General features: G+C 36.1%; 5 protein-coding genes and 1 long non-coding RNA gene across 12 annotated transcripts; 3 read left to right on the top strand and 3 right to left on the bottom strand.

Moving 5' to 3' along the window:
- The first annotated feature begins 9,338 nt into the window (after nucleotides 1–9,338).
- LOC129255306 (EF-hand domain-containing family member B-like) lies at nucleotides 9,339–22,971 on the top strand. Of its 2 annotated transcripts, XM_064096316.1 has the most exons (10): nucleotides 9,339–9,416; nucleotides 9,572–9,951; nucleotides 14,271–14,330; nucleotides 15,752–15,895; nucleotides 16,169–16,349; nucleotides 16,912–17,152; nucleotides 18,418–18,724; nucleotides 19,149–19,491; nucleotides 19,942–20,123; nucleotides 20,802–22,971. In XM_064096316.1, the coding sequence occupies exons 2-10, from the start codon at nucleotides 9,814–9,816 to the stop codon at nucleotides 20,991–20,993; spliced, it is 1,788 nt and encodes a 595-aa protein (XP_063952386.1). In that variant the 5' UTR covers nucleotides 9,339–9,416; nucleotides 9,572–9,813; the 3' UTR covers nucleotides 20,994–22,971. The 2 variants fall into 2 exon arrangements, with proteins under 2 accessions (XP_063952386.1, XP_063952380.1); XM_064096310.1 differs by having other exon boundaries at nucleotides 9,339–9,951.
- Nucleotides 22,972–26,897: 3,926 nt separating this feature from the next.
- Nucleotides 26,898–47,284, bottom strand: LOC129257638 (zinc finger protein 148-like). Its single transcript, XM_064096301.1, has 5 exons — nucleotides 44,927–47,284; nucleotides 44,199–44,478; nucleotides 42,292–42,426; nucleotides 33,998–34,167; nucleotides 26,898–33,869 (listed from the first exon to the last, which is right to left on the bottom strand). The coding sequence occupies exons 1-5, from the start codon at nucleotides 45,010–45,012 to the stop codon at nucleotides 31,823–31,825; spliced, it is 2,718 nt and encodes a 905-aa protein (XP_063952371.1). The 5' UTR covers nucleotides 45,013–47,284; the 3' UTR covers nucleotides 26,898–31,822.
- A 14,610-nt stretch (nucleotides 47,285–61,894) lies between these two features.
- On the top strand, nucleotides 61,895–64,141 carry LOC135153508 (uncharacterized). Its single transcript, XR_010292894.1, has 2 exons — nucleotides 61,895–62,165; nucleotides 62,995–64,141. It is a non-coding gene; the product is annotated as an uncharacterized LOC135153508 (long non-coding RNA).
- Nucleotides 64,142–66,806: 2,665 nt separating this feature from the next.
- LOC129255258 (elongation factor Ts, mitochondrial-like) lies at nucleotides 66,807–84,105 on the top strand. 5 transcript variants are annotated; one of them, XM_064096276.1, is made up of 7 exons: nucleotides 66,807–66,914; nucleotides 75,950–76,128; nucleotides 78,045–78,173; nucleotides 78,731–78,850; nucleotides 80,095–80,245; nucleotides 80,950–81,156; nucleotides 82,013–84,105. In XM_064096276.1, exons 2-7 carry the CDS (start codon nucleotides 75,952–75,954, stop codon nucleotides 82,231–82,233), a joined length of 1,005 nt encoding a protein of 334 aa, XP_063952346.1. In that variant the 5' UTR covers nucleotides 66,807–66,914; nucleotides 75,950–75,951; the 3' UTR covers nucleotides 82,234–84,105. The 5 variants fall into 5 exon arrangements, with proteins under 5 accessions (XP_063952346.1, XP_063952328.1, XP_063952340.1 ...); XM_064096258.1 differs by lacking the exon at nucleotides 66,807–66,914 and adding an exon at nucleotides 67,492–67,567; XM_064096270.1 differs by lacking the exon at nucleotides 66,807–66,914 and adding an exon at nucleotides 67,703–67,825.
- On the bottom strand, nucleotides 84,106–101,270 carry LOC129257606 (guanylate kinase-like). Of its 2 annotated transcripts, XM_064096284.1 has the most exons (7): nucleotides 100,299–101,270; nucleotides 99,243–99,284; nucleotides 97,285–97,381; nucleotides 95,125–95,263; nucleotides 93,349–93,433; nucleotides 90,660–90,772; nucleotides 84,106–88,919 (listed from the first exon to the last, which is right to left on the bottom strand). In XM_064096284.1, the coding sequence occupies exons 1-7, from the start codon at nucleotides 100,414–100,416 to the stop codon at nucleotides 88,881–88,883; spliced, it is 633 nt and encodes a 210-aa protein (XP_063952354.1). In that variant the 5' UTR covers nucleotides 100,417–101,270; the 3' UTR covers nucleotides 84,106–88,880. The 2 variants fall into 2 exon arrangements, with proteins under 2 accessions (XP_063952354.1, XP_054751953.2); XM_054895978.2 differs by lacking the exon at nucleotides 90,660–90,772.
- Nucleotides 101,271–116,896: 15,626 nt separating this feature from the next.
- Nucleotides 116,897–140,294, bottom strand: LOC129257597 (next to BRCA1 gene 1 protein-like). Its single transcript, XM_054895968.2, has 19 exons — nucleotides 139,826–140,294; nucleotides 136,641–136,703; nucleotides 134,928–134,946; nucleotides 134,179–134,303; nucleotides 133,463–133,741; nucleotides 132,476–132,647; nucleotides 131,599–131,671; nucleotides 130,749–130,934; nucleotides 130,029–130,283; nucleotides 129,603–129,735; nucleotides 128,779–129,051; nucleotides 128,260–128,503; nucleotides 126,238–126,444; nucleotides 125,724–125,866; nucleotides 123,889–124,458; nucleotides 123,503–123,598; nucleotides 122,178–122,317; nucleotides 121,714–121,810; nucleotides 116,897–119,715 (listed from the first exon to the last, which is right to left on the bottom strand). Exons 1-19 carry the CDS (start codon nucleotides 139,919–139,921, stop codon nucleotides 119,530–119,532), a joined length of 3,357 nt encoding a protein of 1,118 aa, XP_054751943.2. The 5' UTR covers nucleotides 139,922–140,294; the 3' UTR covers nucleotides 116,897–119,529.
- Between the last annotated feature and the right edge of the window lie 3,885 nt (nucleotides 140,295–144,179).

Here is a 144,179-nt window from a genome sequence, read left to right as displayed (position 1 = left end):
TGTCACATCCACACTTTCATTGCATTGACGCCCAATGGCGACAATGCATTGTTCTTGTTCCGTATTCCTATTCCGTCGTCTTCTTCTTCTTCTTCTTCCACAAAATCCCATTTGTTTAACACATGGTTTTTGTTAGCTCTACCCTGACTCCGTCCCTCATCCAAATTCATCCAAACTTTGTAGACATGTCGTCAAGCATCCCTAGTTGTGCACCTCGTCTTCCATTTTCCAAAATCACTCATGCATGACCATCCAGGCGCCATTTTGTAAATTTCAAGTCCATTTGCATACCATTACTTATATCGTCCTAACTCCCGCATCCTGCATGTTACAGACTTCTAACAAATTGCTATAGATAGTCAAAGAGTTGCTCCATCATTTGCGACGTATAACCTGACCTTCAAAATGCCATCTTCATGCCCTAAATTCAAATCCGAAATAGCCTTCCTTCAAAAACTTCATATTTATTGAAACGTAAAGTCAAATAATCGTAAAATGGCCATAACTTTTTTCTTTTTATTCAATTCGAGTTGATATTTTCAGGAATTGATACTGGCAACATATCATACATACGACTTAGTTTTCACACATCATCGACCTTCCGGCATTGAAAAAGCGCCCTCTAAAGTTTCAAAAACGCTTATCTTTGAATGCTCCTCATTGCGTCATGCATGGCCAAACCCGTACCCTTTTTTAGATTTAGGGTGTTCAAGATATGCCCATTCATGCCATTTAGATAAATATATACCTTACAGCTGACGAAATATCTGAAAAATGCTCCCGAAAATCAGCAAAATACGCAAAAATGCACTATAATGCCAGCACAACTTCAACTTGCTCTTATTTCCTTATTATTGAAGCTTATCCTTTCTAACTTGGCAGATATGAGTATTGATATATACTTTAACCGTTCGTCAACCTTTTATGACAGAAACTGACATAGAGCTCACGTCAGCTTAAAATTATTGTGCAAAACTGTCATTTTTAATGTCTTTCTTTATATGGCATTTACTTCCGGTCTATTGCTTGCGCAAAAATAAAAGTGGTATCAATGTCACCGCATTGGAATGCCCTATCCAGTGATACCAAATACGACATAGGTTACAACAGAAAATTTCAAGATAAGCCAATCTGAACACATGGTTTACTACTCACAGTGCACACATTATCAACAACAGAATTGTACACAATGTCTATGGCATAACGTATTATGCATGCACATCGTTCTGCTATGTACTTTACACTGAGTTACGTTAATGAACTGTCAGGGAAATGTGTATGCGTATTCATATTACTCTCTGTGTCTTTCTCTCCCTTCTCTCTCTTTTTTTTGAGCGGCCATATGGTCTAAAAATGGCCCAATGGACGAAATCCTTTTGACTTGAGAATGTAACTTCCTATGGAGGGCAAAATGTACCAAAATCCACTTTGATTAACATGTAATTTTTGTTAGTCTTCCCCTGCCTCCGCTCCTCATCCAAATTCATTCCGATTTGGTAGACATGTTGTCCATGATGCATTATTGTGTACCTCTTATTTCATTTTCTAAAATCATTCATGCATGACAGTGCATGCACCATTTTGAGTGAGTGACATCATCATCTCTCTCATTTGGATGTAACTGGCTCGTTCATATAACTCTTTTGTTAAAAATAAGCGAAACTTTGAAATGTCATAACTTTCTTTTTTTACATCCGATTTTGATGAAATTTTCAGCATTGTGCTTGTCTGATTTTTCCCTATTGATTCAAATCAAAATTTCTATGAGGTAGACTTGACCTCTAAATCAGACACGTCAATGCATGCACATCGTAATGAAACGATTGCAGTTCTAGTTTTTCTTATGTTATTGTATGAAATCATATCTATTTCATTTTTTCATGCATGTATGAATGATCTGTCTCCCTCATAAGGGTGAGTTTCCAAATTTTAACGGAAAACTGAATCATGATTGAAAACATGATTACAAAACGCATATAATGAGAAGCAAAGGGTCTGTTCAATGTCCTTCATTCCCAGTCATAAAAGTAAATGTCTTTTAAATCATGAATTGAAGGAAAATTTAAACGTCAAAATGATGCGTTTGTAGGCGCGATCAGCTCAAATTTGACAACCTTAAGCATCGTGAACGCGACATTGAACACGATTTAGTTTTGAAATGTCTTTACATTTGCTCTTGCAGTGGAAGCCTACACAAGCAGGTGCAAGAATTGACCTTTCTTGTGATGGGTCAAACTGCGCACGATAAAGCTGCTTTAACGAAAGCAAGAAATCTAAAGATGATCAACAAATAATCAGCTTTATATTTTCGACACTGAACAGTGCACCGCTGATCGTGTTTGGGTTCTGCAACTGAGTTTTCAATCATGATTCCTGATGCTGTCTGAATTTGAAAATCAACACTGAACACACCCTAAGTTGCAGCAATGAATATTTAATGCATTAAATCAGTTGTCAATCCAATATCTTTAGTTGTTGGAGAAAAAAAATTGAATTGACATAATTTCATGTAATAAAATACAAAAGAACAAATGGGGACATGACAATCAGTTTGCTCTTTGAATATTCATGAAAACATGCCGAGAAATTTTTCACCAAAATAAAGAAAATCTTGAAAATGCCATAACTTTGCCATTCCTTGTCTGATTTTGATCAGATTTTCAGTGTTTTGTTTGTCTGATTTGTCTTTATCTGTTCCAATCATATTCTTGTCAGCCTGGAGTACCCCTTTAAACATTTTGTAATCTGTCATGAACATACATTTTCCTGGTAATGAATTCCAATCTGCTCCACATTTTTTAAAGACTGCTATACAAAAAGAGTTTTGTTTAGCAGATTTTTACATTGCACTGTATTGTACAGAATATAGTTTGAGAGTAACCCTGTAACCCTTCATCGGCAGCCGGTAACGATCTAATCACAGCTAACCGGCCATTTCATGCCGATTACCGATCATACAAAATGTATCGGTATGATCGGTGGCCATTTGAAATAACTCTTGGCGCAATATTTAAACAGTTTCGAAGTCGAAGCAATTTCAAAACACTTCCTGATACACATGTAGATTGTGCAATTAATTTGAGATCGCCGTGACATCTATTAATTTTTATTTTCCTTTCCGACGATGTCGAGAAAATGCGTCCTTTATATTTCTTCTCAGAGAACGGGCATGACAAAGTTCATAACGAAATGTATATATATATAAAACAAAATCTAAGCCATTCGTACCCGAAAACAATTCTAAAATATTCCCAATCTATCGTTCATTAATCTGAAATGCTTGTGACTTGTTTTATTTCATTTTCCTTTTCGCCGTTGTCTGAATAATGCGTCACTTATATTCATTTTTGGAGAACGGGAGTTCATCACAAAAGGTATATAGAATATATTTTTTCTTGTTAGCACCTCAAAACAATTTTGAAATGTTCCTCATCATCCGTTTAGTAATCAGAGATATTTACGACTTAAATTCTATTTTATTTTCCTTTCCGCAGTTGTCTGAATTATGCGTCATTTATGGAGAACCAGAGTTCATAACGAAAAGTATATAAAATGTATTTTTATTTGTTAGCACCTCAAAACAATTTAAAAATGTTCCTGATCGTCCGTTTAGTAGTCTGAGATATTTACAACTTCTAATCTGTTTTATTTTCCTTTCCCAGTTGTCTGAATAATGCATCACTTATAATTCTATTTGGAGAATGGGAGTTCATAACTGAAGATATATCAAATACATTTTCACTTGTTAGCAGCTCAAAACAATTCGAAAATGTTCCTCATCGTCCGTTTGGTAATCAGAGATATTTACGACTTAAATTCTATTTTATTTTCCTTTCCGCAGTTGTCTGAATTATGCGTCATTTATGGAGAACCAGAGTTCATAACGAAAAGTATATAAAATGTATTTTTATTTGTTAGCACCTCAAAACAATTTAAAAATGTTCCTGATCGTCCGTTTAGTAGTCTGAGATATTTACAACTTCTAATCTGTTTTATTTTCCTTTCCCAGTTGTCTGAATAATGCGTCACTTATAATTCTATTTGGAGAATGGGAGTTCATAACTGAAGATATATCAAATACATTTTCACTTGTTAGCAGCTCAAAACAATTCGAAAATGTTCTTGATCGTCCGTTTAGTAATCTGAGATATTATGAATATTCATGGTAGGACTATAGATCGAGATCTGTGCAAACAATCCCTATCTATAGTCCTATCATGAATATTCATAATCTGAGCTGCAATTTCCACGCATGCACAATTTGCGTTTGCGATGTTTTGGAATCCTATACTGGCTCTAAATCACCAATTTTGAGACTAACAGGAGGATGGATATGGAGTGAGATTAGAATGAAAAGTAGGAAGATAAGTTTTTTATTCTTTTTAAAATCTTGTTGGTGCATGAGTTTTATATTACCCCCCCCCCCCATAAGATCCAACCTTTGTCACGTGGTCACTCGGAGTATCAGAGCAAGTTCACCACCTTGATGTTCGGGTAGGTCTAGCGTAGTGGAGCGGTAGTGAAGTGGAGCCTACACGAACATCACTGAGGTACTGGTGTCCACAACTCAAGCCTTCTGTGGCTTGATTTTTCGTGCACGGCGGCATGTAATGAACCCTTGAGTGGATATGGACAGAAGTTAGTGACCAAAATCATGCAGTGAACTGGTGAGCTGCCACAGGCAAGGCTTTGGTCTTCAACTTCAGCCAAGGCAGCGAAGCCAAGCGATGTCTGTAAAGTGAGAATTTGAACGATAACATCGAGATCGGAGCCAATATACAGCCATTTTCGATTGTGATAAAAGCATTGGGCATATTGTTTATTGACCTCGAAATGTAATTTAGACTCGTCGGCTGTTGCTAAACTGCATTAGCGCTAGACTCAGCATTCCATTATTTATGCAATGGCAGCCATTGCTGGGCGTGGACTATACAGGAATAACCGTCATTTCTGGGGATTTATTTAACAATTTCTGACATTTTACTATCATACCCATTCATCGACGGTAGTTCGTTAGTGCGAGCCCAAATGTGTTATCACGTCGCCCAATTTGGGCCTATAGTGTTTTGTCCAGATTTTTATTTTTGTTTTACTTTTAGGTCTAAATGATATTATATTCTCTTGAACGATGGCCCACTAATTTCGTTAGACTCTAATCTTTCTTTTGATACTGTGCACATTCCAAGAAAATATCGAAAATATATGTTACCGATTATTTATTGCTTATTTTTTTTAATTTATTGCCGGAGAGGAAAAACTGGCAGCCGCGTGTTGCTGCCCTCTACGCTCGTTTAGTTAGGCTTTTATGAAGGCTTTCCGATTAGAATTTTCGATATCCTGGCGAATCAATGGGAGCGACAAGTTCTGAACGCACGCACATAGACAAGCACAAAGCAGCGGCACAAATTGCAATATATGGCGACTGGTAAAGATGTCTGTAAGGATGCACTCAAGGGTTCATTACACGCCGCCTCTAAACTTGATGAGATTGGTGAGATTAGTGGTAGTGGCTGCAGGATTAATATTTCAGAAGTTTGTTTTATTCATTTTTAATTAATGTTTTTCTTTATATTTTTCGGGCCACCAAACTTTAATATCAGGCCACCAAAAAAAATTATTTGAAGGTTTTGGTGGCCCGAATGGGCCACCACCAAAAAAAGTTAATGTGGAGCCTTGTATAAATATTCATGCTGTTTGGCCTGCGACCGATCGCATGCAATGTTTTGAAATCCGCCGTGAATAATACGTGTGAGGAATTTGATACTGGCCCAAAATCACTAATTTTGAGGATGACCGGAGGATGTAGTGCTGTAGCTCGGATTGTTTACCGGACTGAATCCTGCGGAGTTTGCATTGTCCGGCTCGGGTTTCACTTTGAATCCCTCAATCTCGGTAAATAAACCCCGGATGGTTTGATAATATTTGAGGTGTCATTTGTCACCGCAATAAAAGTCATGAAACTGTTTTTAACAAGCAATCCATCCACCTAGTGTGATGGTCGAGGGGACAGGTCAAAGGCCAAGCATCCCTACCTTATTTTCATTCTTTCCCCATCATGATTTTGATTGATGTGTACGATCAGACCTCCTGAGTCATGGCCTTGTGTGTGAGAGATCGAGACGATCTTATAGCTAGCCGGCTAAGGACGCACATGCACACAGTGCTGCTGCCATGTGATATCATGTGACTGGTCATGTGATTGGCTGAGAGTAATATTCACTGGGTGAGAATGTCCAATTTGTTTACAGGTAAAGGCCAGTTGGTCCATTAGGCATGATCATAACTCAAGTTTTCCTTTAGATATGACTGTGATGACATGCAGAATATTTCTCCTTTTTTTGGTAAAATAATCTGTCCGGTTTATTGAGATATCTTTTATATCAGTTTTTTTCTGCTAACCATAAAAGCCCCCCCTCCCCCTAAATAAAAAACCCTGTCGTGTTGACATATTCCAAAGTCGGTGAGCCGAAAATAATAGCTCAGCTGGGAGCAAAACATTTTAATTCCCATTTAAAGGAGACATTAAAGAGGTTGGACGGAGACGGATGAGAAGAGGAGGGTGCAGTTATAGGAGAGAGAGAGAAGGGGGGGGGGTACAAGAGCAAACCAAAAAAAAAATGTGTGAGATGAAGAGATGAGATGACTAAATGGATGATATGGGGTTGGGATAATATTGGACTGATATTTTAATATGAAATAAAAATGTATTTTAATTCATTTTTTTAAATAAAAGGGGAATACACCTTTTTCCTAAGAGAGTAATTTTTTCAGATTATTCGTCTTCATCAATAGGCCTATCACACAAAAAATATTATTACTGGTAGCTGAAAGCTACATGTAGAATAAGACAGATAAAAATAAATCATGCACAAAAAATAGTTTGAGTAAAATATTCTATTGCTTCAAAGCAAATATGAAGAATGAAATAAGCTCAGAAATTAACTCTTTCTGCCACCTCTACCCCTCCAAAAAATCTACCCTATAGTAGACAGAAACAATCTCTGTGAGAGCCTGTTTGACACTTGGGTCACCAGAATGATAACATAATAAACGATGTGGTTTGTAATCTGCCTCTCGATTTCACACACCATGGACCTATGCACACACACGCAAAAAATCATTTCCAGGCACATGTTTCATAGTAAATCACTAGCGGTGCACAGACTCGTGCTGTTGACCGCTGCACTGATGATAAGCATGTGAGGGATTGCGAGTTGGCCTTGTATCGTCTCAATCCCCTCTCTACATTACTACTGGATAATATAAACAGTGAATAACATTTTTTGGGGGTTTGTATCATCTTTTGAGAACAAGGTCAGAAGGTGATGTCGATCACAGATAAGAGTCAAGTAGGTCATAACATTTTTTTTGCATGGACATAAATCAATTTTAGCTGGTCCGGGTTGCCGGGTCTTTCCGGGTCGAGCTATGATTCTGATAAGATTTACGAGCCGGGTTCGGACCGAGTTGAAGGAAACGAGCTACAGCACTAGGAGGATGGACATGGAGTGAAATAAGGGTGAAGAGTAAGAAATTAAGCTATTTTTCTTTCTCGTTATATATTTTTCTTTAATTTTTACAATAAACCACTTTTTGATCCCACCTTTGTCACTCGGAATATCCGATCGAGTTCACCGTCCCAAAGTTAGGGTAGGTGGAGTGTAGTGTAGCGGTAGTGAAGTGGAGCCTGCACGAACTTCGCCTGAGCCGAGCCCGAGGTACAACTAACTTTATGATGGTGGGCCCCAACTTAAGTCTGCGCACCTAACAATTTGATTTAAGATTTTACATGAATTTCTTCTTATTTCACAAAATCTTTCAATTAATAATGTTCTTTACATTATTAAGAGTAAGTGTACCAAATTTCTCATTAAAAAATGAAAGAAAATATAGGATTTTCTTGAAAAAACCTCGGGCAGTCATTTTCACTTTCAGATTAAAAAAAAAATGATACCCCATGTCTGCGCACGCATTCACTTTGCACACGATTCGGGGATTTTGATGAGAAAGGCTGCATTTTGAGGCCGTCACATGAAATGGCCTAAAGTCATTATTTTTCCACCATTTTGAGTCAGATTTTTTTATGAATACCTGTCTATGTATTGCATGCATAAAGTTCGTGCTCGTTATGTATCTTCTTTTATTAGAATCGCGCACTCGGCGCAGATACGCGTGTGCGCAGACAAGGGGGACTGCGCAGACTTGGGGGAACCATACAATTACAATACAATTACAAGTAGGCCTAGCCGTAGGCCTACAACTACATCACTCATTACAAGTACAAGTAGGATGGGGGGTCGGGTGTCCGGACAGTTTATCTTTTTGAACTAAGCCTTCTTTTTTGTCTTGGGATTACACTAAAAATATGAAATTCAATATTTTGTAATCATCTTCTATTTTGTTCTTTATAATATTTTCTAACCTTTTGTACTAAAATTAAAATTGATGAAACTTCGCTTGTAATTTTTTCCAAATGACTTTCTAAAATTGATCGTCCGGACACACAACCTGTCCGGACACCATGGACACACAACAACTGGGTATACAATTGTCAAAATCACACGCACTCTGACTCACAGGGTAGATTACGGTGCCTAGTTACGTTACAGCTATGCCAACCATTAATTATGAGCATAACTTAACAATCGCGCAGCACTGCATAGCTACAATTAGCGGCAGTTGCAACGAACACGTCTGGTCCGGTCCCATACCTGTTCGTGACCCCGGCCCCGCCGGCGCGTACCCGGTCCTGCCGGGTCGATGAACGTCAACAGTTATTTCACGGCGTACGAATTTCCATGTATAAAAGCCTATGCCGGCTATGGCAAAAGTTAGACGACTCGGCGACACCCCCTAAGTCATAGTACTTTCTTTGCGTTTATGTTTGTTGCACACTAATCATATTAATATTTTCAAAAATTTTCATTATTTCACAATACATTACCTCGTATGAAATATCAAATTTTCTTACCAAACGTCGAATATTTGGGTTGTTTTAGGTCTTACTATGATATTTTTATCTCAACAGGAAGATGTAAGCCCTTGTGCGCAATCGTGAAACCCCACCTGCATTACGTCATATCACGAGGTTTCACGGGATTTACGAGAAAATAATGTGTCGTGTAAACGAGATGTTATGTATTTTTAATATTCCTTAGTGTATTATATGTGTCAGTTTTTATGCTAATGATAAATATGAATACCTATAATCTACATTTATAAATAATGTATTATGTTGTTAATATTATTCAAATACTTTTTTAATGTAAATTTTTTATCGTAACTTATACTTTTTTTTTATTTAAGACAAATATTTATGAAAGAGCCTTGGCAACATTATACCAAAATAAATATGGTGCATGTATGTAGCGACCCCGGTAGTCAGCTAGATCTGCAACTGTTGATGTTGTGAACTTGTAAAGATGGTTTAGAAACTTCGTTTTGAATTATTTTAAGCGAAAAATATAGATTTGCTCAAAATTTAGGTCTCGTTGTTTATTATATTCTCTTTTGTGCATTGAAAATTCAAACTTACAACCCCAAAAATATAAATTTGGAAACTTGTTGTTAGCTTAGGAGTGCTTTCGATCGCACCGCAGTTTGAAGATAATCCACGCCTGGACTTCGGGGCGCTCTTTCGGTCAGTGTGCCGTCGGCCGCCTGTGTTGTGTGACTGTGAGTGTGAGACTGAGCTGAGAGCAGATCAATCATCAAGCCTGCTGGCCTGACTAAGTTTTGGGTCTACGACCTCACCAGTAAACAATACAAGCAGAGATCACACCTTAAAGTACGATAAAGGGTATTTTCAATAAAATGGCCACTGTTGCTACTCCACCTTCAAATGGCGGCATTCTTCGACAAACGCCTCCAACTCCAAATTCGCAAGAAAGTGAGGCTGTAACTGCTAGCAATACAGGAAAATTCAAAGACAGAAACCCTGACATGACTGCGGTGAGTATTCTCTCCTCCCACTCACACATATTGCGAGGTTAGTATAGGCCTACTCACTCTAGGCGACACCCCAATACTTACCCGTGCTAATAAACTGGGACTCCACTCACGCGCATTTGGGCCGCCCTAGCTTAGAACTAAGCTTTGTTTTACTAAAAAATAAATCTTGTAATGATTCAATAAATGTTACTTAATAAATTAGTACTGTTAAATCGGTACTCACCGGTTCTTTTCTTGAATTTTCTGGCAATTTCCCACGCTTCTGGCTTCAATTCTGCGGCTGTTCCTGTCGCGGTAGACAGCTACATATGCAACTTTATTTATAAATAGAGCGCCCCTTACGATAGTTGTTAAGAACGCGGCCAAATTGTTAGGTTTTTTGCACTGTGTCCAAGGCGTTTTTATTTTGTTTGATTTTTTATTTTTAATAAATATTTTGTTAAATAGCGATTTTTACGTCAAATATTAAATTCATATCACAAAATATTTTTAATTGTAGAAATATATATAATATCATGCAATTATTCATTCTATATATATTTTATAATAAAATTTATAATTGTTGCGGTCTTTAAAAAAGGATAGTCGATTGATCAGGTGATGACCACACGTATCACGTGATCTGAAAATCAGCTTCATACCGCTTTGATCGCACTCGACGGTGACCGGACTGACTGCCAAAAAAAGATCGAAAAATGACTCAAATGTAACTAAGTTTCCCTTTATTTTATTAAATTCAAATTAGGAATAGGAATATATTTAATGGGCAATCTTTTAATAAATGATAAACAAACGAGGACAAAACTCATATTTTGGGAGTAATATCATACTTGGGTGCAGGAAACAGTACGTTTAGAAGTTCTAACCTGTTTTTAACGCATTGTCGCCTATGAGGTCCATACATGTTAATGTTTGGACCTCATTGGTACTAGGAGTGAGGCCTACTAACCTCACAGTCACACCATGAACTGCGTTTGGCAGTGGATTTCTAACTAGTGCAGTAGTGGGTCGCGAGTGCGGGGATCTCACTTCTGTTCTGGTGTCCACAACACACGACTTCTATGGCTTGATTTTTCTGTGCGCGGCGGCATGTAATGAACCCTTGGGTGCTCTCCTCCTAGCTCCTCCATTGCAGTGCCGCTGGACTGGCATTGCCCTGAGCCTTTTTTGGTGTGACCTTAATTCGCTTGTTATACCCAGTTGTTGTGTGTCCGGACGATCAATTTTAGAAAGTCATTTGGAAAAAATTACAAGCGAAGTTTCATCAATTTTTAGTACAAAATGTTAGGAAATATTATAAAGAACAAAATAGAAGAGGATTACAAGTATTGAATTCATATTTTTAGTGTAATCCAAAGACAAAAAAAGAAGGCTTCAAAAAGATAAACTGTCCGGACACCCGACCCCCCCATCCTACCTAATTTTGCACACGGTTGATATCACCAACAGGAAAAAGCAACCTAATAATTTTCTTGAAGGTAAGGTCTCAGTATGTGGAAATATTGCCAAAACATTGGCAAATTTTGTTACCTTTGTCAGTTCAGAAAACGGAAAATTGTATGATGGGGTGACCATTATTTGTGCACATTTTGAAAATTATCATGAAGTTAATTTTCAATAAAAAAATTCTCACAGCTCTAACAAAATTAATCAAAATGATAAATACCATACGAAAGGCAAGATCCCAAGGTCAAATTCATTTGACTGAATTATAAAGTACTGTAGGTCAAGGGTTTTTGCTGGTATCGCGATCTCAAAATTCCATGGCTATCGACTAGTGCGCGCTTGGCTGAAAAAGTGTCATAAAAATGTGTGACCTTAAAATAAATTTGCACACGATCGTTTTTGCAAGGCTTTAGAAAAGAAATCGAGCAGACAAAGGTAAGATGATTATATCAGATGGAGGTTAAAATGTCATAAATTCGGTTGGTATCACATTTTACTTATTTGGAGACCTCTGCTTGCAAACTGGCGATTTCTTGATGCTGGTCGAGAAGATTGGATTTTCTCTGAGCGGATGCAAAAGTTAACAAAATTTGCTGATGTTTTGCCAATATTTTCACAAATAGAGACCTTTCCTTCAAGAAAATCACCATTCTGAGTACTTTTAAGTCGCTCTTTCTGTTGGTGATATCAGCTTTTCAAGATATTAATTAGATATTGAGATATTCGACTGCACAAAATTAGGTAGGATGGGGGGTCGGGTGTCCAGACACTTTATATATTTGAAGCCTTCTTTTTTGTCTTTGGATTACACTTAGAATATGAATTCAATATTTGTAGTCATCTTCTATTTTGTTCTCTATAATATTTCCTTACATTTTGTACTAAAAATTGCTAAAACTTTGAAATGATTGTGAATTTTTCCAAATGACTTTCTAAAGTTGATCGTCCGGACACACAACCTGTCTGGACACACAACAACTGGGTATACCGTAACGCTCGAATTAAGGTCACACTACCATAACACGAATGTGATTGGCTGGCACATCTGTACGCTCAGCTGTAGGATATTACAAACATGGCGGCTAACAATCAAAGAAGAATCTGATCCTGAATGTTATGTTAGTCATAAAAATTCAGTATTTCCAGCTTAGATTTCGAAAAGGTGGTAGGCTGATTATATGCACTATTATTTTCTCTAGACCCCTATATTATTGTGTCCCTTTTTCCCATCAAAAGTTGGAATTACACGGTAATCGAAGTGGATGCGCTAGCTCACCCTTTCTCAATAGACGCTGAAGTTAAGCGTTGGTTGAACCTCCACCATTATGAGCCCAATGGCTGTCATCGGTCTATTGATGAAGTGGATACTGTGGAGCCAGACGAAGTCTCAGCGGATCATATTCCTATAAAGTGACAGAAATAGACCTATTTATCGGTCTACGGCCAACCATGAACCAATTGAATTCATTTGTAAAAAAAAAAACATGCTGTGTTTGGATTGTCCAGCCGAGTACGGTATCTGCCCATTGATACTGCAAAAATGCTTTTCATGACAAAAGCCAAGATAGATGGCATCCTAAAACTAAGTAAAAGGCTAAACTTTCTCATGGTTGCAGCAGTTCCTAAAAATGCTTTATCGGTCTACTCTAACATTAGCATTAGAGCTGCCAAAAAAGTCAGATTTCTTCAAACTTGAAACCTCAGGCTCAGGTATCAAGGTACAAAACAGTTCTGTATTTGTTTTTAATATCCTCCAAATCAAGTTAACCATTCTAAATTGTAAGAAATGTTTTCCAAAATAAGCCTACTTGCACCAGAGAGCATCTAGAACCTTAATAGCTTCCAGGGCCTAAGGTGGGCCCTGGACCCCAGCCAATTGGGACTTTGGGCTCGTGGTGTGTACTTCGCACACACTTTATGTCAGATTTATTCAGAGTTTTTTTTTTCGATCTTACTCTCACACCCCTGTAATTTTTTAATGCAGTTATTCCTTGTCCTGTGCAATTGATACAAACAAGTGCCTTGCGAGGTGATATCTCTTGTTAGTGAATGAATTTTGCTCCCCAATTCCTCCTGTCCCCCGCCCCCATATGTGTCGAGTAGATTTTCATGGTAGATTCTATATCCTATTGCTAAACTATTATTCTATTTCATGTCAATAAAACTAAGTAAATAGAGGCTAGACCTAAGTTTAGCAAAGTTTTTAATGCATATGTTTTAAGTATTTATGTGATATTTGTAATCCAGCATTAGTGTATCTAGACCGGGGGGGGGGGGGGCACTCAGTATATAATGCATAGTGGGTATGTGCCGCGGAGGGGACCCCCATTTTTACACTCAAATTTCCGTTCCAAGGCATAGCATCTTTGTCTTATTGAGAAAAAGAACAAAGCATCGCATTTTCTTCTTATCAAGAAAAAAGAAGAAAGAAATCCGCTCCAAACCTTCGCATAATTTCCGTTACGACGTTCCAGCCGTATTCATCTGCTACAATGAGCCGCAATTTTGGTGAAAAGCGGCCGCAGAGCGCTGTCCGACCATGGCATCTGCGCTAGCGCCCGGCGCGCGTGTCGCCGGGCTAGCTGCATGCACGTATGCCGTTCCATAGGGATGAATACGCAATCACACGCAGGCGACCCGTTCCAAGGACCCCCGTTTTCACAAACATTTGTCGTTCCGAAGCCCGTTCCGAGGACCCTCCTTTTAACAATAAGCCCGCTCCAAGGCCCCCGTTTTTTGTCTCGCCCGCGGCATATACCCACTACTTTTTTGGTCGAGTGCTCCCCCCCCCCCCCCCCCCCCCCCCCCCCCCCCCCGGATCTAGACAATACAGTATGTATGATTTTTTTTTTTTTTTTTTTTTTTTTTTTCAGGCAGGAAAACTCATAACAATGGAAGGAGAGACAACAAGAGATTGTATGAATATTCCAAGGGTAAGTACATCTAGGATGGGAGTCCAATGTCCAGACGGTTAAATAGATATAATCATCATTTTTTGGATTGTGGTTTTCTAGATATAGACCCTAAATGTATCAAATAGTAGAAATAATTGTGAAAATCTATGCATTGTGATATTTTCTCACATTACTTTCAATCAATTCATGAAATATTGCTCACAAAGTTCCTGAAACTGCCATCTTGTCTGGACAAACAAGCCATTCAGGTAAAAACAGCAACTGTATATTATTGATTCCATGTCATTTGCTCCAGCGTTAATTTTGCTCCACTATAAATTCCACACACTAATCAAAATGACTGATTTCAATCCTGGGTTTATAACCTACCATAAACATATTTCTGAACCTAACACTGTCATATTGGCAGAGGTTGATAACATGATAACATGAGCTTTTATTCCATTAAAATTAGACCACACAATAGTGAATTTCAACAATAGAAACAAGAAAATTGACCAAATAATTACTTGGTCTGGTGGATTTAATGGCGGTTTGGCATAATAACAAATTTGTCCTGTAAAACAATAAAAACAAAAATCTCTATTATAATATGGGTACATCAGGTTCAAGCAACAGTACTCTGAAAGAATCTATTTAGGTTGAAGACCCTAAGTTCTGGTAAAATTTTCAAAATTAAGTGGTCTATTCATGACCTTCGAATTTACAGGGCTATTTCTAACAGGAAAATGTCCCTTGTGTAATTCTTGGGGAGACCATTTTAGACCTCATAGTCCAATAGAATAATTATTTCTTTTTAAAGTTTGAGGATGAGTTTTGGCCCTCTGGTTTTCCTGTATTAGAGAGAGGGCCCTTGCTTCGCTAGATATGATGAATCTGAATAAAAAGTGATAGTAAGTATTGAGCCCTATGTCTCGGGTACATGTAACTCAGGCAAGTGTTTATGGGATTTGAATATACTAACATCAATCATTTTATCACATTCACAATGGTCTAAGATTTTTTATTTTAGGTATTTCTGTGTCCGGGTAACCTTGCAAATTCAGGCACCTGAGAACCCCAAATTTGATATGGGTCTAATTATTCTAATCCAGTCAAGAACAAGTCCATAGGCTTTGACTGTGCCACCATCTCTGGCTTTGTACTCCAAGCAAAAGACACAGAGTTTGTCTGTTTACAGTTTTGGTGCTCCTTATTTCCCCAAAGCTACATGTAGCCTCATGTACATTGGTTGATGTCTGCAAATGGTGATGTATATAATGTTTTCTGCAATGGGAACCACCATAGCATGCGCTATTTGTTGAAGGAGAGACTGCACATCACTATGGACTGCAATGGACAATGCTTTTGCTGACTGCAGCGAAAAACCATGGCCTACAACAGTCACATGTTGACTGCCATTTTAATAGATATAAACACATTCTTTTTTACTTCTGTAGGTTCTTACTCCACCACTTGTTAAGAAATTCCGCAACACAACACGACCTGAGCCCCAAGTCAGGAGAGTTTTCTATGGGAAAGCAGATGACCCTGACGTTGCCTCTACTGTATCTCATGGTGTTATTACAACAGGTTCATTAAAGGTATGTGAAAGGAATATTTGGTAGACCCATAGGGGCTTGTTGCCATACTTGATAGTTACGTGTGTATACCACCATCTTGTACACCTCACATTTATGGGGGTGCTCTAAAGAATTTCATTTCACCTATTTCATCTTTTTCTTTAACAACTTTATTTGTTAAATAGTGAGATTTTTTTTTCTGTATTGTTCTTTTCTAGATAGCCTTTGATACATACTACTGAGTATTATTATGGTCTTAAATCTATAATTGTGTTTATATTTTTTTTTTCTCAGGCTGGAGAAGTTGTCAGCCCCAATCCAAAGACGCTTTTTGAGCAGCGGCTTGCTGACAAGAAAGAATCTCAGTATGCCAGTAAACAGAAAGCACCTCTTGGCTCATCTCATGATCAGAGACCTGGCCTTCCCAAGGACATGAACCCTCTTGAGAAAACATTTGGCACTCCAAATATCTTCGGTAAATGAATACACAATTATCAAACTTTTTTATCAGACGAAATTAGTATATTTACTTAGTCACAAAGGAATAGACATACATACCTTGGTTTGTATGTACTATGTAGTTCTTACATTTGTCATGTTTAAATTCATCTAATCAAGCAAATTAAACATTGAGTTCGGTTTCTACACTCTCACTGGTTAATTCTTTTTTTGAAGTTTCACCATTTTATTTTTATTTATGAAATCACTAAGATTTACTTTTCTGAAATGATGAGATTTAGATAATTATTTGCAAATAGCTGTTGAAATACTCTTGTTTTAATATTAGCTAGCATAAGTATACCTAGAAATTAGCTGTTTCCATCAATGGAATGGCATTTGATTTTGATAATTAAGTCTTGTTATTTTGTTTAATGTCAATGGCATTCAGCTCAGCTGAAATGGGGGGGGGGTGATCTAATGAAGGTGTTCATGTTGTTGGTGTAACATGCAACCTCAATTGAAATAGGATCTTACAGGATATTGTTGTTTCTCTCTTTTATGGATATTTAATGAAGTAATCTTGTTGTTACTATTAGATTGTTCGGCTGGAGAGCTTGTGAGCCCAGCGAAGACATACCAGCAAGTTTATGTTGAGAGTGAAGAAGGTCGTGACCTCTACAGGAAAACACATCATAACTTTCATGTTGGAGAGCCGGTTGACAGGGATTATGACTGGTCACAGTACCCAAAAGATGGATTATTTGGCATACCCACTCCACACGATAATGATGGCAAGAACGTCTCTCAAACTTTGAAATGGCTGCGAAATGATCAGTTGTAAGTTCTAGAACAATGATGTTCCATAAATAAAGAATAGTGATTATGAGTCCATGACATTGGCCTAGCAATAATTGATCATATATATATACATAAGAGCTACATACAAAGCAAAATATAAACTTCACCTCAAATCTGATGCTAAGCTGATACTAATCTTTATACCATTCCGAACCCAAACCCTATCACAACCCTAAACATATATCTTCAGAGAAATTAAAGTAGGAACAACTAACTATGGAAAGAACCTATGTCTGGTCGCCACTATTTTGATAACATTCATTGTAATATTTATTTCGTGAAAATGAAAGAAGATACTATATTGTTTCTAAGAATGATAATTTAGACAGGACTAACCCCTAAAAAAAAAAATTGGATTTTGGCAGCCGCAACGGGGAAAGTGTAATGAAAATAGTTTTCTGGCCGCTCCAATTGATGAAAGCTGGATCTGCCCCTGGGTATGACGAAAGAAAATGTGATGAGTGACTAACTTGTTGACTGTACTATGCATGATATTTTCAATGTTAATCAATGAACTTGAATTTTTAAACTAAAGTATGTGCATAGTAACCCTAAAAGGACTGGGCAATTTGAGATGTATTGAGGACAGGAAGGGGGGGCATAATGGCCTCCCCTTCTAATCTCGGCCACCGTTCAAAATATTTTTTTTTTATTTATTCTGAATAAAATATGCAAATTTATTTATGAAAAACATTACTTGCACATTTAACACCCAATTTCACTTCAAATTTTAATTTTTTTCACAGATGTCATCTTTGTAGAGCCAAATTTGTCCTTCTGTACTTCTTCATTTATAAAACTTCTTATGTATTTCTTTGTTTTTTCATTGTTTTTTTTTTCAATGGAAACTATTGCAGACCATTTAACAAATAAATTCAAAGCCTAAATTAATTAAGCAGAACAATTGGAATGAAAAATCATTTTATGAATTTAATCTCCCATAGACTTTGTACACAAAGTATGAAAGTGTCTCATTGTCTCATAAAAAGTCACGTGGCGTTGCGACACTATACCTGTACATTGCAAATTTGGTCTCAAAAGTTGTGCGATACTTCAAAGAAAAAAGTCCTGAAATTTTGCAGCTCTATCTTTTTGCGTTTCGGAAATATCGCGCGAAGCGTTGAGGGGGCCATCATGCCCCACCCCCCCTCCCCCAGTCCTTTTAGGTTTAATGATCAATTTAGATTAGCTTATTTTGTTACAATCAAAGTTTGTAACCATTTACAACTTTGATCATCATACAGGGATAAAGGCACCAAGATCGTATCCAAACGCGTTGATGACTTCAGGGAGCGTACCCAGCCTCAGCTTGGACAGGTCCATGACCCCATCAAAGATACCCTGACAGTTCCTCCTGACCACTCCTTTGGTATCCTGATCAAACCGGATGAATATGGAGCAGGGGATCTTATGCATGGAAGGTACCCTGGTAGTTATCTCAGGGGGAAAGACAGAGAAAGGGGACTTGTAGCCGCCATCAGACAACAGCTTAAGAAAGCCAACTATCACAATTTTAACAACCTGCAGGCTGCATTTAATCATTATGACAAGGTACGATTGGTTTAAGAAAATGTTTTTGCTTTCCTACCCCCCTTCCTCCTCCCCATCCTCTTTTCCTTTCCATCAATGAATGAGTAAGATCAGATACAGATTTATTCTTATCTCAGTTGCTAATTTATCTGAGTTTGTTTCAGTTTCAGCATTTAATTGTATCTCACAGTCTGTATATGACTTGTAGAATACCAGAGAGGTGACCTGATATATAGGGTAAAACAAAAACCATCGCCTTGTAATCAAGGACTCACAATAATGAATATGAGAATTTGGAACATCGAATTAAAGTTATACTCAATTCATGGATCCACCAACAAGTAGCATATTGCACTTGTGTGAAATGTTATGTAATGCAAACAAGATCTATTATCTTGTTTGATTGAAGTTTGTCATTCTTATTTACCCATTCATCCTTGACCAGAATGGTGACGGCAAGGTAGACATCAATGAGTTACGGCTCTGCTGTGATCAGTTCAGTCTTCCCATTGAACCAGAGCTCTTGGAGCAGCTCATTCTCTACTGCGATGCCAACTCAGACGGCTGCATCGATTACAACGAATTTGCAAACTTCCTCAACTGGAAGGACAAGATGAACGAAGGAGAGAGACTAACCAACCCTGCATCTGCTGCTGTGAAAGATGAAGCAGAGGGAACAAAGGAAGGAACACCTGAAAGAATGAAGAAGCAGATAGACCAAGCCATTGGTGGTCATAGAACATCTGCTCAGATGATCAATGCTGTGGTCGGTGGAGTCTCCACGAAAGGTACGCTCACTGATAACCCTTGTGATCTTTTGTATTCTTATCAGTCTCAAAAAGGCACTCTGTCTTGACTTTTCCTTGTCGATCATGATGTGACTTGTCAATATTGCAAAGTAGTGCATGACATTGTGGCCTCCATTGCATGAGGAATTGGTCATTTCGGATGAGGAAAGTGAAGAAGTTTAACATGCTAAACCTGTTTCCGATTGTTATTACTCTCAATATAGATAAGATATTGAAGCTGTATGAAACATGAAAATCCATGTTTTTTTTTTAGTTGTTCAAGTTCCCAAAATCTATCTATTAATGGAACACTGTATTCTGGCTGGTAAGGCATGATCAAACCTGGAGAAAGTCATAGCACTGCATTGTATGTCTTAAGAAATAAGTTAACTAATACTGTAGAAGAAGTTTGAAATTAGCTTTATATTTTTTTTCCTTTCTATTAAAAAGGTTACAGAACTTATGGTGTACCAACCGTCCGAAGCGATATTGCAGCTCCAAGAACAAAACGAATCAGTGACACAAAGAATTATGGTGACGAATCTGATGCATATGGTCTTATCAATCCATCTATGTACAGTAATAAGGGTATCTATGAGAAGGACTTTTTCCAGCCAAGAGAACCGGAACAAGTAAGTAACTCATAAATGTAATACACACAATAAAAGGAAGTCATCTCATTACTTCTGGAATCTTTAGATTTTTACCTGGATGTCCTAAACCCTTACTGAAATATCAAGAAGTGGTTGCTAATTATGATCTTGTATAGGTTCTTACAACTACTTATGTTTCACTGTGTTATGGCTTCACTAGTACTTTAATGTAGAGAGTCAAATGGAAATCAAAGTTATTTCCTAGAGTGTAACATTACCGGTATCTCAAAGTCCAAATGTGATTTTCTTTGACCTCTGACAAAAGCTGGCAAAAATGTGTACTTTCATTCCAGTAAACACTTATCTTCATGCTTCATATATATGTCACTTTCACAAATTTAATGGCAGATCATGTTTGAAAGTGTTAATGCATACATGCATGTTGTTTAATTTCAAAGGTTATGTATCATGAATTCTTCAGTCATAGCTATGTTTACTGGTTTGGCACAAACACTAGAAACTTTACAGAGTTACTTGTAAGTTGTAACACTTGCCTGATTGTTTTATGTGTTCAGAATTAATCTACTTTTAATCTCATCGTGTCTGCAGGTTTTGTGTTGTTATACTACCATCAAACTATGTTGATTTTTAGTAGGGAAATAAGAGAAGTTCTTCACTAAGTATTCTGTTTTTGACATTTTTTAACTGTCCAAACAGATCAAAGGAATTTTTTCCAACATCGGTGTTGAGATGGATCCAGAGACATTCCAAAAGCTCTGGATGGTAGCATCTACAAGGAGTGATGGAGGTCAGGTCAGTGTGGAAAGCTTTAGGAATGTCTTAGATGAGGTCCAAGCCTTGCAACTAGCTGATGAAGCTCAGACGCTAGGAAGACCAGAATTGGTTTAAGCCACCTTCACATCTAGCCACTTCAGAACTCATTTAATGGTCATGAGGAAAAATATAAGTGATGGATGTCACAAACTTAAACTACCACAAATATGGCAAAGATGAGAAAGAATACTGCAGAATCTTTCATATTGATATGAACTCGGTCCATTCTTCAAGTGCTGAACCAATGACCAAATTATTTGGTCTGTGCATCACTCCATTTCAAGTCAATATCATTTGCCAAGATTCAAATTTCATGAGGACATCAACATTTTAGCATATATTTTTTGGGGAAAGGAGATTTATTTACTACAGATGGATGTTTGTCATGTGGGGAAGATAAAATTTTACAATAATTCTCATGTCATTTGAGCTCTCCAGACTCAAATATAAAGAAATTGATGGAATAAAATATAAATCATCTTTAGCTAGGAATTATTCACCTGAATTAGATTTGTACATTTGATTATTATGTACACATTACAATGCTCTATGTGATATACACATGTACAAACCAGTCTTCTTCATGATTAATTGTACTTAATCTATGCAAGTGCACACCACTCCACCCATCTTTTTTATCATCAATATTTCATTTATCAATTTGTATCATACAATCTTGATTATTAAGTGGGGTTCACATAGTAAGAAAGGAAACTTTGAAGAAATTAGTTATTAGTGATATATATCATATATTTGGACTTGCAAAGAATACCAACCTGCTGAATGATGATCATTATTTCCACTATTTCTTCCAGTATACTTCATTATTTCTAATAGTGAACTACTACATGTATGTGCCTTGATTAAGCAGACGTGCTTGTAGAATTAGATTTTGAAAAGCAATTTTCTAATTCCACCATTCTATGCACTGTTATAAGTGTTCTGCAGTATTTTCACCCTACTACTGTTTACAAACCTATGTGTATTTATTTATCCATTGGTGCAGATCTAGCCATGTTTGAATATATAAATTGACTTGGTGCCTATACAAGTAAATCATTTATCAGATATTCTGTTTACACTTTGCTTCAATAAGTTATATCACTTGCATTGATGTCAGGACACAATGTATAGGGATTTCTAAATTCATTATTTAAATATTTAAGTCTGAATCATTCCAATATGTACTAGAACAAGCTGCCTTTGTCAAGTTGTTTATGAAGTATAATCCGTCCACACTCATTTGTGTCATTGATCATAAACTATTCATCTATTGTGTGTGCCTTGATAGTATTCAAACTAATCCACCGAATATCACCGATATTTCAATCTATGCAAATTTAAAATATTGATAATCTAGTCATGTAAATTTCTGTACTTATTTCAATCTTCTATCTTCCATTACATACATTACCTACTCACGATAATCAGCAAGAAGATAGTGTGCAGGTTTTCTTTTGATCTTGACGTACCTACAGGACTTGTAAATGGCCTTTCAGTTTCAATGCAGTCTGTTTCAATTGTTTGCACTGATATTAATTTATTATGATTCAAATGTAGCAGCATAATTTTGCTTGTACGTGCAGAATTAAATTGATCAGTTTATTCTTATTTCATGTGAATACTATGTCTTGTGACTAGTATGGACTCACTTTGTTTAAGGATTTATATGATAAGATTCAACTAGGGTTGAAGTTGCTTCAAGTAATTTCCATTATTTTTGCAGAGACAATACAGAGTTCTTTCCTTCTTGTGTAATATAAACTCATGCAGTGTCTTGATTATCTCTTGCAAGTACATTAAACTCACAACATTGATTTTATGCAACATTATTCCATCCAGGATCATTATACAGTGCCTCTCTTGTTTTCCAGATGTGTAATCTTTCAGTGTTTGCTATTCTACAAAATCTGTCATCATGTGTATTCACTCCCCAGTAGAGAGCCGTGTTACAACAGTCAAATATGAATATGTATATTTTGTATATATAATGTATTATAAAATATGAATATATCAGTGTATGATATGCAATAAAGAAAACAAGGTAAATAGACTTTTGAGTGTTCATTTTGAACTGCAGTGTAAATGTTTGTTCATTCAAGACATGATAAAACATTTTCAATAGGCCCATATAAATATTGAACAGCAACTGTCCCACTATGTTCATAACAGCCCATTGCCCAATTGGTCTAGTCCATCCCAACAAAAAGTTGTACTAGATAAAGAGAGAAAAAACAAACAAGCACAGATTTAAAATAAAAAGTTTTGAATTTTTATTTCATTTTCACCAAACATTGATATCATAAGGAATATGGGAATGGGGGAGCTAATGATGTCCTTTACTCACTATTATTATTTGAAATATTTTTATCCTTAACATATTGTAAATAAGCGGAAAACTCATTCATCACCAAAGCAATGAAAAATGATATTTAATGAAATAAAATAGTGAATGACATCACCAGCTCTCTCATTTGCATATATCATGTTTTATGAAAACAAGCAAAATTAAAGAAATGTCATAACTAGCTCATACTTCATCAGATTATTGAAAGTTTGATTACAAGTCATGTGGGAGCAACTCCCAAATATGTGATTTCATAAAATGCCATTTTTGAATGATTCCTGATAACACTGTTTCGTTTGTGCTCACAGAAGCATGTACTCCATGAAGTACTGATTGAATGCTGATGTAAAATAATTTCCTGGAAAAAATGTGACTTTATGAAGCTTTTATACAAGATAGTATATAGCAGAGCTGCTCATATAAGACATAAACAACCTTTAGAAATCCATAACTTTGCCATTCTTTGATAGACTTCTGAGTGTCATGTTTTCGTTACTTGTGTTTCTCTCCTTTTATCAAAATAAACTAGTCCTCATGGTGGACTTTCCTTGTTAACTAGCAGTAAATGGTAATAAGTCTTTTGATAGTGAAAGTAAAAAAGCACAGTAAAAAACAAATGTAATTTCCTTTTGTGTCAGGATGACATTTAATATTGAAAACAACCAATAGGCGCACAATGGATACAACATAGGAAGAAAAAGAAATAGTTTATGTAAGAAACATAGAGAGTAGCTTTGCTACATTAACATAAATTATAGTTACATATAATATCTAATCTTCTAATCTTGAAAATGTCATTACATTTACAGATAATCAAAACAAAATTTGTCAGTTTGTTACATAGGCTAAAAAATACTGGTTTACATATACATTCAGTCATAGCATAATTAAAATATGCAGAATGCACACAGATGTTAAGGACGGGATAAAAAACATGTTTTTCTTGCAACATCTCACTTTTTATTTCCTTCTGGTTATCAATACTGTGTCCATAATAGGTTAAAGCTTAGGGTTTTATTAGTACAGCAATCATTAAAACTTTTACATATACCAGTAATATGATTTCCTTATTCTTTAATAATACAAAAAACAACAAATATTGAGTATTTGGGATATAATCCTTCTGCAAAGCCATCCACTCATTCAATTTGTGTTATGTTTACATTAGGATTTTTTACTCCCCCTTGGGTTTTTCCTATGCAATCAGTCTGACAGTGATGATAGTATAAAATAATACATAACATTGAGGCCATTAGTAACACTTAAATGCACAAGATACCGTTAGAACCATTCTAACACGTTTCGTCTGTTTCAAACAAGCGTGGGTTATTATTCTAATGCACTGTAAGCAATATGATGTGTATTACATGGATACTTATTATATTGATGAAAACATCCTCATCTCAACACCTTGGTAAATTGCCAATTTGTGTACTGCCAACTCGTCCACTCACCACATGGTCTACTTTCATTTAGTCTAATGCTATTTCGTCCAACATTTCATCTAACGACCAATTGGTCCAATAACCATTTGGTCCAATCATCACTTCGTCTAATCACCATTTTTTCTATGACCATTTTGTCTCATAACCAATTGGTCTAAGAATCATTTCATTTTCATTCATTTTGCACAATGAACACTTAGTCCAATTAGACCAAATGGTATATGGACTAAATGGCTATTGGACCAATTAGTTATTAGATGAAATGGTGAGTGGACAAATTGGCAATTAGACCATGTGGATAGTGGACGAACTGATGGAAGACCAAATAATAGTATATAAGTTGGCAATTGGACGAATTGGCATCAGACAAATTAAAAATAAACCAACACCTGACCAGTCTATAGAACTAGTCATTTGTAACATCCATTAGCATATTTTCCTGTCAGCTAAAATAACTGACTGGCCATGTGATTGATTTAGGTCAATCACTTGATTAGGATGCATATCACCATCTTGCAATAGAAATTTAGCATGTAATTTTTTCAACATCTTTATATTATACACCCTGTTACATCTATTTTTATTCCTAGAACCAAGCCCAAGACTAGGGCAGGAAACAAATGGACAGTGGTCTGAATGGTAACCCAAAAGAGGTGAATGAGAATTATTTATTTAGCTACTCCAACACTTTTCCAAACATTAATATTCCTAGTCCACACTTATAGCAGTCTTTTTTTTTTACTTTTAAGTCCCAATAAGTTTATTGAACTGTCAATTAGGGTATGTGCATGAAGACTACATTCTGGTATGCAAATTGTCAGGAATTTGAAAACCACCTTAAGAACAATTGGGGGAATGACAGAAAATACATGTAGATGCAATAGGGTCTGAACGGTATGTGCTGCCTCAAGGTAGAAAGTCCTGGTTTGGGTCTGCAACCAATTTTGGATTTAAAAAAAAATACAAGTAACAGGGGACAGAGTTACAATCACACTTAGGGAATTTATGTCATATCTTCTAAATCAACAGCCAAGTATTGGCACATTTATAATTAATACTTTACGGTATTGTCAGATGGGAAAACAATTTTTTTTTTTTTTTAATCCCCCTTGTGCAGCCAGTACAAATTAAATGAAACCTCAATGTTGTAATGCAGTTGAATAATTATTTAAGAAAAGAAAGTTTACAAAAGTAATTGGTGACATCATGACATGCAATAAACATGTTCATTTAAGAGTTTAATGTGCTCATCACACAGATCTTTGGAAAATATCTGAAAACTCAAAGCAAGCTACTGTAAGCATAAATGTATATTTTACAGTAGCAAGAGCAGAGAACACAAACAGAGTAAGCATGAAGTTTATACAATGAATACACTATTACAGAAGAGGAAAATTGGGAGAGATTTATAATCCCTTTCCCTTTAAGGCTATGAAAATGAACAATGTCCATTGACCACCTAAATCTACCACATAATAATGCATACAACCAGGCGCGTAGCCAGGGGGGGGCGGTGGGGGCGGTCGCCCCCCCCCCAAAACGTCACCAAAAAGAAAAAAAGAAGGGAAAAAAGAGAGGAAAAAAAAAAAGGGAAGGGAGGAAAGGGAAGAAAGGTAGCTTTGTCGGTTTTTTTTTCTTTTTATTCTTTATTTTTTTTCTCAAAAGAAAAACTCCTTCACTCTTGCTCTAAATTTATATATGAATTTTGCTTCCGCGCTGCGCGCGGTTAAATGACAATAATTGATGTTTCTCCATTGTTTCCCCCACCCTTTCTCTAACCCTGCTTTTCCACCTCAGCTATATGTGTTTCTTGCCAGTTAAAGTTCAAATGTATAGAATAGGGCATGGAATTCGAGTAAGGTTAGGCTGAAGTATATGAAGTTATCTTTTTTTTTAATTGATCGCGCAACTTCTGGTCGGGTCGGCTCCGGGCGGGTAAAATCTTTATATAAATTTCTTCCGTCACCTCCATAAAGTCAACTTCTCCTGCTTTTCAGGTCATTACTAAACAACCATAATTTGGGGCAAACAGGTTCCTAAGTCAAAGAAATTAGGCATCCTTTTTTATATAATTTTAATAAATCACAGAAGTTTCAACTTTTTGCGCACTATTTTCCTTGTAATGAAGTTCAATAATCTTAGGAAATCAATTGAATTAGAGCCGATGGGGTATTAGATATATCTGCATTTGATGAAACGTCCGCCCTTTGAAATTTCAGAGTTTTATTGCTCTGCGCGGGGAGGAATATCTTCCTCCCTGCATATACACTTCTTTTCCTCTGTTTTGCGAGTTAAAGATATGCACTGTCGCTAAATTGTTTGTAATCAAATCTGATATTTCCAAGGGAAGTATTCAATATATCTTTGAGAATACCCTTTTCTCGGGACCCTTTTCATGGCAAAAAAATTGATCAAACGCTTTAGCTTCCGCGCTTCGCGCGGGTTTATTATGATTTTAATTTCCTCCATTGTATTCCTTTTTGTGCGTTCACAATCACTTTTGAAAACAAGGTTCAAAATCACAATATAGTCAACTGAATTGGAGCTGATATAGGTAATAGAGACAAGAGAGACGGCTCCTTTTCATTTTAATTTATGAAACACCAAAAGCTTCGCGCTTCGCGCGGGAGGGGGAAACTCCCCCTACCTGCACCCACCCCCTAGGGAGCGCTCTTCGCGCGCTCTGTAAGTGTTGGCACGCTTCGCGTGCATTTACCGCCCCCTCCAAAATTAAATCCTGGCTACGCGGTTGCATACAACACCTTCTAAATAAAGCACATAATTTTGTTCTTCTTATGGTTAGAATTCAGTCATGCACATATCATTTCATTAACTACACGTGTATTACACAAATATACATTCAGCAGATTCATTCTAATTTGAAAGTTATGGTTAATCAAGATGAGATTAAATTCATTTTCATTGATGCAATTGAAAAACTATGAAAGTACATATTTCACATGATTTGAACAAGTTATAATGGCAATTTCCTTTTCTACATATTTCTTTTAAAATGTTTCCCTTTGCAAAAGAAATCATATTTGCATGCTAAATATTAGACGCATATAGATTTATTTAACAATCAAGTATATGTATGAATTATACATGTAGTTTAACTGATCATACAAGTACTGCCGCCTTGCAAATCACAATTTATGAGGAATAAAATAATCACCACACACATAAAAAGTCATCTGTCTGTGTTTGATTAATAATTACAATGTCACTGGACTACTTCGCAAGAGAGAGCTTTAGCTCATTGACAAAACATTGCAAAGGAAGAAATATTCATTGAATTTATTTGCTAGACCTATAAAATACATAATGTGGTGACCAATGACATATACAGGTCTGCTTTGATTGAACTTTGATGACATGCTCTTCTATAATGCAAATTACTTGATTATCCTTCTTTTATGATGCACAGGATAATCTATTATATGCTTTCCAATTAGAAATATGAATTCCTCAGACTTAATGTCAAAATGTGGATGAACAGCAGACATATTATTATCCTTCACCCCCAAAAATAAGATCATGCAGAAATATTCAGATTGGCATCTATCTACAATTTGCTTTTGTAGCATAGAGAAGTACATAATACAGTCAGTGACTTGTCAGACCATTCACCCTTTGTTCCGCATTTACATTTCATAACAGATCTATTTGGTATCCAATGCCACCAGTAGTACATTTCTATTAAATTCCATTAATTTTCTTTTAAAAACAACAAACACTTTAAAACCCACAAATTAAATCTGCAGCACACTTTTTATAAGTAGGAAAATGGCATAGACATTTCATATTCATAGACATTTCATTAAGTCCATACAATGAACACAACAGATTTCTAATATTTGATTTATCATACAGCATGATTTAACCACTCGACTTCCTCAATATTCAAATGCATTTCTTTTCACAACTCTAACACTAATTTTCTTGAATTCAAATTGTCTATTAGTTATCATTATAAGAAAGAGTGATAGCTCCTGCTATATGAAAAAAAAAATCACACTCCACACCCTAGAAGCCGCACCAGTACCAGGGTGTTTTGATTGGTGGGGTGAGAGGCAAGATGAAATACAATTCATTATTTTTTTATCTGATTGAAAAATAAGGGTGATATAAAAATCCATACCCCATCCTCTCTTTTCAACCATCTTCTTTCTTCTGTATTTCTTCTCCCGCTATCCCCCCCCCCCCCACACACACACAAACATTCCTGTTTTTGTTTTGTTTGGGGGCACTTAAGAATCACCTGTTGAACTGCTTCTGGAAAACAGCACCATCAGGCCAAATAGCTTGCTAGTTTTACCTATATTATAACAAGGAGCCTTTGATTTGAATACATACAGAATGGTGGCATTGAGTCTAATTTGATGGACTTTAAAATGACAAGAGAAGAGGGATCATCTGTTAGTGAAATATTGATTTTGTCAATATCACATCTTTCTCAAAACATTACCAATTGAGTTGACACTTTCCATACACCATGTAAGATATTTCATTGCTTTATCGTTGTATTGCGCAAAATTTGAATAGTGAAGTATAACCAGTTTAATTAATGGCAAATTCATCAGAGCCATACCTAATTTGAAAAACATAATCAACACCATAATTATTGCATATTTAAAATAATATATTGAAATTTAGTTATCAGCTTAAATTTCTTTATAGAAAAATAGCACCAGTAATGAAAAATAATATTATATCTAGCATAATGTAAATATAACACTCTAATAACTTACTCTTAATACTATGTTTTACTACAGACAAATTCAAACAGTGTCTAAACATATGCTCTTAAAAATTTATGCTTAATCCATTATTTTGGGCATACAACTTATGCATCATGTCAGTTCCTTTATACTGTTCAAACACTTGGTGAAAAATAATTATTAGACCTTAATTCCTGTCATTGATTTGATTGAGTAAGTAAATTAATTAACAATTTACTATTCTGAAAAACATCATAACTTGCATTACAAGTCGAAGATAACAGCCAATTAAAATGTTTGAGTTGACATCTAAATGCTACAACCAATGAAAGCACTCAATCGAACAAAGGCGCACAAAATCTGTGAAACTTCAAGGTGTTCACACAAGTATAATGATTTCCGCTCATTTTATTTCAAGTGTGACCTACTTGATGAAAGATAAAATTGAAAACCTATTACATTGTGCTGCCTTATTTCTCCAAAATGAGGTGACATTTCTTGTGAATTTACATGTATGGGTCAGTAGTAACAGAACTGTACTTCCTTTTATTGAGATAAAAACATGCTGCGCAATAACATCAAAGCCTTGACAATTCCATACAAAGTAAAAATATCACCTCTTCTGTTTCATCTCTGAAGCAGAAATTTTTGGACTAATGATTTTTTTGCAAAAAGTTATTCATATAGGGCATAAAGTATGCAAATGACATGCAGACAACAAAATACGAAATGTCACACAAGTTATAACAAAATGGTTTTCAATTTGCTTAAACAGACTTGTAACAGTAGAAAAGGCATTATGAATATCAACCCAGGGGGTTGGGCTATCTTAGATTATTCAGCTTAGAGGAGGTTGGCTAAAGCAGACTCCTATGTAGTTCTCAAACAGGCAAATTTTTCATAAACCATGTCTACCAAATGCTGAACAAGGCTTTGAGCTCATAAGTGCTGCATTAAATCTTGATTCATTTTGCAGTATTATCTTGCTGATTCGTTTTCTCATTCTTTGGTGCATAAATGTACACTTTTAATACTTCTTTAGATTTGATGACTGAAAATGTAATTATTCTGTCCATCGGTGAACTGTATCAAGTTATGGACCATTGACCTACATGTATGATAACAGGGCCCCAAAACGCATTGTAATTAATATGTACAGTACAATTGATTGCCACTAGTTTACACATTGTTTACCAAAGATACACTTTACAATTACCAGTTGTTGTGCATATATTTGTGGGACACAACTTTTAAAAGAAACTTGGCAAATATGTGCACAATTTACCACTTTTGGCTGCTTGAATAAATCTGTAAAAAGCATCATAGACTATGTGTTAATACATTGGCTCAGTACTATATACAATAGAAAATGCTTATTTTTCAACACTACATGCAGTTAATATTATACTTTGTTAATGAAAATGACAAAGAAATTGTTCAATAACAAACATGATCAAAAACTGATGTGGCATGAAACTAAACTGTGGAGAAAAAAACTCTAGTTTCATGGCAAGAAAGATTACAAATATTTGGTAAAATTTAGAATGTGTCACTTCAGATGTAAACATTAAGAAAAAATCTTTGATATTTTCTGGGAAGTGACAAATTTTAGCCTTTCATGAAACCAAGCTTAAAATGCTACAGAAGAAACACATAAAGCTTTTTTTCTCATTTTTTCTTTTTTTGGACATGGCTCTCATATACAATAAATTTCTTGTTCTCTTCAAGTTAGTCCATAGATCTCTTATGTTTATATGGCCACAGCATTCAATATACAACAGAAGATTACTTCTGAAATGGCAAATCTGTAACACATCCTAAATTAACCATTTGACATGCCTCAATTTTTTTTCTAGCTGATCCATTTAAGAACCTTGATCACCAACAGTGCTCCAGAGCAGTGTAAATTGATATATCAGGCCAACAGCTAAACCAATAGACTATCTATTTATCTCAATAAATCTACATGTAAATGCACACAAATAGAGTTTGCAATAACAAATAAAACCAAAGTATGTCAGTTATGTACCATAGGTGATGGTTCTACAGAGTGAGATAATGGGGTTTCAGAAACCGTTTGAAAAAATATGAATGACTCTACAAACAACTGGAATATGGCAAGCTAAGTGTGCTTCTTGATTAGTCGTAATTGATTTTGATACTAGGTATAGGGTAAACATTCTGACTGTTAACGCACATTTTAGTGAAAAGAATATTTACAACAATAGACTGAATCTTTCAAAATACAGTGAAACTTTGTGACATTGTCAGGGAAAACTGTGGCCTTAGATTTGGCAGTTCATATTCCAGTCATTTGAAGAGTCATGCATATCTTTAAGAACAGCTCTATGAAGTACATGTAAGTCCCTTGTTTACTAGATGCTTTTCTGTCTATTGTGGGAATACAGGGAACCTCATGCCCATTCCTTCGCCCACATTGCCCCATGCTCCCCAAGGATATGGTGGATGGGAGGGGTTGTTCTGATGGGGAGGCATCTCTAATTCCTTCCCTTTCTTTTGCCTCATAAGATGTTGGTTCAGGTCTGGTCTGGCTATAAGGGGGATCCCACCCTGATGGTGGTGATGATCCATGTGGTGACTATGAGCATTGCCTGGTCTGGTATCAATGGGAGGGGAAAGTCCCTGCCTGTCTATCAGGTGACTGGGAAGAGATCTCTCAATCAACGGCATGGCCATGGCACGATCAAAATGAGGGTGGGAGTTATGGCTTCCTCCGCTATTTGCACTGTTGTTCCCTTCTCCATTTCCAGTATGCCTCTCCATGTTGATCACAGATCTCTCTATATGGGGGTTTCCTAGATGCTCCATGTTGCTATGACTTTCGCTGTGGTTGGGTCTGGAGTGGGTGTCCATGTTGTGCATTGTTGTGCTTTGTCTGTCCATGGAGGCCTGCCTCTCTCGATGGGATCGGTCAGCGGTCCTACTCTGCATGGGGGCTCCTCTGTTACTGTCCATCCCTGGAGGGCTGTCTGAAGAATCTATGCTTAGATCCATACCTTGTCTTTCAGGGTTGATAACGAGACCGAGTGGGAGATGGTTCATACCAGGATTGACCATCCTGCATTCTGAATACTGTGATGTTGGAGGGTTGTTGATGACTGTCTGGTTCCTTGCTTGGGATGCCTTTCTAGATGATGCTGCTCTGGTGCCTTTGGTCTTGGGTGCACCCTCCCCGCTCATCTTTGGACGTCCTAGATGAGGATTGGCGCACTTCCCCACCTGGACGCCATGGTCTCGCTTCTTGTGTGTCTTAAGAGAGACATTATGGGTGAACGCTCTCTCACACAGGTCACACTTATAAGGTTTCTCTCCAGTATGTTGACGCATGTGAGCATTGAGTTGTGAACGCTGTACAAATCCACGTCCACATTCCTGGCACAGAATAGGTTTCACATCTCGATGGATTATATCATGCCGTTTCAACTGTCTCTGGAAAAGGAACCGTCGGTCACATATCTTGCAGACAAATGGAAGGTTACCTTGGTGACGGAGCTGGTGATTCTTTAAGTATTTCGCCTTTCTAAAAACATCGCCACAAAGCTCACACATGAAAGTCTTTTCTTCAAGGGGTTTTGGGGGTTTCTCTTGATGACGTTTTTGGTGATTGCGCAGCAGGTTGAGGCGCCTATATACTTTGTGGCAGACATCACACTCGTGTTCCTGCTTCGGTTTGTTATGTAGGAACTGGTGTTTGGGCAAGCTGTATATACTGACATATTCTTGACAGTCTGGGCATTCTATCATGATAACTACCCAGCCTTGGAGTTCATACAACACATCGACATCCTCCTCGAGATTCGTAACCCGAGGATCATCCTGGCGATCTTTGAAGAGATCATCTGTCTGGCCATCTTCTCGAACAGCAACAGCTCTTCGATCACCACTTTCATTGACATCACCCTCTTTGTCTCCTTCATCTGCCTTCTTGCTGTTGGTGTCAGGTTCTTTATCACCCTCTTGGGCTTCACCTACACGAGCTGAAGTATTTGCCTCATCACCAACCAACAAAGACATATAACCACCCTTCAGAATACCCCCACCCATGGGAAATCCCTCCCCACCTTCTCTCTCATCCTCTCCTCCATTCTTATCATTAGAAAGCTTTAGTGCCGACGTACTCTCATCATCAGGTGCATCTGTCACATTCTTGACAGAACCCTCACTTCTACCTGTTCCGGGAGTACTCCTTGAAGAAGAAGTATCCAGCTCCGGGAGACTCCAGACCACTGTTAGACCACATCTTTCAAAGTGGGGACCTAGGGACGTACGGAATCCAGCAATCTGGTCAGGATGCTCGTTCTGGATGTGGTCGATGACTTGGGTAATAAAACGGACTTCCAGAAGGCAGATCTTGCACTGGAATCGCTTGGCATATTTCATCATCTTCTTGATGCGACAACGATACCAAGTCTCTCCCCTGAAATGGCAAATAAAAAATATGTATCATCTAACATGTCAAATAATAACCATGGCCTTAAATTTAACAACATATACTGTAAACTTCATGATTGCTTTAAAATTAAATCATACAGATCAACAACTTACTTTAATCTGGTTTTATCCAAATATTTTCTCTTCTTGGGAGGGAGCTTTTCTCCTCTTCTTATCACACGCTTTCTTCCTCGCTGGGTTGGTTTGCGCTTGGTCTGTGGAGTTAAAAGGTCACTCAGCTCACCATCGCTCAATTCTGTATCAGCTGCTAGTTTTGCTAGGCCCTAAACATTAAAAGAAGTATAAGATGTCAATATGATAGATTTTTATAACGAAAGTCTAAAATCTCATAGAACATTCAGTCTAAGGACGTTCCACAGTTAAAATGAAGTCCATGTCATTTTCATCAAATTTTGCAGAGAGTTACTTTGGTATCTATGCATTATGAAAATGCAAAAAATGATATAGGTTCATGTGCTTATTTTTTTTCTACGGGTCTTCAAAGTCGCCGTATTTAAGCAAAAATCCACATTGTAAAAACTGGTTACCGGAAAGGAACGTTGTTAGCATGACTTTACGCAATAAACAAAAGTATATGCAATACAAATGCAGGACCTCCCGTTTTAAACACAGTGCAAGACGGTATTTTATTAATCTCCTTAATAACTCGTAAAGTGTATTTTTTCATTATAATTTCATTGTATACTGGATTTTTCTTAATGTACCATTAGTTTTATCATTATTACATTATTGTTTATGCTACATGTGCAATTGTTATACCTTTGTAAATACATACATTTCAGCTTTCTAGCTGCAGTATGTGTATGACTGTTTTAATGGAAATAAATAAACCATGAAATGAATTTGAATGATATGCAATCTTACGCAATTAAGAGAATAATGCCTCTCTTAGACCTCACGAATTCACCAAATGAGTTTAAGTCATCTTTACTCAGTGGATACCGCATCAAACTTCATCAAATTTTCGAAATATATAACAAAGTGTATACCAAAGTAAGAGAAAGTCTTTGAATGGGTAAAACTATATCTATTTGGAGTCAGCAGTGCCCTCATTTGGCAAGAATGGTGCAAAAACTCTGAAAAAACAAATCTTCAAAGATGTGAATCTACTCAAAACTTAACAAAGTATTTTGTAAGCTGCACTTTTTTCAAAATCCATGTAATTTTCATCAAATTCGGCTATATTGTAGAGGAATGCATATCGAAGGTGTAGGGAAGTTAAAAATATGGGGTCCATGTGCTCGTTTTTAAACTATTGGTGTCCCAAGTGTAGCAAGTTGGCTTGAAAATCACCTAAAAAGCGTCGAAAACATGAAAAAGTCTCTTAATACCCTCTAAAATGCAAAATTGCAAATGGTTCCATATTTCGCTCCCAAACATTCAAAATCCATGTTACTTTCATCATACTCTCTAGATTTGTAGAGGAATATATTCTAAAGACATTAAATTATTAAAAGTATGGGGTCCATGTGCTCGTTTTTAAACTATCAGTGTCCAAAGTGTTGCGAGTTGGCTTGAAAATATTGAAATCAACCTAAAATGATCCGAAAACATGCAAAAGTCTAATAATACCGTCTAAAATGCGAATGGTTCCGTAGTTTTGTTCCCTAACTTTCAAAATCCATGTCATTTCATACTCTCTAGATTTGCAGAGGAATATATTCTGATGACGTTAAAATATTAAAAATATGGGGTCCATGTGCTCGTTTTTAAACTATCAGTGTCTAAACTGTTGCGAGTTGGCTTGAAACAGCCCAAAACTGCACCAAAAACAAGTAAAAGTCTGAAAAAAATACCGTCCGAAATGTCTAAAATACGAATGATTCCTTAGTTCTGCTCCCAAACACTCAAAATCCATGTCATTTTCAACATACTCTCTAGATTTGCAGAGGAATATATTCTGATGACGATGAAATATTAAAAACATGGGGTCCATGTGCTCGTTTTCAAACTATCAGTGTCTAAACTGTTGCGAGTTGGCTTGAAACAGCCCCAAAATGCGCCAAAAACAAGTAAAAGTCTGATTATACCGTCCAAAATGTCTGAAATAAGTATGGTTCCGTAGTTCTGCTCCCAAACATTCAAATCCATGTCATTTTCATCATACTCTCTAGATTTGTAGAAGAATATATTCTAAAAAAGTTAAGACATTCAAACTATGGGGTAGTGCTGCAAATCAGGCGGCATGTTCGGGTTCGGTTCGGCAATTTTTTTTCCGAACTTTGGTTCGGTTCGGGGTTTGGCAATAAATGCCAAATCTAATTTTGAGCATTTAAAATAAAGGATTGCCAACCCTCGGACATATAAACCCAATAATGATCTGTAATATATTTATAATAAATTTTGTTTCTAAAAAGAATGGTTATAAAAATAGTTGCACAACTTTCTTTTATTTGTTTAAATCTTTAAACAAAATAAGAGTCATTTCTACTTTCATTTTTAAATTGAATAAAAAAAAAAAAAAAAAAAAAAATATTAATAACGAGAGAATGAGGACAGAAACAGAATTACAAAGGACAGAATATTTTTTTTTCATGATTATTTCATGTAGATATGATCATGATCGATTACAATGTCATTGCAAACGCAGCTTCTCCGATTGGAAAGTGTTGATCGGGAATTTTGAAACAGTAGACAATCAACCTCCACTTAACTGTTATTATACTGGTAAAATTCACATTCCAAAGAATATGAAATGTTTTAGAAAGTCCCTATTTTCTGAAAAGTGGTTAAATCTGGTCAATCAATTACTTTAAAAAGATAAAATATCAGTCCATTCTTGGTCCCGATCGACGCTACGTGACTTCAAACATATTTCCAACATGAAAATGAGTACATGGCACTGTACCATGTATTTTAGTGTTGTGAAATCACTCAGCGTTGATCTTCAGAACCAAGACGGAACTGATAATTTATCATTTCATTTTCAGTTATTAAACCACTTTTTAGAAAATTTTGACAACGGAATAACAATTCAAATTCGGAATATGAATATTACCTTATAATAGCAGCAGAGAGCAGGTTGTTTGGATTTCCTGTTTCAACTTTCCTTACCAACCATTTCCGGAACGTGATCAGGGAACATGCGTTGATTTGCTTTGAATTTTTATCTTTTCTGTTTTTTTCTACCCTCATTCCTTCATCTCTTATTTATTTATCTTTAATATTAATATGGAAATTTCAGAAGGTGATATAAATACTTTACTATTACTTTGTCAGTCACAAGGAATTAACTTATGTCTTGTCTTTTTCTTTTTTTAAATACAAAACAATTACATGTATGTCCGATTACAATCACGATCGATTACAGCAGTACGTAATTCAACTACACTTTTGAACTGAGTTTAGCTTAAAATGTCCCCACATTTTATGAAAAAATAAATAAATTCATGTTTATAAAAAAATTTGAAACTGATAAAAATTAAATCAAAGACGAGACCAAAGCTGTCATACTTGGTCATTTACAAGGAATGAATTTATGTCTTGTCCTTTTTCTTTATTAAATACAAAACAATTAGGTCCAATTACGATCACGATCGATTACGGCAATACGTAATTCAACCACTCTTTTATACCGAGTTTAGCTTCAAATGTCCCCTCATTTTATGAAGAAAAAAATATATTCATGTTAATAAAATATTCTAAAGTTGATAACAGTTCAATCAAAGACGAGATGGGAGCTTTCATAGTGGATTTTAAAAATATTTTGTGTGGAATTCTTATTGTGTACAATCACTAACCATTATACTTAAATATATGTAGTCCCCGCTGTTATGCATTTACTTTGTAAAATTAATGTGCTAAATTTTTTTTTTGCCGAACCACCGAACCAGGCCTTTGAGTTCGGTTCAGTTCGGTCCGGAAGTGCCAAGTTCGGCGAACTTCCGTTCGGTTCGGCAGTTCGGCTACAGCACTACTCTTTTTCAAATTATCAGTGTCTAAAATATTGCGAGTTGGCTTGAAACCGCCCAAAATGCACTGAAAACAAGCAAAAGTCTGTTAACACCGTCAAAAATGCGAATGGTTCCGTAGTCTTGCTCCAAAACATTGAAAATCCATGTCATTTTCACCATTCTTTGCTCATAGATACTTTAGCACCTGAATATTCCAAATATGCAAAAATTAACATGGGTCCATGTGCTTGATTACTTGCTATAGAACTTCAAAGTTAACCCAAAATGGATGATGGTCTTAAGAATTGCGCATCCAAAAGCATTTTTAGACCTCACGAGATCACAACAATGAGTTTAAAGCCCTATTACTCAGTCAAAATCCATGAAAATTTCATCAAATTTTGCAATATGATTAATAATTGTATCCGTAAGATGCATAATCTATCTATATTGCTGTCAATTGTTTGCTCAATTAAGTCTAACAACACTCAGTTCTTAGAAATTGCGGGAAAGATACTCAACCTCAAAAATTTCAAATTTCAATAACAAAGAAATGCTGCAATTTATTCAAAACCCATGTCATTTTCACCAAACTTTGCAAATTTGTAGAGGAAGGTATACCTAAGAGGAGCAAACATAAAAAATATGGGTTCATGTGCTTGTTTTCAAACTATCAGCACTCTTATTAGAGCAAATTTGCTTATTAAAACACCCGAAAAACGCGCCAAAAGCAGTATCTATGTGAGGAAAAATTACGAACCACTTTTCCATTTATTCAAACTCGGGGTCATATTCATTATACTTTGCACCAGTACAGAGAAACTATTTTGAAATTGTAGAGGAATAAAAAAATGGTCCGTGGAATAATTCCAGTTTATTAGCTTCATAAAATAAAACATCAGGAAGGAGAAAAATCAGCTCACATTACCTACAGATGATTAAATCACCAGTTCATCCATTGTGACGTCAGCACGCAGAGTGTAAAATATGCGCACATCATGATGCGCACAAACATAACTGTGGAACGTCCTTAATATAAAGTCTTTGTATATTTTTATATCCCTAAAAATGTAAAGTGCTAATGTACTTACAAAAATTTTCCACTGTTAAATGAAATGCATGTTATTTTAACCAAACTTAGCATAGTTACTAAAATATACTACATACGAGGTTCATAAGCTTTTTAGAGGGGACTTTATTTTTTCAATGAAGGTAGAAAGATTCAATAAAGAGATAGAGGCCTTTTTAGGAAGATAAATTCATACTTAAACTGATGTATATTCTTTTAGGCATAACAATTCTCCATAATTGTTGATTTTTTTTTTCATTACAAAGAGTTAAAACTAGTAAAAATCAATCAGAAGGCTTGAAAATCACCAGGAATTAGTATTTTCGAAGATCAGAAAATAAACCACTGTGTCCTTTATTCTGACTAAGCATAACACATAGCATAACTATCTCCTTTTAATCAAGGTTCTGCATTTGTACAACTACAATAAGAAGTAAAAAAAAAAAACAAGTGGAGTGCCTCTGGCAGTCTCACCTGCATCGTGCGATTCAATATAGCTGCAGTGCTGACTTTGAAAACTATTATAAAATAATTATTCACAAAAAACACCATTCATATAATGATACAATACTACGTTCATTGACATAAATGACATTTGACCGTAATCATGCGACCTAAGACTTGTCAGTGACACTTGATTAGCCCTATATCCACATTTTATAAACTTTGAAATATCTTAAATGACCTTTGACTTTGGTCATATGACCTGAAACTCGCATGAGATGTTCAGTGATACTTGATTACTCTTATGTCCAAGTTTCATGAATTAGATCCATAAACTTTCAAAGTTATCATGGTAATTCAACAAATACCCCCAACTTGGCCAAAGTTTGTTGACCTTTGACCTTGATCATGTGACCTGAAACTTGCACAGGATTTTCAGTGTTACTTGATTACTTGTATGTCCAAGTTTCATGAATCAGATCCATAAAACTAAATAGATTCATTATTGCGGACTGAAATAATCGCTAAAGGGTACCGTAAGTAACGGTGTATTAACCGCACCCGTGTATAAACCGCACCCCCAACTTTGGACTAAAAAAAAAAAAAAAAAAAAAAAAAAAAAAAAAAAAAAATCCTCACATTTACATGCATATTTGAGGTACGAAGAAACAAAAACTAAGTTAAAGATTTCAAAGTATTCAAAGAGATTACCAGTATGCAGAAATCTGCTGTTCTTGATCAATTCATCTACAAATGTTAGCAAGAAAGAAAGGTCCCGCCAATATTGGCAATTTACACACTCACTCACCTCACAGTCACAGTGTACACACACACAGCACTGCCTTTCTTGTACATGTACATTTCAAACTTCGATACGGTACCACTACCAGTACATCTTATCAAATTGTGATCTGTGTCTTTCACATTTCTTGCATCACAACCTCACAATCACTTTCAGAATTTGTCTAGCATTCGATGTCTTAGCATGAATTTTGGATACAGGATTACAGGAAGGTTCAAGAAACAAAGAAATTTGTATTTTTTCCAGTTGTTTGACGGCTTCGTGCCGTCTCTATCGTGCGTGGTGCACGGTGTACATGGTATCTTATGAAAAGCAAACGGGAAAGAAAAAAATAAGCTGGCGCGAAACGGGACTTTGAGGGGTTAAATTAAATGAATAGCGCCAGCTTAAGTCGCACTAAAACCAAAATACAATGCAAGCTAGCTCTTGGCTCTCGCTCAGCTGTGACAAATTATTACCGAGAATGCTTGGCGTCTCTATGAACTTAGCTAGGGAACTTCGCTGCTTTGAATCGAGAATAAAGTCGAAATTAGTGTCATGAAGGTGGGTGCATTTGTTACGACAGTATTTGATCATAAGATCATAATAATCGCTACCCATTACCCGCGGCTCATACCCCTCTAAGCGACATTGCACTGGGCGGCTACGGCCGGCCACTCGATGGGTTGTGAACTGGCAGACTTCTTACATGTTCGGGAGGGGCTACGCGGGCGGGCTCAGACCCGTCACCGTGTATAAACCGCACCCCCGACTTTTGCTTATATCCCGCAAAGAAAAAGGTGCGGTTAATACACCGTTACTTACGGTATTCATTTGTCTCGCAATCTACTATGGTCAACAAGGAAATTCGTGATCACTCTCGCAAAAAGTGTTCACTAGCTTACAAGTTCACAAGCTTGCAACTCTTTATTAAGTGACGAAAATTATCTGATAACGTAGTCTATTTATACCAATCCCCAGGACCGTACACACGAACGCGGTAACAATAGGTGGGCACTGATCCGTTGTGTGATTGGTCGGGCGTTTCACCAATCAGTGCGTCGATGTACGGTGTGGCCGGTGATCGTAAATGCAAATAAGCCTGAGGTATATGCAAATACGCCAAGAGTCGGCAATATGCAAATAAGACAAAATTGAAGGGCTCGCTAGTTTCCCGTGGGTGGGGGTTGACTAGCTGAGCGACAATACCCCCTTGCCTGGCAGTGCACGCCGACCCGATCGTTCCCGGCCCCGAGCGAGGGACCGCTCAGCTAGTCAACCCCCACCCACGGGAAACTAGCGAGCCAGCCAATTTTGTCTTATTTGCATATTGCCGACTCGCGGCGTATATGCATATACCTCAGGCTTACTTGCATATACGGATCGCCAGCCGCACCGTACATCGACGCACTGATTGGTGAAACGCCCGACCAATCACACAACTGATCAGTGCCCACCTATTGTTCCCGCGTTCATGCGCACGGTCCTGGGGATTGGTATAAATAGACTACGTTATCAGATAATTTTTGAGTTGCAGCGGCACTCGAAAGCTCATGAACTTGTAAGCTAGTGAGTACTTTTTGCGAAAGTGATCACGAATTTCCTAGAAAGCTAGTGAACACTTTTTGCGAGAGTGATCACAAATTTTCCTTGTTGACCATAGTAGATTATGATGGTAATTCAACAGATACCCCTAGCTTGGCTAAAGTTCATTGACCTTTGACCTTGATCATGTTACCTGAAACTTGAGCAGGATGTACACTAATACTTGATTAATCTTATGCCCAAGTTTAATGAACTAGGTCCATATACTTTCTAAGTTATGATGTCATTTCAAAAACTTAACCTTCGGTTAAGATTTTGAAAATAATTTTCCCCAACGTGGTCTAAGTTCATTGACCCTAAATGACCTTTGACATTGGTTGTGTGACCTGAAACTCAGGCAGGATGTTCAGTAATACTTGATTAACCTTATGGCCACGCTTCATGAACTAGGTCCATATACTTTCTAAGTTATGCTGTCATTTCAAAAACTTAACCTTCTGTTAAGATTTGGTGTTGACGCCGCCGCCGTCGGAAAAGCGACGCCTTTAGTATCCCTTTGCTTCACCAGTGAGACAAAAAATGGCTTTTAAAGATAGTGTGTATGCACACACAAACATATTACATTTATCTTCCAACAACTGAAAGTAGCACTTACCCTAGGAGAAGATGCCGAAGAGGAAGAGGATGATGAAGACTTTCTGTGTCCAGCGGGCATGTAATCACCATCAGCATCTTCATCATCAAAGAATTCATCGTCATCATCTTCAGATTGCCAAATAACCTTCATTTCCTGCGGAACAGACATTGAGGTAAAATAAATATGAACATCACTATTTTTAAGCTCCTAATTCTCTAAAATGTGGCTGGCTATATGATGGAAACTAGTCAACTATTTCTTAATACTTAATACTGCTACAATCAGCAAATGTCTCAAACGGAAATAACAGACAATGAATGATTTGTAGCTCTTATCTAAAAAAAAAAAATATATTATTCATGATCCTAAACCTGATAGAAGCCTCATGAAAAGATTTTTCGAGAGTCAAAGATTCAATGACTTGATCGCTAACAACTTAACTATTCTTGGAGAATACTGTAACATTTGATCAACAGCCATTTGTAATACCATCATTGTTCGTCTTCATTCCTTGTGCAATTTCAACAGCTATATTCATATGGCTTGTTGAATTTGAGCATGCAGCGCTATACCAATTTTCTCTCGTCGTAATATCATTAACGATTTAATGCTGGAAGATATAATTGTGATTCTGTGCACGAGGCCACCACAAACACACTATAAAAAAATTCTTACAACAGTTTATTGGACAGGTATAAAAGGATTAAAGTGTAAATTACCATTTTCCGATAATGATCAAATAGCCATCATATCAAACTTCACAATCAGGCATGTGAGTGGGGTAGAAAAACATTTTGTTGCAACAATTGAGGGAGCAGAGCGACCAAGAGGCAAGTGGCGTCCCCCCCCCCCCCCACGGCCTGGCGTGACGCTTTTTTAATTTTGTATGTCAAATGGTGCAGTTTGAACATATACTTTTGACAAAAGTAATTCGGTAACCAAATCCTGATCTTGATCAGTCCTCTTCCAAAATCAGTTCCAACTTTGTTTGATATTATCACAGTTTCAATAATTCAAAAAGCGATCCGCATCCATATAGCAGACCTCAGCTCAGCTCAGCAAACAACTCTGCGGCTAGTGTCCCGTACAATTCCAGCTATAGCCATGTTTGCTTCTTTCCGTGACAAAGTCATTGATTAGCGAATCACTGCACTTTCAAAAATAAGTTCAAATTTGGTGCGTCACTATGAACAAATCAGTACTCCATGTCTGTAAAAATGATTTGTATCCTGAGTTGAGAAAGTAAAATTTTAATCCGATATAATTCTGAAACGCTGAGATCATATGCGAGCACTCGACAAGAGAAATTGAAGCGGTAGGACTTCGGCAAAATGAGCAGGCCGTCAGCAAACACTAGCCGGCTAGGTTGCCGGTACTACTACGGCGCTGTCCTGTTGCACATCACCGACACATGCGATGAAAACCAGCTCATACCTTTTGCTAGACTATTTCAACAGTCGTTTTTACAAGTAATATCGCCTCAATTATGTACATTTCTACATAAAATCTACATGTATATGTATATTTTAATGTCTGTTTTGCAAGGCTGACAATAAAACGGAAGAAATAGGAGGAAAAAAAGAGAGGAAAAAATAGAAATGTTTTGCAAGGCTGACAATAAAACGGAAGAAATAGGAGGAATAAAACAGAAGAAATAGGAGGAAAAAAGAGAGGGAAAAATAGAAAACGCGGAGAAGAGCAAAGAAGTGGGGAAATAAATTTAAGAAAAAAAACATTCGCGGAAATGCGGAAGTCTCACATGCCTGACAATATATTTTCAATAATGTTTATGACACGGGTATGAATATCAAGATTATAGTAAGCTACAGAGCACTCATGTGTGGCTAACCCCCTGGAAGCAGTCTTAAATCAATAAGTAGAATTGATGATGTCATGTAAAGCATTTTTATTTGAATTATACTAACCCTCGGCTCCTTATAAGGTACATTGTCACTGGGTACTTTCCGCTTCCCTCTGGGTCGTCCCCTTTTTCTCTTTGTGACTGCTGGTTCGGTGCCCTCCTGTGTTTTGATCTTAATTTTCTTGATGGCATCCTGCTGTTTCTGCAGTGCTGCCCTTCTCTTGGATTTCTTGGTGCGTGTGTCACTGGTCAACTTGATCTGAAGAATGTTGGGTTTGTATACAGGACGCCCTCTACTCGTCGTTCGAACAGGAATCTTGATCTTAGTGGCAGCTACCTCAAGTCTGTTAATAATGCAGAGGGAAGATGATGATGTATCTCGTCCAAAATACCTGCCCTATTCAGCTGTAACGTGAGACCAAAGTTTAACCTCTATCCCCTAGTAGAGCAAAGCTCGACATGTGCAAAAAATATAACACAATGCTAAATAACATTCATGACTTGTGAAGATATAAACTTACATAAACTTTCATTTCATGTATATGTAGCTTTTGCTGGAAATACTAAGAATGACTGCTTAGTACTTATCACATGATGGTGGGTTGACCCCCCCCCCCCTCCACAATATTGAAAAGTACAAAAAAAAATCTGGTCTGGTTAGATTCATAATTACTCTTTTAATTAACTTGCTCCTTCTAGAATTCAGATTTGCTTGGAAATATGCTAATGAAAATTTAACAAAATCTTGCACATAAACAACTTCACATAGCAATAAATGAATGATATACAAACCTCTGTTTGGTTTTCTTCTTCTTCTTTTCTTTCTTCTCTAGTTGTTTGCAGTCTTTGTGGTCCGACCTAAAGTGAAAAATATACATATATATCTATAGAATTTCAGTCAGATCAAACACAGATTTTAATTTGTGCATTTCAAAGTACATGTGCCACCAAATGACCGATGTTGATTGATCAGAGGATTATGGGTCTATAAGGTTTTCCTAAGACATACAAGAGACTTCATGCTACCCATGAGTGAGAATTGAAAAATTTAATTGAGCAATGAATCCCAATAAAAATATTTTCTGTTAGTACTTTCAATTGTGTAATGAATATTGATCACAAAATATCCTGAAATTACCATTTTTTCGGGACAACCTATGCATCCGAACATACAACAACTGGTAAACAAGGCTCGACATTAGGGGTAGCCCTGGGCCATCAGAAATTTACCTCGGGCAACCATTATTGAAAAATTTTGAAAAAGTTTTGATGACCCGAATCGGGCAATAATTTTTAAAGTGGCACAATTTTTCTCTGATTTTTCACACATTTATCAACTTTCTACAGTTCAAATTGCAAGCCAGTTCGTCAAGCGACTTTTTATTTGATCTACACACAAAGTCATGACAATACACACCGCTAAAACACTGCTATCAGCCGGTCGGCATGAGCTTAAAGCCATTGCAGCTCGCAGCCTACAGACTCAGGGAGCTGCGATACAAAATGTTGTTGCTAAGAAATCTTCCACAGAATTTTGAAAATCTAAGTCAAAGCCACATTTCACACCAATGAAATACCCTTCTACAGTCCATATTGCTAAAATCTGGTGTACCCTGATTATTTGCAAGCATTAAAAGGAGGAATTTTGACCCCTCTTTTGACTTAAAAAAATCACGATCCAAATTAATTAATACACACAAAAACACACAGGTGAGTACATTACAGTCCCACATGTGCATCTATATGTGTGTTGATGCTTGGTTTCTTTCGAAGCTGTGTCTTTTCTAGCCAAAAACAGATAGTTTTTTTTCTTTATCATTTATAAAGGACTTTTTAAACCACTCTTGAGAAAGTAAAAACTAGTACTATGGGAAGGCATTCCATTGATATGAAATGTGGATTTCTTTTCAATATTTTGGCACATAAGGGAAGGTCTTTTCTCACACTTTTTTTTCCAGATAACTTTTGCCCTGCTTCCTACTTATTGTTATTTTTTGACAATGTTTAAACTATTTATTCTCCTTCCCAAGGCTCCACACTACCTTTTTTTTTATGGTCCGATCGGTTCACCAAATTCATCAATTTCATTTTTTTGGTGGCTCGCAAAGCTAATCTAGTGGCCTGAACACAATAGAAAACATTACAATTTATCAAAACTTTGGTAGCCCAACAGAGTCACCGAGTGTTGGCATTTACAGAATTTTGGTGGCCGGACTCTCATTTTTGGTTGCCCCGGGCCACTGCTAATGTCAAGCCCTGCCCTTCACATTGACTTTGCCTGATTAAAAAATATGTTGCTACTGCTACTGACCAAAAAATAATTAATAATACAAACTAAAGGATATAGAAATAGAAATGCCCCATTCCCAAAAGGCAAGTGAAAAATATTATCTTGGCATTGAATTATATTCCAGTCAGAAGACTTACCACAGCTTTAAAAATGTATTTGTAATCATAATGGCTTCTTTAGATCCCCCCCCCCATTTTTCTTTTCATTTTGTTTGATACATTTTTCTTTTGTGTTCTTTTGTTTTTCTTTTCTCTAAATTTTTTCTATTAATTTTTTTTCCTGTTCTTTGTTTTTCTTTTTTTCTTTCATTTCTTTTTTGTTTGTTTTATTTCTCTCCTTTTGAATCATTTTTGTTTTCTTTTTGTATTGTATTTTTTGAAAATTACTTTTGTTTGTTTCCCCCTTTTTATATTGCTCTAATTCTGCAGCATACATGTATTTTTCTGTAATTTAATATGCTGCAACAGAGAAAACAAAAATAAATTGGATTGGGGGCCTGCACACTTTAGGTTTTGGGATTCAAAGTGGAAGAAAGGAAAAATTATTTTGTGTCTGAGTTTGTTATGCATAATTTATTTACTTTACCATTATGAGTGTGTGTCTACAAAGTGCGTCCCAAAAAAATGTCCCTCTGATATGCGGCTAAATTACTTCAAAAAAAAAAAATTATTCTCAGTGAAATGTATTGGAATAGGAAGCTCATCATATCATGTTCTAACTTCTAAACAAATTTCATTGGTCTCGCTTCAGTGGTTTTGAATACAGTCTTTTATGTAACAGTGGTGCTTTTCAGCCCATTCCAAGTTTGCGTGCATGCAGCACTGCTGTGTGTTCTGCACTTTTGAGCATATCAACCCCCTTTGACCATTCTGACCAAGGAATTCCCTGATCTGACCAGGGAAATCTCCATCATCTAACCAGGCTCATCAAATCACAACCTTGAGCATGTTCAGAAGGGCAAAATACAATATTTGACAGTTCATTTCATGTTTGATAACAGGAGATGCACAATGATTAAGACGACGGGTCATGTCTGTTTCATGCCTAATTCATGCCTAATACTGCATTTTTGTTTTCATTACTTATTTTTACTTTATAAGCTACTGTGGTCAAGTTGATTCAATGTAACTTTTTAAACGAAAAAAAAGTAAAATTTTACTCATTCGTCATTCACATTTTCTTTCCAAGTTGTTGCACTGATTCCCCTTATCAATCATCAAACTAGCTTATTTTTTATGTTTCTTGTCCTTCTGAACATGCCCAAGTTTATGTTTTGATGAGCCTGGATATGATTAGGGAAGTGTCCCTGCTCAGATCCTGGATGTAAAAATGGGGGTAATATGCCAAAGACAATGCAGAAATGCATCAATAGGTGGTTTCAGACCGCCTCGAAGTTCGTCAGTTCCAGGTATTCTCTGATCTGGAAATTTACCCCGATCAGAAAATACCAGGTATTTTGGTAATGTGAAAGCAAACTACGCGTAATATCCCCGAAAGAAAATACCCGCTAGATAGTAGGTACTTGGCGAAATTACGAGAACTTTCATGGGGATTTTTCCGTGAGTATTTTGGCGATCTGAAAGCAAACTACGGGAACTTGCATCCCATCGATCACCGCGATAAGTGAATTGTTCATAGCCCGTGCGCGCTGTTCGATATGCGAGGCCTACCAGCAAGCCAGCGCCAGTGCATATGCAGCGATAAACATACGTACACTTTTCATGCGACGTGACCCGGGGTTCGACTTTGACTAGACGGTTGATTCTTCTTCTTAAAAAAATATTTTTACGAATTAAGGGTGATATTTACCAGTATTCTACATTTTCATACCAGATGACATCGCACTGGAGTGAGGAGGCCACCAAGGCCTTGATTTCAATGTGGAGAGAAATCTAGTGCAATTGCAGATGATCAAGGGAACAAATGATTTGCGCATACGATCGAGTATAGTTGGTCATGTTAGTACGTGCTAGAGCTACGCCGGCCGCAGGCGGATTTCCCGCCCGGCCGTCCCCTGATCATACCGCTAAAAGCGCGTGCTTCTTCGTCTGCTACCAGACAGTACTGTGCATGCTCATAACTTCAAGAAATTTCCCCAAAGAGTGTGTTTCGGGGCGGTCTGAATGCGTTAATAATTATCTGGTATTTTTGAGCATGTAAATGTTCTCGTAATTTGACAGGGATTCTTGTGATCAAGGCGGTTTGAAACCACCTAATGCTGCAAACTTGGAATGGGCTAAAATGCACCACTGTTATGTAACAGAGTGTGTATTCAAAACCGCTGAAGCGCGACCAATGAAATTTTCATAGAAGCTAGATCATGAAGTGAGCTTTCTACTCATGAACATTTATTTGTGAATACTACCATATTTTAGAATTAATTCAGCCCCATGTCAGAGGGACATTTTATTTGGGACGCGCTGTATGTAGATCAAAGAAAAAACCTGGGAATAATACAATTTATTTATTCTCTTTCAATCATTTCATATAGAACAATTTATATTTTACCACAAATCTATTTGCACAATATAATAACAGCAGCAAGGTTTACAAACAAGATGTAAATAGTGAAAATAACTTGGTGGTCGTGTTGGCTGCAGAATTAATATTTTAGAAGTTTGTGTTGTTCATTTTTAATATTTTTCTTTGTTTTTTCACTTTTTTTGGGGCCATCAAACTTTAATATCGGGCCTCAAAAAAATATAATATGAAGGTTTTGGTGGCCCGAATGGGCCATCATCAAAAATGTTCATGTGGAGCCTTGTGGTATATATCTAAGTTACTAGTAATACAATCACTCATTATTTTCAGTGGCGCAGCACGTGGTGGAGCTCTGAGACTGAGTTAACATTGTACGATGGGGGGGGGGGGGGTGTTCAGACACTTTAAATTTCGAAGCTTTCTTTTTTGTCTTTGGATTACACAAAAAATATGAATGCAATAGCTCCTAGTATTAATCTTCTTTAATTTTGTTCTCTATAATATTGCTTAATATTTTGTACTATCAAACTGATGAAACTTTGCTTGTTAGCTTTTCCAGATGACTGTTCAAAATCGATTGTCCGGACACACAAAAACACTCTCGTTTTAGAATTATTAATCTAACAATCATTGTTGTTTGTTGGATATAAAGGCCACCAGTCATGTTTGACTAAGACCGCTAACTCATTATTTTTCTTTCCTTCTTTCTTTTCATTTCATTTTTTCCTTTGTTTCCTTTTCTTTTTCTCAATCTTCAAATTTAACTTTCCCATTTGTTTAGACTCTAATTCTATATGGCAAGTTCCCCCAAGTCTGCGCAGTCCCCCTTGTCTGCACACACACGTATCTGCACGAGTCTAGTAAAAGAAGATACGCAACAAACACAAGACTTTACACATGCAATACATAGAGGGATATTCATCAAAAAATCTGACTCAAAATGGTGGAAAAGTAATGAATTTGGGGCATTTCATGTGACGGCCTCAAAACGCAGCCTTTTCATCAAAATACCCAAATCGCGTGCAAAGTACATGGTACATGGGGTACCATTTTTTTTTTCAATCTAAATGACTGCCCGAGGGTTTTTTCCAAGAAAATTCTATATTTCTTTCAATTTTTTATGAGATATTTGGTACACTTACTCATAATAATATAAGGAACATTATTAACTGAATGATTTTGTGAAATAAAAAGAATTTCATGTTAAATCTTAACTCAAATTGTTAAGAGCGCAGTTGGAGACCACCACCATCATCAGGGTTGTAATAAAAAAATGATTTTTATTCAAAAAGACAAATAAAACGTTTTTTATTGTTTTAAAATGTTTTAAATTGTTTTAATACGTTTTTTTCCAACGAATTTTGTGTAAATCAATTAAACTATACACTTAATACAGTATGACTTAAGCTCTTGATGTTTTGAATACATTTTTGGAGTAAGTAAGAGATTACTAAAACTTTTTTACTGAATTTCCAACAGAAAAATTCATATTTCCCCCAAAATTACTAAATCATAGAAATTGAATGCCTAAAAAAAAACCCACTAAAGTTGAAATTTTATATTAAATTTATTCCTCATACATGTACATATACATGTGTCCCAGGGTAGTTTAAGTCTTGACAATCTAGGGGGTGAGAAGAATTTGCACAATGGAAGATATTGACATAATCTATAGGGTTTCACAGCTTAATTTCTTTATGTACAGTAAAACAACATACATGTATGCTTTATTTCATTTTAATCAACTATGCCAATTTTGGTGCAAGAAATATAAATTTGGGTTTAAATCTTTAAATAAAGCTTATGAACTGCTTATTTTTTTAATTGAGGAATTCTGATCAAATGCATATTAGAAAAAAAATCAGTATAAAATGTTTTTTAATGTTTTTTTTCTCACTTTTTTATATATCTTATGGTGAGTGATTGCATTACTGACCGGCCTTGTAATATCGAACGTGCGCATCGTATGCGTCAGAAAATAATTTCATATACTCAAAACTTTGCAACATTCTTCCAAAGGGAACTTGTATAGAAAGATGATGAAAAATGGTCAAAAACACATTTTCAAAGTCTTAATATTCTAAAAATAATAAAATATTGTCAAAATAGCTCATCAGTGATTTTGCTGTTTTCTCAACTTTTCCCATAGAAAACACACGTTCGGTAATTCGATACCTTTTTCAAGTGACCAAAATATTTCACATGCGAAGAGGGGTTCAAGTGGAAGCTAATATTGTAAAAAAGAAAAACGAATTCAGCAAAATTTTACATATATATTTTGTAGGTAATTGTGTATTTATGGTGAAAGTTTTTTAATGTGTTTGATATGATTGAATTCATGAAAAGTGTTCTGTAATATGATCCACTACTATACAGATTTTTAAACTTTTTGTGTGTGTGTTTTTATTGCTTTCCAATGGAAATTTTAATGGAAATTATTGGCAATAATTTTCTAATCATTAAAAAAAAAAGGACAAATTATCCCTGAAAGCCCAGGGCAATTCGAGGTCTGACATGCACTTGTTACCCATGCATGCATCCCAAAAATAGTCTTGGAACAATATGGCGTGGCCCTGTAGTGCTTATGGATTTATCATAGAAATTTTTGAGGGGGCCATGAAGGTCGCCTGGGATTGATAGGGTTAAGGTTTGCCAGCTGATTATCTTACTGTTTAAAGTACTTTTCTTCATCTTTATGAAGCGCAAAGTTTCACCTGCTTTCATGTGTACCTCGATCAAGAGTATGTCAGAATTTACAGTCTATTTGTAAAATATTATGCTTGTGCAACACTTCCATTTCATTTGTACTATTAAATGTACATGTACTTGAGCTAGGTTAGGCCTGGGACTTTCGGGTATTTTTGTCTTCGGGTACCCGTGGTAATTTTCGGGCGGGTACCCGAAAATCATGTCGCATGAAATATGACTGGTGGAAAAACCCCATAGGTGATGTCATCCAGCCACTGTGACGCAAGCCAATTTATGAATAAAAATATAGTAAGCATGCGCAGTGCAAGCCTCTCGTGCATGCCCCACGCAGTATTCCATCGAAACAAGTCTGCAATACTCTGTCACCTTGTACAAAAATCGACCTAGAATTCCACTTTCCTATATTTAAATGAATTATGAAAGGTATTCTCGGGAGGATCTTTTTTCTCACTGATACCACACAGGTAAGCAAATTTTGATTACTTCTTGCTTTTCCGTCAAAATCTTAAGAAGTAGCGTCGATATTACATCGTGTTCATGAGTTTGTAGAATCTATTGCTACCTGCACAAAGTCAATTGATTTCCGGGTTTCGGAGTGTCGAATGCGCCAGCCAATCACAATAGTGTTACCATTTCGGTTTATAATGAACTGAAAATAGTAACACGAACGTGATTGGCTGGCGCTTCGTATGCTCAAGCTGTAAAAGAAACATGGTGACGATTGAACGATCTCAGTCACATCATCACATGAAAAACTTGTATATTTATCACGTCTTACACTATGCAATACAAATCAAATACCTGTACGTTATACTGGTAAGCAATTTTCGGGTATCGGGTATTGATTTTTCTACCCAGGTACCTGAGGCTTCCGGGCGGGACCCGGGTTTTAGTCCCAGCCCTAATTTGAGCTTATTTTAAATAGTGTTTCTTTCCCTGTCCAAAAAAAGAGCACAACACTCAGATATGTTTGTTTACGTCTTCGGAAGAAAGTACGCATGCGCATGGACTTTTGATGTGCACAATTACATGTAATTGAACAAGGAGGAAAGGAACATGACAAAGCGATAGAGAAGGGGAGAATAATTGGGGTAAAGAGAAAGAGAAGAAAAAGAATGGTGTTGAGAACGCATTGTAGTTAGTAAGAAGAAAATAAAACACCACTTAAGAAATAAATCAAAGTAAAAAAAATCTAAAATCACATCCATGCAAATTTACAACACACAAGTCTACAGTTGTTATGCAGTGTTTTAAAACTGCAAATGAGAAAACTGATGACATCACTCACTCACTATTTCTTTTGTATTTTTATTATATGAAATATTCTAATTTTCTTTTCATTGTCCTGTGAAACAAAGGTTTATTTCTCCATGAACATGTGGGGCTACCATTGCTTAACATTATATGGTTCAGTCAAGTTGATCCTGATTGTCAAATCTGTAAAAATTGAAATATTGCATAATTCAAACAATAAAACACAAAAGAAATAGTGAGTGGGGGACACCATCGATTCTCTCATTTGCATGTGACTAAATTGTGCATAAAGAGTAAAGGTGCCAAACATCGGACGGTTCCAAATATCTGACGAAAATGGCTTCAACTCCCTCCCCATAACTACATGTACAGGAACCCGCACTGGCAGGGGACTTGCATACATAAGATACATGAACATAGGTCTGCTATTGAACTGCACACACAGTAGATCCAAGTTGCTGCTCAAAAAAATATTCCAGGGGTTAAATCCGAGGGTAAAATCTATGCATGATTTTGACTTCCAGAAATTCTTATGACCCTCACTAATTATAGACTCCAAAAGATCGATGACCAAAAAAAATCTTGTAAGGGGGAAGTGATTTCCGCCGGAAATATCGCTGCCTAGATTGCACATGTTCCATCTACCACAAAAAATCTGCAATGGCCTCTGCGGGGGTTCCTTACGGCGGGAAATTCTACACCCTTCCAAATATGGCACGATCCCAAACATCGGACATATCGGCCAATTGAATTTGAAATGCGTGCTGTTGACTCGCACATGCTCGTTTTTCAAAATGAAGTCGCGCGCAACTGAGCGAAGACGTCCGATGTTCGGAGCCGAAAGAGGTCTGTTTGGTAAGTAAATTATCATTATTGGGGCAAACAAGTTTTGTAAGTAAAACTTTACGCCCACAACAAGGTATGTTATTAACCGATTTCTACATCAAAATTATTGATAGTAATAATTAAAATCTGCATTTGTGTAGCTAAAATAAATTATTTTATGGACAATTAAGCAATTATTTGGGGGTCTAGAGCTCGATTTATATCGCCGAAATTAATTGTGGCGCACAACTCCAAACGTCCGATATTTGGAAACTGCATCCGATTTTGGGCAAAAATCAAGCTTCTGGTAGTAAGTAAATAATTTCTGTTTACCATAATTTTTTCCATTCTATTCAACATTTGTACTACAGAAATAAACATGATTTTTATTTGATTCGATGATTGTATTTTTGTTTTGGTCCAATTATGCTTATAAGTGACTGATATTTGGACACTCTACTCTATTTTGTAAACAAGAAGCAAAACTTAAATTAAAATGTCCCAACTTTCTTATTTTAGTTTTTCATGTTTACATCCGATTTTGATGAAATTTTCAGCATTATTCTTGTCTGATTTTTCTCTATTGATTTAAGGTAGACTTGACTAGTGCTGCCACCAAACGGATATCCGAACGGTTTCCCCCCGCGTGGACGGATAACGGTTTTCATTTTTCGGGTTCGGGTATCCGTGGACATTCACCACTGTCCTGTCACAAAAACTCATTAAGTTTAGTAAGACTCACCAATAAAATTTATAAGTTTTAGTCGCCAACATAATCACCAATATCAATTAATCTTCTTCGATAATATATTCCCGCCGAAAACCATTGTTTTTATATCAGTTTTGAAACATGACCTTATATCAGTTTTGGAGCATGACCGTCCGTGAATGGAGCAAAGTTCCGTTCTGACAACGATGGCGATTTTACTATGGTGTCGCTTAAGATCGTTTTTCTTTCCCGTCTTATGTTTTGATGATTTCTAATGCGTAACTCATCGTATATTTTCTTAGCTCGACTTTCAATGCGAGTGATGAATGAAGATAATTTGAAAGTGAAACCATTTAAGAGTCAAATAAATGTTGATCGGGTTACTCGGGTGTGTCATATTGTTTCTTGTAATTTATTCATCAAATGCAAAATGAATTCTACTTTTTCTCACAGCAACTTTGGTTACCAATGAAGATGATTATTTTTGAAACTATGAAAAGTTGAAAACGTTGAATGAATGTTGTTTCTTATAATTTATTCATCAAATGCAAAATGAATTCTACTTTTCTCACAGCAACTTTGGTTACAAATGAAGATGATCATTTTTGAAACTATGAAAAGTTGAAAACGTCGAATAAATGTTGATTGCGTGTGTCATGTTGTTTTTGTGATTTATTAATCAAATACAAAATGAATTCTACTTTTTCTCGCGGCAACTTTCATTACAAATGAAGATGATTATTTTTGAAACTATGAAAACGTCGAATGAATGTTGGCTGCGTGTCATGTTGTTTTTTGTAATTTATTTAAATTGAAATGCGTAACGAAATATTCATTTTCAGTACTTTTTTCTCACATCAACTTTCGATATGAAGAATGAAGATAATTTTGAAACCATGTAAACGTCAAATACATGTTGATTGGCCGTTTTATTTTGTTTCTTTTGATTTATTTATCAAATCCGAAATAATGAATCATCTATTTTCTTTCTTGAACTGTCATTAATAATGATTAATTAGAATGAAACTGTCCATTATCTAGATGTCAATTGTATAATTGTGTTATTGCAAATTTTAAATTGTTCACGTATGTTTATATTTTGATAACTTGTTCGTAGAAACTTAAATCAGGATCAAAACTTCATATTTTATTATGGTAGAATTATTGAATTATGAAAGAATGATAATTGTCAATTGAAAATCTCTTTCATGAATTAATATTTAATATATAAATTACAAAACACACATTTTCCTTTATTTCAGTTTAAATGGCATATCCACTATAAATTTTGATATCCATCATCACGTAAACAACAATACTTAAAAGGCGGTATCGTGCCAGAAAGGTTTATGGTGTGCGCCCGCTGAGTATGTGGTCGGTTGTGAATCAACGTGTTTTGCAGTAAAACTTAGGCCTATGAATGTAAGTGATTAGTTACTGTGATTAAATCTTGTCTTGAATCTTTGTTAGAAGTGTGATTATGTTTCAGAAGTTGAGAAATGAGAAGCTTGGCTATAATTTGGGGAATGGGGAGAAAGTAGAAACCCGACATGAAAATGAAAATATTCCAAGTACGATCCCATTTGAAGGTGTAGCGAGTGTAATGTGACCAAATATATATCGGACGATTCACTCCAGACAGGACAGCACATGCGTGAGCTGAATGATGTAGGCCCGTCTGGTTTTAGACTTTTAGTAATTAGACTCCCACTTACACTCGCCTCGGTCGAATTCATTGCATCTTATTTCATTCGATCGGAACTAAAAAATAAACACACAAACTCTCGCAACCATTAAATGGGATCGTAACTAGGCCCGACTTGTATAACTCAAATAATAGTCATTTACTAATAGCTTACACAGTCATACATTTGTAGCCGTAGCCTCACGCTATCACATAGTCAAATCCGATTGCAAAACAGATTCAACCCAAAATATTCAGCTTCTCATATTCGTGGTTTTCAGAAATATTTTAATTAGCGCACGCTGACTCTCGCCATCATCGGATAGGTTCAAAACTCAAATATAACTGAAAATCTTAAATATAACTCAAATAAGTGCAAATGAATAGGCCCTAGGGCCTATTATTAATTTATTATTTTTATATTTCAGGGTAAAATTTCGGATACCCGTCCACCGTCCGGTTTTCAGTGTCGGGTATCCGAATATTGAAATATCTGTTTCAAGTCAGGCCTAGACTTGACATTTAACAAAGTAACAGTTACAGCTAGACTCGCTCCTCATAGTCATAGTCATAGTTGGTCATACATCTTACCACCCCTGCCCCCCCCCCCCCCCCCCCCCCCATGCACATATTCCACTGCAATACACATTTATTCATAGATGGGACCACGATAACTACGTTATTTACCAAAAATTCATGAGGAACCCTGCCAGCCGGGCGTCGCTTTTGATGCCAGAAATGCCCAGGAAACTCTTCAAATTTGCCCATTTCTCGAACTCTTCTTCAAGTGAAATACTTGTACATTCAATTTCTACATCTTCCAGCTGACAAGAATTCCCTTGAACTGCATCATCGGGATTTTCTTCCTCTTTAATTTCCACATCCAATGGATTTTTCTGAACCTCTTCACCCATAGCTGCAGCAGTAGCAGCACCTCCAAACGCCTCCATATTGCATGTCGGTCTGGCTGGTCTTACAATCAGACGCGACGCGTAATATTTGTGCAACTTGTATTTGGGGGGGGGGGGGGAGGGGAGAAATGTGTAATATACTAGCAAGGTATATTTCTATCATTATCATTACCAAAGGATAGCACTGTGGCTGGGTCTATCGTTTTTTAATCTCTCCCCCTCCTATCAGATAATTTGAATGAAATGTTGAAAAAGGGAGAGAAGAAAATAGTTTATTTTGTTATAGCTAGTTTTCTCCTTTTTTTTCAAAAGGAAAGAAGTGCAGCTGTTTTGGCTTGAGTTGGTTACTAAGGGGCGCATCTTTATTTATTGCGCAAGTACATTACTACCATAGTCATCAATCATTATCATCATGTTCATTTAAACTTAAAAAATATATATTTAAACCATTTTCGAAAAAAAAAATATCATAAAATCCGATGGCCAAAATAATTAGCCAAAGTTTGACTCAAATGTGTATGGCCGATCTGAAAGATCATGGACAAATATATTGTAGGATTGTTAATTTGTCATTTACCTATTTTGTTTATTTCCTTTGACTTGTGTTTTCTTCAGGTGTTTTACATTTCTGTTCTGTCTAGACTTTAGTTCATTTGCATTTCTTTTCAGTACTGCCCTTGCAGTCTGGACTTAGGTTATTTGAGTTTAATGATATTCAGTTGTCATTCATTCATTTTACTGTGTTTCTCTTGTCATCTTCATTCCTTCTCTATTCTCTCTTCAGGTGTTCCACTCATTCCATCCCTCACCTGACTCCTTAGTTTCTACTTCCATTATTACATAATCACCAGACATCTTTGTCATCTCATCTCATTTCTTATTGGTTTATCTTATGAATTGGGTTCTTACATTTTAGTTCGATCCTTCCATTTTCTTTAGTTTGATTGGTTGTTATTTCTAATTTAAATATTTATGTAAATTATACTGTGATCCAAAGTTAAGCTGAGGCACTATAGCCCAGATATTAAACAGTGTACAACCAGACTCCTTAGGTTTAAGTTATCTTCATTTTGCGTCTGCTTCATTCCCCTTCAGTTTGATGATTTAGAACTTCATTTATTTTCAACTCCAAACATATAATTTTCTTCAACCCTACAACTGGTGGCAGCGGTGGTTCGACACCATCACGCTATAATTTTCTTCAACCTTACAACTGGTAGCAGCGGTGTTTCGAACCTTATGCCTCGCTTATCTGTTCGCCACAAACTTTCAATCATATTTCGTCAACTTTATCGTCATCATGTTCCTGTTGGAGAAACATTTAGCCCTTCACACTTCTGTTCAGCCGTTACCTCTTGCCCGATTGATGCTAACCAGCAGATCACCTGTAACTTCAACGTCAATGCTGTGGCTTGTCTAGTAGGATGATGCTACTACCAGCCAGTCTTCGCCTTTAGCTCTATACGTGAGTGGATGAAAGCCTTGCCTGAGTACCAGCTCGGATCTTCGCCTATTGCTCTAGTGAGTGGATAAATGTTCTGCCTGATTACCGGCCAACCTTCGCCTTTTTCTCAACGTGAGTAGATGAAAGTTCTGCCTGCGAGTCAGCCTCTCGCCTTTAACTACAACCATTGCCCGATTACATGGAGTGGATGATGTCGCTGCCTATTTTCTTCATTCAGTCTCTTCGGCTCAACAGTCTCCCACCTTTGCCTCATGATGCCTTCAGCCTCTCGCCTTGCTTTTCTTCGTCGAGTGAATGATGCTGCCTTTTGGTCTTCATGTTGCTTTCTCACTTTATCTTCGCTCGATGCATGACACCTTCCAGCCTCTCGCCTGTTACTCTGTCGCCTACGCATCTAGAGTTGATGACGCTCTGCTTTGATCTTCGAAGCCAGCCACCACCTTTTGCTCTTCAGTTGCTCCAGCCCATGAATGGATGATGCTGTTCCCCTGGTCTTCATGCATACAGTGTACTTTTCGCCCCCTAAGAAGGTCCGATATTCAACAACTTGAACTTGATGTCTCCATTTTACCACCAGACTACATTCTTCTCTCAAACTCAAACTTTATTTGGAACTTTTGGACAATTTATTTCCCTGATGGTGAGAACACTAACAAATCTCTAAATCTGAAAATAATGTGAACTAAGTGCAATATATGAAATTGTAAAACTAAAGGAGATTATGACAAACTAAATGTTTGAAATGTTTCATTTGTATACCTTAATGCTCAAAACTATTTCAATTTTAATCACTGTATATTTATTAAAGTTTTATCAATGATATTGCACAAAGTCAGACTTAGTTCAATGTTCAATTTAAATCATTTCTTATTTTTTTACTATTGAAGTTTCATCATTGTAATTTTACAAATTATACAAAATAAGTTTTTTATTTGTATAACTCAGTAATTTCTTTTTCCAATATTCAGTTAAAATTCCTAGATATTTGATACCCCTAGTTTAATGTCTTTTTTAAAGTAAAGTCCAAGATTTTCACAGATATACTTTGTCATATTATTTCAGAAAATATGGCTTTATATGAATTCAAATGTTTGATTTTTCATAATTTCTGGTAATTATGTTATTTGCTGAACATCATATGTTTAATTTTTGTAAAGTTCAGTAGTATTTTGTCTCGCACTTTTCAATGTTCAATATTCCTTTGAGCTACCATAATTGTTTTTATCTATTTGTCTAGTGGTGCTCTCATATAAGTTTTTTTTTTTTTGTAAGTCCAGGAGATACATTTTTCCAGTTGGCAAGACATGCATAATTTTAACAAAAACAGAAATCTTTAATAACTTGAAAAATATATATATATATATTAAGATAATAAAAAAAATTTTCTTTTCCGAAATCAAGACAAAAATTTTCAATTCTTTTTTTTTTTTTTCTTTTGATACGGTATTTCATTTCATGGCATGCAAGTATAAGATATACATTGAAATTATTTGCATGTTCATTTTCCATTGAAGTTACTCATATGATGCCAAAAAGGAAAAGTTCAAAATTCTGATAAAATATTTTTTTTCTCAAATTTTTCCATCCTACCATGGTCTTCACATTTATTGTAAATATTGAATTATGTCATGGTTACGTTACTTCTTTTTAAATACTTTTATGTGAATGATGTTAGATGTTCAACTTGTCAAATTCTGGTTTTGCAGCTTCATTTTATATTTTAGTTCTTTACTTTTTTGAAAATTGAGGACAATTTTTTTGGAAGGAGAAAGTTTATGTAGGATTGTTAATTTGTCATTTACCTATTTTGTTTATTTCCTTTGACTTGTGTTTTCTTCAGGTGTTTTACATTTCTGTTCTGTCTAGACTAGTTCATTTGCATTTCTTTTCAGTACTGCCCTTGCAGTCTGGACTTAGGTTATTTGAGTTTAATGATATTCAGTTGTCATTCATTCATTCTACTGTGTTTCTCTTGTCATCTTCATTCCTTCTCTATTCTCTCTTCAGGTGTTCCACTCATTCCATCCCTCACCTGACTCCTTAGTTTCTACTTCCATTATTACATAATCACCAGACATCTTTGTCATCTCATCTCATTTCTTATTGGTTTATCTTATGAATTGGGTTCTTACATTTTAGTTCGATCCTTCCATTTTCTTTAGTTTGATTGGTTGTTATTTCTAATTTAAATATTTATGTAAATTATACTGTGATCCAAAGTTAAGCTGAGGCACTATAGCCCAGATATTAAACAGTGTACAACCAGACTCCTTAGGTTTAAGTTATCTTCATTTTGCGTCTGCTTCATTCCCCTTCAGTTTGATGATTTAGAACTTCATTTATTTTCAACTCCAAACATATAATTTTCTTCAACCCTACAATATCAACAAAATACAAGTAACAAATAAAATGAAAATATATATGACATATACAAATATACAGACCATAGCATATATACACGCAGTAATATATATATACATCATTCATTCAAGTTACCCGGGGGGTGGCTGGATTGCCAAACATCACCACTACATAAGTGTAAAAACCCTTGCAATTTAATTAAGCCAACATCAACCTCATCCCTCCCCTCTCCCCTCTCCTTTCCAGGTCCTTCCCACATCTCGAAAGAAATATATTTTTTTTAATATAGGAATTCTTTTTATGTTATAATACGTAAGACATGGAATAGCCTAAATAATGAAGTTGTCACTGCATGCCCCAAGTGTGCACAGTTTTGAAGCTGCCCTGGATAGATGCTGGAAAAATGAGCCAATAAAATATGATTACGAAAGCCCTGTTCCCGGAACCAAGTGAGCCAGCCATCTTGAGGAGGAAACCTAGAACTGCATACAGAGCTAGAGGCATAACATGCCTACATTCAGAAACTTCCCTAGGTATCCCGAGGTTTATTTTTATTTTTTTAAAGAAAATACCGTACGTCAGCGTCTGAATAATGCACTAGCTGCACTGACGAAAGTGAAGTCTAGCTTGATGGGACCAAATAGTTCTTCAAATTAATTTGAAAATGCTCCTTAAAACAGGTACGAATATGTGTAATCGAAACAAAGCTTCAAAACCGCATATTATGTCCGTTCGAATTAAATGATCTATCATTAACTTAAGGATGCGCTAGCAAAATGCTGAGATATTGACGATTTGTAAAATAGAACTCTTTTTTACTCAGTCCCATATACGGTTATTTATGTGAGATTGTCCGCGCGCGTTAGTTTCGTTGCTAGAAATGCTATCTGCATCGCCATCGCTGCCGCCGTGCACGGTAAATTCAAGGCACAACGCTACCCAGTGGCGTAGCTACGGGGGGGCCTGGGGGGGCACGTGCCCCCCCCCCTGAGATTTGGTGTGCCCCCCCAGGCCCAGGTGCCCCCCACAAAGAAGAATTGTACAGGAAACCCGCGCATGCGCAGTACGCTCGTTCGATCGCCAGCGTAGTGCGTGACGTCATGTTTCATTCACAAATCTTGAGCTGTGATCTCATTGGGTGTTTTGGCTCTCATTTGCATATTTTCCCATAATACAAAACCTATGTAGTGCGAGAATTTTCTCTGCGAACCACCGATCAACCTCATACTAAACACGACGTATTTCCTTCAAGATTTCGAGTTGAAAATCTCATTTTCTTCATACGGTGTAGCTACATTACCTCGGAAAATCTGATGATATTTTGCGGACTTCTCGTCATTTCGTAAGTCATATTTTTGAAGATATTTACCGTCGAGAAGTGAAAATCGCACGACTGTGTTCGTTGTTTACTGTGTGTCAATGTGTGCAAAGTGTATGTGAGCGACATGTATTGGTACAGAGCGACATACGGAAAACCGTCTACACCGAGGTTTATTTTGTGAACTGTTTTGCGGTGGTGTTTGTGCTTAGTCCGCAATGGTGTATATAAAGCATGGCGTACGTTGTGTTGTGATCGGGCTTCGCTCGGTTGTTCGTGCATGGTCCGTGAATGGCTGTGGAATGTGTGTGAGCTCGGCCATGCGGCCTTGGGGCGTGTATGTAATGAATGGCAGCTGCACCTGTTGTTGTGTATGGCTCTGAAATTGAAGCTCTGCTTGTATTAATGGAATGGCGAATATCATACTCGTAGTATTTTAGGAATATAAGTTTGGGCATTTTATTTGTTGGAACTTTCGCGATACTGATTTAACTTCTAAAACTGGACACTGTTTTTATTTTTTTCGGGAAGGCCAGGGACAGTCAATCGTCAATGGAATTTTTGAGACATGATGATATCAATAATTAGACCCTAAAATACAGGAAATTGAATTGAAAAATAATGCAAATTATAATCACTGAAGTGCAGAAGTGTACCAAATTGATATGGATGGAGATTGATTTTGATTTTGTTTCCTTCAGTATTTGTTTTGCAAAAATCATAAATATTTTCCTGCCCTGTTCTTTTTCTTATCTATTTTCTTTTTAAATCTTTGAATGACCAATTATGACATTAGCAATAAATCAAACTCAAAAGTTAAAACTATGGTCTATTTTCATTGTATAATTTACAGCATATAATCCGAAGATGACTGACTGACACTGCTTGAAAGACTGTTGTTCACAAGACCCAAACGGAGCAAAGGTCGAGAGCTACAAGTTCATATCGCATTTTACAACTGCTCAAGAAGGTGAAGGATTGGGGATCACTAAATCAAGACGATATAAAAACAATTTTATTGTCTTATGAGATAATCTTTCAACTTTATTTTTACTTAAAATTGAATAAGTGAATAATTTAAAAAAGTTATGAATATGATGCTGAGAAGGGTCGAAAAACAGTTTCTGTTAACAATGATGCACTGTAAAATGCTATTTATATGTATGGTCATAATATTCTTGTGATTTATTTGTAATTAATTTATGTATTATGTTTCATTGTTAAAATATAATTCAAACAACGTTGTTTAATATGTGAATTGCATAGTAGTTTAAACATTTTAAGTGTTTAACAACTTTATAAACAACAAAGTTTTATAAACTCTAATATTTAATTATCAATAAATAAAGCATGATTGTTTCAGATTTTAAACACTTTATTAAACTGTTTAAACTACTATGGGATTCATGTAGTAAACAGCATTGTTTGAATTATTATCATATGCTCAATAAATTCTTATGCATTAAATTTGCCTTTAATAAGAGTTTCCAGTTCAGTATGAATTATTAAAAACATGGAATTCTGGAAGGACATTCACTTTCACGGAATATAGTTTTAACTAAAAATTATCATGAAAAGAATAATGAAAATCATCAAGATAAATCAAAGCCAAACTGTAAAGTGTAAGCAAACCCTATTATATCATGATTTCTTTTAATAAAGATTTTAACAATTTGCAACTGCATCAACTTTACTATTTTAATGTCAGTTTATTACACCAGTCACATTTCCCCTATACGGCGGCCGTACGGCAAGTCGAAAACGGCAGTTTAACATTATTTTGTACCAGTGTTGTATACATAGTTTGAAAGAAATGAATAAAACGGCTGTTTTCGACTCGCTGTACGACCGCCGTAGAGCAAATGTGACTACTAAGGACGTCAAATTTTATAGAACATATTTTAATAGAAAACTGGAAAGGATTGATATTAAGTCCAACGAAATTACTTAAAGCCAGATTTATTCTCAAATTGATCAATAAATTTACCCCATACTTTCTACATCTTTTGAAATTGTGATTTAATTTTCTGAATGCGTGTTTGGTTCTGTCAACCATTGTTTTTCATGTCGATGACAGACTCGTACCTCGGTCACATTTGCCGCACGGCTAGTCGAAAACAGTATTTTTATTCATTTTTATATTGTACATAATCTTACATGTACAAATTAAATCTTACATGTATAATGTAGCTGGTACAAAAACAATATTAAAACGACTGTTTCGACTCGCCGTACGGCCGCCGTAGAGCAAATGTGACCGAGGTGTAAGGACCATAGCCCCTCGGTCCGTGAAATCCCAAGATGAATTGTTTGCAGGCCTTCAAATAATTAATGGACATCTGCATTCATTAGACGGGGTCCCAAACTTCTCTGTAATACATTAAATGTTTTTCAATTTCGGATAAAATATAACTTTCATAATTAATAGCTTCCTGTTAAAGTTTATGATTCGTATCCAATTATTTTCTTTTTAATATGAATTAAAAGTATTTACATTCGTATCAGGAGCGGATTCAGGATTTTTCGAAAGGGGGAGGGCACGTTTTCCCCGAGGAAAAAATTGACAAGCAAAACAAAAAAAATAGAAAAGGGTTTCAACCAAAAATAATTAAGGGGATTTTGGTCTTCACTATCGGAGGGGGGGGGGGGGGGCGCACGCTTCTGTTTACCACTATTTTTACATTACAAATTTTACTTGTGCCTCTGAATGGTGGGGGGGGGGGGGGATGCGCACGGGCCGGCTGTGCCCCCCCCCCCCCGATCCACCGGTGATTTTTATTGTTCTTTGTTCACCCATGATCACGAATGTTTTAATAATGCATACATAATTTTTAAAATATACGATTATAAATGTCTTGTAAGTAGTTTGACAGGCCTAATTCTTTTTGCATACCACACTTATGGAGCTACTGTTGCTACTCTACATCAGCGTGTAGTGTACGAGAGAGAGAAGGGGGGGGGGGGTAGGAGCTAGGGTCGCAAAGAGCGATCGAGCGAAAGAGGAAGGGGTCCAGAAATGGAGAGGGGATGTTGAGATCATGTGTGTGTGTTGGGGGGGGGGGTGTTCGAGGCGAATGTTGTCACTGCTGATCACGATGATGGTTGATAAATCTTCACATCTTAATTTTGGCGATTTGGGAAATGTTTTCTTATACCATGGGTGTGGAGAGGTGAGTGATTCAGTAAATTTCAATAGAAGTTCAGTTTTAAAGTTACAGAAGAGAATTTCACCCTATGACGGGAATTCGGGAAACATCATTTTCAAGCAATACTAATTCGATCACGTGCCATCGGCTTTAGGGCCGAGTGTTCTCGTTCACATTTAAACTTTCATTTCATAAATAGGTACTCTTACAAATTAGGCCGATGCCGTTGTAAAGATAACTATTTGAAGCGTTATTCAAATATAAAATGACAATTGAAATTGAAAAATAATTCATCGAAATTCCCAACGATATTCAAATAAAAATATCAACTTGTGTAGATCTATAGGGATGAACAGACGAAATACAAGCTTTAACGTTTAGACAAATCAATTAACTTGAAATCCATATCATTCGATGAATTGTTCAATTCCATCATATGCTTCATGGAGTCTAATTGTCATACTGTTGAATATGAATTCTTTTGGGATCTATTGAATCACGTACCCCTCCCGATACAAGGTATAGGTTTCCCAATCACCACAGATAACATTACATAACCCATGTGGTATCTTATTTACATTGTTAGGTACTGACGACATCTTCATAAATACATTCACAATTATTTCATGAAATGTCACCATTGCCGTGGCTGTGACATGTTAAAGCCTGAAAGCTATTACATAAAATATTTTGTGCACTTTGATATATTATAGAGGTCAGATATTCTTGTCAACTAATATATACATTCCATATTATGCAACGTGTTTCAAAATGTGTAAGAAAATTACATTACCATCAGCATTCAGATTATTAGTCCATGATTAGAGCAGGGAGATCGGAGTCTACCCTTTTTTGGAATTTCTATTTTTTCAGCACATCGAAGTGAGGAAAAAAACACCAAAACAATGACATCACGTTGAGACCCTATACAATATTGGTATTAATGATAACCAATTATTGTAAATTTAGGACTGAGGGTATTGGGAGAGATCGAGAGTATTTCATTTTCCAATAGAATACAAAAGTAGAATATTTTCATGAACATGAACGAAATAAACAAAAAGTTAAAAGCTCAATATTTTTATAGAATTGTTCAGTAGAACAATAATACTAGCTGTAATAATGTTGAAAACCTTTCAGTCAATGTTTACATGTGTTTCATCAATCTCAATATATTGACAATGAAAATTAGTTTTTAATACAGAAATATATTTTATATGACTATAGTGAATTTTGAATAATCATTTAGATCGTTGATTAAACCACCTTCCTGAAAACAATCACTTTGATATCTCCTGTAAAATACATTTTAGATAAAAAATATTTTCTGTTAAAATTGATTGCTAAGATTCCTGTCTGAAAAATGATGACACAGCCTAGCTCAAGTAAAAGTGCATAAATAAAAATATATTGAATACTCATGACATTGTCCAGCAAAAAGAAAATTGTCAAATAGTTAATGAAAAATGATTGAATTATAAACCAACAATTAAGTCAAATAAAATATGAAAATTATAACACACAATCAGGTCACATTCGTTCTCACTCTCGTAGTTGTGGGGGGGGGGGGGGGTTGGGCGTCCGGACACTATTTTTTAAGGCTTCTTTTTCGTCTTTGCATTACACTGTAAGTATGAATTCAATGGTTGTACTCATCTTGTTCTCTATAATATTTCCTAATATCTTGTACTAAAAATTGAAGAAACTTCGCTTGTAAATTTTTCTATATGACTTTCTAAAAGTGATCGTCCGGACACACAACCTGTCCAGACATACACAGGGTAGACTCATGCTAGTCTAGAAGCACTCCCACACTCCAGACAAAGTGTCACATGAATTCTCGTGAGCACACAAAAAATACAAAATATATGCTCTTATAGAATGTACTGCCTTTTATAGTTCAAACATCCTCCAATTACACCCTTTTTTAACATCAAATGAATCTATTAAAAAACAAAGTTAATTTGTAGGACATTAATATACATGCATGAAGTCTGCGCCGAGCATCTAATCAAAAGGCAGTCTATCAGGAAATTCATTTATCGCGGAGGCAACGCAGAATTCAGTACAGACAAGTATACATGTACATTATATATACGCTGTGCACTGTACTCTATGCAAATACAATTTATGCAAGCGGCCTTCGGCCTTGCGTAACCCGATGAAAACCACATGTTTTTGCTTAGACTTCGGACCCTGCCTGCCGAAGTGCCGATATCATCCGAACATGTGCCCGAAATCTACACGCTGGCATCTTTACCCGACAGAGTGTAGTGCTCCGTGAGTCAGCCGATCGCGCGGTGTAAAGATTCTCACACACAGCGCTGGGCGAGGAAGGGAAGAGGGTCGCGCGATCAGCCAATCAGCGTGCAGGGAATCCGTCTACTGTGTGCCTATGGGGAAAGTTCTATGTGCCCCCCCTGAAAAAATTGGCAGAGCAAAAAAAAAGAAAAAAGGGAGAAAGAAGAAAAGAAAAAAGGAAAAGAAGAAAAAAAAGAAGAGGAAAATAAGAGGAGGAAGACGAGTGAATGAAATAATGTGAGGGGAAGACTTGCAAAAAAAAGATCTTTCATGTTACTATATAAAATTTTTGCTTGCGCTTCGCGCCAGATTTGCCTGTTCGATGAGATTCATATCTTGCCCAATAGGCTGATATGGAGCTAGACCAAAAGCTTCAGTCTCTGTTGTGTTGGTTGTTCAGCTGAACTCCGTTGGCTTCACTCACCAAATACAGAGACCGAAGTTCTAGCGCGATCTGTACAGGGGACTCAATGGCCATATGTTTATGTACTTAAGAGCGGATAAAACGGGGAAGTGAATTTGCGCAACAGCCGAGGTAAGTCACTGTTTTTGTTTCTTTTAACTTGATTTTTCTCTGTTTTTTGGCAATTAATGCCAAGAGGGAATATTAATTTGCATTTTGGTCGCGTTAATTTTCAAAAATTTTATTTATTAAAGACAAAAATTGAAGAGCCCCGACGGGGGGATTTTGCATTGCAAGTCCCCTAATGGTGGCTGCACGATAGCGAGCCGTCTGTGTATGAGGAGAAATTAAAAAAATAAAAAAATGTTAAAAAACTCCTCGAAACAGACGGCTGCCAGCTGTCTAATATGGAGCTAACCCAGAGAGCTCCGGCCTGCGTAGCGGGCCGGAGCCCAGACGCTCAGTGTGCAAACGGGCATTCAGGTGAGAGTACCGTGAAGTTTGGTCAAAATAATTTTGATAATAAATAATTAAAACAGAAATTAAGCACTTACCACGATTGTATGGATGATAGTCTAACGAGTGGCAGTTTCCTGACATCGAGGCACAGACTGGAACCTCAAAAAACGATCAGTTCTGTCGCGGTAGCTCTCCTCTTTCAGAATTCAACACAAAATGGCCGATCGAGACCGAGGCTAGTATAGCACTAGCGCATATAGACTTTGTCAAATTCGCGCATGCGCCCTACACCCTCTCGAACGGCCATTTTGCTATGAATTTTGAAAGAAGGAGAGCCACCGCGACAGAACTGATCGTTTTTTGAGGTTCCAGTCTGTGCCTCGATGTCAGGAAACTGCCACTCGTTAGACTATCATCCATACAATCGTGGTAAGTGCTTAATTTCTGTTTTAATTATTTATTATCAAAATTATTTTGACCAAACTTCACGGTACTCTCACCTGAATGCCCGTTTGCACACTGAGCGTCTGGGCTCCGGCCCGCTATGCGGGCCGGAGCTCTCTGGGTTAATATGGAGCTAGCTAGTTTTAAGTCAATATACAAAACATATTTTCGCTCGGACATCAAGCTTTCATTATTTTTTTTTCATTTACAAATTTAAGTGCTCTGTAAAATGTCCGTTTTATGGTCTACATATCACCATTTTAAGCTCACGCTGCTTGGTCACATAGTTTGATTTGCCAAGGTCATATTGTCTACGTGTATTCCATAATGTTCCATTACACAAATGTATTCAGAATGCCCAAGTCTAAATCGAAAACATGCGCGATAGCCTGCATGTTCTTTATTTAAAATGTAATTAGATTATCCAGTCTCACATCAGAATATCAATAATTGTCTGCTCACGCTTCACGATCGCATTATTAATGATACCCAATTAACTATATCCTATTTATGATTTACAAAATATGAATAGAGTGTCCCGCTTTTAGGTCTAAAATCTCAATTTTCTTCCCCTCGCGCTTCGCGCTTGCATCAATTGTTTAGTTACATACCTATCCCATTTATTGATACAAAAAGTGCTTAGAATAACAATTTTTTAGGTCGGAATGTAAAAAAAAATTGCTCGCGCTTTGCGCTCGCATTATTGAAATATATACCCTCTTCGTGGGTAACTGTAAGCAGTCCTTAACAGGTCCCTTTTCGATAATGCTAGAACAGTTAATAAAAAATTCTGCTCGTGCTTGGCGTTCGCAGTAACCATCTAGTTACATACGAATCTTATTCAGGATCACACATAACATTACCCAGAATATTAAATTTTCAGGACAAAATACATGAAAGTAAAAAAAAAAATCGCTCGCGCTTCGCGCTCGCAATTTTTATAAGGCTTATGAGATTATTTCATGTTTATGTTGTTTTATAAGAATAAAACTAAGAAGTGACGGCTTGTTATAATCACTCGGGTCGCGTTCGCGTTCGAAATCACTCGGGTTTTGGATTTTTGGCGATTTTTTTTATTTCGATGCGATTTTTTTTTCTAACGGTGTCTTTAATGGGACAAACACGCTGGGAAAATAAAATGAAATTCAAACTCTAGTTTCGTTTTAAGCCGGCAAGTGCCTTAAATAAAAGGCACTCGCCTACTGCTTAACATAACAAACAAGCAAATAAGCCATGTGGCTCAACTATCCTAGAATACATCCAGACTTCTACTGTTTTTATACGAGGACTCCGAGTCGGAACTTGCCATATCTGCCACATCGATATTACATCGTCATTCTTATGTACGGACATGTATGCCTGCATGCAATGGCCCCAAGGCGGGACCCGGCCACGGTCGGACACGGCGTGCATCGGTAGCATGGAGCAAGGTAACGTGAGTCCAGCCGAGTTAGATCCCACGTTACAGTGCCAGTCAGTCTGCAGCTCGTCCGAAAGTATTTTATTCAGCGGTATGCATAGCCAGCCATCCGTGGTTTAATGCATATATACGTAATTAGACCAGCTCCACTCATCAATACAGAGACCGAAGTTCTAGCTCGATCTGTACAGGGACTCAATGGCCATATGTTTATGCATTAAGTTCCAATAAAACGGGGAAGTGAAGTTGTGCGATAGCCGAAGCAATTAGTTACTGTTTTTCCCCTTTTAAGTTTATTTTCTCTTTTTTTGGTGCATTTTAGGACAAAACGGAATAATAATATTTATTTGATACAGTTCTTTCCATATATTTTTATGAAATAAAGACAAAAATCGATGAGCGCCGTCTGGGGGATTTTGCATTGTTAACCCCGTAATGATGGTTGCACCATAGCGAGCCGTCTGTGTACGAGGAGAAATAAAAAATGTTAAAAAACTCGAAACAGACGGCTGCCAGCTGTCTAATACGTAATGAGCTTTGAGGACAATCTTTCCGATAGGCGTTTTAAAATTCTGCTCTTAACTATTGTCCATTTCTCATAAAATTTGTCTTATTTTATAGATAAAATGGCCATATCATGTTTTAAGTAACTGGAGACCTAAAAAATTCCCTACCTAAATTCTCGAAACATTGCATTAGGTGATGTGCTTAATTGATCTTCTTTGTGCTTGCGTGCCAAACGTATACGTTGAGCTGAACGGGGATCAGTCTCTCTCTCTGTCTCTCCTACCTTTCCGAAATTAAAACGGTCCTTCGATCGGACATAGTTATTTAGACGCAGGACAAATAATGCTCTGACAACCAAACTAACTTTTCGTCAGCATCAGTAAAAATGTGAATGGGCTTTTAAAAACTAATACTAAAACTGATCTAAAATTGATCTTAGATCGATTTTAAAATTGATTTTGGAAATCGATTTTAAATTAATTTTAAAATCGTAATTGTACCTGTTCTAATTAACCGATTTTAAAATCGGCTCCCGATTTTACCCGATTTTACCACAATCGGCGCGATCACCTGCCAATCTTCGATTATGCCCCTTGAAGGAAAAATCGGATATAAAATATCGGCGTAGATCTAGTTACAGTGCGTGATCGTTCAGAACATATTTCAAGATTTTTTTGAGGTGCTAGCTATTTAGAGGTCGCATTAATCAGGGAGAAAGACGCAGTATTATCTCTGACAATGTTTACGAGGATAGATATCTTCTCTTCAACCTCGTGGTGATAGCGGACGCCGCCGTGAACTTTTAAAGGTCGTATTACTGACGGACATCACTGCACTACTCTCTTACCTCCTTTATGATGATAGACACTTCTCTTCAACCTCGTGGTGATAGCGGACCCCGCTTCTTTTATATTTGTTCTTGGTTATCAAAAGTTAATTTCTGAAGATAGTAATAAATTGATTTGAAAACGTTAGCTCCCCAAAGCATTTTAATAACATGTTCCGAATCATCGCGCGTGCTTGCGACTTCTATTACATTTTAATTGCACTTGCGCCTTTAAGATGATGCAAAATCGCCAAAAATCCAAAACCCGAGTGATTTCGAACGCGACCCGAGTGATTATAATAAGCCGAAGTGACTGATCGAGGAATAGGTGAAGATAATTTCGGCCCCGTCCCCTATTGGCGAAAGTGGGATCCGCCCTTGTGACACATACACACACACCGGAAAAAATGGTGCCCCCCCCCCCTGAAAAAGCAAGGACCCCCCAGTGCCCCCCCAGGAAAAAAATCCTAGCTACGCCACTGACGCTACCTCGAGCGAAGTTCGTGCAGGCTCCACTTCACTACCGCTACACTACACTCCACCTACCCGACGGTGAGCCAGTTCGGATATACCGTATTACCGAGTCACAAAGGGGGGGATGAAAATAATTTTATCGTAAAAATTAAAGAATAAAAATATAACGAGAAAGACGAATAACTTAATATCTTATTCTTACTCTACCCCCGTATTTCACTCCGTTTCCATCCTCCGGTTATCCTCAAAATTGGTGATTTTGGGCCAGTATCTCTTCCTGCCTCACACATATTATTCACGGCTGATTTCAAAACATCGCATGCCGATTTCAAAACATCACGTGACAAGGGAAAGACTAGGCATGCTCACTCACACGTATTGCGAGGTTAGTTAGTATACTAACCTCGCACCACGAACCGCGTTTGGCAGTGGATTTCTAACTAGTGGGTCACGCGTGCTGGGATCTCACTTCTTGGGTCCACAACACACGACTTCTATGGCTTGAATTTTCTGTGCGCGGCGACATGTAATGAACCCTTGGGTGAGGCATGCTAGGCACCTAAATTATTTTACACGCAAATCGACGCAAAGCATTACGCGAAGTCTGTGAAGTGTTCAATCTTTTCATAGGCTTTGGTAGATCGTACTATAGTATTATTGACGTTCGTTAACTTAAAGCTTTGTACTGCTGGTTTCGTTCCAGGTACGTATATTTTTTTCTTATTTTTTTAATTATTAGTCATCGTTTTAAATTATTTGCAAAAAGTGTTATCATCGCCAATAATAATCTTGAATTATGTTTATGAAGGTATTCCATTTATTGGTGCCCATAATCAAGAATTGCGCATTCAAAGAATTTAGACACAGTTATAAAATTACCGAGGAGCTGAATCAAGGTTGTGAAATTTATTAGCGCCACCAACGGGCTTCCTTGTATTTCCGTAGAAGAGACATGCAAAGTCACTTTCCAGGCCGAGGTAAGCAAATTTGCTCTTTTTTGTACGATTTCGATTTTGAATTTCAATATAAAAATTATGATATTGTATTGCTACTTACCGAAAAGAGCCCCGATGAGTAGCGGGAAGGAGTTTCGGCAAATATTACTTCTGCAATGAAGCGATGTTTGCCGACTACTTAGAAATCTAGGGTCAAACGCGGTATGGTGTACGAGGTTAGTATAGCATACTAACCTCGTACAAGTGTGAGTGCCTTCTGTGTGTGTGTGGGGGGGCCTATAAAATTAACTTGAGATTTATCACACAAAAAAAATCTCTTGATAATGTTCCTGATATATTATCGTTTTCCTGTTATGAGTAAGTGAGCCAAAATTCAAAAAATCTCTTTAAAAATCTCTAACGTTAAAATTCTTTAAATAATTTTTTTTTTCTTGTTAAAACTTGGCTAGTGCCACTTATTCAATGAACAAGGTTATGATATAACCTTGTTCTCTGTTAGCACTCCATGTGTGACAAAATAAGGTTGGCAATGTTTGGCTTATTTTCTCTTTTTCTTTGGAACAAACATGACAAATGCTTGATTGCTTGACACTGTCAGATTCCATTTCAGCTAATCAGATTCTTTTAATTATTTTTTCTAAATTAAAAATAGAGATTGAAAAATGAAAATTTTCTTGCCATATTACTTTCCACCAGTAGAGGGTGTACACAAAAATATGCCAAAAATTCAAGTTTTGGGGCGCTCTGGTGAATACAAAAATTACTAATGAAAAATAAAATGGAACTGTATGGAAATTAGTATTTTTGGTCACAAAAGTAATATTTTAATGATTTTTTTAAAGTGATGTGTACTGCATTGGCATACCATAGTCCTACCTGTAGATTCCCTACAGGCAGGATGGTTGCAGTGAGCAAGTGGCCAGTGCCAGTCTGTCATTTTTGTCTCACCTGCTGCATAGCAGAGTGAGACTATAGGCGCCGCTTTTCCGACGGCGGCGGCGGCGTCAACACCAAATCTTAACCTGAGGTTAAGTTTTTGAAATGACAGCATAACTTAGAAAGTATATGGACCTAGTTCATGAAACTTGGCCATAAGGTTAATCAAGTATTACTGAACATCCTGCCTGAGTTTCATGTCACATGACCAAGGTCAAAGGTCATTTAGGGTCAATGAACTTAGACCATGTTGGGGGAATCAACATCAAAATCTTAACCTAAGGTTAAGTTTTTGAAATGTCATCATAACTTAGAAAATATATGGACCTAGTTCATGAAACTTATACATAAGGTTAATCAAGTATCACTGAACATCCTGCATGAGTTTCACATCACATGACCAAGGTCAAAGGTCATTTAGGGTCAATGAACTTTGGCCGAATTGGGGGTATCTGTTGAATTACCATCATAACTTTGAAAGTTTATGGATCTGATTCATGAAACTTGGACATAATAGTAATCAAGTATTACTGAACATCCTGTGCAAGTTTCAGGTCACATGATCAAGGTCAAAGGTCATTTAGGGTCAATGAACTTTGGCCAAATTGGGGTATTTGTTGAATTACAGCCATAAATTTGAAAGTGTGTTGGTCTAGTTCATAAAACTTGGACATAATAGTAATCAAGTATCACTGAACATCCTGTGCGAGTTTCAGGTCACATGATCAAGGTCAAAGGTCATGTAAGGTCAAAGAACTTTGGCCACGTTGGGGGTATTTGTTGAATTGCCATCATATCTCTATAAGTGTATTGGTCTAGTTCATAAAACGTGGAAATAAGAGTAACCAAGTATCACTGAACATCTTGTGCGAGTTATAGTAGTTTTCAAAATCAGCACTGCTGCTATATTGAATCGCGTGATGCAGGTGAGACGGCCAGAGGCATTCCACTTGTTAGATTTAAAAATAAAAAGAAATGATGCCCCATGTCTGCGCACCCACTCACTTTACTCATGATTAAGAGATTTTGATGAGAAAAGGCTGCATTTTGAGGCTGTCACATGACATGCCTGAAATTAAATTTTTCCATCATTTTGAGTAAGATTTTTGAATGATTATCTGTCTTAAAGGTCAATTCCACCCCAGAAAAATGTTGATTTAAATCAATTGAGAAAAATCTAACACGCAGAATGCTGAAAATTTCATCAAACAGGGGCTAGGGGTACTGAACAGACTTGGGAGACCTCCTTACCATACTTCCAATCGAAACGATTCGAATTCAGAATCAAGGAAGTAATGCATGTGCACAGCAGATAACTTCATCTTTATAAAAAATAAGTTCTGAGTAAATACCCTAATTGCCTTCAACGCTTTAGCTTTTTTGTACCTTATTACCTGTCATGTCTATGTGTTGGGTCCTATTTTAAGTTTTTTATTTAGAATCTCACTTGCATTCATTAAAAAAAAAATTTCCTGCCATCAGGTGGTGACCACACACTGTCTTAGTGTCTTTAGTGTAACTCCCCTATCATTTGGTCACTGCAAATTGTGAACTCCAGAAGTTTTCAATGGTTTCACCAACTCAACGATGGCAATATTTTGGGGCTGCATGAGCCATCCGTTGTGTTAGCTCAGTTAATAGAGTGTCCATCTCACAACCAGGAGGTTGGGAGTTCAAGACCAGGCTGTGTCAGACCAAAAAGATGTTAAAAGATAGGAGTTGCTTCTACCATGTTTGGCATTAAATGATATAGGGGATAGACTATCAAGAGCTAAGTCGATCTGTCGCTGCACAGTGGCTTCAGTGTTCACAATAAATTGGGCGAAATGAATTTTCAGAGTATTTTTCTATTGTAACAATAAAATATGTATTTTTGTTTTCTTTTATAATCCTTCCCAATTTCATATTCGCTTCTTTATAACTCTCTTCCTGACAGGTATGTCTATTTGTCTCTCAGCGAGAAAGTTTCCATCAACAATCATGATGATGAGGATGATGGCTACAGCTGCTGCTACAAACAGCAAGGCAAATCTGGCGAAGCTGAGAAGGAAGACTGGGTTCAGTTTTGTAAACTGCCGGAAGGCCCTTGAGAAATTCAATAATGATGTTGATCAGGTACTGTTTGGCCAAATTGAATTGATATCAAGTCATATTCTGGACAGAAAGATTATTTTCAATGGAATGACAGCTTTGATCTCTATATTGTTCATTTCAATTTTAGTAAGTCTTTTTTGAAAGTTGGTTATTTACATGTATTAAAAAAAATGTTCCTATTTTTGTTTAGATCATACATTTGCATCTTAAAAGCCTGGATTTAGGTTTAAAATAACACAAATAAAATGCATAGTGAGTGGAAAGTTTAATCAAAGATAGAACTCACATATGACATAAAAATGTAAGATGTTCATTGATATGTTTCACTATTTTTTGTTTGCCTGTAACAAAACCAACTTGATTTCATGGTGAACTTCCCCTTTTTGCACACTGAAATACAATATCTTTTTTGTTGAAATGATCATCCAGTTAAAAGTGATTCTTTCCATTATCAGTCATGACCTTTTGTAACATTGAAATGTTAAAGTGATCGTTCAAAATTTTACCATTGCTCTTCACAGGCTTTTATGTTATTCATAAAACTTTTGTTATTTTATGAAATTGAGCAGTCAGTGCATGCAACAAATACAAACATATGAAGAAAACCACTTATAACCTGTTTTTTGTCTCGCCTGCATAGCAGAGCGAGACTATAGGCGCCGCTTTTCCGACGGCGACGGCGACGGCGGCGGCGACGGCGGCGGCGGCGGCGGCGTCAACATCAAATCTTAACCTAAGGTTAAGTTTTTGAAATGACATCATAACTTAGAAAGTATATGGACCTAGTTCATGAAACTTGGACATGAGGTTAATCAAGTATTACTAAACATCCTGCCTGAGTTTCAGTTCACATGACCAAGGTCAAAGGTCATTTAGGGTCAATGAACTTTGACCATGTTGGGAGAATTATTTTCAAAATCTTAACCGAAGGTTAAGTTTTTGAAATGACATCATAACTTAGAAAGTATATGGACCTAGTTCATGTTACTTAGGCATAAGGTTAATCAAGTATTAGTGAACATCCTGCATGAGTTTCAGGTCACGTGACCAAGGTCAAAGGTCATTTAGGGTCAATGAACTTTGGTCAAGTTGGGGGTATTTGTTGAATTACTATCATAACTTTGAAAATTTATGGATCTAGTTCATGAAACTTGGACATAAGGTTAATCAAGTATTAGCAAACATCATGTGCGAGTTTCAGGTCACATGACCATGGTCAATGGTCATTTAAGGTCAATGAACTTCGGCCGTGTTGGGGGTATTTGTTAAATTACCATCCTAACTCTGAAAGTTTACGGATTTAGTTCATAAAACTTGGACATAAGAGTAATCAAGTATCACTGAACATCCTGTACGAGTTTCAGGTCACATGACCATGGTCAATGGTCATTTAAGGTCAATGAACTTTGGCCGTGTTGGGGGTATTTGTTAAATTACCATCCTAACTCTGAAAGTTTATGGATCTAGTTCATAAAACTTGGGATATAAGAGTAATCAAGTATCACTGAACATCCTTTGTGAGTTTCAGGTCACAAAACCAAGGTCAAAGGTCAGTTAAGGTCAATAAACTTAGGCCATGTTGGGGTAATTGTTGAATTGCCATCATAACTTTGAAAGTTTATAGATAGTGATTGAAATGTGGACATGGATGTAGTTGACAAGTCTTAAGTCACCGTTCAAATGTCATTTATGGTCAATGAACGTGGTATTATGTCATTATATGAATGGAGTTTTTGTGAATGATTATTTTATAGTAGTTTTCAAAGTTAGCACTGCTGCTATATTAAATCGCGTAATGCAGGCGAGACTGCCAGAGGCGTTCCACTTGTTTTATAAATGATATTGGAAAGCATCGTGTATTCTGGATGTAGAGCAGATTTGAAGCACAATCATCACTAGTTTACTCTATGCCTCACATGGTTTTTTTTATATTTTAGGCAGAGGTTTGGTTGAGAGAGCAGGCCCAAAAGGAAGGTTGGAGCAAGGCTACCAAACTACAGGGAAGAGTTACAGCTCAGGGTCTTATAGGGGTCATGTGTCAGTCTAACTCTGCTATTATGGTTGAGGTAATACTTTAACCCAATTTTGTAAAATCTTTCTGTATGCTTCAAAAGACACAAATCATATCACATAATGTCAACATAAAAATTGAAATAGATAATTGCTTTGAAATGTTCATGTACAGTTCTTTTAGAAAGGCTGTGTCAGCTGTTAAGAGTCACAAATGTATTATCATTCTAGCTTTGAATAAAATCAAATAATTCATGCTATTTATGAACAAAATGATTTTTACCAACAACACTTTATAAAAAGTTAAATGAACAAAAGAGTAAAATACCATGGGATTTCATAAGAAAATAAAACTAATAAAATTCACAACAAAAATTTCTCAAATCAAACCTTTTTTGAAAAATACATTTGATCAGGATATTACAGAGAGTGATGAGGTAAATATCAATTGTTTTAAAATGTTATTTAAAGAATTCAAATTTATGATTATAAATGCATGTAAATCATCCTTAAAATAAATAAATTAACATTTTCATGTATTTGTACTAATTTGATAGATATGGGCCTGGAAATCAGCCTTTTCATTTCATTTCTACTTTTTCCTCGTTCACAGGTGAATTGTGAGACTGATTTTGTAGCACGTAATGCCAAGTTCCAGAACCTTGTTAGCCATGTAGTGTCTGCTGCCCTCCTAAGTCAGAAAGGCAAACATGCAAATCAGGATATTTTGAAAGTAAGTTGAGTTACAATATGTGTACAATGGGATGTTAAATATCAATTTTATAACATATGGAACAGAAAAACATAGACAATGTCACATCTGGTTCCCTATAGTTGAAGCAAACTCAGGTGCTCAATGATTTAAAAAGAAAAAAATTGATATCAAGATAAGTTGCCGTTAGTTCATCTTCCACAGTTCTACTAAGCATCTGGGGAGCGTTTTATGAAGGACTTGTCAGACGTTTTATCCGACAAGTACTGTTTTATCTGACAGTTACAATGGTAACAGTGCCTCTAAGCCAATCATAATCAAGGAAAGTTGTCAGGTCTTGACAATTTGTCGGTCGAAAATGTTGAGTATAGAATTGAATGTTTACTTACACAATATTTTAAAGGTATATTACTTGGTCAACACTTGCTATTTGTCTATTTATCTGTTTGGTCTCATTCCATATAGTCTAATTAATCCTATTTAGTCTACAACCAGTTCGCCTCCTATTAATTTGGTCTAATTTCCATTTAGGCCATTTACCACTTTGTCTAATATCCACTTTTATCTAACACTAATTGGTATATATGATTAGGTGAACTGTATATGAACGAAATTTTCATTTGGTAAAGTGCTAATTAATATGGAGACAAAATGGAAAATAGACCTTACAGGCGTTAGACTAAATGATAGACTAAGTGGGTTTAACCATGATGGTATTACATGATCTGAGAATTAGACCATCTGCTAGTAGACCAAGTGGATATTAATCACAGTTGAAGCCAACTCAAGAGGTAATAGTTGGCAATAATTTGAAGAGAAAATCTTTGAAATCAAGATGGATTGCTATCAATCCATCCACCCAGCATCTAGACTATGCAACCAGATTGTTTACTTAGATGATGTGCTAACAAGTTAATTCATTAATCCTTACTTATGTACATTTAGGAGAAAATGTAGTGTGTTCTGAAAACCAAGTATGCTGAAAATTTTTCATGCAAAAATGCACACAGCACTTCTATGTATTATTGCTTGGAAAACTCCTATCTCTTAACTGAATGCATCGTCATTTTGTGAATTATTCAGCAATTCAAACAGAATCATTTGGTACTTAACTTTATTTATACACCCAACCATGCAGGTGTGCATTTTGTTGAATTCCGTTTGCATTCATTTTATGATTATTACTGGAATGTATGTTCAATCCAAATGTAATCTACACATCTTTTTGATGATGCGTTTGTTGTTTCATTCATTATTTTGAACAGCTCCCTCTATCTGCCGAAGATATGAAGTCATCAGTGGGTGAGGATGGTAAATCAATGGAAGATCTGACAGCCTTGACGATAGGTCAGGTCGGGGAGAACATGTCAATCAGGAGAGGGCTGTATCTAGAAGCACCTCAAGAATTGTTCATTGGTAAGATGTGGGATCATTCACTAAGAGCTCAAATCAAATTTAGATAGATGAGATTAATTTCATGATATTTATATAGCTTCCTAGTGTGTATTTTGGACATGAGTGAATACTCCTGATCTTGGCATAAGCCACTAACCTCATGATGAAAAGATATGAAAAGCATTTAATATATGTATGAGATGAATGTTCAGAGAGTACAATATCCCATTATAAAAATGTAATGGCTTGTTATGAATTTGTATGCCTCTACCCTTATTTGGTGGTGCTGGAGGAGATATGCTTTTGGGAAGTCTGTTTATCACATTTTTAACTCATCCGGCCCGGATGAGCTTGTGCCGTGTCGTTGCGTCCGTCGTCCGTCCATAATTTCAAAATGCTTCTTTGTCATTTCAAGTTCGATTTAAATTTTTTTGCTTTATATGATAGGGATTCAAAACTTCTACACAGAATTTTGAAACTTATTAAATACGCTAATTTATGCATATTTATCAAAACTTACAAAAAATGCTTCATATATTTGTTGACCGATACCGATTTATTCATGCCAATTTATACAAAATTTATTCATAAATCACAAAAATTAATTCTTTGTCATTTCTTCATCAATTTCAATTCTGTTTCCTCAATTTATGTCACCAATATAATTCAACACAGTGTCAACTGGGCTGAAATTAAATTGCAATCGCTTTTGTTTTGTTTCATAGGTTCTTATGTTCATTCAGCACTTCAAAAGCCCCAGGACAACCAGGGCAAGTGCACCATGGGTAAATATGCCGCCATTGTTGTCTTCAAGAACTTGGGAGAAACAACACCCAATTTCCGCCCAGAGGTGCTTGGGAGGAGGCTATCACAGCACGTTGTTGGGATGAATCCACTTAGAATAGGGGTGTATTCACCACCAGATCCTGAGGGTAAGTGTTTTTTTTTATAATACATTTGATCTAGATGTATTACCAAGAAAAATATACATTTCTGGTTGTGTAATTTATCAGGTGTGTAGTTTGGCCTGTATTGGTTAAGCATGAGTATCAATTTCAGTCAGTAATAATAATAATAATAATATAGCATTTATGAGGTGCCGATTTATCTAGTTTCCTATTCAATGGTGGACCATATATTACCCTGGCTGTAGCTCCAGCTGCTAAAGGCGCTTAGTGCATTCAAGGAATTAATCCTGCCGTACAATAAATCAGTACAATAAATTTCATATATTGTACATCAGCTATAGCCTATAGGCATAGTTTTAAATGGTTTTGGAAGACCTACTGGTGACATACATTTTTGCATTCTGTTTGTTTACGGTAACTCCCGTAGGAACTTGGCAGGACACCATTTTGCTGGTAAAGACCAAGCTGGTATATAACCAATTACCTAGGAAACATTCATGTAAAATGTTGTGACTCCAACCTCTCATATAATACTCTTCTTCCTTCTTTCCCTTCTGCTCTTTTCTTTTTTCTCCTCTTTGTCACTACTTGAATATCAAAGGACTATCATCCCCCACCCCCCCCCCCCCATTGCACCACCTCTTGATTTCATGCTCTTCATTGAGAATGAAATCTCTTGATTTAAAACCCAAAAAAGTAAGTGAAGATTATTTCTTGTCTGGAGAGTATTACTCAAAGTTCTATGTTATTTCTAATAGACCCTCACTTAGAATAGAGATTTTCTTGAAATTTCTAGTGAGTAAAAATCCCTGTTTTTCATGCTCTGGATATCAAATTCAGTTATTTTCGTTTCTCATTTATCCTTTAAATAATTTTCCAGAGCTGGAATCAAAGGAGACAGCTCAACCACCAGATTCTGACCCAACTGACGATGATGCCCCTGTGCCATCATCATCTTCAGAAACAGAGACGGATGAGATGGTGAATCAGGAATATTTATTGGATCCAAGCCTTACAGTTGGAGAACTATTGCTTCAAGAAAATGTTGAGGTTGTGGACTTTGCTCGTTTTGAATGCGGGGAATCTACAGGAGAGAGTTGAAAAGAGATCACCGAATGAACATTCAATAGACAAGAACATTCGAAAGTGTACCAAAATATAGCACTCGTATGTTCGTCTAGAGCAAGTCAAATGTTTGAAAGCTATGATTGCAACTTTTTGATTTACACGTTGACTAGTAGACTGCTATGCAAGTATTTCATAGTTTTCCAAAGAACACCTTTTTGTTAAAATAATGGACAGTGTGTGCTTGTGCATGCTTTGTGTATCGCAGTGCTACAGCTCACCCATCTTGTATACTGTTAACACAATGCAGACTACTTGAGTAGTATCATGACGTAGTAGTAGTCCATGGGTGAACTTGAAAAGTCCTTATTGATGAAATTTATGGGGAAAAAGTAAATGAAATTTTCTGACATTTGGAGGATTTAAGTTGATGTAGCTACATCAAGTTGAATTTAATTATATTCATCACTTGTTTACTTTAATATAATAAAAATAATTAATTACGAACATTTTTATCATGTTTTGATATAAATCATATGGGACTTGCTGGAAATCCTAAAAAGCGTTACACTTGTAAAGCAAATGCTATATGATTGTATAACTATTCTCCATCCCTCCATTTTCTATCTCCCTCTCTCTCTCTTAGTCATTTGCTGAGTCTCCATCACCCTGTTGTAATATTGCACTGTACGATGTTTGATGGTAAATTAGGGAAGCCATTTTTCAACAGAGTGCTATTTTTGGATTTTGTGTCGATAATATGAACTTATATTGTTTCATAGTGAAGCCATAATTTCTGCAAGTCCTGCAATTACACATGTACATGTTTAGGAAACCAAAAGATAGTTATTGCATTTCCCTGAACATTACCATAATTTATGAATCTTTGCCTTCTGAAGATTAAATCACAGATTAAGATCTGTTTTCCAATGAAGCCCTCCCTGCATGATTACAGAAATGCAAAAAAGTATGCCAGAGATTACTCATGCTAGGGTGTATGTGCGTTATACAGATATCATATGTAAAACATGTTTTCATGTTCTTTTGAAATGTTCCAGTAATGCTGGAAAAGTCAAAACTGCACGAGTTTGAAATATGGATAATATTCTAAATATATGTTCATATTAAACTGAAATATGTGTTAGTAAAGATGTTGGGTATTGTCCATTACGAAGACAGGTAATTTCTGGTTTCTATTTTTATCCAGAAAGGAAAGTCCCCGCCCATTGAAAAAACTTATCATGGCACTAAATTGGCCAATTCTGGTACACGGGGCATGAAGAAAAATTGATGAAATAATACTGTTACAGTAACTTACATAAATCCAGCCCTTTGTCATTATAACTAAAACAGTAATCAAAATTGTTTTTATTGGATATCTTTTTTTTGGGGGGGGGGGGAGGATTTGGTTGAAAACATGATTGCTCAAACCGGATTTGGTATGACCAGGCTTTTCTTAAACTTTTCATTCCTGGATAATATTCAATTATTACATTACAAAATTGCTTTTTAATATGGTTAACCTTAGATTTAATCATGCTCGAGTTAAAATGTTTGATCAGGACATGAGTAAGAAAAATCAATAACTCTTACAATTTTTTTTACCCCTATCAAAGTTTGAGAACATCAGATTATCATGATGAAAGATTAACCATCCTTTGGATTATTTTGAATTTGACAAAATCAACTGCAATTTATGGTCAAATCACAATTCTATCCTCCCACAGGACCATTATTTGATTATTTGAAGTCTTTAAAAAGTCATTTCATTCATCCCTCCATTATTCATTAAATTACCTTCATGGAACTTGAGTGAATAATTGAAGACATTCACTGAAGTTTAGCAACCAATTTGGCATATGTATACTTGTTAATGTAAAACAAATAAAATCAAATATAAAATATGAATTCTTGCTTTGTCAAAACTATTTTATTTCACTCTGTATGCTATGCATTGTCTTCTACATCAAGAATGCTTTTAATCATGATACAAAAGTTTGGCTGTCTCACACCGCAAACAGTTTTCAAAATTCCTGAATACCTTAATGAGTTGCAATGGTACACACTGAATCTTTATTACAATTTTTAATTCTTCACATTTTCATGCAAAAATATAGTCCTAAAAGAATCAAATATAAATATGCCTATTAATTATCATATTCCTGGGTCAGGAGTTACAATTGATTCAACCTTTGAGACTGCTCAGGACTGTGTACTGAAGAGATGGAAGCTGAGATCAAATCTTATAAGTTGCCATCAATATGAATACATGTATATCATGAAATCTATAAGACAAAATGGGATCCAGGTTGGGAAATCAATCACAATTTTATCTCCAGCTGATCCAAACTTACATTTGATATGGTGATTTTCATGGAAACCTGTATAATTCATTGGCTGTTGAGCCTTATCAGGAAAAAATCTTTGTAAGCAAAGGACACTGGCCAGAACATCACAAATATCCATATGAAAGTAAGATCTAGAAACTCTTTCATATCATACCTAAAAAAATACTGAATGATCAACCCTCATTTTTTTCTTCTGTTGTGGCAAAGAAACAATTTTTTTTAGCTATTACCACTGGCATACCCCAGTTACCAAAATCAACAGATCCTAAGGACCCGTTGCAAAAAAGAAAAACTCTGCCAATATTTTGTTGGCCAGGGTTATTTTTTCATGGCAAAAGTTAATATATGGAACAGGCCCAAGATGTCTGCACTAGAGATATGTGACTGATCTTAAGGACTTATTTCAATGAATTTTTTGCAACAATCCTGTGAGGTCTTACAATTACAAATAACCAATAAAATTAGCATTTTCTAATTTTGCAACATGATTTTGATAATTGTATGTTCACTGACAAATAATTACAAAATGAACCTATTGTGAATATTGTAAGTGATCAGGTGAAATTAAATCTATTATCACAGATGAACTCTCTTACCCGTGTTCTGAAGTTGGGTTTAACTTAGACCATGGTCTAACTCTGTGCTGAAATTATGGGAAGCCAAACGTTTTAAAATTTTGTTTACAGTGAATGCTTCTCATTTATACTGTGCTCCTTACTAATTATTCAGTGGGGAAGACAACTGTCATACTTATCCTTCCCGGGGAGTTCATAATGTTTTGGGAGTCAAATGAGCTGATATATTGAATCTCTACTGTTAGAGATTTATGTAACAACTGGCTTTCCATGGTTAAACCACAACTTAAAACCAGAGTTTGAATCAAACCCGACTTCGGAATATGGTCCATTAAATTCAGGTTTTTTTTTTACAATAGTACTATCACATTGTTTACCTGAATGGATGTCTTCCATAAAGTGAGTTAAACTTTGACGCAAGTTCTTAGACAATATTTTTTCAGAAAATGGTCCTTTCCCTCTGCAAAATTCATGACAATCAGCACAATTGGTTGTAAAAATTTTCACTGAAAAATTGCCCTTATCCATTAAACATACGATTTCAGTAAAATATTGACTACATGTATTTGTTTCATGAAATGCTTCTCACGTTATTCCAATTGATAATCTACATGGATGAAATATGAGTACTTGATGGGTTAAATTGGAAATGTTGATAATGAAAATAGATGATGATTGCCATTGTAATCAAGGTGATGAATTAATCATGCCGTGCTTTTAAACAAAAGAGTAGACTCATTGAATAGTGACTAATTGCTCTTCCATTCTTGACAAGAACATTAATCCTAATGAACCCATGTTCAATTTTGTGTTCAGAAATTACCATTACCAAAAATTCTACATAATATTTTGATATATTTCATCTACTTGTAGTGAAAAAAACATCTTCCTTAAAAAAAACAACTTTAAAACATATATCACCAATGCTTCTCACAACACTATTATTTAGACACATTACTAATCAAGATTCAATATATACACACTTTTCATAATTTTGCAAAATGATAGAAATTAAAAATTAACTCTTCTGATACAATTCACAAATGACAGAAACTTGATACAGGGTTTCCATTTCATGGAATATTCTAGGCCAAATTAAGCTATGATAATTTGGTCCTACAAGAAATGCTAAAGAACATTAATATAAAAAAAACAGGAATTGCATGGTAAACACCTTGTAGTTTACAAAACAACCATAGCCCACTTGCTGATAGTGCAATAATTATTCAAATTTGATGTCTGATAAACTTAATACTCCTATCAAACAGTTTGAAATTAATCCACATGATTTAGAAATTCACATACCAATGTTTCATCTCAATTTTTGCAACGTTATACTTTGACAATGTAAATAGGTCATACTTTGCATATGGCCTTAAAACTTGCTTTAATTAGAGAGGATCATGGAGCTTTATATAGAAAGTCAACTTGTGAACAGAAACAATTCATTATCAAATGACAAAATTTACTAGGTTTAAACGTTTTTTGCGGCTGATTTCAGACAACTCATTATCTAAAACAAAAAGTCAAAGGAAATAAGTGTTGTAAAATGAAAATAATTTCCCATCATGAAACAGTTACGGGGTATTTCACGTTGAACAATGATCCATAAAGAATAACAATTGAGGACACAAGATTTTGGACACAAAATCAAATGCTAACTACTTTCACAACTTTGAAAAATCCATACATTTGAATAGTTTAAACGTCTCTTCATAGAATTGCTTCTAGCAGAACAGAACTTACATTATTTTATGTCAGTTCTTACCATATTTAAATGCTCCCCTTAAAAATAAGTACCGGTATGTATTTAAATTCATTTTTTTTTAATATAAACTCAATCTCCAATGGAAGGTCTACTCTACAATAATTCACATAAAACTAAATTATCAAGATATAAAAGTTTGAATTTGCAAAGGTGATCTCGATTACAAAAAGTGCTTGATATTCCAATATTTGAACAGAAATGTGACAATACATGAACAAATAATAACAATACATTTGAATTCAGCTATCGTTTGATATGTTTGAACATTTAAACATCAATTCATCTTCTCAGGACCATTTCACAATCAAATGAGTTTCTTAATCTCATAAACATGTTTTGATAGTCACTTATACTCAAACAAGAACAATATAAATATAAAAACAAATACATGTACAGCCAAACCAAATATTTCATTAGAACAAAATATACAGCTGCTCCTTTCAATCGAACAGAAACTGATTTCATCTTATTTTTCCAAGTGTTTACAATACAATCTTTTCCCCTATCTTTTATGTGCTCAACATTAAATTCAATCTTTCCCCCATCTTTTATGTGCTCAACATTAAATTCAATCTTTCCCCCATCTTTTATGTGCTCAACATTAAATTCAACTGACATGAAATAATCAATGTCAATAAACCTTTTACATTACACACAATCTACATCTTATTTACATGAGTAAAATTTTGTTTAGAGTACTACATCATACATTTTTTTTATCAAGCCATGAATATTCTTGAATCACACATTCACAATACAGAGACACATGATAATTGCAATCTTTCTGCTTAAATACACTTGGAACATGCATAAAGTGGTTCAAAAAAAAATTTCTATTACAAATGAGTTATAGAATAACGGTTTCTATACACATAGCAAATAAATGCAGATCTTACAATTTGATGCAGATAAACTCAGCATGAGCAATTTCAAAAATAATATAATTCGTATCATTTCAATTCTTCATTTGTTCCTTCATTTGATTCTGGAGGCTTATGAATATTTTGTTGCATTGCAAATTAATAATTTAAATGTGATACAAGGTTATATCATGATAAGGCCATAGTCAATTATGCTGGTACTCAAAATCTCACCAATCCGATCAGATCCCATAACCATTTCTTCCATAACTTTCCGGTTTTAGATGGATCAATAGTTAGCAGAGCAATTAATCTTTACGAGATTAAAGCTTTTGGTATATCTTGTATTCAAGATTCTGACAATATTGAAATCCAAAGTCAAACTGTTATCAATAAAATGATCTTTGGAAGCAGGATTGATATAAGCGTGTCATAATTCTTGAATATTTTTTCCACATCTATTGGTGTCTATGATGTTTCTTGTTAACTGAGTTGCCATTCAATGCATGCCTTTCATTGCTGAGGTGCATGTAATCACAATCCAAGTCAATCATACCCACTTTCTAGTTACTATTCATTCATTTTCTTCCATATTTACAAAGCATCATTTTTCAACATAAATTATACAGAATCATTCATCATAAATGAATAAGTAAATATGCAATAAATTTGTTAACTGAAGAGGCATAATTCCCTAACAGCTAAAGCTTTTAAAGCTATCACAAGCACTTTTCAGGGAGAAGCATACATATGGCAGTCTCAATTAACAAGAGATATCATAGACACAATTGAGTTGGGACAAGAAAATATATTAAAGCATTTGAATAAGTATGGAATATCATTAATAAATATTCATGAAATATCGATTTCAAGACAGGTGGATATACATGTATTGTAATGCATTAAAATATGCAGATTTTATCTTTTTAAAGACGATAAAACATATATGTACCTTACACTAAGATAACATAAATAATTCAATCTATAATTTAAGAAATGCAAGATATTTCATCTGGAGGTATGACACAATGAGGGGGTCACTTTGCTTTGAATCTGATATCTTTAAGTTTGACAATATCGGTACTTAGGATTCCCTTGATCTTTTCATAGGCTACCTCTCTGTCATCATTGACTACAAGGAAGGTTGCGTTTGCGGATGTCTCTTCATCGACTATAAATAAAAACAAAGACAAAAACAAGGATTAAATATGTTAAGAGCATCTATCTGGGCCAATTTAATTTTTAAAAAGTCAGTTATTTTCATTTTTGTTATAAGCTACTAAAATCCATATATCTGATTGGATAACAGCAAATTTGTCAGTGAAAATCAGTTTCATGAAACAGTCCCCAGACTTCAAGATTTCTTTGGCTGAACATTTTACTTATTATTCAGAGATTAATCGATATTGATGACATATCTTAGAAGGACATGTAATGACCATCCAGTTTTCTATGAGGCAGATCTGTGGTTTTATATAATCCTATGTTTAATACTAACAAATCAATTCAGTGATTTTCCTCTTCTGCATGTATTTCATCATCCTATATTATTTTTAGCCTCTATACAAATTTTTGCAAATGTTGGCCTCTTTCTGGAAAGAAATAATTGATCCTCAATAAATCAAATACCCCCCTCCCTCCAACAGCAATTGTACATTTTGTTAAACAAGAAAATTACCATTAATAGAATATAAAACAAACATATTAATATAGAAAAGATATGTCACAGAACTTCCCACAACCCTGACAATCAAGCACCCACATTTTTACACATCACAACAATTACCCATTTGCTCAATTTCAGTAGATCTAAACTTTTTCTGACAAAAGTTGTAATGTTAGTTTCCATACCCAACATTCCCCCCCCCCAAAAAAAAAAAAAAAAAATCACAAACACAAACAAAGGGTATTTTTTGTGTCAAAAATGAATATTTCAGATATTTTCATTTTTTTCCTCTTCTCATTTATACCTATTACACAGGAAAACAGTTTTGAGCGAGGGGGGGGGGGCGGTAGAACATGGGTTATGTTTGCAACTACCCATGCCATTTTACACTTTGAGGATGAGGCGCACCTCCCCCCCCCCCCCCCCCCCCCCCCATGTATTTTTTCTCAGTATACATGTAAGCAGAGGAAAGTTAGTCATCAACTCAAAAGGTGTTTAGTGAACACAAAAACACAAGCCATGATGAAGAGAGAGGTGGGTTTGTATCAATTTACCTACAGGCCCCCGAAACAGTGATACAATCAATACATGTATTTCAGATTGACTATATCTTTTTCGTTCATAGTATTCCATAGACTGAAAGTTGTGTGTAATAATCAATTGTATCTTTCATGTTCAAGGGACCTGGTAGGAAACCCAATCTTTGCTTTGATTTTGCTCTACCTTTTCTCTGGAGTAAAGGGACCAACAGTAAGAGTTGTGGTTGGGTTTTGAATAATGTGATTAGAGTAAGGGTAAGTGTAGGGTTTAATGTTAGGTTAAAAATAAGGTTTCCTTTTATGTGCAGATGACCCATGATGCAAATTTTGTAAAAGCAATAATCTTGAAAAAAAAAGTTTGTGCACTACTGATGTTATCTCAAACATGAAGATTAAACACAACAATCAGCAACTTTTAGTAGTTACCTGTAACTATACCAATTCACCAGTTATTCACCAACTATTTCAAATAATATACTAATAAAAATCTAGATGTAAAATGTATTTGTTAATAACATTGACTGTTTATCTCTGATAACCATGAAAAATTAAAACAAGAATCATCAGTTTGAATTAGTTACCTCAACCCAGTCAAATAAACCATTCATGATATGCCATTGACAATTAAATTAACAAAGGTTAATGCAATTGAATATTTGAAAGACGTTTCAAATTTCAAAATAAACATAGAATTTTTTTATCCTGCCTTGAGTCTGTTTATCTCATCTTGTAAGATTAGACTAAGTTGAGAGTATGCTCTTTCAAATATATCATTCACGATGAAATATATACTCCCTTCAGCAGGCTCTTGCTTGTCAACTGTAAGCATGTAAGACAAACCAAATCACATAATCATGTCAAAATAACCAGATCCTTGTATTAAGGCAAAAAGCCTAAAAATATCAATAGTGGCATTTTAAATTGTCTTTCTTATATAAAATATACAACTGAATGACTGAAAAGGTAGATCAAGACTGCAGTATTCCACCAGAACCTTTTCTTTTATTTTTCAGATATACCTAATACAGTCAATTTCCATTTGGTTCAATTCAAAAGGAAATTTTGAATGAACATGTGAGAAATAGCTCCTTACAATAGAATTTTGTTCTGATACACCCGCTGCATTTCTAATTGAAAATAATCAAATAATACCCCTGGTGGCTTTATGTTATGATTGGAACACCCCCCCCCCCCCCTCCACAAAAAAATATTTTAATGCAACAGAAATAATAACTCATCTAAAAAAAAAATTGTATTTTTTTTCTTTCGAACATACTAATTTCAACTAAGTCGAATACTCTCTACAGCGTTCTTGCGTTTCTTTTAAAGTTTAGATACAAAATGCACCTAATGTATCTATTACTACTTCTTAATAACCCCTGCAGATTTTAATTACTCGAAAAAATCCCTTTCTTGATATAGGAATATGGTGAAGATTGAAATGCTTAAAAATGCATTATCATATATATGTATGGCTTCACACAGTACAGTGAATAAAACGAGCAAAAGAATAGCCATGCATAATTTAGATGAATGCACCACAGTATACACACACTGAGGGATGAAAGCAAAGTGCATATTAAATTAAACAAGTGGAACACCTCTGGCAGTCTCGCCTGCATTACGCGATTTAATATAGCAGCAGTGCTAACTTTGAAAAAAACTATAAAATAATCATTCACAAAAACACCATTCATATAATGACATAATACCACGTTCATTGACCATAAATGACATTTGAACGGTGACTTAAGACTTGTCAACTACATCCATGTCCACATTTCATTCACTCTATGACTATCTATAAACTTTCAAAGTTATGATGGCAATTCAACAATTACCCCAACATGGCCTAAGTTTATTGACCTTAACTGACCTTTGACCTTGGTTTTGTGACCTGAAACTCACAGGGGATGTTCAGTGATACTTGATTACTCTTATATCCCAAGTTTGATGAACTAGATCCATAAACTTTCAGTTACATGTAGGATGGTAATTTAACAAATACCCCCAACACGGCCAAAGTTCATTGACCTTTAATGACCTTTGACCATGGTCATGTGATCTGAAACTCGTACAGGATGTTCAGTAATACTTGATTACTCTTATGTCCAAGTCTTAAGAACTAAATCCGTAAACTTTCAGAGTTAGGATGGTAATTTAACAAATACCCCCAACACGGCCAAAGTTCATTGACCTTAAATGACCATTGACCATAGTCATGTGACCTGAAACTCGCACATGATGTTCGCTAATACTTGATTAACCTTATGTCCAAGTTTCATGAACTAGATCCATAAATTTTCAAAGTTATGATAGTAATTCAACAAATACTCCCAACTTGACCAAAGTTTATTGACCCTAAATGACCTTTGACCTTGGTCACGTGACCTGAAACTCGAGCAGGATGTTCACTAATACTTGATTAACCTTATGACCAAGTTACATGAACTAGGTCCACATTAAGTTATAATGTCATTTCAAAAACTTAACCTTCGGTTAAGATTTTGAAAATAATTCTCCCAACATGGTCAAAGTTCATTGACCCTAAATGACCTTTGACCTTGGTCATGTGACCTGAAACTCAGGCAGGATTTTCAGTAATACTTGATTAACCTTATGTCCAAGTTTGATGAACTAGGTCCATATACTTTCTAAGTTATGATGTCATTTCAAAAACTTAACCTTAGGTTAAGATTTGATGTTGACGCCGCCGCCGTCGGAAAAGCGGCACCTATAGTCTCGCTCTGCTATGCAGGCGAGACAAAAAACCTTCAGATGATGAAAGTGTAAATGTGATATAAGTATTACAGCGGCAACGTGACACATGCATATATATATAAATGCATCAAGATAAATCCCTTTCATTGTTAATATAGTGCAATATCAAATTCTGACATTCTTAAGGAACACTCATATCTTATCTCTTTGAGTGAATTATCAGGACACATTAAAACATGCAATTAGCAAGTTGTATATCATTTTGTTAATGTGCACCTTTAGCAGGTTTAACAAGTTGAACTACAAAGTGACCACATTGTGTGGTTTGGTCAAAAAATATCTTGAAATCTAAAATATCATAAAAATACATCAGAGAAAATAGTTTTTAAAATGCACATACTGTGCCTATTTTACTGCATTAATACATCTTCATCAGAGTAAGAGAATGTTTGAATAAGAATTATTTCTAGAATCATTAAATTGGCAATGCAACATCTTTATTTCTTTCTTGAATACAATTTTCTTTGTAGAAAATGAATGATCCAAGTCTTTTAAAAATTTACCATTTCCTTTCACTGCCAGAAAATGCATTTAGTTCCTAAATTTCTGCCATAAAAAACCCAATGCATAAAGAAATAAATCAAAACCATAGAACTATTAAAAGAAAAACTTACTGTACTCCAATTCTTTTATTGCAGTAGCTAATCTCTTTTGAATGGCTTCTTCGGAATCTGTTTTTCTGCCTCTAAGCCTCTCCTCCTAAAATTAAGAAAGGAAGAAAGAAATAATACTTAAAATTAAATGATATATTTACAAGAGAGTTACACCCTGAACAAGAGGACGGGCAAGTGAAATTTTGAAAACTTGCATTCTTTATCCTAACAAAGTGTTAGTTACATGCATCCCATAAATGCCCCAGAATGGGTAAAATGTGCTTGTGATCCTCAGGGTGATCCTATCTAAAAAACAAAGTACTTTAGGAAGATATTTTTTTAAGGGATGCTGTATCGAAATAAAAAGAGTAATATTCACAGAGCAAAATGCTGGAAATTTCATCAAAATCTGATAACAAATAGCGAATTTATGGCATTTTAAAGATTTGCATTATTCCGGTGAAACAGTTCTAGGCATGTCTTCATGAATATTCAATGAACAAAATGATGATGTCATATCCCCACTTGTTCTTTTGTATCTTATTATATGAAATTAGGTTTATTCAATTTTTTTCCTTTAAAAACCAAACATATTGGAATAAAAACTGATTAATAATAATAATAATAACGCAGTTCTTGTATAGCGCATATCACATTATGTCATAACGTTCCTATGCGCTTCCAAAGGACTTGGATATTATTACCCTGGCTTTAGCCTCGCAGCCTTTTACAGCGCGGTGGCATTTCAAGGAATAAATTCCTGCCAGGTACCCATTCACCTCGCCTGGGTTGAGTGCAGCACAATGTGGATGAATTTCTTGCTAAAGGAAATTACGCCATGGCTGGATTCGAACCCACGACCCTCTGTTTCAAAGTCAGAAGACTAACCCACTGGGCCACAACGCTCCACATTAAGTGCATTCAATATTCATTGCTGCAACTTATTTCATTACAAGGGAGACATTATATCGTTCACAAATATATGGAAAATGAAACAACTATGATTTCATGTAATAACAAAAGAAAAAGGAAAGTGGGGATGTGACATCATCAGCCCATCTAATGAATATTCATGACAACGTGCATACTTTATACATGTAACTGTTTTCACAAAATGTTGTTAAACTTTAAAATTCAATAACTTTGCTATTTGTGATCAGATTTTGTTGAAACTTTCAGCATTTTGATCTGTGAATTTTACTCTATTTATTTAGATATAAATATTTTCAGCCCTGAGGATCCCTTTAAACGCTCAACCATCTTCTTTCACTTTGCTATTATAAATAGAGACTATGATTTCTGAACAATCCAGCCATAAACACAACATTTTACATAGTATTAAACAGAGATAAGTTAGGATCAATTCGTAAGTTATAAATGATATCAATTACAACTTAACTCAATCAAGCATGATTTTTAAACTGGTATTTCACTGATTCATATATCATTCAATTTATCCTTTCACTAATTTAATTCATCCATTCATTTATTCTTTCATTCCATTATTAATCCATTCATTTACTCATTCATTAACTCCATTAATCTATTGATCAATTAAAACTTTTACCCATCCATCAAATCATCAAATCATCCATCCAAGTGTCCATCCGTCCCCTTTTCGATTCACTGTTTGTTAATCATTATAAAGGATCTGGGCCCCATTGCATAAAAGTTAATATTATGGTAACTTTGCCATCCAATGGAATCTATGGTAACAATGCACAGCAGCCAATAAAAATCAAGGATTTCAGGAGAGTTACCATAATAGTAACTTTTATGCAACAGGGCCCTGCTTACCAAGACCTCAATGCTTGGTGGCTTGACAAAGATATAGATTGGTTTTAGGTCTGTTTCCTTAATACTTTTCACCCCTTGCACATCAATATCTAGAATGCAGATCCTCTTGGTTGCCAGCACATCCTGAACTGCCTTTTTACTGTAAAAGAAACACAAGCAGTATTAAAAATCTTAAATATGTTGTAGTAAGTGGAATGCCTCTGGCAGTCTTGCTTGCATTAATTACGCGATTCAAAATAGCAGCAGTGCTAACTTTGAAAACAACAACTATTCACAAAAAACACCATTCATATAATAAAATACTATGTTCATTGACCCTAAATTACCTTTGACCTTGATCATCAAGACTTGTCAAGACAATCAGTGAACTGATTACCCTTCGTGCATGTTTCACGAAATAGATCCATAAACTTTCAAAAGTTATGACGGCAATTCAAGTTATTCAACAAATACTCCGAACATGATGAAAGAATATTTTAAAAGGAATACATGAATAATCATCAAATCACATATGTCTATGGGGTGTTGCAAGAAACTTGCGATCAATTGCAAGTTTATTTTGGGTCTCTAAATCAATCATATGTCTCATAGTTAATTGCAAATTAGTGATTGATGCTAATATGCTAATTGAAACAAGAAGCTTAATCTGATTTGCTACATCTAAAATTGATCCATCAGTTGTAAAATTGCAACAGAATATTTGCAATTGATTGCAAATATTTTCTTGCAACACCCCTTATGTCAGTGAATTTGAAATCCACCCACAAGGTTTATCTCAAATGACCTTACTGCTCATGCACAGTTTACAAAGTTCTGTGAAAAGACTTACTGGGCTCAACTTCAAAACAAAGTGTATATATTGGTATTATTGGTATAAAAAGAAACAGAAAAAAATATTATATTGGACTGTAATACCTCATTCACATTTCTCCTACGGCTAGTCGAAAACAGCAATTTTATTCATTTTTATTCAAACCACCTACATGTACATGTATATGTAGCTGGTACAAAAAAATGTTAAATGGCTGTTTTCGACTAACCGTAGGAGAAATGTGAATGAGGTATAAAGTAAGAATATTTAATCTCCACATCTAATCAACGAAAATCAAACATATTTTTTATTCATTTTGTACGGAACACTTGTTTGGTACATACTGCTTTATGCACAGTAAAATGCACTGTTTATGTCCAGGAATGACAATGGTCAAGTCAGACTCAATACAAATATGTAAATACTTTGAGTCCGCAAACAGTAGATTAGGGACACAAAGAAAATTCCATTGTAACTCACTAATGCTTGGACTATTCTTTGTTCTGTACTTTAAAAAATAAAATAAAACCTCGGCCCATCTACAAGGTCTGATGTCAAGTAAAGGTCTGAGAAAAACCTACTAGAATGAAGTGTTCGGCATTTAAAATTTGACTCGAGGTGGTTTAAACACTGTATATAGAAATGTTCAAGGTGATTGATATCTTCATGTATCACTATCAACCATTTTATTGCAAGAGCATTCTAAATTTCCTATATAATACCCACTGACTATGGAAGAGAAAGTAATCTCATTAGAGGCACTATATTGCAAGTTGCTATGGAAACAGAAATTGATCAGAAATTACATTGCCCATGAGACACCTTCAGATGGAGAAATCAAATTACATTCTCAGAGTCAAACTTTGTGCGATACATTAGATACTGGTTCAGGGACGTGTATTAATGGAATGTGGTGTTATTTGATACAAAGTTAACAATGGACTGTGTGAATTGCACTGGAAAGTAAGAAAAAACATTTCCATTTTTCAATGTTGCTTATTGTATGTGATACATGTACAGTATATCCAGAGAATAAGTTTACTTCCAAACATTCATATTAAACCATTCCTAAATTAAAATGGAAATCAAAAATGCATTCTTGATGACAAAAATTGCAAATGGAGATAATTCAGATCAACTTTATTAATATAATAGGACTATTAATAAAAAGTCTTTACTGATCACAAAAACACTTTCAGCATTGAAACAATTAGGCCTATAGGCTATAGCAAATCCATTTTTAATCACTTTGAAGTAAAATTTAATTCATGCAATGCCATATTAGACTCAAAATGAAGTTCTTTGGAAATTTCATAAACTACAATGTAAAAGTACATGTAGGACCTCACCTTGTACCATACATATTGCCTGAAAACTGTGCATGCTCTAGAAATTCTCCATTTGCAATGGCCAATTCCATCTTCTCTCGAGTTGTATAATGATAATCTGAAAATTTATACAATGAATATAAACAAGAAATTATGCAAAGCAAGTCTGTGGTTTTATTTCAATACAGGAGACATCTGATACAAAAAAGAATGTTTTATGTCCAGTATTGAACAAAATAAGCTGGCAAGTAAACTGTACATACATGTACATGTATATGTACAAGAAACATTCTGCGAAAAAATAAGATCAATGAACTTAACGGTACCGGTACATGATAATCATTCCACAGTCCACACAGTATTATGAAAAGGATTCTAAGACTAAACTATTAAAAAAACTGGACTTTATAGTGTGTCACACTAAATATGAAAAGTTCAAATTTCTTAACTTCAGAATACTTCATAATTCAATTTCTTTAGAATGGTTCAATAGATTCGCCCTGGTTCATGCCTCAAACTTCATCCTTGTGATTTTCACATAATAATATCAAAATGAGATTATTCAAGGTGGCTTCAACTGAATAAAGAAAGTATATTACACCTCCACTCCCAGCTACACACATTGTAGTATATTTGATTACAATAGAGAACCAACACTGAGCTTAATTACATGCATGCATTGAACTATGACTATGAATAATATGGTATGCCGAAATACACAAAATGGGGTGACTTTATCTTACTTCCCTATTCCTGGTATAATTTTTTTTTGCATTTTTTGTTTGTAAGCCTGTGGTGAACTACTTACCAAACGTTATAATAAATCAATCTTTATTATGTGTCTCTTTATACAGCTTTTCATCAATAAGTGTCTCTTTATAGAGCTGGTCATCAAAGCATGACAAAAAATAAAACAAGAAGAAGTTCTTGTGGGATGATTCTCAATCCTGTTCCCATCAGCTACAGATACTCTACAATTCTTGTTGCCAACAAGCATGTTGTTATTGTTAAGTACATTAATTTTGTATAAAAAGAGTCTGTAAGGGTTGTATACATGTAATTCAGTCCCAGTGTTAAAATAGAAAATTTAAGGTATCTCATTTAGCACAGGATCATGTTCAAATCATAGTCATTCAGTCATGTGTTACTTCATGAAACAGACTCTATTCATGTACATGTAGTTCTGATAGTATACAGACATGTACTTCCTCATTTTCTCCCTCACCATCATCAAGGAAAGTTAAAGGACAAGTCCACCCTAACAAAAAGTTGATTCAAATAAAAAGAAAAAAATCCAACAAGCATAACGCTGAAAATTTCATCAAAATCGGATGTAAAATAAGAATGTTATGACATTTTAAAACTTCGCTTAATTTCACAAAAACAGTTATATTCACATCCTTGTCGGTATGCAAATGAGGAGACTGATGACATCACTCACTCACTATTTCTTTTGTATTTTATAATATGAAATATTCCAATTTTTTCTCTGTTGTCGTGTGAAACAATGATTAATTCCTCCCTGAACATGTGCAATTAGCATTGTTAAATACTATGTGTTTCAATCAAGTTGGTCCTTATTGTCAAATCTGTAAAAAATGAAATATTTTAAAATTCAAACGATAAAAAACAAAAGAAATAGTGAGTGAGGGACATCATTGACTGTCTCATTTGCATGTCTCTGTTTTGTGAAAAATATAAAGCAAAATTTTAAAATGTCATAACTTTCTTATTTTACATCAGATTTTGATTAAATTTTCAGCATAATGGTTGTTTGATTTTTCTCTATGTATTCAAATCAACATTTTTCTGGGGTGGACTTGACCTTTAAAGGTCATGACCATCAGATTAAAATTAAAGAAATAAAAATCTGCCACACACATTCTGTTCAGCATGCCTTCATCCACTACACTGTATGTACAGTTATACTACTACATGTACACTGCATAAAAAAAAATCTAGGAAAATGTTTGACTCACGAACTCCATCCTGTTCCCCAGGTCTTGGATTCCTTGTCGTATCTAAACCAAAACATACAACAAAATATCAAAGTAACAATTGCTTCTGACAAATTCATCTGCAACAATTTTTATTTGATTCAAACTTTCTTTGCTTGTCTGAATTAGTATATAGGGTGTTTTGTATTGTTATGTTTTATTTTAATTAGTTGTTTTGGTACTTGTGGGGGTGTGTTTTTTTTCTTCTTATTTTACTGTACTATGCCGGTCAATTTATCCAATAACTGCGTATATCAGAGAGGAATTCTCTTTGTCTAAAGTAAGGAATGGCAGCTTGCAATGTACATACAACTGTACAAGGTACTATAAGTATTGTATTTTCACAACTGAATTTATTGCATATATTTGTAATCTGGGGTAGTGAGGTACATTTAGGTGGCATACTATATAGGAATTCTAGACAAAGTAATTTACATAATTGAAATTCTGAAAAACAGGCAATGAATTTGACCTTCAATTGTTTCCTCTCATTCATTCTTCTATTTGCCAACTCCTTGCACAGACCAGGTCACAGACTTGATTTGAAAACAATTCCAGAACAACCTTCGTACACTTCTGTGCCATTGTCAATGGGTGGATCTACATTGCATTATTAATCTCAACATTCAAATGCTTTAATAATTCATTCACTCTTCCTCGAACTTTCATTAATCTGTTTCTTTGAGAAGTGTCGCATGAATTCAACTGATTTCAAGGATTTCATTCTCCTATAATGAATCACCAAAAGGGTATTGGATATATGACTCAATTCCACCAATATGCATTGCACACAGAAATTAATATATACAGTAGGTTGCACAAAAGAAAAGGTAGACTTGAATGTTTTGGGGGTTTGGGACTACATAATGTGAAGGCATTTGAAGTGCAATCTTTTGCAATGAACCATTTATCTGTGAAAAATTTCCCAAATCATTGAGGAAACAACTTAAAAGCTCACAATAGAAGACTTTAGAAGTAATATTTATTTTTCCAACTAGTGGAACATCACTTTCAATAACAAAATCCTTCATTACTTACGACTGACAGAGAAGCCAAATGTATCTTTGTGTTCATCCATCAGCTGTTTAATCAATGTGCTTTTACCAGATCCTGAAGGTCCACAGAAAACACACGGTCTTGGAATGTATTCAGCCATTATAGTCAAACCTGAACAAGATTGAAGGAGAGTGAGAAATTTAAATGTAAAACATGATTTAGTATTAACAGTATCACAAACTTTCAAGTTTTCAACTTTTCATAGGTTTGCTATGCCAGGAGTCCATTACCATTACCAACAAAAGTGGTTGTTATGCATGCACATCGAATAGACAGTATTTAATTGCGAAAATTGCTGGGTATTGGTCATTCATTGTGTGAGGTCACAGGAACATGATGAATACTTTCTTTTTTATTCATTAGTGTGAGAACATAAATATAGGGTATTGGTCTAGATGTAGCTTAATTTTAGGCAGAATAACAGGCTTAACTTTTTTTCTGAGGCAGAGCTTCCATGGATGTTAGTAGTCAAGTAGAACCACAACATGACCGTCAAGTTGGGTATGTATGCAATTTTTTTGCTGAAAGTTGTAGTATAGGGTGTCTACTTCAAGAATACGATGGGTGCCACCTGGGCTCCCTTGTTCATTTTTTTTATTGATGTCATAATTATGACTTAGCTCTTATCTAGTGTACGGAATAAACATTCTGTTTGGTATAAAATTAAAGCTTATGGAAAATGGAATGTACACTTTACTAAGGTTATAAAAAATAAAACACATGCAAAGGTCACCTTTAGGTCATTTACACTCATGAAAGGTCAAATGAACTCGGGAGTTTATCAGTATTTTAAAAAGGTGTAACATTTTTGTATCAAAACAATCCATGTGATTCCAAATACATTGTAATCTACATAACATTTTACACCATGTCCTGTTATATTCCTCTCTCAACTGTCCTCTGTCCCATTCCACTTTGACCAGATGCTCATCAGATTCCCCTTCCTCAACAATCTCAACTGCATGTCTCTGCCTTAGCTGTATACTTTGTTTCACGCTTGCAGTATGAATTATGAAATATACAGTATGATTTGACTCAATACATTTTCTTTTTCATTTAAAGAAAAAAATTCCATTTCACAAATCTCCCATTTGATGAAAAAAATATATATTAAAAACATGCTTAACATGAAAAGTATTCTAGATGTCTGGTATCTTCAACCAAATAGTTTGATATCGTGTTTATGTCGCATATGTTTATGCTTGGATAATCAGGGGGTATTCTTTGCTTGTCAAAGTAAATGTTAATTTGAGTAAAAGTAAGGCATGACTACCATTAATGAATACAGATGCTCTGTATTCATTAATGGTAGTCATGCCTTACTTTTATTCAAAATACCTTTTAATGAAATTGTAATCCTACAAGAGTTGCACAGTAAAATCCAGTGCAAAACACATTTTCAGTAATCAACATGAGAACACTCGTATGTACATGTATCAAATTCAATAAAAATTTCATTACTAGATTAAATGTGTGCCCTAATACGATTCATTTGATAAACTTACTGATTGTACATCCTCCTTTTCTTAAGCATGGTAAATTTTAGGATATAATATTTGTCTGTGGCTTTCTCATATCCAATAAGTCACTAAGTACCATAGTGCTCAAAGGGCTATTTTAATAAAATTAAAAAGGTTACTGATAGAGCTGGGTGCTAGATGCTGAATTTGACCACTACACTTTTCTGGAAATGCTCATATTATTATTATTATTATTTGCTTGGCATCATCTGTGCCAGGGAGGCGAAAAGCGAACGGAATTACTACGACCTGCATATCTCTCCTCCCGATATAACTGATCGGGGGAGTGCAGGTGGACCACTACACTGGGGTTTCCCCCTACTTTTGAACAAATTGTGCAGTTGGTACTTAATATGCAAAGTTGACGGCCTTAATCTGCAACATTGGATAAGCTGAAACATTGCGATGAATGGGGATTTCCAGTGCTCCCTTTTCTTGTTTCAAGCCTGGCTCTTTTGTGCATTTCGGAGACTAAATCGCCCCCAGCCCGTGTGTCATTTTTTCCCTGTGACTCTCCTCTCCACAGGGCCTCCATTTAAGGTCCTAACCAAGGGATGGAGTGTTTTCCGCTGTAACATAGCCTACATCTATCGAACAGGGGAGGGGCAACTTTACACACAACGCAGGCTTCAGTCAGGCTTTAGGGTGGACTCAAACTCATAATCATTTTACATTCCAGTATAAGGGATCACATTAATTACCCTTAAATTATTAAAGATATAGGCCTAGATGGGTTTTAAAATAATTCAATTAAGTTTTATCAGAGTAATATCATCTGAAATTATCTGACTTTGACCCACTGACCAAACATTTCTAAATACATGTAAAGATATCTGGCAAACATTATCTTATAATATCCATATTTTAAACAGAATATGACTTGTACAATTTTAAAATCATATTGAAAATTAAAAGTTGATACCACCTGTATGGCAGTTCATTGACCACAGGTGATCTTTGACCTTGGTCAAGTGCAGGGTCGGGAATAAATTTCATGTTTAGGGGCAATATTTTTTTCTATATTGGGGGGATTGCAGAATTTTAGAGGACATTTCTTTAATCTTAAGGGCTACTTTTAGGGCTAACAAGCTAATGCAATAAAAGCAAATATCATTATTGTGCCATATGTACATGTAGTTAGAATATTAAATTTCTAAATAATCTTTATTGTAGTTTGTGGCAGACCTTCGGGCATCTCTAGAAAGAATGGTAACCCCAAAGCATGCATTTTAAAGGAATTTTAGAGGCGTTTTGGGCTGTCATGAAGGAAAAATCGCCCATCACCCTCATGTACTCCCGGGGGGGGCACTCGACCAAAAAAGTGGTAGGGGTGTGCCGCGGGCGAGACAAAAAACGGGGGCCTTGGAGCGGGCTTATTGTAAAAAGGAGGGTCCTCGGAACGGGCTTCGGAACTACAAATGTTTGTGAAAACGGGGGTCCTTGGAACGGGTCGCCTGCGTGTGCATCCCAATGGAACGAGCACACGTGCATGCAGCTAGCACGGAGCACAGGCGCCGGCTGCGCCAGCGCAGAGACGATGGTCGGACAGCGCTCTCCGGCCGCTTTTCACCAAAATTGCGGCTCATCGTAGCAGATCAATGCGACCGGAACGGCGTAGCGGAAAATATGCGAAGCTTTGGAGCGGGTATCTTTCTTCTTTTTTCTCGATAAGAAGAAAATGCTATGCCTTGGAGCGGCTTTCTTTGTTCTTTTTCTCAATAAGACAAAAATGCTATGCCTTGGAACGGAAATTAGAGTGTAAAAATGGGGGTCCCCTCCGCGGCACATACCCACTATGCATTATATACTGAGTGCCCCCCCCGGGCATGTACTTCCTACGTTTGTCAAGTGTCCTGAAATTACATTCATCTATTTGCTAATATCTGATAACCATTGTCATCAGGACTAGATCTCATGTTACGATTTAGGGAGTAGGGACTTACAAATTCATTGTTGATATTAAGCCTGAGTCATATCGATTATTTTGAAAACCGGTGTTCGACAGCTTTAATTCGATCGAACATCGATGCATCGAAATTTGAAGGCGGGGAAAATCGAGTCATTTTTTTTGCTCCGGCCGGCCGTCGATGCATGCGCTATGCATGCACTGCATGCACTGACGGTCTGCGCTGGCCGCGCCGGGTGAGCGTTGCAAAAGCAGATGACAGAGCAAAGTTCGTTTGTATTTTCCATGATCACAAAACACAAAAAAGGCCGGGGGCAATGCAGAATTCTTCCCAAAATATCTTCAACAATGATATTTGCAGATGATAACATATATAAGTTTAAAATGAAACAATATTAAAGACATGAATCACGCAGAGTCGATCCGAATGATTTTCGGTCAACTAGCATTCGCAGTCCAGCCTTGCACACACCAGCCCCGTCCGCAGCCCCGTTCACTCACTCTCCCGAAACGACAGGCGTGCTTGCCAGCGCCATCTAACAAGTGCAAACAGCGGGGAGAGCGCTGTAACTTGCCTGAGATTGTGTAGTTGGCGGGGTAGTTGGATCCAAAATTAGCTCCAAATAAATTGATGGAAATAAATACATGATTTTCTCTGGATGGTCATTTGAATTGGTATTCAATGCTGATATAACGATTGTGAGGAAAGATTGTGGAATATGAGTTCTGACGATGTTCGAGACTTAATCCTGATAATGATAATCCATTTATTTTAGACACAAGAGCTTGTGATCGAAATAAATATGAATGTCTCGGATCGAGCTCTAAATTCATATAAATTATTATTGGATGTTAAATAATTACGATTTAATAAGATTTTATGGCCATACTAAAAATATTGACGATGTCAGCAAAGTATGTTATGTTCATATGGAAGAATTAATAGTATTATACTGGCATTATTTTTATTTTTTATTCCATCTCTGGCCTGGACGTCTCCGAGCTCCGAGAAAAGAAGCACAATGCGCATGCGCATTCGATGACGTCTGACATATTTTCCATTCATGAAATCAGAGCCCAAAGTTGGGCACAAACAAGCTTCAAATTGATGGGGAAAAAATATCAAATGTAATTTTCTCTGTTTTGTCATGTAAAATATTATTATATGGTGATATTACGATCTTCAAAAGATTTTCTACATGTTGACAATGTTCGATAATCAATCCTGACGTGTAATTATTTTTTTAGACAAGTGCGATTCCACTCACTCAAGTCGATCGTCATGTGATGTCCGCCATTGAAAATTGAAACGAAATAGAAACGTTTCACATCAAGCTCTAAATTCACATTAATGATTATCATATGCAAATTATTGTTAAATATTACGATTAAATCATGTTCTATGGTCATGATATTAATATTGTTCATGAAAGCAAGATTTACTTTTTATATGTTGATCGCGTCAATTTTCCGGCCATTTTCTGATTTGATTAAAGCACAGTACTGCGCATGCACGATCAATGGCGACTTCCATTCATAAATTCATCGTGCATAAATTATCTCGGCACGAGCAGACGAGCCGTGCAGATGAGTAAGACTCGAACTATGATCGAAATAAACTTCAAATTAATGGTGAATAGGCATCATAATTACACAATCGGTTTCATTTTGGGGGCAACATAAATGAAGTAAGTAGTAGTCGAGTAGGATATTACTGTTTATTTTGATGTTTGATTGTGTGAACCAAATGAATCGGCCGGCCGACGTATTTTTTTTTTTTTTCGATGCACCAATCTTGTAAAATCTGCATCGGCGTTCGATGACATCGATCGAACACCGATTTTAAAATCGATTCGACTCAGGCTTAGTTGATATTGATCTGATTTTACATAAATTTGCGGATAGAGCGCCCACTGCTCACGTTTGAGAGACATAGGGAATACAATTTTTTTTTTTACTCCTGAGACGCCCTCGAAATGCTTCTCGAGTGGGCTTGTCAGGATAACGTGCTATACAGGGCAGGAGAGGTGGTCTTGCACGATTTCTAACTGAAACAGATTCAACAAAGAAATTATTCTGTTTTTGGAAAAAAAAGGAAAGCAAATTATCAAGGCAACAATAGTCAAAATTGACTAGTTTGCCTATTCAAAATAACAACAACAACAACTTACAAAAATCATCTTAAAAAATGCAAACTCTAACGTTTTTAAGTTTGGATGTAGATACAACATGGACAAAGTTATACTTTAGATTAAATGGCCATTGACCTTGATCAACTGACACTTAATTACCATTAAGGTCCTCATACTTTCAAAGTTATAACATTTCAAAAACTTGGTTAAGGACAGGGCAGCGTGCATGCTGCCATAGCCTGCTGCCACTTGCTGCAACCGTTGCCACCCTGTTGCCAATGACACCGGTCATTTGCAATACCGTAGATCTAACTTTATGCGGTATGGTTTCAAATAGTCTGGCTAACTAGCTGGCTGGCCCAACAATCGAGTGATGGGGGACCTAAAGCTACGCACTTTGTTTACAAACGATAAAAACTATGCCAATTTTGATATTTGAACAAATTATCTTTCACAAATTTATGGTAAATATTCTAAAGATCCTTAACCAATAAGAAAATATCACAAAACTCACTAATACGAAAAGCCCGCCGTATTTTCCGAACACCTCTTAATTTCGCCGCCATATGTACATGTAGATCGTAGAAGGGGTCCTTAAGCTACGCACTCGATTTATCATGCAAAGAAATGGTATTTCCTGTGCCTCAATTTCAAAAATATTCATATTCAATAAAATGTTCATATTATTATAGGAAAACATGAAATTAAAGTAAATATAACTCCAAAATTTCAAACAGTGGCTGGTTTTCCCTGCATTTAGTGATTTAATTATTGAACTTTTTGCAGGCTCTAGAAAAATTGAATAGGAATCGTTTGTCACTCTGCAGTCACAGTTCCACACACAGTGTGCGCATTTTGCCATCGCAATTGTATGCACGATGAGTGGTGCGTTGCTTTAGGACCCCCTACCATGCAATACTTTCCCATGACAAAAGCCAAGATGGCTGATGGCAGTGTAGACAACTGGCAGCCGTCTGTGAGGAGTTTTTAACATTTAAAAAAAAATTCTCCTCGTACGCAAACGGCTCGCAATCGTGCAGCCACCATTAGGGGGTTAACAATGCAAAATCCCCCCGACGGGGCTAATCGATTTTCGTCTTTATATCATAAAAATATATCAAAAGAACTGGACCAAAATAAAGATTATTAATCCGTTTTGGCCTGAAATGCACCAAAACGGAAAAATAAACTTTAAAAAAGGAAAAAAAGTGACTTAGGTCTACTTCGGATGTCGCGCAACTACCACTTACCTGGTTTATCCGAACATTAACATATGGCCATTGAGTCCCTGTACAGATCGAGTTAGAACTTCGGTCTCTGTAATTGGTGAGTAGAGCCAACCAAGTTCAGCGGAACAACCAATATAAAAGAGACCGAAGCTTTTAGTCTAAATAATGGCAGTGTAACTAAGTATATGATGGTATTTTCTTACAGATCCTTGAAAAACTCAGTTCTCTTTTGTTTTTGTTTTGCCTGGTTGAAATGGTTCATGAAAGTCTCAGCTCTGTTCAAACAAAACTCAAATTCAAAAGACAACAAAGTCAAGACAACATCATGAAAACAAAAAAGTCAGAATAACTTTTAGATCTACACTAGGCCTAGGCCTGGGGTGGTATTCTGAGATCCATTTTATCTCAGATAATAAAAAATATTTCATCTCCGTTAAAATCAGTGAGATAAAATACCCTTAAATCTCCGAATTGGTATTCTGAGAACAATTTTATGTTCATTTTATCTCTGTAAGACACACCTATTTTTTATTCAATATCCAATTAGAAACACGCTTTTATAGCTCTCTCATGTCACTCAACCAATGGAAATTCATTCCGCCAGGAGGTGTGGCAAAGGGGTGAGATTGCGTCAATTTATTGACTTCAAATACGCTTGCATTATACGCTTGCGCGTCTTTACAGAGATTTCTTATAAACAAAAATGACAATACTCTCATCTTTTTTTTTTCGAAGTCTATATCGCATCTTTTCAAGCATCATTTCAAAGACAATATTAGTCAAGAAAAGTCTTATGAAATAATTCCTGATTGTACAGGAATAATGTTAAGGTGTTATTCTCAACAAATATATAATTTTTGTTCATTTTCATGTCAACATTTGGGGTTAATTCACCTAGAAATATTGGTGAAATCAACGTCGCGGAGATAAAATAGCCCCTACCCTCTTTTAAGTTTATTTCATTTTTTCTTCAAAATAACATCGGCGCAAGCACATCATCCGCGTTGCAATGGCCACATACGTGATGGGTATGTCTACCAACGTTCTCGCCAGTGTAGAACACACGCGTCGCATGCGACACACGTAAATTCCACATATATGTCACGCGCAAAACGCGAGCGACACAGGCAAAAACAAATCATAAAAAGTGGGGAAAAATTATCAGAAATAATTTTTGCATCATTCATCATCAATCCTCAAAAGTATAGGATGTTTCAGAATCATTTCGGCAACAGACAAACTATGATCTTATTATTGATGACCGGAAAATATCCATGTATAGAAACTGGCGCATTTTCACTTCCAACCGGCTAGCCAGCCAGCCAAGCCTGAGCCAGCCACACTAGCTTTGCCAGCGCGCCTAGCTGAGCCGGACATGCATGCTGCAATGAATTGTCCGCGGTGCGACCCCGGTGCGAAGTAGCCTTTCATTTAATACATGATACCATTTTCCGATAGTTTTCAAGAAATTCTGATTTTAAAATGAATTGTTCCACATAATTTTCCCACTATTTACTTGCTAAGTAATATTCTTAATGTTCATTCTCAATTTCTCAGGTCATTCTGATCTGCTGTCATGTCACCAGTTACTCACAATAAGTGTTGGCTAGATAGCTGGAAGTAGGGCAAGGGAGACACGTGCGTGCATGATTTTGTGAAAGGAGAAAAGCGAGATCCTGGGCGTGGGAGCGAGATGTAAATTTAATTATATTTGTTTGACGGCTAATTGCTTGTTTTCAACGTTTATTTTTCATTCTTTCATCTAAAACAGACTATAATTTTGTGTATTGCTTTTCACATGTGTGTACAGTTTCTTCTATTGATTAATGTTCTAGGGGCGTGTTGGCATGAGACCGCATGATCGACATATCGATTAGAAATATATAAAAATACATTTTTAGGTATTTCTAATCGCTATGTCATGCCAAAGTGAATTTGGAAAATCTATGTTTTATGTTGAAATTTGACACTGGAAAAAAAATCAATATGTTAAATTTATTGTAGGAGTTTTATTCTTAATGCATATTATTATCATCAATGTTATTTATAATTATGTATTGGAAGATGTCTGACATTGTGTTTTATTGTAATGTCACTTTAATTTTTAAAAATGGTGTTGAATTTATGAGTTGTCAAGGTATTGATCAGTTTGTAAAGACATCAAACTTCTATTTCCTATATGTATTTTATTTTGTACATAAATTGAAGTTGTCAAATAAAAACTACTCAATACAAAAAAAAACTTCCCCGCCCCTAGATCCTGCATTGTACAGATCAGAAATATCCCTAAGACATTGCAAAATCTTTCTAAAGGGAATTTGAATTGCAAAATGATGAAAATGGTCAAAAACACATTTTCAAACATGGTAAAAATAAACTTTGTATCCAAATTTTCCCAACTGAAAACATGTTCATGATATGTAGGTGTCATTTTCAAGTGACCAAGCATTAAAGGGGGAGTTCACCCTGACAAACAGTTTATTGTAAAGATAGGAGAAAAAATAATAAGTATTGGTGAAAGTTTGAGGAAAATCCATCAAAGATTTAAAAAGTTATTAGAATTTGTATTATTATTTTTTATTTGTAAAGTCGCTGATTAAAAAAGAAATCAATGAAATGTCCATCACCACCCAAAGCAATTGCTCGCGTGGCTCATGTTTTAAAATCAGTTCAGTGGCTGCCCAAATGACTCCCAAGAGAAACAATTTTTATCTCATGTTTACCTGATTTAATGGTTCAGCAAATCTCAACAGATTATCTCAATTTGTTGTCGAGTGTCTTGATGACAGACCTGGCCCAGCTGGGTCACCTAAGGTATTACGCAATGTACCTTATGACAAGGAGGTATCACTTGCTTTGGCTGTGAGCTTCATTTTGCTTTTCAAAGAATGATTTTATATCATAAATCACGTAGATATCACATCAAAACTCTTTACAAATATGTTATGAATCTTCAACAATTTTAAGACTATCATTTATACCCCGGTTTATACCTCCCTATCAAGCCGGGATGCTTCACAATCCAAGTGATCTGATATGTTTGTGAATTCTGTTCAATTTTATTTTCATTTCCGCTGTTATCAGAATAAATGTGTCATTTATATTTCTTAAAGAGTTCATAGCGAAAGGTATTCAAAATATATTTTGACTCGTTAGGACCTCAAAACAATTTTAAAACATTCCCAATCGATCATTCATTAATCTATGTTAGTGACTTCTATTTTGTTTTATTTTCTTTTCCCCCGTTGTAAGAAATTAAAGAATAATGCGTGATTTATATTTCTTCTCGGAGAACGGGAGTCTGTAACGAAAGGTTACGGAGGTGTTGATGAGTTTACATATATTTTAACCCATTAACACCTCAAAACAATGTTAAAACATGTCCTGATAGATCGTTCATTAATATGAGATGTTTGTGACTTCTATTCTGTTTATTTTCTTTTCTGCCATTGTCAGAATAATGCGTGATTTATATTTCTTCTCGGAGAACGGGACTCCATGACGAAGGGTATATGAAATATATTTTAACTCATTAGGACCCCAAAACAATTTTAAAACATTCCTAATCGATCGTTCCTTAATCTGTGATGTTTGTGCATTATGACTTCTATTTTGTTTTATTTTCCTTTCCGCCGTTGTCTGAATAATGCGTGATTTATATTTCTTCTCAGAGAATGGGAGTCCATAACAAAAGGAATATGAAATATATTTTAACTCATTAACACCTCAAAACAGTTTAAAACATATCCAGACAAAAAAATAAGACCCCTAAATTTTGAGATAAATAACAACTTAACATTCCAATATTTTTGCCGATATCAATTTTAGGTTGGTGACTACCGCCGATTAAAACAGCATTACCGGTACATTGTCTATTGAACTTTGCGGATTGGCAATGAAACTTGACTTTGGATCAGATCAAAGCGCAGCGCATGTGAAAATCAAAACATCACGTGCAAATTTGGCCACCACCGAATAGGCAGGTTTCCGAGAACGCTGATATCTACGCAGGCATGTTCTGTCGCGTAACATCTACAGATCCTCAAGATAAAAATTCAAAATTTTATCCGAGAGATTATTATTATGATCTAAAAAATAAAATATTTTAAAGATAAAATGGCCTCAGAACACCACCCCAGCAGTCTACATTAAAACATTTTAATATTAACTTGATTGTTCCAAAGGAAGTTTGACAAAATGAATATCACATATGGTTGGAACTACCCCTTATCGACCACCTAATCTTCTCAGCATCGTATCTGCGAAAATATTCATCAATTTTACCCAGTTTTAGTCTCATTTGTGCAGAAAATTGAGCAGATCAGATTCCCATGTTTCGCTCGGCGACTCCGATTCAATCCGCGTATATATCGACGAACAACGAATACGACGATTTTACATTTGCTCATTTGCACCCGTCTTTTGAAACCGACCACCCGCGATACACTAAGTTTACGGCCGATTCTTGTCGCGGTGGCGAAATATTTTTACTCTTCCAAATCAGTTCTATGATGTCAACATGCTAAATCAAAATGATCGTCTCACTATATACTTCCACTGCGAGCTCCGGCACACGATTCGACGATTGACGACGGATATTTGTTCTAAAGCCGTTTCCTATCGGATTTCTTGGTTTTTCAGCGGGAATTGGGTCTGGTCAATACAATTTTGATTAGGCATTCTACTAAATTTTTACTTTTTGTTGCTTCTTTTTTTCTCGAAAAATCGATTCTTACCGTTCCTATGGACACTGCGCCTACTCTCTCGCGCGTATCGTTTGTAATACGCAATAATTTTAACGCGCGCAAGGTGGTCGGTTTCAAAAGAGGTGGTCGATATGTGGTAGTCTCACCATACCCAGTTGTTAATGTTGTGTGTCCGGACAGGTTGTGTGTCCGGACGATCAATTTTAGAAATGAAGTCATTCGGAAAAAATTACAAGCGAAGTTTCATCAATTTTTAGTACAAAATGTTGGGAAATATTATAGAGAACAAAATAATAAATGATTACAACTATTGAATTCACATTTTTAGTGTAATCCAAAGACAAAAAAGAAGGCTTCAAAAATATTATAAAGTGTCCGGACACCCGACCCCCCCCCCCCTCCCCCCATCCTACCGGTACTAAATCTAGTGACTAATTTCATGATAAGGCCCAGATTTCCATAAAACGAAACTGTGCTATTTGATATCCATATTTTGTCAAATCAATCATAAAACTGAGCAGGTCTCGACTCGCGGTTTTTATCCTTCCATACCGTATGGTGAGACTACCACATATCGACCACCTCTTTTGAAACCGACCACCTTGCGCGCGTTAAAATTATTGCGTATTACAAACGATACGCGCGGGAGAGTAGGCGCAGTGTCCATAGGAACGGTAAGAATCGATTTTACGAGAAAAAAAGAAGCAACAAAAAGTAAAAATTTAGTAGAATTAATCAAAATTGTATTGACCAGACCCAATTCCCGCTGAAAAACCAAGAAATCCGATAGGAAACGGCTTTAGAACAAATATCCGTCGTCAATCGTCGAATCATGTGCCGGAGCTCGCAGTGGAAGTAGTGAGACGATCATTTAGCATGTTGACATCCACTCACACAACATGCGAGGTTAGTATACTATTACTAACCTCGCACAACACATGTGATTTCATAGTGCATTTTGACGTTTTCATTCATCACACGAATGTGAGGGACTAAACTACGCCAAACCTTTCAATATTTGTCCGCTATGTTAATATTGATCGTATGATCAAGTTTTTATGAAAAAGCAATTATAAATTATTTATTAAAGTGTTTTTATCGCTTACCTCCAAATCTCAATCAGGATGCTTCGCTCGGTCCGTCCTTAGTCATCCTTCGTACTGCGGTGGAAATTACGCAAACAACAATCGAAATGCGAAATTTTCCTATCGAACATTCTCGATTCAAGTCGTCGGCGCATAATAGGAAATTGTACCAAAAATCAACATAGTTCTCTATTTATTCAAACAATTTTTTCTGGGGTGCACTAGCTTGACCTTTAAGAGATTTTCCAATGAAAATATTACATGGAACTTGGAAATACAAATCATAATTTGGTTGAACAAAATGTTTTCTGTTAAAGTATAAAACAGAAGAGGAACATATCCTTCACGTATTTTTATATCCAAAATATGTTGCCTTAGTATGGAATAATCACAATGACATAAAATGAAAATGGGTAAAGTACCTTTCTAATGATCATTGAGATTTCGCCTGTGGAATCATTGTTTGATAATTTTCAAAGCTTTAAATAGATGAAAATGTTCATTGAGAAAATATACATATATATGTATGAACAAAATGATAATGTCCCGATTGTTTCGCATTACGTGTGTTAGATTGCGGGCGTTTGTGTGTGTGTGTAGGAAGCAAGATGTTCGTGTTAATGTTTGCACAAAAAAGGAGAGGGAAAGGGAAAGGAAAGGGAGGGGGAAAGATAGAGGAGAGAGAGGGAAAAGGAGACCATAAAATAGAAAGAAAACAAAGGAAAGGAAGAGGGGAAGGGAGAGGGAAAGAAAAATGGAAAGAGCGAGAAAAGAGTAGGGGAGGGAGAAAGGAAAAGCGAAAAAGGGAAGGGAAAGGGAGAGAAGAAAAGAAGGGAGAACGAAAATGGGGAAAGGGAGAAGGAGAGGGGATAATGAAGGGGATAGGAAAATGTCAAGTTTGAAGATCTGAATATTAACACTAAAACAAAATTAGACTCCCATGTTTTATTTATAAAAATACCATCTTTTTCATGATTATAAAGGTTCAACGTCCCTGTTCTAGGTCTAAACTTCAACGTAAATCTACTGGCGCTTCGCGCTTGAATTCTGGAGGTCATTCCTCTTTTAAAAGTATAGGTAATCTGTCGGACTTTTCAAATCCCAAATTTAAATCTTAAGCGCAAATGCCCTCGCATTATTTTTCATTTAGATACAGTCCTGTCATCAATATCAAAAACTCTAAGCGCGAGCTTCGCGCTGGCATCATTTTTGTAAGTGACATTTATGATGTTGTTCATATTTTAAAAATGTCCATTTGTTGAGGTTTAAATGTCCAAAAGTTCAGCGCTCGCATAATTTGTAAGGTAAATAGACCTACCCTTTTAATTGTTATACAAATTCGCTTAACGTCCAGAATGCAGTTCGGAATATTGAAAATAACTATTGGTCCCGCTATTTCTGCCCGTGCGACAAGCATTTATCATTTTGAATCATGAGATTCACCTTTAAAATATGATGAAAAAGTATCGTTAAGACTGAATTAAGAAAAAAAGAAGCTCACGTTTCACGCTCGCATTTTAATTGATCCGTTAGCTTGTGATAATAATGGTGACTTCGTTAATATATCTTAGCGGACATGTCCACCTTTTGGTGCTTCAAGAAAAATAAACACAACACACAAATAATAATAGAAAACGAACAAGAATAGAATAGATAGTTACTTATCCCACTCATGAATTCTTATTTAACAGTCCCCAAAACGTATTTTTTTCGTGTTAGCTTATTTCATATACAATATATATAAATATATATATATATATATATATATATATATAGGCGCAAATAAATCAAGCATTTTATATATATCTTTCACACAATATTTAAATAAAAGAGTTGCCAAAGCTGTAGTACATGTATAACTTCACACACACACATATATATATATATATATATATATAGGTCTCCTCATCATGGTTATAAAAAGTGCTCAGAATGTTTTATTTTCAAGTCCTTGTATCAGAATTTTCAGCTCGGGCAGCTCTATCGCATTTTGATTACTATCCTGTTGATTTATTTACTTGAACAAAATATTTAAAATGTCCAGCTTTTAGAACAGATATCAAAAAAAGGTATTCACCTTTGATCATAGATGAGGAAGAAGAAAAAAGTGGAAAAAAATAGGAAACAAACTAACGAATTAATGTGACATAATTTTTCTTCATTTCAAGGCGACTCTTTACATTTCATCATCGCTGATGGCGCTACAATAGAAAATACCGCTTGACAGCAAAAAAAAAAAACAGAAAGAGGAAAATAATGCTGAGCGTCTAAAATGCAGCTAGCAGTACAAGCTGCAGAACCGTCGATTCGTAAACAAACATCTTGTGAATAATATTGCGCGCCCTCTTTAAGCAAAAGTTTACAACCACAATTACCCTGCGGTATCTACGTGAAGATCACGAGAAAATGCATTTTTTTTCTTAAAAACACACCAAAGAGAAGACAAGAAACGATCCATATGGTTCGGTAAGTGTCATAGCACAATTAGAAACATTATTTTAAAAGGAATGGCTTAGTTATTTTAGTAAAAAGGGTGTGAAAAATTCGAGTGCACCATGTGCATATGAATCCTTCGCACGCGAGATGCATTGATACCATGAGTGGTTGACATCATAGAACTGATTTGGAAGAGTAAAAATATTTCGCCACCGCGACAAGAATCGGCCGTAAACTTAGTGTATCGCGGGTGGTCGGTTTCAAAAGACGGGTGCAAATGAGCAAATGTAAAATCGTCGTATTCGTTGTTCGTCGATATATACGCGGATTGAATCGGAGTCGCCGAGCGAAACATGGGAATCTGATCTGCTCAATTTTCTGCACAAATGAGACTAAAACTGGGTAAAATTGATGAATATTTTCGCAGATACGATGCTGAGAAGATTAGGTGGTCGATAAGGGGTAGTTCCAACCATACGTGTCACAGGCAAAGCACAGCTCAGACATCCAGAAGCCCACCGACCGGAACGGAAATTGATTAGCCACGTTGCCAGGACTTCTCCGATAGAGAGAGAACAGCATTCGGCTCACTATCAATCATGCGGCTACTAGTAGTAGTATCAATCATGTCTAATATTTATAACTTATGCACTCATTGTTTGTCATTCAAATTAACTTACCTCTGCGGAGCATTTATCCAGAAAGACCTCCCAAATTCCCAGTGACAAAATGCCGTCTTTTCTATTTGATTTTGGTTGAGACCGCCTCGCTCAGAACAGAAAATCCACTCAACCAATTCAAGTACCGACCGGTAGCTGTTAGCTCGCAATATAATATAAAAAGCGGAAGCGCAATGCATATAATTCGATCGAGTCGCCAAAAAATTGGAAAAAAGAATACGAGAGCTCCAGACTAGCGATCGCGATAGCGCGTTTAGCTTGCTGGCCGTGCGTACTCTATACACTGATCCTCACATCATCATCATCGATCATCATCATCATCACCATCATCATCACCATCATCATCAATCATCATCATCATGCATCATCACCATCATCATTATAGTGATCATCATCATCCCCATCACTATACCACAAACATCGCTATGATCTCCATTATCTCCACCACATCATTTTATTCATCAAAACGTCTGCATCATATCAATTTCACCAACACCATCACCACTTTCTCCACCGGCCATCATCACCACTACCAAGATTCAAGATTCTTTTATTGGTCAATATACGAATACAAAGAAATTTGGTTTCCAAGATAGAGTTCCCTTTTTTTCTGCCTCACAGCCTTAGATCACAATAAGGCGTTTCATACAAATGTACTTTCAGCAATATTTAACCAGAGTTGTTCCTAAAATTTTAAAACCAAGGTTAGTTCTCAAGTCCCATATTTGCAACTCTGTTGCAGCATGTACACATCAAGTGCCCCTCCCCCTTGTAGCACAATGTAGGACTTGATGTAGCAATTAAAGGCCTATGTAGAGTCATTTGGATGCCCATAGAAAAAAAACTTTGATTTCAGACACAAGGGAAAACACAATAAACAAAGATATTCAATATACATCTTTATTTGAATATACTCCTTCAATTGATATCACATAATAATTCATTCTTCAAGATGATATTTCACATCGTTGTTTCTTTCTCTCTCTTTCTCTTATCACGCACACCCTCTTCATGCATTCATTCTACAGCAATCGCATCTTCCTAAAATAATTTATTTGAAATAAAACATGTCAAATACATGATGAATCACACTTGATTCACAAGCTGCATTTTTATCATTCCTTGTCCACAATTAAAACTCTGAAAAAAGAACATCTATACACAGGCATTTAAGTATTACTTCACTTCATCATCATTAGTGCTACAAACACTTTTCAATCTTTTTCCATAAGAATTCAAGCAAGTTTTCACTTTTAGATTATGTTTTCCTGCCAGGACAGTGAGAATCTTGTTTAGTTATATCTTTTCTGTATCATAATCTTATTACCTCTAAATGTTGAAGTGTACTGGCAAATATTCTTACAATGGATCACAAAGCCAAATTTCTACTATACAAAGGAATAACATACAATAGATTTAACAATGGAATATTAGATAAACCTACTACTTATTGTTGTTTGAATATATACACATACTGCAAGTTTTTAGTTTCACATACTTATCAAGATTTCAGGGACTATACAAGAACCTTTTTGTAAACCTATCTGAAAGAAAAGAAAATATTTCCTGACCCAGTATATAGTGCATGTGATCCATCTGTGCATGGACATCTCATTGTTTTTCATGACATTATTAAGACTGAATTAAATAGCATTGGCAGGCAATGCAACTAAAGTGCATTTTGTGAGCAGGAAATATTTGTGAGCCATTGCTAGTAATGGATGGGGCATGCATGTTAGTTTGGTTTCTATTCTTCTCACAACCACCACAGGGAGCGTCCCCTAGCTGGTACAATCTCTAGTATAAAGCAATTACAGATATTTGTTTACTACAGGCCCATACTAAAAAAACAGAATCTAAAATCTTTAAACCTTTCAAATAGAAACTTGAATATAGTCAATTCTTGAATTATTTCATTGTAAGCGATTTGGGCCTCATGGAAAAAGTACAGTATAAGTAATAATAATGATATTATAGGGGAAAAATAAGAATATCTCATTCAAATGAAGTACATGCAGTCAAATTGTATTGGATGGATAAACATAATTTGTGTACAAGAGGGTATCTGCCTTAATAACAGTGTATTAAGTTAATAAGTACATATTTATAAAGCTTTTAATGTGGAAAAGAAGACAATGTTACACATACACTTGATATTCCTTCAAAACTTTTTTTCTGTCAATGTCAACATGAAAATGACTCAAAAGCCTAATAATTTACTTTTTACATGACAGAGCTTATCTTAACATAAGAGTCAAACGATCTTCATCATAAATCAATTTTTTTATCTACAATTTATGATACAGTACATTTCTTATATAATTTCAACTCTACTCCATATGAGAATAATATCTTGAATATTTACAATTATTACATAAAACATGATAGAGAAAAAAATGAGAGATAGCTGTGTATCTCTTAAAAAGATAAGTCATCAAAAATAAATCTAAAAAGAAAAATTAACCATCAATATATGTTATTTTACAATAGATAATAATAAAGTTGGTTTCTTTTTATAGCCCTGTAAATAATAGTAAATGTTAAGTGCAAGTGTTACAGACTTATCCCATCACAAGTTGTGGTCTCTAGGGATTTTGTATACAAGTTTGTGTATATTTCTATTTTTGTATGCTGTAACAGATTTGAATGAGAAAAGATGAAGAAAATTAAAATGGAAGAAAACAAATGATCATGTTTAATAAACCACATACAAGTATCATAAATCAATAAATTCTGAATGCAGCAACTGACACATTTTATATCACCTTGATCCTTGGTTACATTATTACTAAGAATAGGTGTCATGATCTTAATAAAAAGATTCCTCAATTGACAAGGCAATATGACTGAAATCCAGTCATTACACAAGGACAAATCCAATATCCACCACTTCATACAGATAAGTATACACGTATCTACACTGTACATGTATGCAAGATCTATGAATGATATTTGCATCACACTACATAATCATGATTCATAACTTTCTTGAACTAATAAAGCAATGTATATATTAGGAAGAAATAAGGAACGCAGCAAATCTTAACAGTATATGAGAGTTTAAACTCAACTTTGAATGGGAAATGAAGAAATAAAATTGGCATATTCGCACAAATGACAAAATAAGTAATATTATTCAATAAGCTGCACTTCTGTACATAATCTATGACGTTTGATTTTCACAAATTAAAAGTTTGATTTCTTTTATTTCACGAGGGATGAACAAATTTTACTATATGCACTACAACACCTGTCTAAGTTGTATACCCTTATCCCCATACAAAAGCCATACAAATTTAGACATTTAACCCTCTTTCCAGCATAATCTACATGCAGGCCTATATATGAGTGAATAAAGTTAACACGTAAGGTGTATCTACAATGCACAGTAGTAACTTTTCATTAATATCAGAATAAATTCCAGTAAATTTAATTCAATCAATAAGAAATGTAGGTTTACTCTAGGTCCTTAATATCAATATTTGACCACTCATGGACTTGGCGGAGAAAGGCTAGGTCCTAGTGTCTGGTATCGGACCAATTATTTTCCTCTGCTTGAAGGAGATCCTGGACACACCTTGACACATCATCATTATGCTTCTCTAGTAGTTCTTGGTTCTTAGTCCTGTTCCCGAAGCCCATCTCAATCAGCTGGTCCATAGGTGAGAGGCTTGGTGGTTCGTATGGGGCAGGCATGGGGATGGGCTGTCAAATGAAAGGCAAAATGATGCTATAAGTTGAGATATTTTGCAGTTTTCATTGAAACAATTATACTTTGATGACTCAGCATTTTGTGAATAGCATTGAACTACCTGTAATAGAGGTTCTGGGAGGGGTAGGGGCAGCTAAATCAGTTGCCCCAGCATAGAGAATCTTCAAATTACTTCAGGCATCATTAACTAGAATAAATGAGATAATGACAATACCATATGATATCATAAGTGGAATTAACAGAGCATCAACAGACCCAGGCCTCTACAAATTTACTTGCCCGATAGAAAAAACTGCTTGCCCTATTTGTTTTATAATTTTTTTTTATTATGACGGCACTACTCTTATTTTTAAAGGTCATACAAAATAACAACAATTGAGAATCATGTGCAGTATAAAAGAACACACATTTAAAAGTTTATGTTCAGCAACGTAGGCCTGAGTCATTGCGTTTATTTTGATTTTTTTTCACTATTTATAAATGGGGTTTAATTTAAGGTTTAAAAAAACCTTCACCAAAAGTTGCTAAAATTTCATATTTTGCATCTTTAAATCCACGAAATGGTTATCTGTTTGCCATTTTTTTCCTTAGAATTGTTTTGATTTAGTTGGAAACTATAAAGAAAGCCAGTGAAAAATATTCAGCTCTTTATTGACCCTGAAAAAGATCGTTTTATGATGTTAAAAAAAAAAAAAAAAAATCAAAAGTGGAGTGGCTAAAATTTCACATTTTGCATCTTTAAATCCTTGAAATGGTCATTTATTTTCCATATTTCCTTAAATTTTCACCTCTTTCTTGTCTTTTCTTCATCATTTTATGATGTTACACTCGGTCAATATTTTTGTTATTGTAGTCCCGCATGTAGACTTTCATGTTTTTTTTTTTTTCATGGTGTTGCAGCATTGATCATTGATCGTATCGTTTGATCGTTTTACACTTGGTCAACATGAAAGTCTACATGTGGGTCCACAATAATAAAAAACATTTACCGAGTGTAACACCATCATAAATCAGAGTAAAGAAAGAGAGTCAAGAAAGAGCTGAATATTCTTCATTTTTTCAGTAGTTTCCAACTAAATCAAAACAAGTTCAAGGTAATATGGAAAATAGATGGCCATTTCATGGATTTTTGCAAAATGTGAAATTTAAGCCCCTTTTGGTTTTTTTTTTTTGGGGTGTGCATATTGGCAAATTGCTCAAGTAGCGCATGCGCAGTCATTGTACACATAGAACGTAAGATGCAATGGCACGGTTTTTCGAACGAGGTAATTGGCGCTGATTTTACATCAGTTTCCACTGTTTTTTTTTACTGGTTTGACATAATCTGAGAGATAGTTGTGATTATCCAAAAGATATTGAAATTTAGAGGGTCAACTGATATTTTATTTCCAAAACAACCACTTGCTCGATCGGGCAATTGACTTTGAGAAATGCTTGCCCGCACATCATTTTCACTTGCCCCGGGCAAGCGGGTTTGTCGTGCCCTGCCCTGTACATGTAGGTCACAAAAGCAGACTCCATTCTATGGGTTGAACAACAGCTGTAACCAAGTAAACAACCAATGACTACGTTCCCCATTAAAATTGATGAGTCTTGGCCTTCAAAAACCCACCTACAAAAAACTTATTAATTTATGTATGGAATCCTTCCCCAAACAGTCTAACCCTCTTACTTATCTCCTTTTTATCACTATTCCCCTCTTTCATTCTTGATTTTTTTTCCAGTCCCTCTTCATTTCATCTCTGAGAATTGAGAAGAATCAGTTTGAGTCCTTTGATAGTTCACAACTTTCTCCTAACATTACCTAATACAATTAATTTTCAAATGTTTGCTAAAAAGCAGTGTTTGAATTGATCTTATTACATTATGACGTAAAAAGTTATGTTTTAATATTAAAAAAAGAATAAAAATTGAACAATTGCTTTCAAATATGAGGCCAAAATATGGAAAAGGGATGATTTGTCTTTCTTTTACTATGAAAAGACTCTTACCTGTGGTCTTAGAAGGGCATTCACAGAGCTAGCAGCTGTATCAAAGGCTTGTCTAACAACACTACCTGCTACTTCTACTGCTCGTGCAGCAGTGTACCTGCCAATGACAAGATAATCAGAATAGTGTCATGAGTGTCTTACTTAACTAAAAATACATAAACAAAATGTAAAAACAGCACATACATGTATATCATGATACACATAATCTAACCCATGATTTGTCCAGGAAACGGAAAACAACCATTTGAAAGACATCTTAAATTGTGTTTAAAAACATTTTAAATTTTCTTTTAAAATATCGCTCCCTGGGTTGTGGACAGATTGAAAAAAAAATCAGTGTATATGGGAATATGTGAGAAAGAAATGTTATTGTGGGTGGGGTGGTGATTTAGAACCCCCATGCCACGTCTTCATATGTCTGGGAGCCCTTTTATTTGAGTGATGAAGCCATGGAGAAGACTTACCCTAGGAGATCAACTGGGTCAGTTTCAAGTTGGACATCACTGTAGGTGTTGTTATATTGGGTATTCATCTGCTGGGTTGGTACATCTTGAGCATCATGGAACTCATCATCATGATCCTCATGCCTCTCAGGTTCTTGGACCTATGAACATTGAACATGCATTCAAGTAATGACTACAAAATAAACTCAGAAAATAATCCAACAAAAGTAATATGGAGTGATTGGAAATATGAACAAATAATACATGCCCAATTATTTTGATAGAAAATGAGTAATTAATGGATCTTTTTCCCCAATATATAATATTACACATACCCACATGTGCTTATTCACATTGCCGATTTTCCACAATTTAGCATTACCCAGTTTCCAGGAAGTATTCATTATTTTACAAACCTGACTCGCTTTAGCCATGTAACACCTTACTATGATAGGATAACCATTGAACTTTATTTCAAAGACTCTACCTTGATATTAATGCTATGAGTAATTTACAGTCCACTTTCCTACACTGTGGGCTTCATGACATTGACCATTATCTCATATAACAGGGCCTATTAATATGTAAAAGATATAGAGTTGTCCTCAGTATATGATTCTAGGATAGATTTAAACACCTTATCACTTACATTTCTTATTCCTTTCTTACAGTGGCCAATGGCATTGGATTTCTTTGCTAGCTTCAAAGTCAATCTCTTGAGGTAATTGACAAAATTCTGAATAAAATTTCAGCACTTTTAGTGGGAATCCCACTCAATATTTTTCTTGCCTTTAACCCTCCATTTTCTAAAACATGAGGGATCAGAAAAGCCACTGTGAAATCCCAATGTGACAAAGCTGGTTAAGGTAAAGATACCTAATTTAAGGCCCTGTCACATCGTTCCATGCAAGCCTTGAGGGCAAGATGCAGGCAATCACTCAAAACTCTGCAACAAACGCAACAAAGTTTTAAGCGTGTTCAAAACTTTTCTGCGTGCAAATTAGACTTACGGTACGTGCGCTTCAGCAGGCAACTGCGTGTGAGATACATGCGAGATACTGTCAATATGGGTGACCAGCGTGTAGCAAACAATAGTAATCCGCAAGTCAAACACAAGGCTTGAACAGAACGACATGACAGGGCCCTTAAACTGATTAAACTTTAAAACCTTTGTGAATTTTAGTGGGGCATTTCATGAAAAGTTTCATCAGTGATATTCACCAACAGATAATATAAGCTCACTGCAAGTCATTGAATCTCATTGGCTAAGGCAAAATTAATCAGTGAATGTCACTAACAGAGCTTTTCAAGAAATTCTCACCAGGTCGCTGTGTTTCTATACTGACCTTTGTCTCTTGAGGTTGGACAGTTGTTTCAATCAAGTCAAGGTTGGTCCCTTCAGCACCACCAACAGCAGGGGTTGTACGAGACTCTCTCACAACCTGATAAGTGAAAAAAAGATATGTGATAATTCATCACTGCTGGGATTTGTATACACATGTACCACTACTAACGTCTTTCTCCTACTAAAGTTAAAGATTCTGACATTTCTTGATAAATAAAATACTACATTCAGAGAGCTTCAAGCCCAAAGCTTGGAGTGTTTAAGATTTACAATGAGTGCACGACGCAACAGGGTGCACTGTCAATGAACCAATTGGATGGTTGATTTCACCAACAAGCCAAGTTCCAATTAATGTGGTTTATGTACATGTAAAATATTCATTCTTACCTCACGCTGTCTTGTGGCGTACAGGACACTCCCTTCTGGGTTAATCAGCACAGCCTCCTCAGACTGGGTTGGTACTGGACTAGCCAGGAGAGTGATCTCTGGCATGGGTGCAACTGTGACTGTCTCCTGGCTGGGTGTGGTTGGCTTGGGGGACGGGATGGTAGCATCACTGACCTGCTGCTTCTGAACAGGGGTAGCAGCCACTAATGGGATGAGAGGGGTGATTTCCAGAGCAGGGTTTGAAGTGCTTAGGATGGCATCTACGGATGGTTCAGCATTGATAGAGTCTTCTGCTTGGACCTTTTCCATCTGGATGATCTCTTCTGCCTTTCCATGGTCTTGTTCAGCAGATGGAGTTGCATTGTCTTCAGGGGCAGCAGCTGCGGAAAACTGAGGAACTTCTTCCTCTATGATGATGGGAGTGGATGCTTTTGGAGACATGGATGAACTTTCCGACATGGAGGGACCTTCAGAAGTGGAGGTGCTTTCGATCTCTGCCTGGCTCTCTTCATAACTAGGTAACCTGACCAGGGGTGCGCTCTCAGCACTTGGTGCTAGAATGCTAGAGGTCTGGGATCAAATTAATCGATAAGACATTTAAGGATTCCAAATATTATCACAATAACCTAATATAACCTAAACTAAATGCTGATTTTGCATACCCAATGCAATGAATGCAACACATTCCACTTCAATTATCAAGAACGTCCATTATTAAACTGTACCAAAAACGTAAACAATGATTGCAACCTCCAATGTAAGTTGAAGACTTCAACAAATGTAAACATGCAAACATAACCAACATTTCATATTCATTACTTAACGTTGTTGAAACAAGTGAATGATATTCTACGAAGTTTTGATTATTCAAATCTTCTTCACCTATTATTTTCTATCAATAAGGGGGTAAAGTGTAGTCCTCCCTTATCTATTCCTTACAGAAATATGAGGAGAGGTTGCTTGGGGAAAACATTGATGATTCCATGACAATTGCTTCCGCTAAAATTGCGCCAATGGAAAATCTGAACATTAAATGGATTGAAAAAACCTAACCTAAAACATAATCTAAATGTAATCTGACATTATCCTGTACTAAAAACCCTATCACATTACACGTATGAACCACAGCAGTGCTCAAAATTTAGTGAACCCTACAAGAAAAGTGTTCAAGTTCTGCCATGTTTTTTATATTTAATTGTGAAGTCAGGTGATATACTATTACATTCAATAAAGTTTGTTTCTCTGGGCTTGCTGAACATTGTAGTCTTGTTGTCTATATTCAACACTCAGCATGAAGGAGTGCACTTTGTGGTGGGGTTCGCTAACTTTGGAGCACAACTGTATGTCTTTCAAGAAATAAAAAGAGGAGCAAGTATCATGTCATCAGTGAAGATTTATATTCACTTGGTCTACCTTTTAGATAGTCAAATACCACAAGGGCTAAACCCAATTGATCTACTACCAATTTGTCTACACTATACTTGATCCAATATCCACTTAGTCTAATTCTCATTTAGATGCCCAGATGGTCTAATTTCCTCTTCATTTGCTTATCATCTTTCCTTTGTCAAATGAAATTTCTTTCATATACAGTTCATCTAACCATATACCCTTAAGAGGTGTAGACAAGTGGATATTGGACAAAAAATAGGTAAAGCCCAAAAATTAGACCAAATGACAAATGGGCTAAATGGCAATATGACCTAATGGTTCGTATAAGAACTGGTTGCAGACAAACTAGGATGAACCATGTGTGATGAGACCAAATGGAAAGCGGGTGTAAACCAATCAGCAATCGACCAAGCTGACTAGCATTCTTTTGTAGAGTTACCTACCAATGATGAAGACATGGACGTCCTAGAGAGGATCATGGATTTATCCAAAGGTTTAGATGGATCAAAGCAATCTGGTAGAGGTACCACGCAGTAGTCATCAAGCATGTCACTATCAGATGAACTACAGATACTCTCTAACTCATCTGAAAATAAACAAGAACAATAAAACATAATACAATAAAGGCAAAGAAAAGAGACAATCATGGAGAATAAATGCCTATTTCAACTGTTTCATAGATAAAAATTGGGATGTATCAAAGTCATTGTAACTGAAGTGTCACAAAATGAATACGATTGTAAAATTTCAATGGAAATCACAACTGTAGATGATTTGTGATACTTAAATTACTTGTAAAGCTCCGATCAAAGTGATAAGTAAAACATTCTCAGAAATATACATGGTAAAGATCATTAAAAACACAAGCTGGTAAATTCATACATAATATTATTTGATAAGAATCCACTTAATACATGATATAATTGTTACTATTGACTGGATACATGTGTTTTATACCTTCATTATCAGAGAAAGAGGATGCTACTGGAACACCATCCTGAGCTATCTCCATGGCTGGTCCATCTTTGACTGTATCCTGGGTTTCAATGATCTCTGGGATGTCTTCACGATGGATAATCTCAAGATCACTGTGTTCAGATACCCTACGGCATAGGAGCTTCTCATCCAGCTGAGGGATGGGTGAGATACAGGGGGTCAGTCCAACTGTAAAGAGAGAAATACAAAGGTAAAGCTTTCAGAAGGTGGGATTGCTCGGTTGGTAGGTCGTTTGTCTGGTAATCAATAATCTGTTTGGTTGGAAACCAGTTGGTTAAGCTGGCAGTCTTTGGTAAGGTATTGATATGTAAGTACTCTCACTCCTGAGGTTTACTTACATACAAACAAATGGTTTCTTCATATCTCAATCCTCAAGCAATCACAATAAGCAAGCTTTTGATAAGTTACATGCCTGAAGACTCTAAAGGAAAACACTTTTTCACAGATTAATCTTCTAAAAACAAGGCAAAAGCGATTTTGTGTCTCGCCCACTTATGAAAATAACCAGAAATATCGTGATTTGCGAGGGCAGGCAACATAACTGTATCGAAACTTCATTGTGAAATGACTGGGATGGAATAACACTTGTCATAAGAACCTTGCACGTAAACTTTAATGTGGACCTGAAAATGACCTTTGACCTTACCATGTGACCTCCCACTGCAGCATAACATGCAGGTCCCCCAATCCATCTACCATCCAAGTTTGGTTAAATAGTGACTTACGGTTGCGGAGTCAGGTGTCATAACAGAGTCTTGCATGTAAACTTTAACGTTGACCTGAAAATGACCTTTGACCTTACCATGTGACCTCGGACTGCAGCATAACACGCAAGTCCCCCAATCCATCTACCATCCAAGTTTGGTTGAAAAGTGAATTACGGTTGCGGAGTTAGGTGTCATAAGAGTCTTGCATGTAAACTTTAACGTTGACCTGAAAATGACCTTTGACCTTACCATGTGACCTCTGACTGCAGCCTAACATGCAGGTCCCCCTAGTCCATCTACCATCCAAGTTTGGTTGAAAAGCGACTTACGGTTGTGGAGTTATGTGTCATAAGGTTTGTGACGGACGGACGACGGACAACATTTGGATCCCTAAGTCTCGCCTTCACCTCTGGTGGGCGAGACAAAAATTGCATTTGAATCACTCCAGGCACTAGCGTACCTACGAGAAAGGGGGGGGGCAGACTGCCCCCCCTGACGAGTCACAACCCATGCAAGGGACATATCCCTGCCCCGCCCCCCCCCCCCCCCTGACGAGTCTTGAAGACCTTTTTTTTTTTTTGCTTGTCAAATTTTTTTCTGGGACGAAATCCTTTATTTGTGGTTGAAGACCTTTTTTTTTTTTTTTTGCTTGTCAATTTTTTTTCTGGTACGACTAATGCAATAAAAGTTCGGACAGCATGAATTTGACCGAACTCGTGATGGTTATTTACTTCAGGTCGTCGCAGTTCTAGTTTCCAACAATCCCAATTCCTAAACTCTTAGCAGGTCTCTTGATTGCTAAACCAAAATAAATAACCTCTGTGAAGTTACATGTTTCAAAGTGAAAACAAGCAGTTTATTCCTAGTTGGTTAGTCTACTAACTATTGCTCTCCTATATTAGACCTCCCAGACATGCCGGCGTCTATTACATAACACCCCCAGGCATGCAGCCGAGTGAAAGACTTGAATCCCTTTGCTGTTCTGAGATTAGCCTTGATTTCCCCATGATTTGTCAATGGAATGTCGATTTACAGGGTCCTGTAACTCCCGGGGTGGATCCAAGGTATCATATTTTGAGGGGTGCAAAGAAAAGGGGCTTTTTTCTTTCAATTTTCTGCAAAACAATGGGGGAAAGCTCACTCTAAAAGAAGGGTAGGTAATTTAAAAATAATTCTAATACACAAGTGAGGCACAATTCATGTTTCCTAGTTCCTGCTTCTCGTATGACCATTAATCACATTTACAACAGATGATCCAAAATGATTCTCTCCTTACCTATTGGAGTATTGTTAGGTGTAGTAGTGGCAGCAGGACTGTTCAGGCCAGCAACTTCCTTGTCTGCATCCTGGTCATCATGGATACTGAGCAGTTCAAATGAGAGGACATCATGGGCAGTGAGAACATCAGAGGATGAGACCATCCTGGTCGGAGAGCCGTTATCTGATTGGTCACTCTGGAGGTGGGCCACGGCACTTGATGCTGTATTCTCACTGGTCTCAGTCTGGACTCCATCATTCTCCTAAGGGAAAGCATTAGAAGATAACATGGAATGTCAACAACTTTGTCCCAGACCACAAAGTTGATCATATTTGACAAAATGGCAATCACACCATTTGTCATGAGAAACGTCAATTGGACAAAATGATACCAAGCACATGCAAGTATACAAACAAGTGATAATTGGACAAAAACAAAAATTAGACTTAACTGCTAGTTGGCCAAATGGATTTAGCTATAGTTGTGTTTGAGAATCTTGAATGGAACCACATGATTATAACCACTGACATGACTAACCTTAACTTTTGGTATAATCAGCTCCTCCTGCACAGTTTTCTTGCTCTCACACTTCGGCTCCAAGATTTCAGCCTCATCCACAATAATATTGCACCAGACACGATGGCCAAACTGTTCTCCCTTCTGTGTAAGTCTCCAGTGACTCTGATAGTGGCCTGGTTTGGCAGGTGCTTCAAAGTCCACACAGATGGGTCCTTCCTCTCCCGGTAACAGGAGTGGGATAATCATTGGGTCAGGGGAAAGGACTTTGATGTTACCCCACAGGTACCTCAACTGAAATTAAACATTTGATTCAAAATGGTTGATTACATATAAAACAAATTTTTACCAAAAATTCCATGTAGATTAGTCCTTCCTCTCCTGGAGCAAATAGGAGTGAGATGTTCATTGTGTTAGTGCAATTGACATTTCATTTCAATTAATAGATTACTGACAAGCAATAAACTCTTCTTTCTTTTAGCATACTAATGTATGTCTCCGTTGTCTCCAATCACTCCATACCAATTTATTCTACAACTGGCATTTTACAAATGATTGCACATAATCATCAATGCAATCCAGAGTTAAATCGGTCCTGTGATCAATAGTAAAGCTTTGTGGTACTGGCCTTAGTAATTGGATTCCATATTTATCAAATCACTCCCAGAGTGATTGCTTAAAAACTGTTCAAGTTACTCTTCTGGTGACTACATGTTTGACAAGAACTACTTCACCAAATAGAACATGACTCATTCATTTCAATCAGATTTTTTTTTAACCTGCCGTAAGGCCTGGACAGTGTTTTGTGTGAAAGAGCCTGTGGTCTGTTGTATATTATTTCTTACCTTGGTATCTGAGTTCCACTGCACACTACCATTGTTGATCATGATCCAGCTCTTGACAAACTTAGTCATGGGTTGAAGATGGGTCTCATCTGGCAAGTTACCATCACTAACAAAGGCAGCATCAAACTTCGTTCTGTGTAAATCATAAAGAAGTAGAACTAATAATTGTTAATCTTAACAAAACAAATGTTCCTGACATAATCTTAATATCATTGATCTATTTGAAAAGACATACTTCTTTTACATTGTGTGTATAGGTCAAATATAATGGTTTTCTTGAGAGTAACTACCCATCAAGACTTGTATCACTCAACCTCTTGATACTGAAACTCCCTCCTACAAGGTATTTGATTACTAGTGATCAATAAATCTCTATAGAATTATAATTATAGGATGACAACACAAGGAGTTTTAAGAATAACTTACAGTGCAAGCAGAGGAGTTGTTTCAGAGGTGGAATCTGCTGCTGAAGTGGTAGAGGTTGTAGGGAAAGCAGCCACACTTGCAGCAACCACAATCTGTTCGGCCTGCTTCTCAGCCATCTTCTCTATCCTCTCTCTCTTAGTTGGTGATACCTGGCTGTGACACTCGACCCTGACACGGCGCTTCTCCTCTCGGTACTTTCGCTTGAGCTCTGCCCGAGCAGCTTTCCTGGCCATCTTCTCTTCAAGTTTCTTGATCCTATGAAGAAAAAAAAAATCAAGAGGAAAATCAGTCATATTTTAAATTTTAAAGCCAGTTTTAGCTTAAAATGAAGTAGAAATTTTGTTTAAGAATTTGAACATGCGCGTATTTGACTTCATATGGTGAACGTCACTATCATTCAATAACATTCCTGAAGACAAGTAACACAAATCATGCTAAGTAGTACAACACAACTCATGTATGACTATGAAAGTTTGATTTTTAATTCATGGTCATTGAATACAATTACCGGTATATTGGATGAAAAATATGTCCCACAATCTAAAACAGATTGAAAGAAAATTGACTGAATTCAGAATTTAAATAATCATAGTTTGGAGGGCATTCTTTTGGGGGTTATTCTTTTTTTTTTTTTTTTTTTTTTTTTTGGGGGGGGGGGGGGTCTGTTGCATTTAACTAAAATGTTTCAGTATTAATTGTAAGCACTGGAATCCAACTGACTTGTATTCCCAGACAGGTGTGTCATCATCAGCATAGATAGGATGTTTGAAGATAGGAGCAGTCCTTCCATCAGACTTCATTCCAATACGGTATGCTGGTCGTTTGAGCTTCAGGAACACATGGTTAACATCATGCGCACCAGGTAGAGCTTCACACTCTTCACATAGGTCAAAGTTCAGGCAATGGCTGAAATGGAAGGATATAAAATCCACAATATGAAACTGGTACAAATGCGTTTAGGGTGTAAACTCATAGTCTCTCATGGTATTTTATCCTCACAAGTTCCATATATATGTTTGTATGCTTGAATAAATGTTATAAATCATTGTTCATAGCACAAGATCAAAAATTTAACTTGACCAGATAAATTTAAATGTCCCAATTTTTTTTCACATTTCTTAGTGAACATTGCTAAGATTAGTTTGCAGGTACAAACCCTAGTTGACACTTGAATTAATTCTGCTGGTCTTCAAAAATTTAGCATTAACACCTACTTGCTTGGCATTGTGGTGTGCTACTGTAATCCAAACTATGTGAGGAAGTTGCAAATTGATGTAGAGGATCGACCATTGGTCAAGCATTTCGGATGGTGACGTTAAAGGTCGGTCCCAGCATAAATAATCATATCTGATTGATACACGTCTGACAAAACTCAGTTACACACCCATAATTGCTGTATTCTCAGCAACAATGGTATACTCCATATTCACATTTTTTTGTTTACCATTTAGTCTTCTATTTGAACCACAATTAAAACGTTTCAGCTTGCAAACTCTTCTTTGTTTTATGTTGAAAACCTATAACAAATGAGAAATAAATATCTAAATTTCATTTGGAGGTTTATACTCACCCACATTTGTATCTGATGCCAGCGATAACACAATCACACTTGTCACATTTTACACCTGTATGTACTAGCTTGGCTACGAGGGGGATTAAAAAGAAAGAAACATTTGATAAAGTTAAAGAATAAAATTGACAATAAGCATAATTAATCCAAATTTACCTACATTATTAACAAAAAACTAAAGGGATAGCATGTTCAGTATAATGTGTACATGTATGTTTCTCATTAACAATTTTCCATTTATATTATGGAATATGACATTTTTCATGATTGATTACAATAAAATCATCTAAATTCATATTCATCAATTAAAATAAAAGTACATATATATTCTTAATCCATTTTTGTGTATCGAATCATCTTTTTTTTTTTTTAGATCATGGAGGCGCGATAGCTCAGTCGGTAGGAGCGGGGGACTCGTATTCCGGTGACCCGGGTTCGATTCCCACTTGGTGCGCTAGTGCCCTTTGGTAAGGCATTAATCCTCAGTACCAGGTCCTTCGGAGGGGACCTTAAGCCGTCGGTCCTCTGGTTGCTTGCTTACAAGCATTCATGCTTTCTTAGCAATCAGGTTTAAAAAAAAATCACCACCAATCATGATGGTTTAATACAATAAATGAAATAAAATCTGAATCTCAATTTCCAATTATAATCAAAATTACATACATGTTATGAGTCCAGAAGTATCAAATGAACAAATTTGACAAATATACTATAACTTGTATGCCATTATCACTTTTGTAGTACCAAACATCTCACTCTCTTCTCAATTATAAGAAATACACTTATCACCATGTGCTAAGAATGGTTATAATACCGGCAAATTCTACGGTATATTCAATGTGATAATATCAATGTTTGATGATGAATATGAACTCACCTGGTGTTCTGTTCTTGGGCTTGGTCCCTTGCTCATTGGTTGGAGGGGTGGTGCACACAGGGGACCCGATCCCAGCCATTCTCTGGGATGGCTCCCAAGGGTAAGGTTGGGTCTTGTCCAAGTAAGGTTTTCCAAGACCATCAATCACTCCTTTGACTATCTGGTCTATCAACTGCAGAGTCAAATCATCCGATAAGTGTATTCCATAGTGATAAGAATATTCATTCATAAAAAAAAAATGAATTCCACTTCTAATTTTCAAATTATCAAGTTGGGCCCATTAAAACCTCTATTCCTGGTGCTTAATAATTGATCAAACAGTTGATTTGAATAAAAAGAAGCATAAAATACATCCTTATGATTACGTGAGAGTATCATGTAACAGGGCCCTGAAGACCAGTGCAGAAAGAGATGCAAGCAAACGTAGCTCCATAAATCAAACACAACTTCATTTTTATCTAATACTCACAAACTTGGGATTCACATTTTATTTTCTAAATTGCATTTTAACACCTTGTTCACATAATTATCAAACAACCATGCAATGATAATTGCTATAAAATTAATCAACTCTACAAGCTTTGCATTTTGGCAGCCTCCTCCGTTTCTAACTGGTTTGTATGGTTAAAAAATTGTCCTTGTTTCATTGATTATGTATCAAGATGTATGGACCAAACTTATTGTCAATGATTGTTGGAAATGGAAATAAATGAAATGAAATGAAATGTACTACAAGCATTCTGCATAATATACAGCACTTGGTGTATTTACTGGTAATTAAACACTAAAAGCAGAGAGGCAGTCAGCAAAAGAAACATCACAGTGGATCAATTTGCAAATTACATGTAAATATATTCTTCATATTTGTGTATGCCTTATTATGGTAGCTGTGAGAAACCAGTGCTCAAATCTGTATTAGGCCCAACATAATTCTGTTAACAAATGTCAAATATGCAATCCAATCAAAACTTCAAGCTTGAATCCTACCTCTCTCTCTTTATCAGGACCATCACTTTGCTCTGGGGTAGATATATTTAGCTGTTTGAGTTCCTCCACTGCCTCCATCACATAAGAACTCACAGCATGTGGCTGCTTGTGGGAGGGTAAGGAGTTTGTCCGGGTCAGGCGAGGTGGAACTTTAGGGCGTGGTGGGGGCACAGGGATGGGAGGGGTACTAGGGATGGTAGGGTCTGGTTGGGTGTTTGGCGTTTCTTTCTCTGGCCGAGGTGGTGCATGCATTCTCTTCCTTTTAACAGATTCTGTTGTCTGTAAAGAAATGTATTTAGAGCATAGAATATGTTAACAGAAGATGCAAATTAAATGTATGTTATTTCTATTGACTGAAGTGAAATTCAATATTCTTACAACAAACTCATTTTTATCAAGCTCTTGAATGCAAAGTTTGTTATTTGTCAAGATTTAATAAGAATTCTAGAAAGTGCACTTCTATTTTGTCATTTAAACAAGGAAATTTTACTTAGCATGAGAAAGGACCACCAGGCATGTGTTACTTACAAATATAGCTTTATAAACACTTCCCAGTACCGTTACAATTGGTTAAGTTTGGACAGTACAATCATGGTTAATTGGTACCAGTATGTAGTTCCACACATGTTTATCAGTCCAATGCAAGTGGAAAATTCTAATTTACATTGAGAACTCTGTCATATCACAATATTTATGTATGTACACCTAAACCTTACCTCAGGAGGACTTGTGTTTTTCTTTGGAACGGAGTCCAAGCTGGGTCTCTTGTCTTTGGGGTAGACTCTAAGACGAAGCACGTTCTGACACTTGGAAGCCAATGCTTTGGCCTGGTCATATTCTTCTGTTGGGATAAAGGAAGTAGGATGGTTATATTATCAAGGATGTACATGTACTTACATTACATTATGTGCAGCCCTGTCGAAATATACTATCTTTGATACTAATAAACCTTACTCAGAAACTTTTTTTTTGCACTTATTTGATCAGGACTACTTACTTCATTGTAATTCCTTTACAATCAAGGAGATTCCACTTCCATCAATCATATTGCCAATCTTATGGGAAAGTTCCCCACATCCATACATGTACATCAGAATATTAGTTACTGAATAGTATAAGAATCTGGACAGGGAGATTATCAACATGACTCAGTCCTAATACAGTCTTATATCAAATCAGGTACTATTAGAAACAGAAAGTGTCACCTTAACATGATTCCCATAGTACAGGAAGCAAACTGAGTTAAAACTTTTTTTTATACACAAACATACATTAATTAAGGTTCAGATGACAACATGCCAAAGCAATTTTTTTCTAAAGCAAAGCATATAACTTAAATATTTTTTTCTTAAAAATTTACAAAGTACTAAAATAAAATAATCACAATGGATATCAAAACAAAACAAAATATGTTTTTTATTCAGAAGAAGCAATTCATCATATCATCAACTGATAATTCACTTACCTTCAGTGTCTACGGCAATCTGTACATAATAAAAAAAAAAAAGATAACAAGATCAAAGGTTAGAAATTAATGCCATAGACAAACAAGTGGAATGCCTCTGGCCGTCTCACCTGCATCACGCGATTCAATATAGCAGCAGTGCTGATTTTGAAAACTACTATAACTCGCACAAGATGTTCAGTGATACTTGGTTACTCTTATTTCCACGTTTTATGAACTAGACCAATACACTTATAGAGATATGATGGCAATTCAAAAAATACCCCCAACGTGGCCAAAGTTCTTTGACCTTACATGACCTTTGACCTTGATCATGTGACCTGAAACTCGCACAGGATGTTCAGTGATACTTGATTACTATTATGTCCAAGTTTTATGAACTAGACCAACACACTTTCAAATTTATGGCTGTAATTCAACAAATACCCCAATTTGGCCAAAGTTCATTGACCCTAAATGACCTTTGACCTTGATCATGTGACCTGAAACTTGCACAGGATGTTCAGTAATACTTGATTACTATTATGTCCAAGTTTCATGAATCAGATCCATAAACTTTCAAAGTTATGATGGTAATTCAACAGATACCCCCAATTCGGCCAAAGTTCATTGACCCTAAATGACCTTTGACCTTGGTCATGTGACGTGAAACTCATGCAGGATGTTCAGTGATACTTGATTAACCTTATGTATAAGTTTCATGAACTAGGTCCATATATTTTCTAAGTTATGATGACATTTCAAAAACTTAACCTTAGGTTAAGATTTTGATGTTGATTCCCCCAACATGGTCTAAGTTCATTGACCCTAAATGACCTTTGACCTTAGTCATGTGACATGAAACTCAGGCAGGATGTTCAGTAATACTTGATTAACCTTATGGCCAAGTTTCATGAACTAGGTCCATGTACTTTCTAAGTTATGCTGTCATTTCAAAAACTTAACCTCAGGTTAAGATTTGGTGTTGACGCCGCCGTCGCCGTCGCCGTCGCCGCCGCCGCCGCCGTCGCCGCCACCGCCGCCGCCGCCGTCGCCGTCGCCGTCGGAAAAGCGGCGCCTATAGTCTCACTCTGCTATGCAGGTGAGACAAAAATGAAGGTTAAAATACAAGTTGGTGATGAACAAAAAATGAAAATATTGAATATATTAGTCATGTGCAAATGAGGGCATGACTCAACATTCTTCAATTTCTTCTACACTTGTACACTACACATAATACATTTACCTCAACTATAACAAATCCCACTTGACAAATTATGTTAGAATATATTAATGTAATTCAATTCAGTCATTGATGTAATACATTCTATCCCAAGCTGAATGAAAAATTCAAATGGAAAGATCCAGTCACAAATGTACAGTGTATGTACATGTAGGAATAAAAAAGGGGTTACTATAGTTTTATTAGTCAGTTCTGTTCATTGAGCATGTTCTCTCTATTTACCGGTAGAAATTGTATGCTACTAAAGCAGATGAACAATGGTGAATTTGGTCATCTTTTACTGATTGTTCACTCAAAGTGAATAATACTGAAAAGTAGTGAAAGCAACCATGGATTTACTCTGTAGATGGCATTTCTAATTGAAGATCATTCCACTGTATCATTTATTTTAATTCATCCACTTTTACAACTTTGAAGAAAGAATATGGCCACCAAAGTTAGAAACAAACTACAACCACTGTCAAGAAAATAATGTCATCTTTACAAAGTACCTCATCTTCCTCATCATCAATGTAGGTTGCAAAGACATCTTCCAAATCAAAAGAACACTTGAGCTGCAAGAAATATAAACAATACAGCATGAGTATGTGAGTTAACTGTTAACTATACATGTAGATCACTTTAAACAACCATGAAGCTTAAAGGAAAGGACTTCAAGAAACTGTTAATGGGTATAAGTTATCATGAACATCCAATGAATCTTCAGTACATAAAGTATGACCTGTGAAAGAGGAGAAGGCCCTTGGTCAATTTGGTCAGTTAAAGAGAACACCAATGTAATAATAATATACAGTGAATGGCATAAAATGAGAGTGCTATGATTATTCAATAAAAAATGTGTGCATGCCATTGGCCAATAAATATCATGAATCTCACCTCGATGCTAAATCCCGCTTTAACTGGTCTAGCATGCGGGATATTTTATCATCGAGGTGAGATTCACATGTGATATTTATCGGCCAATGCGCACATTTTTTATCTAGCATCGCTCATGATGTTGCCGCCTACTATACGCATGTCGTAGATAGGCTACAATAACAAAGACGACAAGATGGCGACTATAACATCCGTGAGTAACTGCTCATCTTCTTATGATCTTTTTCTTAATTTAACAATTAATTTTCATTAAAAAAAAATATACAATCATTAGTGTCTAAGGGGGAGATGAAGTTGTAGCCCATTTACATAACTGAGGGCAAGAACTCTTAATTGTAAAAATAACTACGGTGTGCGTAGCCAGGAGGCTCCTAGAAAGCAATAATCATTCACTAACGTGTGCTTACTCTTCACAGAGCCAGCAGCAGACATCTGCCGCCTCTATATTCATCTCGTAGCTACATGTACGCTACTAACAAAGAAAACAAGATGGCCACGTAAACATCGGCAAGTTTTTTCCCGTATTCTCAAAATACCTTTGTTTTTTTTTATTAATATTTGTTTAAAATGTAAGCAATATTGTATAAATGTTGGAAATGAAGTTCTAACCCATTTACATGATTTAGGGCTACACAACAGATCTTTTACAGGGAAATTAGAAATCTCGGGGCTGAAAATTTCAAGTTTGACCGCGGTATACGCACAGGATAGGGGCACAATCCCTGGCTCCATGGAGAGTAAGCACACGTCAGTGAATGACTTTTACTCTCTAGGAGCCTCCTGGCGAGGTGTGTGTAGAGATCCTGCCTGCTATGCAAAGATGATGATGAAAACACCCTTCGCTTCATCTCCTCTTGTAGCCATCTACATTCTCAGCGAGTCACTTTAACATCGAATGTCAACAAGATGCTGCCTGATTTGGGAATGAGTGTCAGTCTCCCTGCTAATTCTCCTCCCAAACCAAGACCTCCCTGCAGACACTGTGAAATCTTTTACGATGCTTGCCCTCAATTTCTTGCTGAAAATCCATGTTAAGGTCATCTTCACTCGAGTCCTAGTCCTCTCTGCTGAATACAATTACCTTCTCTGACTGACCAATCTTACAATACATTACATGTACTACATGTGCAGGATCTCTCTGCTGATCTCGGAGTCCAAAGCTAACGGAGGAAGAGGATATTGGGGCAATCCCTGGCTCCGTGGAGATTAAGTACATTAGTGAATGACTTCATCTCTAGGAACCCTCCTGGCTATTACACTACAAATCGCCTGCATATCAAAACCTTGTTCATTGATTGAGTGCTGACGTGTATCATCTTTCTTAACGTTAGAACCTTAATAGTTAGACTTTCAAATGCCAGATAAAATTTATCGCAAATAAAATAAAAAATCGTATCTAGGGTAGGCAATGCCATCGCACTAGATTTGTGCTGTAGACATGTGTCCAAAAAGTCAAAAGGTGAAATGGCCTCAAATTTTCTTTCTATATTTTGAGAGAACAAAGTAGATCTAGTCAAACTAGCAACATCTTCACATTTTCTGGCAGCCAAGTTGATTATCTATCAATGTGACATGTTTCCACGGCTCCTCACAGAGGCTCATACAGTCTAAGTCAGCATAAAGACTTTAAAATGCCTATTTTAGCCACTAGCCCACAGTAAAGCCTACATAGGCAGATAGGGATGAACTGATTGATACATGCATTTCCAGAAATCCCAGGCACATTTTATGAAGTAAATTAAGCCTTATTTTTCACTATTTAGGAAATTTTGAGGTAAGTTTTGAGCAATGTCTGTGATAATAATGCTAAATAATAAAGAATATATTAAGGTAATGCTTTTTTAATTTTAGTAGAATTAGAAATGCTGTTGTCTGAGTGTTGAGTGTTTATTTTTGTCCTACCTAGTCATGCTAGTACACATTTGCAGTTTAAGTAGTGGTCAGCCTACTTAACTTAGATTTAATATAATAAGTTCAGGGGTGGTATTCTGATTTCATTTATCTTTAAAATATTTTATTTTATTTTTTTAAATGAAATTTGACAATCTGATATTATTTTTATCTCTCGCCTCGGATATAGATCTACATCTATTCTAGATAACGTTTATTTTACTAGTAGTATAGTGAGTGATTGTCTTCTTCTTCTGGAAACAGTACAGTCCACCGTCTGGTGTATTATCGTACTGGTGAAGTGCAGCGTGCAAGTGTATGTACATCATTCAATAAAAAATTGCTTACAGCGTGCAAGTAAAAACAAATTGTATTACCGACCGGCCTTGTATTACTGAACGCGCGCATCATACGCATCAGAAAATCATTTCATACGCTAAAAATTTTGCAACATCCTTCCAAAGAGAACTTGAATAGAAAGAAGATGAAAAGTGGTACAAAACACATTTTCAAACTGTCTTAATATTCTAAAAATAATAAAATATGGTCAAAAAAGCTCATCCGTGATTTTGTTGTTTTCTCAACTTTTCCCATAGAAAACATACGTTTGGTACCATACGATACCTTTTTCAAGTGACCAAAATATTTCACATGCGAAGAGGGGTCCGATTGGAAGCTCAATCGTAAAAAGGAAAAACGATTTCGGCAAAATTTTTACATATTTATATTTTGTAGGTAATTGTGTATTTATAGTGAAAGTTTGGTGAATTTTAGGAGGATAATGTGTTTGATATGATTGAATTCATGAAAAGTGTTCAGTAATACGATCCACTACCATACCACGCAGCTGTGTATCCAGACATTTAGTTCTAACACAGTTTACATGTAAAAAGTCAATTGAGTTGCTCACCATTGCGAGAAGATCCTGCCATGATGTTTTGTAAGCAGGGCTGTAAATTTGCGTTTCTCCTCCAAATCTCACTTCTAGGGCTATATTTTCATTCATTTTCAATAATTGAGCTTGAACTTCCACTATATGCACTCGTTCAACTATTACTGTCCCACTCGGCGCAGAAATAGGTGGATATTGTGATCAAATTTAGCAATCCATTGTTTTTTTCGCAAGATTCCTTTTCCATTGCCTGTTGTTTATGTTGACATTTCGAGGAGTAACTCGGAATATTCGAGCGCGAAATCATTAAGTGCAGAGGTACAGTCACATATTTTCACCATGACAAATTCTGAACATTCATTTAACTTCAATTTTGCAATATATTATGTTCTTTAAATATTTTTTATTGTAAAATCATTTCAGAATCCCCTTCTGGAATAATATCATAAAAACCGTATCACCTTGCCCATGGATATGACTTTGGTATGAAAATAGAAATTACGTAATTCCCAGCCCTGCATTCACGGTAGCATGACTGGTGGATCTCACTGGTGGGTCTACGTATTGTATGACATCATCCTTTATTTCACATACAACAATGTTCTCGATATTACTAGACAAGAAATTACGCAATCGCCATGAAAACTGCATTTTTGTCTCTTATCCTCAGGGGAGTCGATCCGTCCCGAAAAAAATCAAACTTTAATCACTACACTAATATCCTGCCCACTGTTAGAAGCGAATCTAATGTATATGCTACAATCTCTACCCCGGGATATAACATAAATTTCATAAAAATTGCGAGTAAAATTAATACAAAAGTTATGACGTTCAGGGACGTTTTCAAGTTTCACTTTGTATGGCATGCATGAGGAAGCGAAGACGCCATCCATGCACAAGCTAGCTCACATAATCATGTTCACTATTACATTTCTGTCATGATGATAATTCTCATACTCGGTGAGTATAGTTTTATTGTTGTATGAAGGTGTGATTGCTGTGAGTGTGATTCATAAAGATGCTTCCATATTTATAGGCGGATCCAGGGGGAGGCCGAGGGGCCCGCCCCTGGCATTAATTGTTAAAAATATACTATCAAATGCATCCTATTCGTAGTTACAAAAGTGATAAAAAATATCCTATTTTCAAGTTCAGGCTTTGATATCAAGAAATTTCTCGCTCTCATTGGGCTTATTAGACTAATAAATAAGATAATGAAATTTTCATGAATTCCTAACAATTAAATTGTCCCTTTTTCAGAAAGGAATATCGACAAGTTTTATCTCGTGCTTAGGAAGAGGAATAGGAAGATGATGATCATTTTCATATGATGACAAAATGTCCTTAGAATGTCCCGGTCCTAGGTTAAATAATTTTTAAAAATATCAGCTCGCGCTTTGCGCTCGCATCATTTATTAAGTGCGATTCATATCCACTTTACAATTTTCTTTTTCAGTGCTTGAAGTAGTGCTTGAATTGACCGTTTTTTTTCAGATCAAAATATTAAAAAGTTTCTGCTCGCGATTCGCGCTCGCATTATTCAGGGGCCGCGGAACAGTTTTCAAAGTGGGGGGGGGGGCTGAGCCAAAAGTGGGGGGCTGACCATGCTAAAAATCACAATCATATGGTCATTTTTACGGTTTTGGAAAAAAGTGGGGGCTGAAGCCCCCCCAGCCCCCCCCCCCCCCGGTTCCGCGGCCCCTGTTATTAATGTAGGAAGATACTCAATTACCCATCTTCATGGTTTACAAAACAAGAATAGAGTGTCCCGTTTTTAGGTCTAAATCTCAATTTTTTTCCGCTCGCACTTCACGCTCGCATTGTTTAGTTATATACCTACCTTGTTCATGATTACAAAAAGTGCTTAGAATGTCCATTTTTTAGGTCGGAATGTCAAAAATTTTCAGCTCGCGCTTCGCGTTCGCATTATGATTCAAATATGTATCGTCTTCATGGCTATCTGCAAACAGTCATAACAGGTCCCTTTCGATCAGGCAAAAACGTATATCAAAACTTTCTGCTCGCGCTTCGCGCTCGCAATATTTATTTAGTTATATACGCATCTTGTTTAGGATCACAAACGTTACTCAGAATGTTCAATTTTCAGGACAAAATAAATGAAATTTACGAGAATTTTAGCTCGCATTAGTTAAATAAGGCTTATGAGATTATTATATATATATTTACTGTATGTTCTTAGAGAGGAATACAGCTAAGAAGTGACTGTTAGGACTATACCCCTTCAAAGAAAAAAAAAATCAACTTTGAGCGGTCGCCGGGGAAAATTTGGGTGAAAAAAATTTCCGGGCGCCCCTCCCCCCCCCCCCCTATTGGCGAAAGCTGGATCCGCCCCTGCATATTGTGTGCACAATTTTAATGTATGTTTCAATAAAATACAAAAGAAGTAAAGAGAGAGAGAGTCGAAATTATATCACTGTGTTGTGTAGAGTAACATTTTTTAAATGTCATAATTAATTTCCTTATCCGTTATTTGCTCTTTTTATTGAAATCAACCTTCACTTTTTGTGGTCCTGTCGAGGTGGACTTGATTTTCAGGTTTAGGTATAAATGTCCGAAAAGTGAATGTCACAAGTAACAGGGCCTGCATGGGGTCATGTGCCGTAATGAGTGTCCTTTAATTGGTGGGCAAAAAAAACCCGTAATAGAGGGCGGATTTAAAAGGGAAATGAATAAAGGGCCTACTGGCGCCCTCACTTCTCAGGGCTGGGGCAATTCCTACGGGAATAAAGAACGGTTCAGCCTCCATTGACCCCAATAAAAAGATTATGGGTCACACACAAAAAAAACCCCGACATCTCATGAGTTTGGGCACCTGGATAGTCATTATAGCTATCTGCGAAACTATAGTTTGTATAAAATTTATTCATCCATTTATTTACTTTGTTAGTTATTTACTTTCTTTTGATATTTCATTTACTTAATTACTTACGATCTATCTTAATTACTTACTTACATATTACTCACTTACTTACTCAGTCACTCACTACTTACTTACTTCCATACTATATATCCATATCTCAACTCAGTCCACATCAGGAGCAACAATGATGGCTTTTTGATTTCCTTCTATGTTGATTGTAATGTCTGCATGTACGCTTATATTGTCTTCACAAACAAGATTTTGACCATTATGGGAATGGATCATGGACAATGGATTAAACGTGATCGTGATTTTAAAGCACGTGGAGTAATAATTGTTTCAGTGAAATATGTTCGAACGGTGTTTGTGAATTGGGGAAAATGCGAATAGGCAATGAAATCATGATATAAAATGGACTGCTCGAAACATAAACAAAATGTAATACAATCGAGCATGGGTGTCGATCCCGGGGGGATGGGGGTATATATCCCCCCCCCCCCATATTTCAGGTGAGGGATGGCCTGTGTTATCATCCCCCAAAGGTCAAACATCATTTTTTTAATACAATGAATCATAATTATGACAAGTATGATATAGTGATAATAATAATGATGATTATCGTGATGGTAGCGATTCCCTTAGGACTCATTATTGGGTATCGATCACGGGGTGGGGGTGAGGGTGTGGGAGATAACTCCACGTTTCAGGTGGGGGAATGGCGTGTGTTACCAATGGTAACATTGATTGTCGTATATACGCATGATGACCAATATATTCTCTCTGAATTTACTTATGTAGGACCCTTGTTATTGAATGAAACCATTCCTTTTGGATATCATTGGAAGCAGATAGATATAGAAGAAAACCCAGGATGAAATAGAATAACATGTTAATGGTTTTTAATATACATGATCACTGGCGGATCCACGGGGGGGGGGGCTTAGCCGGTTCGTGCCCCCCCCCCCCCTTTGAGGGTCACAATTAATTTTTGTGGTGTAAAAATGCCGTTAAAATACAACTGTGCCCCCTTTAAAAGTGAGGACCTTTTTTTCTTATTTTTTTGCCTGTCAAATTTTTCCTCGGGAAAATGTGCCCCCCTCCCCTTTTGGAAAATCCTGGACCCGCTCCTGTACATGATATTAGCTTATCAAAATTTGCCCCTCCCCACAACCAAGCGCTTGGGATGTACGTACCCCGTTTATCCACCCTTTCAAATGTCACTTCTTTTTTCGTCAGTATTCTTCATCCCGATTTATGATGTAAAAGAAATGAGAATTAAATTCAAAAGAGTGTATAAAAAGGGAAATAAACCTGAAAACCGACAAAAAATTATAAAAATGGGATATTTTCTGGTCAATAAAAAAATCAGCTCGCGCTTCGCGCTCGTATTGATCTCGTATACATGTACGCCGTAGTACTTGGTCTCGTTTTCCAATAAAGCGAACCTGTACATAAGACTGTAGTCTTAAGGACTATACCCGCTGTCCGAGT

The sequence above is a fragment of the Lytechinus pictus genome, chromosome 1 (genome assembly GCF_037042905.1).
Source record: "Lytechinus pictus isolate F3 Inbred chromosome 1, Lp3.0, whole genome shotgun sequence".
NCBI classification, from domain to species: Eukaryota; Metazoa; Echinodermata; class Echinoidea; order Temnopleuroida; family Toxopneustidae; genus Lytechinus; species Lytechinus pictus.
The sequence above is the reverse complement of the archived record's forward strand: the minus strand, read 5'-3'. Positions and strand labels throughout refer to the sequence as shown.

Coding starts and splice junctions, on each gene's coding strand:
- LOC129257606 (XM_064096284.1), bottom strand. CDS start 100,416: ATGGCTGAATACATTCCAAGACCGTGTGTTTTCTGTGGACCTTCAGGA. Junction 95,264..97,284: donor GGCAATATGTATGGTACAAG/GTGAGGTCCTAC, acceptor TTTCTTTTACAG/TAAAAAGGCAGTTCAGGATG. Junction 90,773..93,348: donor AATAAAAGAATTGGAGTACA/GTAAGTTTTTCT, acceptor ACATGCTTACAG/TTGACAAGCAAGAGCCTGCT.
- LOC129255306 (XM_064096316.1), top strand. CDS start 9,814: ATGGCCACTGTTGCTACTCCACCTTCAAATGGCGGCATTCTTCGACAA. Junction 15,896..16,168: donor TTACAACAGGTTCATTAAAG/GTATGTGAAAGG, acceptor TTTTTTTCTCAG/GCTGGAGAAGTTGTCAGCCC. Junction 16,350..16,911: donor TGGCACTCCAAATATCTTCG/GTAAATGAATAC, acceptor TGTTACTATTAG/ATTGTTCGGCTGGAGAGCTT.
- LOC129255258 (XM_064096251.1), top strand. CDS start 73,074: ATGCAAAGTCACTTTCCAGGCCGAG. Junction 78,851..80,094: donor CAAATCAGGATATTTTGAAA/GTAAGTTGAGTT, acceptor TATTTTGAACAG/CTCCCTCTATCTGCCGAAGA. Junction 81,157..82,012: donor TTCACCACCAGATCCTGAGG/GTAAGTGTTTTT, acceptor ATAATTTTCCAG/AGCTGGAATCAAAGGAGACA.
- LOC129257597 (XM_054895968.2), bottom strand. CDS start 139,921: ATGAATGAAAATATAGCCCTAGAAGTGAGATTTGGAGGAGAAACGCAA. Junction 130,935..131,598: donor GGCATCAGATACAAATGTGG/GTGAGTATAAAC, acceptor CTTCCATTTCAG/CCATTGCCTGAACTTTGACC. Junction 119,716..121,713: donor ATGCCCTTCTAAGACCACAG/GTAAGAGTCTTT, acceptor TTCATTTGACAG/CCCATCCCCATGCCTGCCCC.
- LOC129257638 (XM_064096301.1), bottom strand. CDS start 45,012: ATGTATATTTTTCACTTTAGGTCGGACCACAAAGACTGCAAACAACTA. Junction 44,479..44,926: donor AAGAAGAAAACCAAACAGAG/GTTTGTATATCA, acceptor CATTATTAACAG/ACTTGAGGTAGCTGCCACTA. Junction 33,870..33,997: donor TTGGATAAAACCAGATTAAA/GTAAGTTGTTGA, acceptor TTGCCATTTCAG/GGGAGAGACTTGGTATCGTT.